The sequence below is a fragment of the Hylobates moloch genome, unplaced genomic scaffold, assembly GCF_009828535.3.
Source record: "Hylobates moloch isolate HMO894 unplaced genomic scaffold, HMol_V3 SCAFFOLD_2, whole genome shotgun sequence".
NCBI lineage: Eukaryota > Metazoa > Chordata > Mammalia > Primates > Hylobatidae > Hylobates > Hylobates moloch.
In genome coordinates, this window is record NW_026652277.1 from 49,445,491 (window position 1) to 49,576,593 (window position 131,103).

At 41.5% G+C, this 131,103-nt stretch overlaps 2 protein-coding genes across 4 annotated transcripts; one reads left to right on the forward strand and one right to left on the reverse strand.

Moving 5' to 3' along the window:
• The first annotated feature begins 40,868 nt into the window (after positions 1-40,868).
• Positions 40,869-65,469, forward strand: PLAC8 (placenta associated 8). Its single transcript, XM_032148540.2, has 5 exons — positions 40,869-40,942; positions 47,604-47,750; positions 50,415-50,539; positions 61,327-61,440; positions 65,177-65,469. Exons 2-4 carry the CDS (start codon positions 47,633-47,635, stop codon positions 61,429-61,431), a joined length of 348 nt encoding a protein of 115 aa, XP_032004431.1. The 5' UTR covers positions 40,869-40,942; positions 47,604-47,632; the 3' UTR covers positions 61,432-61,440; positions 65,177-65,469.
• Positions 65,470-67,317: 1,848 nt separating this feature from the next.
• COPS4 (COP9 signalosome subunit 4) lies at positions 67,318-110,887 on the reverse strand. 3 transcript variants are annotated; one of them, XM_032148605.2, is made up of 11 exons: positions 110,420-110,887; positions 99,109-99,188; positions 95,814-95,965; positions 95,147-95,250; positions 88,016-88,169; positions 87,690-87,840; positions 82,027-82,197; positions 76,852-76,967; positions 74,621-74,705; positions 69,801-69,948; positions 67,318-67,840 (listed from the first exon to the last, which is right to left on the reverse strand). In XM_032148605.2, the coding sequence occupies exons 1-11, from the start codon at positions 110,491-110,493 to the stop codon at positions 67,780-67,782; spliced, it is 1,296 nt and encodes a 431-aa protein (XP_032004496.1). In that variant the 5' UTR covers positions 110,494-110,887; the 3' UTR covers positions 67,318-67,779. The 3 variants fall into 3 exon arrangements, with proteins under 3 accessions (XP_032004496.1, XP_032004535.1, XP_032004584.1); XM_032148644.2 differs by lacking the exon at positions 69,801-69,948 and having other exon boundaries at positions 110,420-110,880; XM_032148693.2 differs by lacking the exons at positions 69,801-69,948; positions 74,621-74,705 and having other exon boundaries at positions 67,345-67,840; positions 110,420-110,885.
• Between the last annotated feature and the right edge of the window lie 20,216 nt (positions 110,888-131,103).

The following is a 131,103-nucleotide window of genomic DNA, read 5'->3' on the forward strand; positions in this document are numbered from 1 at the left end:
AGCCCATTCCATGGCTTCTTCTAGCACTATTCATTCTCTTATTTTCACTTCTCCTCATAATTTGTATATCCCTCCTTCACTCTGTACTTCCTTCTCTGTGGAACAAACATGAGACATGTCAGTGAAGATGGCTAGAGGGATACAAGGTGGGGCCTGGTCTGGCACTACTCACAAACAGAAAAATTGGTGCATTAAACAACTGACTTTAAGGGGAACCATTCCAGAAATGATAAGAGAGGATGGGGCTGTAGCTATAACCTGCACATCATTTGAAATGCTCTAATATTATGAAGAGAGCACTGACTTGAGAAGGGAAAGACCAGGGTCTGCCACCAATTTATTGGGGGATTTTAGCAAGTCATTTAATTTCTCTGGCTCACCAGAAGAATGAGGGTAATGTCACAAACTTCTCATGATAAACGAGTGACATAAAATGTTTATTTTAAAGTGGTTCAGAAAGCTATGCATTAGCAAAGAATGTATGACTATATATATAGGTTACATGTTGAGTTTTTAACAGGTATCTGTATGCACTGATTGCCTGTGGTGTACATTTTTCCCTTATTGCATCCTTTGTCAACTGAAGTGAGATATCAAAAAAAAAAAAGCAATACGTGCTTTATAAAAGGTGCTCGGTAAATTGGTGAGAATTCTTTGCTGACCTCTGAGTATAACAACAAATTCTCAAAGACTTTTTTTTTTTTTTTTTTGTGAGACAAGAGTTTCACTCTGTTGCCCAGGCTGGAGGGCAGTGGCGCGATCTCGGCTCACTGGAACCTCTGCCCTCAGGGTTCAAGTGATTCTCCTGCCTCAGCCTCCTGAGTAACTGGGATTACAGGGGCCCACCACCATGCCCAGATAATTTTTGTATTTTTAGTACAGATGAGGTTTCACCATGTTGGCCAGGCTGGTCTCGAATTACTGATCTCAAGTGATCCGCCTGCCTCGGCCTCCCCATGTGCTGGGATTACAGGCATAAGACACCGCACACGGCCCTCAAAGACATCTTTTATCCTTGGTACCCTTTCACAGACACAGGAGATATCCATTAGCAAATGGAAGGCAAATGGTTTTCAATTGCCCTTCTAAACCAGTCAATTGGTAATCAGCTTCCTGGAGCCTGGATTGAGAGAATGACCTCCTGATTGGGTAGGAAAGAATTCTGTGATTTGTTAGGATGTCTGCCACAGGTGGCTGTGTGAAGTGACAGCAAATGTGCCACATATCAACCATGACCATCTTAAATACACCATGACTTAAGGGCAACTAGATGTATATGTACAACAGGACACTTATTTCCCTAAGCCTGGATATCAGGTCCACTGTTACCAATAGTAACCAACTGAGATTTATACAAAATGTGACTGTGTATCGTATCTAGTTATATGTTCCTATGTTCCTGTCAACACCACGGTATCTAGAATAATAATTCATTCTCCAAAGTGATGGGAAGCTATTTTAGTCTCTACAAATTAAGTGTGCAGTTCACCCAGTTATCCAAAAATTCCCAAAGTCCCCGCTATGGAGTAGAGTTACTGACTTTTTGATGGCTGTATCGTTGAAGGTGGGCAGCTGCTCATTTACCTGGTTTACTAAGCTCACCTGGTCATGTTTTTCATCTTCTCAGTTCCTTCTGTTTCTGTCAGGCAAGAAGGCAATGGCTACTTAGTCCTTATTTTCAGCCTCTTACTCTCAATCTCCATAGAATTTGTACTCAAAAGTTTAGTTTTCACCTGGAAATAGCTGTTTTCCTGTCCCAAAAGAGGTCTTTTAGAATGTTTGATCAGGATGGTGCAGTCATCTGTATGCTTAGTTGAAACTAGTTTAATATGTCTGTCTCTTAGCTATTTTTGTTTCATGAAGCACAAAATAATGTCCTTTTCATGAACCACACTTCAGAAGGTTGCATTTCAGTACCATGTACAATACTCTAGTATTTGTCTTTAGATTGCTTCAAATGGCTTTTCTCAAAGACTAAAGTGCTTTACTCACCTCACACTTTCAGCAGCGTCAAGATAGGGTTTTCATATCATTATTCTTCCTCCCTGTACCCTGACTTATGAGAATTGGCTGTTGTCTCTCTTCCCAAGGAATGACGTTTCTTTCAAGGCCTATGTTACCAACTTGACTCAGAATTTGATGCCAAAGTAGCCCTAAGCAAATTAGAATGTGGCAGTCCACGGCTCTAGTTGCCCAGTCAATGAAAGAGAATGTTTCTGCTTCTCTGCCTTTTGGAGATTCTTACCTCAGCACATTTGAGGATTCAGAAGAGAAGTTAACTCTAGCAACCTACAGAGCATTCTACTGCATCACCTCACCAGCTGGCAATAGTGCCTGACATATATTAGGCACTTAATAAATATTTATGGATGAATAAATGAATGCAATTTTCAAGGAAGGAAGGAACTAATAAATCTTAATTGGTTCATTTAGACAGAGTGCTTACAGTTTCATCTGGCTTTTCTTAGTTATAGTTAGTTAAATTGTAGGCAATTCAGTGGTTCACAAGACAGCCATCCCTGTCTCCCTGTTGAGAGCTCCCCCCGGGAACTTGCTGAGCCTGAGATACATTGATGTCACTCTTCTACAGGGAACTTCCACAAACTCCTGCTGTTGTGGCTTCCAGATCCAACCTAGGTCCTGCCGCATGCCAGCTTGGTGTTTCACACTCAGGTTTCTTACTTCCAATAAATCCTGTTTGGAGATTATGTTAGCCAGAATCAGTTTCTGTCACTTGCGATCAAAGAAACATAATAAAGAATGCCCTCCTTTTTCTTCCTTCTAGCAAAAATTTTCAAAGATAGATTAAAAAAAAAAAAAAAAGAATGCCTTCTTCAGCCCCCGAACAGCTAAGATTTATGCACCCATGGAAACTGAGAAGCTTCTGAAAATAAATAGCAGGTTTAAGATCCTTGTCTAGACTCTAGTTTCTTTTGAAATAAATACAATTCCAGTGCCATTCTCCAAGAAGACTGCCACTTGAAAAGTTAACTTCCTTAGTAATTCTTGTGTCTTTAAGTATGGCTTCATGAAAATTACTGTATGCATCTTTTAAAAATGAACATGAGATTGACAAAATGTTGGCAAGTTGGATGGTGGGTATATGGAGATTATTTCACTTTTCTACCTTTATGTATGTTTGAAATGTCCGTAATAGAAAGAGTTTAAATGTTGTCATGCCAAAGGCTTTTATTATTTTGGGTTTTCTTTCCACTAGGAAGCCAGGTGTTACTTTGTATGGTCCCAGGTGCTGTAGGCAGCCTCCTCAACCCATGTAAGTGCGGTTTTCTTTCTTAGAGAGCCTGTAACTGCATTTGACACTTCCTTAATCCCCATTGAGTAAATTCACTCCAGGAATCATTTATTGAGTGTCTTAGTCCATTTGGGCTGCTATAACAAAATTCTATAAACTGGGTAGCTTATCAGCAACAGAAATTTATTACAGCTCTGGAGGCTGGGAAGTACAAGTGCAAGGCATCAGCAGAGCCAGTGTCTGGTAAGTGCCTGAGTTCTGGTTCACAGATGGTGTCTTCTTGCTGTGTCCTCACATAGTGGAAGGAGTGAGCTAGCTCTCTGAGATATCTTTGATAAGAGTACTAATCCCATTCAGAGGGTTCTCCTCATGACCAAATCACCTCCCAAAAGCTCTGCTTCCAAATAATGTCACCTTAGAGGTGAGGATTTCACCATAGGGATTTGTGGGGGGACACAAACATTCATACCATGGCACTAAGCAATGCAGATTTTACTGCAGATTACTTAAACGAGAAGATCTATATCATAAGCCTAATTAAATTTCCCTGTAGGCATTTCTATCCTCCTGAAAGTCTGTCTCCCGCAGCAGGCCAACCACAGTGTCTCCACTTGCCTTTCTTTTCTTTTTTTTTTTTTTTTAAATAAAAGAGACGGTGTCTTGCTATATTACCCAAACCAGTCTCAAACTCCTGGCCTCAAAGAATCTTTCTGCCTCAGCATCCTGAGTAGCTGGGATTATAGGCATGAGCCACTGTGCCTGGCTCCACTTCCTTTCTCACACAGAGTAATTTAGCTCCACCTCAGCTTTCTAGTCCCGGGAACTACATCCCTAAAGGTGTTGAATACCCACACTTCAAAGTAAATTTTGGCCAGACATGGTAGCTCACGTCTGTAATCCCAGTACTTTGGGATGCTGAGGCATGAGGATCACTTGAGCCCAGGAATTCAAGGCCACCCTGGACAACATAGCAAGATCCTGGCTCTACAAAAAATAAAAATAAAAAATTAGCCAAGCATGGTGGCATGCACCTGTAGTCCCAACTACTTGAGAGGCTAAAGTGGTAGAATCACTTGAGCCCAGGAGGTCAAGGCTAAGGTGAGCTATTATGGCACCACTGCACTCCAGCCTAGGCAACAGAGCAAAACTCATCTCAGAAAAAAAAAAAGAAAAAAAAAAGACAACTTTGATCTAGCTGAAAACAATTATTATTTTAGCCTCATTCTCTCACTCTTGATATGCTTTACCCTGTTCATTCCAAATGCCTAAGGCTCCCACACACCAGGCTACTTCCCTCAAATCAAAATTCTCCTTAAATTCTACTTCACACTAGAGTTAAATTGCTAGAGCAATTGGGAGTGAGGGAAGAAAGACATAAAGAAGACTCACAAATTTACAATGCAAAGAACAGCAGAGGAGAATTCATCTCGCCTTCAGGGTATGGAATTCATACATCCCACCTCCCATGTTTACCTATTGCTGCTTAGTGGTTTAAACAATAACAATCACTTATTTTGCCCAAGAGTCTACAATTCAAGCATGACACCTTGTCTCTGCTCATGCAATGTGAACTGGGGTGGCTCAAATATGGACATATCTCCTTTCAAGATGATTCCCTCACATGGCTACTTGGTGCTGACTGTTGGCTGGGGGCTCAGCCACGGCTTGAGCCAGGGGACCTTGGTTCCTTTCCATATGAGCCTCTGTACAGGCTATTTGCACTTCCTCACAGTATGGTGGCTGGGTTTTCAGAGCAAGCATATCAAGAGAACAATATGGAAGTGCATGATGTTTTTATGATCTAGCTTCAGAAATCACCTAGCATCAGCTCCACTGAACTCTGCTGGTTGAGGCAGTTGCAAAGGCCCACCGAAGTTCAAGGGCTGTTCTTGAAGAGCATCTGGGACAGAAGGTATTGTTGCAGCCATCTTTGGCCACAGATGCCATAAGGCTCTATGCATCTCTTGGGATCAGAGTGGCAAACCACCTGTTCCTAATAAAGCATCTCTAGGAGAGTTGCTGAAGTGATGGCCAGAGGCCCAACTCAGATTATCAATTATGATGGCATAAATTCTGTCATACCAGCTAAGTCTTTCTGGTGACTTTAACAAGGTTTTCAGAGCCTTAAGTGTGGTTGGAATTTGTAATAATAGTTGATTCCTCCAGCTATTCTGAGTCAAATCTGTGGTAGGATCCAGGCTTCTGAATTTTAATAAGGACTACAAGTATTTCTGAAGCAGGTGGTCCTCCTACTATGAGACAAGTACGTTTCCCTGTAGGTGGTCATTGAATGAGCTCTAGTCCAATAATATGGATATGGACCATACTTAGAGGCTGCAGGTAGAGCTCCTGAATTAATGAGACAAGGAATCGACATTCTGAACTAAAGTACCCTGTGTTTCCTGCCCTCTTCTTTCCACTTTGTTTTTTCTTTTCCATTTCTGCCCTAGTTCCTGCATTCTGGCAACTGCTACTCTCTATAGGGACACAGCTTCTATTCAGTCTTGGGAGCAGAGCATTTCTCATTATTACAAGTAACTCTTAGAATTTCCAGCAATTCCAGTTCCCTGTTCATCTCTCTAATTTTCTCCATCCTCTCCAGAATGTTAAGGTTTTCATAGGTCATTTCCACTACAGCAGCTGGTTTTCACTCTGGAATTTTTAGGTCTTCTCTTAGGGAAGATGTTTCAACATCTTCCAGTGAAGAACACCCTTCAAATGACTTCCAAGTAATGTCACTGTAATCCTAAATTCTGATGCAATTCCCCCTCAAATCTTGTCTTTGGTTGGGTATGGTGGCTCACACATATAATCCCAGCACAAGTCAGGAGGATTGCTTGAATCCAAAAGTTTGAAACCAGCCTGGGCAACATAGTGAGACTCTGTGTATGAGTCTGTTCTCAGGCTGTTATGAAGAAATACTCAAGACTGGGTAATTTATAAAGAAAAGAGATTTAGGCCGGGCGCGGTGGCTCACGCTTGTAATCCCAGCACTTTGGGAGGCCGAGGCGGGTGGATCACGAGGTCAGGAGATCGAGACCATGGTGAAACCCCGTCTCTACTAAAAATACAAAAAATTAGCCAGGCGTTGTGGCGGGCGCCTGTAGTCCCAGCTACTCGGAGAGGCTGAGGCAGGAGAATGGCGTGAACCCGGGAGGCGGAGCTTGCAGTGAGCCGAGATTTCGCCACTGCACTCCAGCCTGGGCGACAGAGCGAGACTCTGTCTCAAAAAAAAAAAAAAAAAAAGAAAAGAGATTTAATTGACTCACAGTTCCACATGACTGGGGAAGCCTCAGGAAACTTACAGCCATGGTGGAAGGCACCTCTTCACCGGGTGGCAGGAGAGAGAATGAGAGCCAGGCAAAGGGGGAAGCCCCTTATAAAACCATGAGATCTTGTGAGAATTCACTCACTATCATGAAAACAGTATGGGGAAAACAGCCCCCATAATTCAGTTACCTCCACCTGGTCCCACCCTTGACACGTGGGGCTTATTACAATTCAAGGTGAGCTTTGGGTGAGGATACAGAGCCAAATCATATTACTCTGTTTCAACAACAAAATTTTTTTTTTAACAGCAAGTGTAGTAGCGCATGCCTGTGGTCCTAGCTACTCAAGAGGCTGAGGTGGGAAGGTCACTGGAGCCCAGGATGTCAAGGCTGCAGTGAGCTCTGATCGAACCACTGCATTCCAGCCTGGGTGACAAAGTGAGACCCTGTCTCAAACAAACAAAAATCTTATATGTTTTTGGTGTCTTTCTTCTCTGGCTCTTGTGTAACATCTACTTCAGTGGTGGCAGAATATTCCATGCTGCACAGATTCCCATGCAGCGCAGGTGCTGCCTGACTCACTCCTGGTATTCAACTCCTCTACTCTTTGATTTTCCACACAGGACCGGGACTAAGTGTGTATGTGTGTGTTTGTTTTTTTAAATTCAACCTGTTTACTAAACTAGTTTAGTTCCTCCTCTATCACATGCAAAGCTAAGCCACTGGCTAAATCACATTTTTCTTCATTTTCTTTCCTTTTTCCATAGTTCATGTATTGACTGCCACATCAAAACCTATTATTATAAAGCTGAAAAATTGAACCAAAACTATTTCTCCATTATTTTCTGTGATTTTTTGTGTGTGTTAAAGCCTAAGCAATAATTTTGGAATTTAAAGAGATAAATAGCATTTGAATTAGGTAATTTATGATTATAGTTGGCTTTATAAGCCTAATGAGACCAGAGTGGATGAAAGAAAGAAAAATTTCCTACACATCTATAGGGAAATATCCAAGTATCAACAGGGGACATAAAATTATGTGTTGTATTTTGTTCCCCTAAATATTCAAAAAACTAAGAAATTCTTTGTATTTATTTTTTTTTTTTCTGAGACGGAGTCTCCCAGGCTGGAATGCAGTAATGTGATCTCAGCTCATTGTAGCCTCTGCCTCCCAGGTTCAAGCAATTCTCCTGCCTCAGCCTCCTGAGTAGCTGGGATTACAGGTGCCCACCACCACGCCCAGCTAATTTTTGTATTTTTAGTAGAGATGGGGTTTCACCGTGTTGGTCAGTCTGGTCTCAAACTCTTGACCTCAGGTGATCCGCCTGCCTCAGCCTCCCAAAGTGCTGGGATTACAGAGGTGAGCCACCCCACCCAGCAGTGCAGCAGATTTTATAGGCAGGCTTGAGGAAGCAGTGTCTGATTTACATAGAGCCCACAGATTTGTTTGACCAGGTGTGATGTTTACATGGTGTACGGGAAGGCTGGTCACCCCACCCTAATCTTATTTGCAAATGGGCTTTCCACTTGGCCAGCACCATCTTGCCTGCTCCTTACTGTACACATGGCTGGCAAAAATAAAAGATGGAGCCACCATTTTGAACATGACTAGTCCCAGGTAGTATATTCCTTTTGGCACAACTGCTGGCATTTGCCTGTGCCAGCTTCCAGCTTGCTTGTCTATGTCTGTAGCTTGATTTTATAGGCTGCTCTTTGCTTGAAAAGAAAATGATTTGAGGGCTGCTTTTTATTAAAAGGAAAACCTTACTGAGGACTCCCATACCCTCACTATCTGCCTAAGTAATTTCTTCTTAACTCCTGTATCACTGGCAATATTAAATTTCTTTAGCAGTCTGGGTGCGGTGCCTCACACCTGTAATCCCAGCGCTTTGGGAGTCCAAGGTGAGTAGATCACTTGAGGTCAGGAGTTCAAGACCATCCTGGCCAACAGGGTGAAACTCCACCTCTACTAAAAACAGAAAAATTAGCCAGGTGTGGTGGTGGACACCTGTAATCCCAGCTACTTGGGAAGCTGAGGCAGGAGAATTGCTTGAACCCAGGAGGCAGAGGCTACAGTGAGCTGAAACCACACCACTACATTCCAGCCTGGGAGACAGAGCAAGGCTCTGTCTCAAAAAAAACAAAAAAACAAAAAACAAAAAACAAAATTCTTTATCAGAGTTGTGGTGTTAGAGAAAACTCTCAAACCATTTTTACTATTCTCTCATTCAACCCGACAATCATCAACCCAGAAGACTTCTGTGACCAAATGTCAGAGGGTGGGTTTCTTCCCACCACCAAGCAAACAATCAATTATGCAGTGGACACAAGCTGGGTGTCCTCTGTGAAATTAGTCAAAGTCTACAAAATTAGGATTGAGGGAGGGGCCTGAATTCTGTTAAAATGTAAGCATAGGAGGCCTGGCGTGGTGGCTCACACCTGTAATCCCAGCACTGTGGGAGGCCAAGGTGGGTGGATCACGAGGTCAGGAGATTGAGATCATCCTGGCGAACATGGTGAAACCCCGTCTCTACTAAAAATACAAAAAAGTAGCCGGGCGTGGTGGCAGGCGCCTGCAGTCCCAGCATATATATATGTTGCTTGAGGTAACACTTTTTCCTTATTTTAAAACAGAAACCAATTTCACCTCCAACATAGTGTGTTGGCTAGTTCACTGCTGGTTCCCCAAGGCATATGGTAGACACTTAATAAACATTTGTGAATGAACAAATGAATAAATGAGTTCTTCTAGTCCTTAGTGGGGCTCAGAATTTGAAGCTGGTAGAACACAAGAAATACATTTGCCCACAGGATTTAGAACAGGCCAAGAATGGCAATTCTTATAATAGTGATCTTGATGGGAGTACTAACTAAGCTTGGTTTACATGAGCGTGTAGCCTCAATCATGATATGCTAAGGTGTAATTCATGAACAGTCATGGAATAAAATTGTTCTTGAATGTTGAACTAGTGTTCCTGTCATTTCTATATGTAACAAGAAGAAAATACTTCCATGTCCCAACTCCTGGGGGATTGCCTTGACAAGAAGTTGGTGACTTTACAGCTTTGCCTCTTAATTTAGAGAATAGTATGAGGGTGAGGTCACACTGTATCACTAGGGGTTGATTTTTTCTAAAACTCTTTTCTTGTCTTTCTCTACACTTCCTTGTTGATCTCATTCATTACCATGAATTCAAGCACCATTTTTGCACCAATGAACCCTAAATTTGTATTTTCACCCCTAGTCTCTCCTTTGACTGAAAAACTCTTTTTTCTTTTTTTGAGACAGGGTCTTGCTCTGTTGCCCAGGCTGGAGTGCAGTAGCATGATCTCGGCTCATTGCAACCTCTGACTCCTGGGCTCCAGTGATCCTCCCACCTCAGCCTCCCAAGTATGTGGGACCAGAGACATGCAACACCATGCCTGGCTAACTTTTGTATTTTTTGTAAAGATGGAGTTTTACCACGGTGCTCAGGCTAGTCTTCAACTCCTGGGCTCAAGTGATTCTCTTGCCTCAGCCTCCCAAACTGTTGTGATTATAGGCATGAGCCACCGCGCCCGGCCAACTGATGAGCTCTTGGCATCTGCTTTCTCTACATTTTCTCCTGGAGGTTTTATGCACCTCACACTTAACAAGTTGAAAAACAGCTTTAGATTTTCTCAAAACCTATTCTTCCACCCAGATCTGATCTTCCCCATTTTGTTTTCTGGCTCCACCCTCCACCTGGCTGCTGAAGCTAGAAAACATGAAGTAATCCTGAATTTCTTCCTATCCCCTAATCTAACTCATTAGCATAAAGCTTTTCTTGATTGTGCGTCTCAGAGTTTGGACTCATGTACTCTTGAAGGCTGGAAACATTTTAAGAAAATGGCTACCTGTTGGCTGGGCGCAGCGGCTCACACCTGTAATCCCAGCACTTTGGAAGGCTGAGGCAGGCAGATCACGAGGTCAGGAGATCGAGACCATCTTGGCTAACACAGTGAAACCCCGTCTCTACTAAAAATACAAAAAATTACTGGGGCGTGGTGGTGGGCGCATGTAGTCCCAGCTACTCGGGAGGCTGAGGAAGGAGAATGGTGTGAACCTGGAAGGCAGAGCTTGCAGTGAGCTGAGATGGCGCCACTGCACTCCAGCCTGGGTGACAGAGCAAGACTCCATCTCAAAAAAAAAGAAGAGAAAATGGCTACCTGTTTACTGTTGGAAATTTATATCTTTTTCTCTGAGTGAAAATTGGGTATTCCTGTGGAAGATTCTTCTTTTTTTCTGGGAAAAAATAATTTTGTTTTCAGTTTTTCAAAAAACCTGTCTTGTTTTGAACTAATCACCTGATGTTTTAAAAGCATATCTTCAATCTGAATGAAGGTTTAGAGTTCACGGGAACAGATAACTAACTTGGTTTTATTTTATTTTATTTTATTTATTTATTTATTTTTTGAGATGGAGTCTCGCTCTGTCCCCCAGGCTGGAGTGCAGTGGCATGGTCTCTGCTCACTGCAAGCTCCACCTCCCGGGTTCGTGCCATTCTCCTGCCTCAGCCTCCTGAGTAGCTGGGACTACAGGTGCCCGCCACCACACCTGGCTAGTTTTTTGTGTTTTTTAGCAAAGACGGGGTTTCACCATGTTAGCCAGGATGGTCTCGATCTCCTGACCTCATGATCTGCCTGCCTCGGCCTCCCAAAGTGCTGTGTTTACAGGCATGAGCCACCGTGCCCGGCTTTCTTTTATTTTTTGAGATGGAGTCTCACCCTGTTGCCCAGGCTGGAGGGCAGTGGCGCAATCTTGGCTCACTGCAACATCCTCTCCCAGGTTCAAGTGATTCTTCTGCCTCAGCCTCCCGAGTAGATGAGATTACAGGCATGCGTCACCATACCCGGTTCATTTTTGTTTCTTTTTCTTTTTTAAATTGAGCCTTGCTCTGTCACCAGGCTGGAGTGTGGTGGTGCAATCTCGGCTCACTGCAACCTCTGCCTGCCAGGTTCAAGTGATTCTCCTGCCTCAGCCTCTTGAGTAGCTGGGACTATAGGTGCCCGCCCCCACGCCCAGCTCATTTTTTGTATTTTTAGTAGTCGGGGTTTCACCATGTTGGCCCAGATGGTCTCGATCTCTTGACCTCGTGATCCACCTGCCTCAGCCTCCCAACAGGCGTGAGTCACTGTGCCCGGCCTCATTTTTGTATTTTTAGTAGAGACGGGGTTTTGCCATGCTGTCCAGGCTGGTCTGCAATTCCTGACCTCAAGTGATCTGATCCCCTTGGCCTCCCAAAGTGCTGGGATTACAGGCGTGAGCCACCGTGCCTGGCCTCTAACTTAGTTTTAGATAACAATTATTAATAGTTGTGTCTCAGCCTGAACAAACAAAACCGTAAGCTCTCTCCTCCAGCAGCCATTCGTGAGTCTACAGGCCAGACTGAAAAGACCTGATAAGCACTGTCTCCTGAAAGATGGCAGATTGGGGGTAAAACACAGTATAAAGGAGCATAAAATGATAATCACTTAGGGGAAAGTGTATTGGTTTCTGTTCTTCAAATTTAAAACTGGAGATCCATCAGCCTCAGCACCTCAGATTATCACATCTGCTCTGTTCTGTTTCAATCAATAAAAACAAAAAGATGAACAATGAGACATTTTTGGTCATACAAATGTAAGATCAGTCTCTGTCCCCCACCTCCTATCTTTGGGAATTTTCTGGACTTTATGAAGTTGTCCAAAGGCAATTACATCAGATTAGAATATTAAATATGCTGTTTAATAATCTAGAAGTCTGTCCCCTGCCGGTGGTGTGGGAGCTTGGTGAGCAGGGAAAGGAGTACAGCAGGGAGCTGTTTTTCATGAGATGCCATGAGGAGGAGGAAAAGACTAAAACTGTCTTTGCAAAGATTATGACAGCAAGAGAAGTCTAGCATGGCTGACTCCATCTTGCTTCTAGTCTCACTAGCTGGCTGTCCTCACTCATTCCCCGGCATACACCAAGCTAACCACAGGAGGAATTTAGTTTATAGTTTAACTGTGAAGCAAGGATAATAGTCTCTCCCTAAAACTAGCCCCCTCCTTGCTCAGGGACTAAGACTACCTTTGTAAGACTAATGAAAAGCCACAAGATTAGAATTATGGGAGGGACTTGAATTTGCTAAAACGTAGGCATGGTTAAAGAATAACCAGCCATTGTTTTTCTGTAATCCCTTACTGCTCAGGAGTCATGAAGCCAGAGTTCATAAGACTTGTGGCTTCCTAAATTGCTCCTACAGATAACATCACTATTGTAGAACCTAAGATTGGTCTTTTGAGATGTTCTTCAGACTTTTGCATTCTGGTGACTGGCTGACCCCACCTGGACCCATGACTCACGACTCAGCCAGTCCTGTGGCCTCTACCCAAAGGCAGACTTAACACATGAGGACTGTTTTCCACACCCCTATTATTTCATCCTCCACTAGTCAGCAGCACCCATTCCCTAGCCCCCTGCCTGACGAATTATACATTAAAACCCTTGCCTCTAAGTTCTCAGGGAGGCTGATTTGAGTAATAAACTCTCATTGGTTGCTTGGCTAGCCATGTGTTAATGAGACTCTTTCTCTACTGCAATAGTGCTGTCTCAGTGAATTGGTTTTATCTGTGCAGTAGACAAGAAGAACCTGATGGGTGATTACAAAAGGAGGAGGAATTCTGGAGGTTCTGAACCTGGGAGAGGAGAGAAGAGGGAAGAAATGCTTTAAGGGAAGTATGGGGTTCCTGGGTGCTGGCTTTTATTTTTCTCCACTAAGCAGTTCTGTAGGGAGGCTTATCTCTGAAAACAAGGACATGCCATTGAATGACTTATTTGTAAATGTTCTTGCTCATTCTTAAGCTCATACTATGTGCTGTGTGGCTTTGAAGGCAGGCACCTCACTGCTTGGTGTTTCTGCTGAAATCGCATGGTCACCAACTGTCTATGTCCACAGGTCCTAAACCCTGTCATTCTGCTGCCAGGCCCTCTCTGCGGGCTGTGGCTTTGTAAGGAAAGAAGCAGTCAGGATTCTCCTCCAGATGCAAATATTCAGCCCTCACTCTGACATGTTTCACAGTTTAATTTCTTTCTGTACTATCACTGGGTCAAAATTCTTGAAACAAACAAAAGGATATAACCTGACAAATTATTTTGCAGACAAAGTCCACCATGCTGCCAGGCTTCACTGCTTCCTGAAAATACTACTTTTTGCTTGCTTTTCTTCCAAATGATAAGCAGATCTCAGGATACATATGTGGCTTTGCTATTATTGTCTTCTTTTCCCTCTTGACAAATGGGAAGTTCAATGCTCATTGAAGCTTTTTGTAAATCTGTTCTATAAGAACTGGCATTATGGAGTACGGGTCTTTTCCCCATTCACCGTGTTTGTGACCAAACTCAGGTGAGCTTTTAGGCCCAAGAGATTACTGATGCTTAGTGGATTACACTTCGCATTTAACAAACCCTGTTCCTACACCAGTATATTGTCTCTTTGAACCTTAAAATTTAGGAAATAGTAGGAAGGCCTTATTTCCACTTTTTTTTTTTAAGAGACAAAGTCTTGTTCTGTCACCCAGGCTGGGGTGCATAGTTTACTGCAGCCTCAAACTCCTGGGCTCAAGCAGTTCTCCTGCCTCAGCCTCCCAAGTAGCTGGGACTACAGGTGCGTGTCACCATGCCTGGCTAATTAAATAAAAAGTATTTTTTTTGTGCACAGGGAGTCTTGCCATGTTGCCCAGGCTGGTCTGAAACTCCTGGCCTCAAGTGATCCTCCTACCTTGGCCTCCAAAAGTGTTAAGATTACAGATGTGAGCCATTGCACCAGCCCTTATCTCCACTTTAGTGGTGAGGAATCTGCGGCTGAGAAAGGCCAAGCAATATGCTTGACTTCACACACTGGCAAGGGGATTGGTGCAGCACGAATTCCTCTCCAGGCTCTTCTGCCTTTGCCAGCCCCTGCCTATGGGGCCACCCTGGGCTCTGACCATGACCCCTGCTCTCCACACTCTCACACTGCCCCTGAGCAATCTCATCCTCTTACAGTTTTAACCGTCAGCTGGATGCTGATGATTTCGAAATGTATATCTCCATCCCAGACCATTCTGAGCTCCTGTGTTCAAATTTCAGCTAAATGTCTCTACTTGGATATCTCATGGGCAGCTCAAACTCAACATGTCCCCAAGCAAACTCTGAGTTATGTATTGCACTCAAGCTTTCTCCTCCTCCTATATCATTTTCTGTCCTCCTTCCCTTCCCCTCTCTCACTCTCTCACTTCGTTTTTCTTTCTGAGAATTTGGGTTTTTTCTGCCTGATTACTCTTCTTAGTTTCAATGTCAGGACTTTAATAGATGAGAACATGTGGAATTTTTGTTTAAGAATGGTAAAAAGTGGCCAGGTGCGGTGGCTCACGCCTGTAATCCCAGCACTTTGGGAGGCCAAAGCGGGCGGATCACGAGGTCAGGAGATTGAGACCATCCTGGCTAACACAGTGAAACCCCGTCTCTACTAAAAATACAAAAAATTAGCCGGGCGTGGTGGCGGGTGCCTGTAGTCCCAGCTACTCTGGAGGCTGAGGAAGGAGAATGGCCTGAACCTGGGAGGCGGAGATTTCAGTGAGCCGAGATCGCGCCACTGCACTCCAGCCTGGGTGACAGAGCAAGACTCCATCTCAAAAAAAAAAAAAAAAAGAATGGTAGAAAGTAAAAACATCCATTTGAGGAAAAACAAAGCAATCATAACCTTAAAGACTATAGATATTACAACTCTGAAACACTTAACAAAAAGTAAGTTCACCACGAAAGTACTAATTTGTCATTTGAATACAAAATGTTTATCACTATAAACTAAGGGGAAATGACTAAATTTATATGTATGTATGTCCTCTGTAGATATGTCCTGTTCTCTGACATCTGTGGGAAGTAATTGTCCATTGTTTAGCAGAAATTCTGATTGCCTCATTTTTTCATTTCTCTCTTACCAAAAATAACTCTTTTTGTTCCTGTTGTTTTCTCCTGACATTTACTTTTTAGAGTCTAGCTTTATCCAGATTCGAAAATCCAGACAATCCAGCTACTTCTATCTGTATCAGGAAACAGAGGCCTGGGTCTAGAGACAGGGTCTTGGTGAGGGAAGGACTCAAAACCATGAGATACAGCATGACTGGGCAACACCACAACTGTGGAAGGTGAGAATGTTTGGCAGCATATGACTCAAGGCATATGGATCCACATAAAGAGGAAAAGTATCCTGTCCTTGGGTAGGACAGCTGGATAGGGCATTAGTTGGTAGTTTTGTGTTTACTGATCTCGTCTTGTTAAAACCGTTTCATGATGGTTGTAGATTCTGGGGACCCAGAGTGTGGAGGGCCTGGAGAAGTGGTGATATGGTTTGGCTGTGTTCCCACCCAAATCTCATCTTGAGTTGTAACTCTCACAATTCCCACGTGTCATGTGAGGAACCCAGTGGGATGTGATTGAATTTTGGGGACAGGTCTTTCCTGCACTGTTCTTGTGATAGCGAATGAGTCTCCCAAGATCTGATGGTTTTAAAAATGGGAGTTTCTCTGCACAAGCCCTCCCTTTGCCTGCTGCCATCCACATAAGATGTGACTTGCCTTCTACCATAATTGTGAGGCTTCCCGAGCAACATGGAACTGTGAGTTCTCCATTAAACCTCTTTCTTTGCCCAGTCTCGGGTATGTCTTTATCAGTGGCTTGAAAACAAACTAATACAGTAAATTGGTACCAGCAGAGTGGGGTGTTGCTGAAAAGATACCTGAAAATGTGGAAGCAACTTTGGAACGGGGTAACGGGCAGAGGTTGGAACAGTTTGGAGGGCTCAGAAGAAGACAAGAAAATGTGGGAAATTTTGGAACTTCCTAGAGATTTGTTGAATGGCTTTGACAAAAATGCCAATAGTGATATGAACAATAAAGTCCAGGCTGAGATGATCTCAGATGGAGATGAGGAACTTGTTGGGAACTGGAGCAAAGGTGACTCTTCTTATATTTTAGCAAAGAGACTGGCGGCATTTTGCCCCCGCCCTAGAGATTTGTGGAATTTTGAACTTGAGAGAGATGATTTAGGGTATCTGGCAGAAGAAATTTCTAAGCAGCAAAGCATTTAAGAGGTGACTTGGGTGCTGTTAAAGGCATTTAGTTTTATAAGGGAAGCAGATCATAAAAGTTTGGAAAATTTGCAGCCTGACAATGCAATAGAAAAGAAAAACCCTTTTTCTGAGGAGAAATTCAAGCCAGCTGCAGAAATTTGCATAAGTAATGAGGTGTCGGATGTTAATACCCAAGACAACAGGGAAAATGTCTCCAGGTCATGTCAGAGGTTTTCATGGCAGCCCCTCCCATCACAGGCCCAGAGGTCTAGGAGGAAAAAGTGGTTTCATGGGCTGGGCCCAGGGTCTCCATGCTGTGTGCAGCCTAGAGACTTGGTGCCCTGAGGCCCAGCCGCTCCAGCCGTGGCTAAAAGGGGCCAACATAGAGCTCAGGCCATGGCTTCAGAGGGTGCAAGCCTCAAGCTTTGGCAGCTTCCACATGGTGTTGAGCCTGCAAGTGCACAGATGTCAAGAATTGAGGTTTGGGAACCTCCACCTAGATTTCAGAAGATGTACGGAAATGCCTGGATGTCCAAGCAGAGGTCTGCTGTAAGGGCAGGGCTCTTGTGGAGAACCTCTGCTAGGGCAGTGCAGAAGGGAAATGTGGGGTTGGAGCCCCACACAGAGTACCTACTTGGACACTGCCTAGTGAAGTTGTGAGAAGAGGGCCACTGTCCTCCAGAGCCCAGAATGGTAGATCCACTGACGGCTTGCACTGTACACTTGGAAAAGCTGCAAACACTCAACACCAGCCCATGAAAGCACCTGGGAGGGAGGTGAAAGCATCTGGAAGGGAGACTGTAACAGGGGCTCAACTGCTCAAGACCATGGGAACCCCCCTCTTGCATCAGCCTGACCCGGATGTGAGACATGAAGTCAAAGGAGATCATTTTGGAGCTTTAAGAATTGACTGACCTGCTGGATTTCGGACTTGTATGGCCCCAGTAGCCCCTTTGTTTTGGCCAATTTCTCCGATTTGCAATGGCTGTATTTACCCAATGCCTGTACTCCCATTGCATCTAGGAAGTAACTAACTTGCTTTTTATTTTACAATCTTTCCAGCTCATAGAAGAAGGGATTTGCCTTGTTTCAGATGAGACGTTGGACTGTGGGATTTTGAGTTAATGGTGAAATGAGTTAAGACTTTGGGCGGACTGTTAGGAAGGCATAATTGGTTTCGAAATGTGAGGACATGAGATTTTGGAGGGCCAGGAGCAACATGATATGGTTTGGCTGTGTCCCCAGCCAAATCTCACCTTGAATTATAACTCCCTCAATTCCCACATGTTGTGGGAGGAACCCAGTGGGGGGTGATTTGAGTTATGGGGATGGGTCTTTCCTGCACAGTCCTCATGATAGTCATGATAGTGAATGAGTCTTATGAGATCTGATGGTTTTAAAAACAGGAGTTTCCCTGCACAAGTTCTCTTCTCTTGTCTGCCTCCATGTGAGACATGCCTTTCACCTTCTACCATGATTGTGAGGCCTCCCCAGCCACGTGGAACTGTAAGTCCAATAAACCTCTTTCTTTTGTAAATTGCCCAGTCTTAGGTATGTCTTTATCAGCAGCATGAAAACAGACTAATACAAGTGGGCAGAACTGAATAACAAACAGAGAAAGAGGAGTGGGGGGTCCTCCACCATACAGGGATTGTATCAACTTCTGAGTCAAGGTGAAGGTAAGCTGCAACAGTCATAGTCCTTAGACCCCAGGACTAAGAAGAAAATAAAAAAGGCTATGCTTACAACACTCTAGTTCTAGGTACCAGGGTTTTTAGTGCTGGGAAATGCCAGTGAAAAGGTATGAGAACTTTCAAAACTAAGCCCAATCAGTGGTTCAGGAGCAAGAGGGTTGATATAAGAACATTTTGTCATTTGTTTTCCAGGAGTTAGAACAACCAACTAGGGGTCATATAGACCTTGGCTGTGTCATATTAAGAATATCATGGCCGGGCACAGTGGCTCACACCTGTAACTTTGGGAGGCCGAGGTGGGTGGATTACCTGAGGTCAGGAGTTCAAGACCAGCCTGGCCGACATGGTGAAACCTCATCTCTACTAAAAATACAAAAAATTAGCCAGGCATGGAGGTGGGTGCCTGTAATCCCGGCTACTGAGGAGGCTGAGGCAGGAGAATTGCTTGAACCTGGGAGGAGGAGGTTGCAGTGAGCTGAGATCACGCCATTGCACTCCAACCTGGGTGACAGAGAGAGACTCTGTCTCAAAAAAAAAAAAAAAAAATCTGCTGCAGTCCACCACTTTTCCCTTTTTGGACGCCTCTCTCTCACGAGAGAGAGGGGGCTGCTCACCTCTATCCTTTCTTCTGCCTATTAAACTTTCCACTCCTTAGCACACTCCGTGTGTGTGTCTGTGTTGTTAATCTTCTACGGGCGAGATGACGAATCCCAGGTATTTACCCCAGACAACTGTGCTGCTTCACTATGACAGGAAATGTCCTCTCCATAGGGCACAGACCAAGTAAATGACTTTGTAACTTTCCTTCAATCTCTTCATTTACATAGAGCATACACCAAGAAACCAGTGGAATCCTCTAGATGGTATTTAAACTCCCAAAAATTCTGTAATGGGGCCCTTGAGCCTCTATGCTTGGGACCGCTCCCACACTATGGAGTGTACTTTCATTTTCAATAAATTTCTTCATTCCTTTCCTTGCTTTGTGTGTGCATTTTGTCCAATTCTTTGTTTAGGACCCAAAAACCTGGACACCCTCCACTGGTAACACCAGTACCGATGACACCCTGGAGCACCCTGCCCTGATCTCATCCTCTCTTTCAGAGGCAATCTGAATTTTGCACTACAATTTCCTTGATTTTCCTTACAGTTTCACCACATATGCAGGTATTGCTGACCAACATACTTTTGATTTAAAAGTATATGTTATCATATACCATGTATTCATTATATGGAATTTCTATAAACATCATCAAATACCATATGTTTTCCTCTGACTTGCTTTTTTGCACTCATTGTTATATTTTTGAGCTCACCCATATTGATCCAGAAAGCTAAGGTTCATTCACTTTCACTACAATATAATATTATTTGTCTGATATTAATATAGCCACAGCAACTTACTTTCAGCTCGTTCCCTGTAGACCATTATCCATTTTTTGACCTACTAAGGTTCTGTGTAGTATGCTGAGGCAAATCTTGATAAGAACATATAGCTAGATGTATTTGTTCACTTTTAAAATCTGATCTGGCAATTTTTGTGTTTTAACTGAGGTATTTAATGTGATTGCTGTTACGTTTGGGGAGAAAAATCTGCCATCTTATTTTGTGCTTTCTATTTATTTCTTTTTCTATTTCTCTGTCTTTCCCCTCTTCTTTCTTGACTTCTTTAGACTTGATTGAGTCCCCACTTCTAGCTCACCCCACCGATAGGAAATTTTCAAAACATAGAATTTTAAATGCAATCAAACTATAAAATGAAAGGGAAAAATAGAAATATGTTCAGACACAGAAGGACTCAGAAAATGTACTTCTCACTCCCATCCCGTCTTAGGAGGTCACATTCATATGTCACCCAGCCAAATGAGAGAATAAGCCAATGAAAGAGGATGTCTAGGAATCTATATAACCCCATGAAACAATAAAGAAAAGTTTCAGATGGACAGAAGCACAGCAAGTCTAGAGAAGAATCCATCCAAATTGGAGCAAGAGGGTAGAGGTTTCAGGGAGAAACTATGCAGGGGAAACAATTCCAAAGATTTGCAACTAGCATTGAGGAAATGATTAAGATAGGTAAGGTAAGGAGACAAAGAAAAAGGATCTGAAACTTCAGAAGAAAACAAATGTCCTGACCTCATCAGTTAACTTTATTGTTATTTATTATTAATTTTATGAGCTGTGAAGCAACTTGCCCAAGGTTAATGCTTCCTCACAGGGCTATTGTTGAGGATTGAGTTAGTTAACAGAGTAATTAGAAGAGTGTCCCACGATTAATAAAGGCTACATAAGTATTTATCAAATAGATGATGGGAAATGAAGTTTGCCTCTGCCCTTAGCACAATAATGCTACTATTGCTTTTTAAACTAAATTCAGCCATGAGGCAAAGTACAAATGGTTACAGAATGAGATGTAAAGTTTTATCAACTTTGAAAATATATAAAAGCTTTGACTATATAATATAAAATATCAAAAACACAGACGACAGAAGTTGGGCAGTAGAAATGAGGGCAAGAGAAGGGAAGGGAAGGACACTGCTCACCTCCTAAATGGGAAGTCAAGGGATACTGTCTAAAGCAGAAGAAGCCAAGGATAAAGGTCCAGTCAGGTATTTAAAGTTATAAGGGAATTGGGTGGAGTGCAGTGACTCAAGTCTGCAATCCCAGCACTTTGGGAGGCCGAGGTGGGCAGATCACTTGAGGTCAGGAGTTTGAGACCAGCCTGGCTAACATGGTGAAACCCCATTTCTACTAAAAGTACAAAAACTAGCCACGTGTGGTGGCGTGCACCTGTAGTCCCAGCTACTCAGGAGGCTGAGGCAGGAGAATTGCTCGAACTCAGGAGGTAGAAGTTGCAGTGAGCTGAGATTGCGCCACTGCACTCCAGCCTGGGTGACAGAGTGAGACTCCATCTCAAAATTAAGTAAATAATAAAATAAAATGAAGCTATAAGGGAATTAAAGTAGGAATTAAAAATAGTGCTGTAGTTTTATTGGCGGGGAGAAGGGTGACTCTGTAAATGAGCTTGATCTTCCTCTATCATGCAGAAAGTCATAGTTAACATCTAAAATTATTAACCAAGACATAAGAGTATAATATGTTATTCAGAGACATGAAGATAAATCCCAGAAAAACTAAAAAAAGAAACAGAAACAATTAAAAGAATTAAAAGTAGTTCCCTGTATGTAGCAGGATTGAGACCATGGAAAAGTAGGGGAGGAGACTGCTGCTTTTCATTATAAATCCTTCTTTATTATTTGAAAATATTTAATCATTTATATGTACTACTTTAAAGAAAAATGAAAACTTTTTTTTTTTTTTTTGGGGGGGAGATATAGTCTTGCTCTGTCTTCCAGACTGGGGTGCAGTAGCATGATTTTAGCTCACTGCAACCTCTGCCTCCTGGGCTCAGGTGACCCTCCGCCTGAGTAGCTAGGATCACAGGCGTGCACCACTATGCCTGGCTAATTTATTATTATTATTATTTGTAGATATGAGGTGTTCCTATGTTGCCCAGGCTGGTCTTAAACTCCTGAACTCAAGCAATCCTCCCACCTAGGCCTCCCAAAATGTTGGGATTACAGGCGTTAGCCACAACACCTGGCCTAAATCTTGCAATTTTTAAGTTCTTAAGTAGTTACTATAATTTACCATCATTCGTATCCTAAATTGTTTTCAACTTTAAATAAAGATTAAATTTCTCCATGATATTGCAGGGAAGAGGCTGGAATGTTGAACAAATATTTTTAAGTTTTAAGGTGTATCAAATTACTAGCTTCTGTAGGGAGCCTTTAAGCCTTGGTCTTTCACTGTCTTAATTATATTGTTCTTTTTTTTTCCCCTTGGTCAAGAATTGGCAGGTTTGCACAATAATCAAAGTTTTCAAAAGCCTCTAGAAGCTTTCATCATAGTTACATTTTCTCATATACACCTTGGTTTCCTTTCCTGGTTGGGGTGGGAAGGAAGGTAAGAAGAATCAGGAGGCTTCCTTGATATTGAGAAAGAGGTTTAAGATCTCTGGAGGGTCCAGGGTCCAATAACGGAACCGAGTCCAACAGTATCAGTGGTGTGATGTCAGTCAAGTTATTAACACATAGCTAAGATCCCAGGTTCCTACTAAGCCAATGGACAAGGACCAAGGGACACTCTGGGGCAACTGCACCTGCATCACACTTTTCCCAAGTGCCAAGCAAGCCCGTGCTGCCACAGGCTGAATCTTTGCAGTTTCTGCTCCAGCCTATAGATAAGAATCCTGTCATTTTAAGTGACTGTGATTACCCAGGGCCTTAACACTACTCCCTATTTCAGAAAAGCCAGTCAGCAATTAAAAAGAACAAACACAGATAGTCCCAACCCTTTTCCAGTTCCTGGTTCCCGTCATTTATAAGGGCTATTTATATCTCCGCCCTTAGACTTTTGTTTCTTTTTATCTTGTTTTGCTTAGGTGGGAGTGGGGAGGGAGTACCTAAGTGGGTTTCTATTTCATAGCCTCTCCCTAAGAAGAGTTCCCAGATTTCATGAAGAAAGCACAGCCTATCTACAACTCCACAGCTATTGAATACAGAGACAGTGTCCCTCATCACCATCTGGCTTCCATCTGGCTGCAGTCTTCCAACTGGTTGTAGAAGGTGGTCAGGAATTTAATCTGTAGTTAGGGGCTCCACAATAAAGATATATCTACAATTTTAATTTAAATTGTAGATAAATTGTTTATCTACAATTTAATCTACAGTTGTAGATATATCTACAATTTTATAACAAATAACAAGAAGTCATAACTTCTTGCATAACACATACTCATAATCATAAACCATATTCTCAGTTGTAACCTTCTGGGAAGGTACTTCCGTCAGACATAAAGTGACTCAGGTTGCTGGCATGAGCTTGAATTGCACCAGAATCTAACCACAGAAATAGGTTTCCACAGACATTACTATTGCAATATATATCTTCTCCTTTACCAAGTGAGTTGTAAATGATATGGTCTTAGACCGGGCATAACGGCTCATGCCTGTAATCCCGGCACTTTGTGAGGCCAAGGTGGAAGGACTGCTTGAGCCTGGGAGGTCAAGGTTGCAGTGAGCCATGATGGCACCACTGCACTCCAGCCTGGGCAACAGAGTGAGACCTTGTCTCAAAAAATGAAAGGAAAAGGGAAAGGAAAGGGAAAGGAGAAGGGAAGGGGAAGGGGAAGGGGAAGGGAAAGGGGAAGGGGAAGGGGAAGGGAAGAGAAAGGGAAAGGGGAAGGGAGGAGGAAGCAAGGAGAGAGAAAGTACAAAAGAGCATATAAATATTGCAAGCACTTGCCATATTGGCATCAACCCTAGAGTAAGAAAAGGCAGATTTTGTGACAGTGTAAAAGTGCTTTATGTAAATATAGACCACAGATTAGTGATGATAGAAAAAGAATATATAATAGTTTCTTTAGATTTAGATTTCTTTGGATTTAGATTTGGAATTTAGATTTAGAATGGATAACAGTATGGAGTGAATTTTTTCCCTTTTCAATTTTCTTTTTTTTTTTTTTTTTTGAGACGGAGTCTCGCTCTGTCACTCAGGCTGGAATGTAGTGGCGCGATCTTGGCTCACTGCAAGCTCTGCCTCCCAGTTTCACGCCATTCTCCTGCCTCAGCCTCCCGAGTAGCTGGGACTACAGGCGCCCACCACCACGCCCAGCTAATTTTTTGTATTTTTAGTAGAGATGGGGTTTCACCATGTTAGCCAGGATAGTCTCGATCTCCTGACCTCGTGATCCGCCCACCTGGGCCTCCCAAAGTGCTAGGATTAGGCGTGAGCCACCACGCCTGACCTTCCCTTTGCAATTTTCATGTCATTTTTTTGTTTGTTTTGAGTTGGAGTCTCGCTCTGTCGCCCAGGCTGGAGCACAATGGCACGATATCATCTCACTGCAGCCTCCGCCTCCTGGGTTCAAGTAGTTCTCCTGCCTCAGCCTCCCAAGTAGCTGGGATTACAGGCACACACCACCACGCCCAGCTAATTTTTGTATTTTTAGTAGAGACAGGATTTCACCATGTTGGCCAGGCTGGTCTCGAACTCCTAACCTCAAGTGATCTGCCTGCCTCGGCCTCCCAAAGTGCTGGGATTACAGGCGTGAGCCACCGTGCCCAGCCTTCATATTGTTTTTTAAGGCTATTATTCATGGTGAACTGGAGTCAGCAGGAAGAAATGTGTTCAAGTGCCAAATTCCTGTTTCGTAATGAAATTTTTTGAGAAATCTATATCATATTGTTTGCCTTTAGTTTTATCAGTTATCTGTTTCTGGAAACAAACCACCCCAAAACTTAGTGGCTTAAACCACCAACCATTTATTTTGCTCACAAATCTGCAATCTGTGCAGAGCTTAGGGGGGACAGTATATCTACTCCAAATAGCATCAGCTGGGGTAGTTGTACAAGGAGGAGCTATTACCAAGATGGCTGGCAAGCTGGTGCTGACCCTTAGCTGGGAGTTCAGCTGGGGATGTGGTCTGGGTTTCAGCTTCTCTCCACATGGGCCTCTCATGGGCTGCAGGTTCCAAGGGCAAGCAATCCAAGAAACAGAAAGTAGAAGATGTTAGTTTCATAAGGCTGGCCCAGAAAGGGGCACAGAATCAGTTCTGCTGTTTTCTATGGCCAAGAAGCCACAAAGTTCAGCTTCAAGGGGAAGAGGGCATAGACCTCTCCTTTAGATAAAAGAAGTATTAGGCCGGGCGCGGTGGCTCACGCCTGTAATGCCAGAACTTTGGGAGGCCGATGCAGGCAGATCACTTGAGGCCAGGAATTTGAGACCAGCCTGGGCAACAGAGCAAGACCCTCATCTCTAATTTAAAAACAAAACAAGCGGGCGCAGTGGCTCATGCCTGTAACCCCGGCACTTTGGGAGGCTGAGGCAGGTGGCTCACTTGAGACCAAGAGTTTGAAACCAGCCTGTCAACATGGTGAAACCCTGTCTCTACTAAAAAATACAAAAATTAGCCAGGTGTGGCGCCGCACTCCTGTAATCCCAGCTACTCAGAAGGCTGAGGCACGAGAATTACCAGAACATGGGAGGCTGGGGTTGCAGTGAGCAGAGATTATGCCATTGCACTCCAGCTTGAGCAACAGAGGGAGACTCTTCTAAAACAAAAATGAAAGAAGCATCAAAAGAAGTAGTGAAGAATTTGGGGAACATATTTCAAAACTGAAACACCAGCTCTCCCTTTTTTTTTTGCATGGTATGATAAGTCTACACGGCCTGTTCAGAAAATCTAGTGCAAAGAGGAAAAAAACATATATAGACATATGTCATATATCCAACTTCAGAGCCATAAAGTGGCTTTAGGGTCAAAGTGAGGAGTTTGGGGGAAGAGGGATAAAGGGGTGAGAGAAGTATGCAAAGTGTAATAAATGTAAAAGAAAAGAGAAGGCAAGATAGACTATATCAGAGATTAAATACTGGGATCAAAACCAAAAGATGATGGAGTAAAAATAATTATCTGGACTTAGTTATCTTTCTGTCTTTCAGATTTGTGCTTATCAAATTTAGGCACTTGGTACATGTAGAAATGCATGTGATAAAGATGGCATCTTAAATCCCTGGATGGAGCAAAGTAGACTTTTAATAAATTGTGTTGGAATGACTGGTTAGTTGTTTGAAAATAAGAGAAAATTAGATCTAGAGCTCACACCATACACAAAAATAAACTCTAGATGGATTAGGGAGCCCAATGTAAAAAACGAGACCATGAAAGTACTAGAAGAAAACATGAGGCCGGGCATGATGGCTCACACCTGTAATCCCAGTACTTTGTGGGGCCAAGGTGGATGGATCACTTGAGGTCAGGAGTTTGAGACCAGCCTGACCAACATGGTGAAACCCCATCTCTACTAAAAATACAAAATTAGCCAGGTATGGTGGCCCATGCCTGTAATCCCAGCTACTTGGGAGGCTGAGGCAGGAGAATTGCTTGAACCTGGGAGGCAGAGGTTGCCGTGAGCCCAGATCATGCCATTGCACTCCAGCCTGGGCAACAAAAGTGAAATTCCATCTCAAATTAAAAAAAGAAAACATGGTTGAATTCCTCATTAATCTCAGTGCAGGGAAAGGCTTTTAAACTATAACTCAAAAATCTAGATGCAATAAAAGAAAAGACTGATACATTTGACTACATAAATTTTTGTTAATTACATGCTAAAAAATGCCATAAACAAAGTCAAAAGACAACAAACTGGGAGAAAATACTTGCAACATATTCCACATTCACAGGGTTAATATCTCTGATGTATAAGGAACTCTTAAAAACTGAGGCCAGGTGTGGTCCCACAGGCCTGTAATTCCAGCACTTTGGGAGGCTGAGACTGGAGAATCACTTGAGCCCAGAAGTTTCAGACCAGCCTAGCCAACATCAGAAAACCTCATCTCAAAAAAAAAATTTAAAAAAATCAGGCTGGTGTAGTTCCAAGTGTGGTCTCAGCTACTTGGAAAAATGAGGCAGGAGGATTACTTGAGCCCAGGAGTTCAAGGCTGCAGTCATTGAGCTATGAACACGTCATTGCACCCCAGCATGAGTAACAGAGCAAGATTCTGTCTCTAAAACAAAAGAAAATTGAGGAATAAGGGCCAAAACTCAATAGAAAAATATAACAAAAATATGAACTGACAATTCTCACACACACACAAAATAAGATTTTAAAACAGCCCCAAAACATGAAAAAATAATCAAACTCAAAATTAGAGAAATACAGCTTATAACACGAAAACACAATTTTTCACTGATCAAATTGGCAAAAATTAAAAAGCATGAAACACATGCAACAGAGTGTTGCTGGTGAGATGAGGAAGCAGATACTCCCATACATTTCTAGTGGGAATACAACTAGTATCACCTTTCTAGAAGAAAGTTTGGCATTACCTAACAAAACTACATACACACTTACCTTTTGACCACAATCCCACTTCTAGAACCTATTCTGAAGATAAACCCCCAATGATAGGAACATACACATGCATTCAGTTATTTCTTGCAGCACTGTTTATAATTGCAAACTATTAAAAACAAACTAAATGTCCACACATAGGAGATGGCTGAATAAACTGTGGTATTCCCACACAATGGAGTACCCTATAGCTATTAAAAAATAATGAAGAAGATCTCTATTAGCTAATATGAAATGTTTTCCAGGATTTAAGTTTTAAAAAGCAAAGTGCAAAAGAGTAGCCATAGCGTGCTTTCACTTAAGAAAATATGCACGTATCTGCTCATTTGTACAAAAGAAATAGGAGGATAAACCAAAAACTAAAGAAATTGGTTACCTTTAGGGGATAGGTAGGAAAGGAGTGGAAAGAAGGGGGGAATAGGAATAGGGCAGCAGAGATGAGGAGGGTACAGCTTACTTAACCACACTAAAGAGGGTAGGAAAGAAAAGAACTACCCTAAGGAAGTTTGAAAAACAGTATTTATTTTATTTTATTATTTTTATTTATTTATTTATTTAGAAACGGAGTCTCATTCTGTACCCTAGGCTGGAGTGCAGTGGTGTGATCCCAACTCACTGCAACCTCTGCCTCCTGGGTTCAAGCTATTCTGCCTCAGCCTCCTGTGTAGGTAGAGTAGCTGGGATTACAGGCGCATGCCGCCATGCCCAGCTAATTTTTGTATTTTTAGTAGAGACAGGCTTTCATTCACCATGTTGGCCAGACTGGTCTCGAACTCCTGACCTCAAGTAATCTGCCTATCTCGGCCTCCCAAAGTGCTGGGATTACAGTCGTGAGCCACCTCGCCCAGCCTGGAAAACAGTATTTTGACTGGATATTGTGAGGCTAAAGATGAAAGGAACTGTACACAAACTCTGTAATCTAATTAGTAAATTTGCTTCTTATAGAGGTATGCATTAGCAATTCTGAAATCATTTTAAGATTAGACAGAAAATGATGATGATGATGAAGATAGATGGATAGATAGGATAGAGATGTATGTATGCAGCATGTATGTATACATATTCACGTATATATGTAAATATACATACTTATCCTAGCTGTACTGAAGTGGCCTAAAAGCAATGATAACCCAACAGCAATGAGGCCAGCTAGAAACTAAATCTTGGTTTCTAAATACCATTCTCCAGCAAAAGGAACCAAGGCTCCTCGAGGAAGAGGTTAATTCCAGGGCTGGGGGAGGGAAAATACAAGATGAACCTGGAACATCCTGTGATGCCAGAGAGTAAGAAAGTGCTCATAATGGATGAGAGCATGCGAAAAGGACACAGGAGCCAAGCCAAAGGACCTCTCAATAGCCAAAGTGGGAACACTTTGAGCAATAAAATAAATAATGACAGTATTAGATTATAATCCAGAGAATAAAATAAGTAAATAAATAATCTAATGGGTAAATAAACGGGAAAAAAGAAAGAACTTTTCCTTACAGAATAATTTTAATTAATGAATGAACAAAAAATAAGGAAATAGAAAATTACTTTTGCAAGCAAAATCTACCAAGGAAACTAAAATCAGTAAGCGAAAGTGACAGGAGAAACAGGATATTTGCATAGTTTCAAGTAGCTCATCCAAGATGTTTATTGATTACAAAGGGGAAAATAGTAACTTTATAGTGGAGACAGACAAACCCCACCTTAGCCAAGTGATCAAGGTTAACATCACCAGTAATAAAACACATTGACATCATATATGATCTGATGATTACTGAGAAAATGGCTGAGAAACCCAAATTGAGATACATTCTACAAAATAGTAGACCAGTATTCTTCAAATATGTCAGTCATGAAAGATAAGGAAAAACTGAGGAACTTCTCCAGATGGAGGAGACTAAGGAGCGATGACAACAAATACAATGTGGAATCCTGGATTAGACACTCAAACCAATAGAGAGCATTCATGGAAAAACTCTTGGATTCAAATAATGTCATTAGTCATTAGTATATTACTGTACCAATGTTAATTTCCCATTTTTAATCATTGTATTATGGTTATAGGAGATGTTAATTTTAGGGGAAGCTAGGTGAAGGACATATGGGAGCTTTAGCCTATTTTGCAACTTTTCTGTCCAAAATTTTTTCAAACTTTTAAAAAATATGTAGGCATTTGGAGGAAAAAAATTCTCTCATGTTTCTAACATATATCTAACATATATGTCCTTCAATCAATAGCCAGTTACCACAAAGATCTTGTGAGTAGAATGCTAAAAAGCAATCTTCCCTCAATGTGGTGTTTTTTGTTTTTTTTCTTTTGAAACACGATCTTGCTCTGTCACCCAGGCTGGAGTGCAGTGCCGCAATCTCGGCTTACTGCAACCTCCGCTTCTGGGTTCAAGCCATTCTCCTGCCTCAGTCTTCCAAGTAGCTAGGATTACACAAGTGTGCCACCACTCCAGGCTAATTTTTGTATTTTTAGTAGAAACGGGGTTTCCATGTTAGCCAGGCTGGTGTCAAACTCCTGACCTCAAGAGATCCTCCCACCTTGGCCTCCCAAAGTGCCGGAATTACAGGTGTGAGCCACCGCGCCCAGCTCCTCAATGACGTTTTTATTGCTTACTCACAAGTTCAAATCAGATAAGAAACAACGTTTGCTGATCTCTTAAAGAGCAACTTTCCACTGCTAGGACAGTATAATTTTTTTTTTTTTTTTTTTTTTTTGAGACAGAGTCTTGCTCTGTTGCCCAGGCTGGAGTGCAGTGGTGTGATCTCGGCTCACTGCAAGCTTCGCCTCCCAGGTCCACATTATTCTCCTGCCTCAGTCTCCTGAGTTGCTGGGACTACAGGTGCCCGTCACCACACCTGGCTAATTTTTTTTTTTTTTTTTTTTGTATTTTTAGTAGAGACAGGGTTTCACCGTGTTAGCCGGGATGGTCTTGATCTCCTGACCTCGTGATCCGCCCACCTCGGCCTCCCACAGTGCTGGGATTACAGGCGTAAGCCAGCGCGCCCAGTCAGGACAGTATAATTTTAAGTATATTATTGCTCAAGAGTTTTTCAGCTGTAAAGTGACGGGAATGAAATTCAACTTGAACTTTTTTTTTTTTTTTTTGAGATGGAGTCTTGCTCTGTCACCCAGGCTGGAGTGCAGTGGCGCGATCTCGGCTCACTGCAACCTCCGTCTCCCGGGTTCAAGCGATTCTCCTGCCTCAGCCTCCCGAGTAGCTGGGACTACAGGCAAGTGCCACCAAGCCCGGCTAATTTTTGTATTTTCAGTAGAGACGGGGTTTCACCACGTTGGCCGGGATGATACCGATCTCTTGACCTCGTGATCCGCCCGCCTCGGCCTTCCAAAGTGCTGGGAATACAGATGTGAGCCACTGCGCCTGGCCTTATTTAACCAAAGTAAAAAAGGGCCACCGCAGGGGAGGTGGAAGTTGGTAATTGTTGGCTCATGTAGCTGTGAGGATTTGCGGGGCAGGTCATAGAATCTAAGGGAGAGCTACCAGAAGCCAGGGCCTTGAACTCCCCTCCCCTCCCCTACCCCCGCCCTCCTCTCCTCTCCTCTGCCTGCACATTGGAATCATTCTCCACTGCTATAGTCAGACTTCCTCCACGTAGCCAGGGAAGATGGCCACCAGCAAGGCTATGCGCTCAATCCAAGTAAACAATTCCAACAGAAAAGAGAGAGCAGTTTCCTTCCAGCCACTTTTTTTTTTTTTTTTTTTGAGTTGGAGTCTTGCTCTGTGGCCCAGGCTGGAGTGCAGTGGCGCGATCGCGGCTCACTGCAAGCTCTGCCTCCCGGGCTCACGCCATTCTCCTGTCTCAGCCTCCCGAGTAGCTGGGATTACAGGCATCCGCCTGCACACCTGGCTAAGTTTTCTATTTTACAGCATTTTTCAGAAAGAATTTTAATTGGCCCTGCTAAGGTCACATGCTCAATCTTTTGGTCCAATCAGTTTCCAAGGATATAGAGCTCTATGATGTGCTAAGCCTGGGTAACACTGTTGCTGGCATTGAAATGCACCTCCCAGATTCTCCTCAAGAAAAGATTGGCTGCCCAGCTGCAAGCAGTGTGGTTAGCTGGTGCCCAATTCTTCTTCCTCTTTTCACAGATGTTACCCAATAAACTTTCACAAGCATAACCAACCTGGGACCCATGCCTTGCCTGGGGCTGTACCACACCACCAGAACCATATATAATGTGGGTGAACAGGCTTTTCAAAGAAATGAATGATTTGTGTTTAATAATTATTTATAAACAATTGTAAGACAGGTTGTTTTGACCAATGGGATATTAACAATCATTGTAATGATAACTCAAACCAGAATAAATTTTTGGTATTTAGATTTTAATTTTATTTTATTTTTATTTTTTAGAGATGGGGTCTTGCTGTGTCACCCAGACTCAAGTGCAGTGGCATGATCATAAAAAGAGCTTAATTTACATACCTACTTTTGTTGCAGAGAACTATGACAGAGTGATCAAATAAAAGGCTTTCAGAAATAAAAATACCTATATTAGGATAATATTCTGTGGGAAAATCAGAAGTGAAATGCAAGTTGGCAGGGAACAAGAACAATGTAAAATTTCTATTAAAGGGCTTGTTTGAGCATTTTTTAAATAGGTGTGTATAGGTTGTAAATTGCCATGGAGCAATCTGGAGCTGAAGAGCTGGCACAGGGGACCAGCCACCACTAAAATAGGTGTGTGGACTCCTCTAGGATTCTCTGAAATACTTTCAGAATGAATGAGAGCTTAATCAATGGCTGGACATCTTGCATTTGGGACCTCAAATTGTCATTATTGGTATTGAGGGGAACAGAGACCCCTATGAACACTTAAGAATAAGCAGACGGCTGGGTGCGGTGGCTCACGCTTGTAATCCCAGCACTTTGGGAGGCCAAGGCAGGTGGATCACGAGGTCAGGAGATCGAGACCATGGTGAAACCCTGTCTCTACTAAAAATACAAAAAAATTAGCCGGGTGTGGTGGCGGGCGCCTGTGGTCCCAGCTACTCGGAGAGGCTGAGGCAGGAGAACGGCGTGAACCCAGGAGGCAGAGCTTGCAGTGAGCCGAGATTGCGCCACTGCACTCCAGCCTGGGCGACAGAGCGAGACTCCGTCCCAAAAAAAAAAAAAAGAGTAAGCAGACATGGAGGTTCCATATGTACATAATATATGTATTACTACTTTTCAGTTGAAAATAAGTGCCATATTAATTAATTAAAAATACATTTCCTTAATCCATTCAAGAATCCCTTGAAGCCACCTCCTGCCTAAAGGTCTGATAAATACATGTGCTATGGTTTGAATGTTTGTGTCCTTGTAAAATTCACATTAAAAATTAATCCCTATTGTGATGGTATTAAGAGGTAGGGCTTTGGGGGAAGTGACTGAGTCATAAGGGCTGGCTGGCCCACCCACCTTTTCTGCCATCTGAGGGCACAGCTTTCATCCCTTTTGCCCCCTTCACCATGTGAGGACACAGCAAGAACATGCAAGCCCTCACCAGATGCTTTTAATAAGCATCCCAAGTGATTTTGTTATATAATCAAGATTAAAAACCACTGAAGATCCCTTCTAACCCAGAGGTTACTTAATTCTAACTGTAGCTGGTGCCTTCCTTACGGCAATCAACGGTATCTGAAAAATCATTCCAGTTTAGTATATAACAAAAGTGACAAGTCAGGAAAATATGAACTTTGTGGTAAGCAGCCTTGTTATAACTGTATAATCTTAAAGATAAAATTGGATCTGTTTCTCATATTGTACATGAGAATAAATTCGAATTAGATGAGAGATTTAAATGTAAGTAAACAATATAAGATCTAGAAGAAAATAGGAGTAAATAACTTTACAACCTAAAAGTGAATTTTCCTAAAACTCACATTTCAAAAGAAATAAGAGGAAAGATTAACCATTTTTACTATCTAAAACCTTAATTTAAAAAATGTATAGCAAAAAAAAGAGCAAAGTATCAATTTGAAATCACTTTGTATTTTATTCTTAAAATGTGTATTTGTTTCTTTGCTCTAACCCCCCCGAAAAAGCCCAGTGACAATGAGCACCTCTAGTATCTAAATTATGGTCTCTAACTAACATTTCCCACTAAAAGAAGCCAAGACTCCTTGGGAAAATTGTCAATTTCAGGTCTGAGTCAGAAAATATATAAATTGATCTGGGAACATCTTGTTGTACAAGAAAGCAAGCAATATGGTTTAAAAGAACAATTTTAGCATCAATAAGAACAACTGCAATGGGCCGGTTGCAGTGGCTCACCATTATACCAGCACTTTGGGAGGCCAAGGCGGGCAGATCACTTAAGGTCAGGAGTTCAAGACGAGCCCGGCCAACATGGTAAAACCCTATGTTGACAAAAATACCAAAATTAGCCAGGCATCATGGCACATGCCTGTAATCTCAGCTACTCCAGAGGCTGAGGCACGAGAATTCCTTGAACCCAGGAGGGAGAGGTTGCAGTGAGCCAGGATCGCGCCATTGCACTCCAGCCTGGGCGACAAGGAGAGACTTCATCTTAAAAAATAAAACAAAATAACTGCAATGGATCAAAATGCACCAAATATGTTTAAATTCATGAGTTCATAATGAAGCTAAAAAAAACTTTCCGTCATTGGATACTTTTGAAAAATGCTAGGAAACAACTCATATTTTGAAAACTGGTGAATAAAGGGAATAAATAAAATATATATTTGCCTTTTTATAGGAATTATACCTCAAGGTAACCAAATGGTTGATGAGGAGAATTTTCTTTTTTTAGAATCATTTCAGCTAATAAATGAAAAAGGAATATGTGTTAGTTCTTGTCCGTTGAGAAGCAGATGTCCAGACTGGATGAAATGCAAAGGATTTCACTTGAGGAAATGATTGTGTAAAAAGAAATAGAGAAGGAGCAAGAGAAGGCTGGGAAGGCTGTCAGACTGTGGTGCAAAAGGGTGAAGGAGATGAAGAGAAGGCTGGTTGAAGCACCCTAAACTGCTCTGCAGTATAAGGAGGTTTGCCAAAGCCATCGAGCCAAAGTCAACTTACAAAGGCATCCCATGTCTCCCAGAAACAGGTCTACCGTAATATCCCCATTGCACTCAGTTATTGCTGGGAGGAATGGCCTCAGTACAAATGCAGCACTGTATTTCAAAGCACAGCAGCTGGGGCCTGACTTCACTTACACTCCATGCAGTAGGTCTTCTAGGCATATTCTCACGGCCATCTCAGCATGATATAATTAGAATATGACTATTTTGCAACCTCTACTGAAGGAGTGGATCCAGGCAATGATCATCAACCAACATTAGAAAAAGAAAATCAACTAAACATATGTGTCTTCTTAGGACAGTATATGGTAATACCTATGAAGTGTTCTTGCCAAAAAAATTTTACCTGAATCTGATCAAGCTTCTAGGGCTAACTACCACTTTACAGGAAATACAAGGGAACAGAGGAAGGGGTTAAATGACATAACGGGGGTAAAATCTGCCAATCTAGACCGTAGGAAACACTGGAGACAAGCAACCAGGTTTATTCCAAATATAAATTATGTGCGTTGAGGCCGGTGGTTGTAAGAAGTAGGGAAAGGGAGAGGACACCTATAGATTTTAAAAGACTTAAGACATATGTCAGCAAATGGCAATGTATACACCTTATTTAGATCTTGATTCAAACAAAAACAAATGTTTAATATTATGAGACAATCAGGAAAATCTGAACACTGAATAGTTGACAATATAAAAAACTCGGGGGGCTAGGTCTGATATATTTGGTTTGTAGTTTTACAAATGGAGGTTTTGTTAGATATACATACTAAAATACTTGGTGACATTTATCTTCTAAGATGTATACTAAAATATTAACTGATGAAATAATATGATGTCCAGAAATTGCATCAAAATAATCCAGGGAGAAAGAACTAATAATATGGTGTGGCAATAGACTGAATAATATTAACCATAGTTGAAAATTGTTGAAGTTGGATGATGGGTCCACACAGTTCTCTCAACTTAATTCTAGGTTGAATACAATGATTGTAACAATATGTGAAAGCCAAGAAGAGGCGTATGAAACCGTCTCTATATCATGGTCTATGAACCACAGAAGGAGTTCAGTAGGGCGGCCATCCCACTGTCAACCTCTTTCCTAAGCGGGAGCACTCAGTTCCAAGGGAGATCTCCTGGCTGAAGCGAAGAATGCACACCAGCCTGGGCAACATGGAGAAAGCTGTCTCTATAAAAAAAATTCAAAAATCAGCTGGGCATGGTGGTACAGTCCTGTAGTCCCAGCTACTCGAGAGGCTGAGGTAGAAGAATCACTTGAGCCCGGGAGGTTGTGGCTGCAGTGAGTCGTGGTGCACCACTGCACTCCAGCCTGAGTGATAGAGCGAGACCCTGTCTCCAAAAGAAAAAAAAAAGAAAGAATACACAAAATGATCTATACCTACATGCAAGGATGTAGGTGAATCTTAGCAATAAATGTTAGATCTTCCTCGCAAATTATATGAAGTATCTCCTAAGTGGAAGAGAAATAAAATGAATAAGAAAATAGGGCCAGGCGCAGTGGCACACACCAGTAATCCCAGCACTTTTGGAGGCCGAGGCATGTGGACCACTTGAGGTCTCGAGTTCGAGGCCAGCCTGGCCAACATGGTGAAACCCCATCTCTACCAAAAAATACCAAAAAAAAAAAAATTAGCCAGGTATGGTGGCACATGCCTGTAGTCCAGCTACTCAGAAGGCTGAGGAAGGAGAATCACTTGAACCCAGGAGGCAGAGGTTGCAGTGAGCCAAGATCACACCACTGCACTCCAGCCCAGGCAACAGAGTGAGAATCTGTCTCAGAAAAAAAAAAAAGAAAAAAAAAAAAAGGAAGAAGAAAAGGGAAGGAAAGGGAAAGGGAAAGGGAAGGGAAGGAAAACGATCCCCCTGCTTGAGCCTTCCAAAGTGCTGGGATTACATCCTCTTAAAGTGCTGGCTTAATCCCAGCACTTTGGTAGGCCAAAGCAGGGGAATTGCTTGAGCCCAGGAGTTCAAGACTAGCCCAGGCAACATAGGGAGACTCCAATCTCTAAAATAAATTTAAAAGTTAGCCAGGCATGGTGGTGTGGTCCCAGCTACTCGGGAGGCTGAAGTGGGAGGATCACTTGAGCCTGGGAGGTTGAAGCTGCAGAGAGCTATGATGGCACCACTGCACTCCAGCCTAGGTGACAGAGTGAAGTTAAGTAGTGCCCCTGCCTAAAAAAAAAAAAGCCAGAATTATGTGATGAAGGGTAATGAGGACCTACTTCAAGTAGGACTGAAGGAAAGGTGTCAAGACCTGAACAAGAGTTCAGATAAAATAGATAAGAGTTCTAGATAAGAACATTCTAGACAGAGGAAACCAGAAGTGCAAGGTCCCAAGGAAGAGTAAGCTTTGTTTTGGGAACAGAAGGAAGGCCAGTGCAAATGGAGAATGGCCATGATGGAATTTGGATTTTATTCCAAGTGCAAGGGGAAGCAATTGGAGTGGTTTTGTTGGAGTTACAAAATTTGATTTACATATTTGAAAGATGATCCTGGCTGCTATATTGGAGGGCAGGAATGCAGGCAGGGAAACAAACAAGGAAGCTTTTGCAACAGTCCAGATGAGAGTTATAGAGGATGACAGTGGAGATGGAGAAAAGCAGATGGATTAGTTACACATGTCAGAGGTAAAACCAACAGCTGTTGCCAGTTGAATGGATGGGCAGTGAGGGATGACTTTTAGACTTTTGGCTTAATCAGTGAGTAGATTCTGGTGCCAGTTACTGAGGTGGAGACGGTTAGAAGGTGTGTGTGTGACAGAGGATGAGAACTGAAGGTTTCAATGGGGACATGCTAACCTTGAGATCCTAATTTGAATATTTACATATTCAAAGATATGTAAAGTTGACAGTTTTTCTGGAATGGTCCCTATTTCAAGTCTATCCCATTATCTGCATAAGTTAAGATTTTGGGTCAGCAAAGTAGTTACCTGTCTCTTCTGCTGAGTCCTGCCTCTTCATCTTGGCTCATTCTATTCCACCTCTGCATCATCACCAGTTCAAAACCTATCCTTCAAAGTTAGCTTCACATAGAAAAAAATCATTTACTTTCCCAACCCACAGGGAATCTTACCAGTAGTTAATTCCTATTATATTGTACTCTGTCCTCATTTTCTTTCTGCTGGTATGGCTTCACAAATTTTCTTTTCTTTATCTTTCTTTATTTTTTTTTTTTGAGACAGCATCTTGCTGTGTCACCCAGGCTTGAATAGAGTGGCACAAACACAGCTCACTGCAGCCTTGAGCTCCTGAGCTCAAGTGATCCTCCTGCCTCAGCCTCCCACGTAGCTGGGACCACAAGTGTGCACCACCATGCTCAGCTACTGTATTTTTTGTAGAAACAGGTCTCACCATCTTGCCCAGGCTGGTCTCAAACTCCTGGGCTCAAGTGATCCACCCAGTCAGCCTCCCAAAATGCTGGGATTACAGGCATGAGCCACTGCATCTGGCTCTGTCCACGTTTTCTAGTTGTCTGCAATATATCACCTTGTGTTGTCCTCCAGTTGCTCCCAGCATACCTTAAAAAGATGGACTGAACATATAAGATCCTTTATTCCCCATTCTGGGTAACATGATGGTAAAGATGGACATGGCCTTGACGTAATTTGACCTCTTTCCTTCATGCGTTCATTCAGGACCAGGACCAGGGTGAGGCAAACAAGGTGCCTACAGGCACAAAATTTAAGAAGGCACTCACTCTTAATGAAACTGGAGGACCAAAATATAAGTACTTTTTTTGTTCTTCTATATACTATGTGGCCAATATTGCCCTTCTAAAAGTTGGTACCAATTTATAATTCCACCAAAAATCAACCAGTCTACTATCAGTTTTGTAAAACTTTGTCAAGCCTGGGTGTTTTTTTTTTTGTTTGCTTTTTTGTTTTTTTTTTTGAGACAGAGTCTTGCTCTATCACCCAGGCTGGAGTGCGGTGGTGCGATCTCGACTCACTGCAACCTCCACCTCCCAGGTTTGAGCAAGTCTCCTGCCTCAGCCCCCTGAGTAGCTGGGACTACAGGTGCCCACCACCACGCCTGGCTAATTTTTTTGTATTTTTAGTAGAGATGGGGTTTCACTATATTGGTCAGGCTGGTCTCGAACTCCTGACCTTGTGATCTGCCCGCCTCGGCTTCCCAAAGTGCTGGGATTACAGGCATGAGCCACTGCGCCCAGCCTGGATGTTATTTTTTTATTTTTTATTTTATTTATTTATTTATTTATTTTGAGACAGAGTCTCGCTCTGTTGCCCACGCTGGAGTGCAATGGCGCAATCTCGGCTCACTGCAACCTCTGTCTAACAGGTTCAAGCGATTCTCCTGCCTCAGCCTCCCAAGTAGCTGGGATTACAGGCATGTGCCACCAAGCCTGGCTAATTTTGTATTTTTAGTAGAGATGAGGTTTCTCCATGTTGGTCAGGCTGGTCTCGAACTCCCAACCTCAGGTGATCTGCCTACCTCGGCCTCCCAAAGTGCTGGAATTACAGGCGTGAGTGACTGCGCCTGGCCAAGCTTACTGATTTTTAAAATGTACTTTCCCCCTTTAATACAATAAATAACTAGTATATATTTGTTGACATCTTTTTGATTTTTCAATTTTTTAATTTTTTGTTTTATTTATTTGAAAAAATGAGATGAGATCTATGTTGCACAGGCTGGTCTCAAACTCCTGGGCTCAAGTGATCCTCCCGCCTTGGCCTCCCAAAGTGCTGGGATTACAGGTGTGAGTTACCACACCTGGCCATGTTGCCATCTTTTTATTGTGGAGTTTATACATAGTATTTGGAAGAAAATAGGCTATCTGGAATTCCACATCTCTCTTTTTCTTTCTCCTTCTTTAGATTTCTTTGTTTCTTTGTTTCCCCTAATACTGATTATGTGTTAGGCACTGTTTTAAATGTTTTGCATGTATTAATTTCTTGAATTTTCCCTACAATTCTGTGGGGTAGGTGCAATTATTACGCTCATGTGACAAGGAACCTGAGGCATAGAAATGTTAAGTGGCTAGCAGATGGCAGCTAGGAATCGGGACTGAAAAGGGACTCTAAGCACTTAGAGTCTGCCATAATGCCACACATTCTCACTGTACAACCTCACACAATAGCCTTGTTCTAGTGGGAAAGATTTCCCATCCGCAAAAACTTCACAGTGAATGATGGAAAAACTTCAGAGTGAATGACAGGAAAGCTGGCCACTCTCATTTCTTAATTTTTTTTTTTTTTTAGAGACATGGTCTTGCTGTCACTCAGGCTGGAGTGTGGTGACACAACATAGCTCACTGTAACCTCAAATTCTTGGGCTCAGGCAATCGTCCTGCCTCAGCCTTCCAAGTAGTGGGGACTACAAACCTACGGGTGCTTACCACCATGTCTGGCTAATTTTTAAATTTTTTGGTTTTTTTTTTTTTTTTTTAGAGACAGGGTCTCACTGTGTTGGCCAGGCTTGTCTTGAACTCTGACCTTAAGCAGTCCTCCACCTGGGCCTCCCAATGTGCTGGCCCACCCTCATTTCTGAAAGGTTTTGTTAAACAAAGTTTATGAGAGGCCATTGTTATGGACTAGCCTCCTGCTCTAGGCCCCAGAAAATCAGACCAAACCAGAATGGAGTCGCTTGTGCTAAGTGACATGTAATCAAACTGAACTTTGAAATGGACCAGTTTTCCAAAAAACAGGAGATTTCAGTCAACCTGAGTCAGTGTAGTAGGAAGTCCTCTCTGTTTTAGTCCTATAAGGAAAGTAACTTTGAAACAACCAATCTACCTTTTTTTCTCTGTTTCCGCTTTCTTCATACTCACCAGAACACTCATTCTATTTTATAGAATGATGTGTTGCTTGATTCTAGAATTGCAAATAAAAGGCAATTACATCTTCTAAACTAAAGTTGTTGTAATTTTGTCTTTTGACAGTTTAAACTATGGAATCAGAAATTCAAAGACTATGAATAAAAATTTCAAAAGAAAGAAATAGTAATACCACCAATAAGAAGAATAATTAAAAAGGTACAAAGAAATTGGATGCAACATCGTAAAAAGAGCCATAGTCTGGAGCTGAGCTGACATGAGCTAAAATCCTAGGTGAGTAATTTGTTAGCTATGTGGCCTCTGAAAGTCAACTCCAGGATCTGAGCTTGTTTCCTCACCTCTAAAATTGGAAAAATAAGGCCTAACTATCAAAGTCATTAATGAGTCATTGATAATGCTTGGCCTATTTTAATGTTCAGTATCTGTAAGTTGATACCATTAAAGGATGCTTGAGATGCCAACTACTATATAATCCGAAACAATAATGATCTTTTTTTCCCCACAAAGATAACAAAAAACAAACACACACACAAAAAACAGTAAGCTCTGCCAGACATGTAAAACCAATCAAACTATATAATGAATTAAATCCTTTCCCCACTAAAAAGACCTATCAGTGTACCTAACACAATATAGGAAAAGAAACACACCTTATTTGGCAAGAGATACATTCATTCTCCAGATAAGAGAAACACACACTGAAACCACTTCTGCTGGATTACGCTGGCCAATAAGAGCGTCTGAAACTGTTCTACGTACTATGCCCTGCGATAGAAACACAGTTACCTCTCCCCTTTCACGTAGTTTTCATTTGTGGTGAGATTCTCTCCCAGGCCACAAGACATTTCCTGCTCGGAACCTTGTTTAATAATTGTAAGTACTTTACAAGTAAGAACTTCTTTTAAAAACTTAGCATTGAAAAAAAAAAGCTGTCTTTAAAAGTTATTTGATTTTCTTGTTTTTTTCTTAGCATGTTATATTTTGAGTTTCAGCTAAAAGACTAAGGTTTTCTTATCTAATTGCTTTAAATTTACACATTTAGTCAAATTCAACAATTTCGTGCTAAGCATTTTGCCAAATGCCAGGCTTTTCAAAGTAGTGTAAGATCCCAGCCTTGAATCCTCATCAATTGCTGCTTTCTGCAGCAAACACATATTATACATTGTATATAGTAACATGATCATTAATTTTACTCTTTATTTCAATATGTATGCATGTTGACTTATGCTGGTCTACTTTCTTTTTGCTTTACAAATATTCTATTTTATCCATTCAAAGTATTTAGAAGCAAGATATGGAATTTTGTAGATTTAGCTAATGAATTATAAGAATTCTTGAATTCTCACTATGAAAGTAAGAAAAACAGACTAGAATGCTTCAAAATTAAATTCTGGTGCTTCATTTATATGTATAAAGAGAGATGGAGAGATTATGAAATGGAAATGTTCCAATCAAAGCAAAAAAATGAAATTTAACATCAATAAACAGTAGAAAGAAGAGAAAAATCTCAATAATATGTCGTGTCTGGATTAATCAATATTAATAATATGTATTAATATTACTATAATTAATATCACATATTATACTAATATTAACGTATTTTATTAAGATAGTGGGCTGTCCTCAGGAGTGAAGTGCTCATAGAAAGGAGAGACAAATACAAGATTGATTCTTAACTAATAGATAAAATTAAGGTGTGTAAAATATCAGCCAAATATTGCAAGATTTCCTGACATTGAGACCATTCCACAGAACTTCCTAAAGAAAGGTATTCTAGTCTCATTCTCCAAAGCTTGCCCACCAAGATTCCCATTTCACTACCTCCTGGCCCCACTTTTCCTGCATTTTCTAAGGTGGCCCCTGCCAACTTTTTTTATCACTCTCTCTGCTCCTGTGGGGTTAAAGATGGCATGGAACAAAACAGCTGTGTGGTCACACCACAACGGGCAGAACGGCTGGCCACAGATGGGAAACCTCAGGCATCTCCTTAGCCCTTACCAAATCCAGCACAACACTTTTACACACCCTGGCACTCAATAAAATATTTGCTGAATTAAATTGGATCTGTAGTTATTAGTAACAGAAGAAAAATAAGGCCACTTGTCGTGGGTTACAAAGTGTGCTCTGCAAGGCCACTGGCATTAAAATCTCATGAAGTGCCCAGGATACTGCACAGGCCCGCACCTGAAGGGAGAGGAGCTAGTTTGGAATGTGCTCCTGGGAATGCGCGAGGGTCTACCATGGGCTTCATCGCGCTGGAGGAAGGTATACTGTTTTTCGAATTCTCACCAAAGCAGCTACGTGCTCACCAAGCCATGTCTGTGAGAAGGGCCACCTTTTTCTAGTTCATAGGACAAAACCCTATGGCATAAGGGCAGCAGCCCTGCAGGTGCAAGTTACAGATTCTTAGACCCTAGCTCATTCTATCTAAACCACAATCTCTGAACAGTGTGTAGAATTCTACATTGTACAGATTCCTCAACCCTAGCTCATTCTAAGTCACAATCTCTGAGCAGTGTCTAGAAATCTACACGTTAAAGAGCAGTCCAAGCGGTTTTACTAATAGTAAGCTTTGAGGACCACTGAACTAAGGAGACAAGCTGGTACCTAAGGTCTTAGGAACTCTAGATTTTCAAGGAAGTTTTCTCTCCACTTATTGTTGACCTTTTACCTTGAATGGCTAAGGCTAAAGACTTCATGGCTGAAGCAGAGAATTGCGGTTGTTTGGAACAAGGAACAATTTTACATTTCTGTTTTACATTTGTTGCAACTTAAAAGATACCTTGAATTTTTAAATGATCACAGAGGCGCGTACAAATGAGTGTGTTTGCTTTCTCATCTCAGTTTTATAACTTTCAACAAAGTATTTCTTTGAATAAGATATCTCACAGGAGAAGTTATTAGACTCTTTTTAGAATAAGCTAGAAGTGACAGATGGAAGTCCTGGATAGCAGTTCCCTTTAGGACTACTCTTCTATGCAGGGATAAGCCGAGTAGACTTCTCCACCAATATAGGTAATCTGTGCTAGAAAAGAACTTATGATAGCATCAGAAACCTCCTGGGGCCCCCCATTCTGCTCCAGTTGCTAGTGCTAACATTCACAGAAGCACCTGGATCCCTGCAATCTCCCACATTCAAAAGAGGAAGTCAAAAGTACAAAAGCAGTGAAGGAAACAGAAACAATGTTGACTGTTGGGCTAAAGACTGTTGAGGCTACTACATGGAGGAAGTAATGTTGACACAAACTAACTGGCAGTTAGCATATGGATATTTGAGATACAGCTTTTATATATATATATATAGAGAGAGAGAGAGAGTTTGTTTTTTGTGAGTTGGAGTCTCGCTCTGTCATCCAGGCTGGAATGCAATGGCGCGATCTCGGCTCACCACAACATCCACCTCCCAGATTCAAGCGATTCTCCTGCCTCAGCCTCCCGAATAGCTGGGATTACAGGCATGCACTACCACACCCAGCTAATTTTGTATTTTTAGTAAAGACAGGGTTTCTCCATGTTGTTCAGGTTGGTCTCGAACTCCCGACCTCAGCCTCCCAAAGTGCTGGGATTACAGGCGTGAGCCACCACGCCCAGCCGATACAGCTGCTTACTATAGAATATAGAGATGGCCACTGAGTGGATTTCAAAGGCACTCAGAAAATGTTCAGGATTCAAACTGCTATGAAGTCTAACATTAGCCAATCTGAATACAAAAACACATATGCCATACACTAAGTAAAGACAGTCAAGTAAAGGAAAAACAATTAAATAATTGCAGGGAGGTTTTTATTCTGAAATCTTCAGATTGCTGTTATTATATTAAAAATCACAATATAGGCTTCTTGAAAAAATAAGGGTGTTAAATGAACATGTTTTTCCTCTGAAAGAGTTGTAGGATCATCTTTATTTATTGAATACCAGTTTCATGCCAAGCATTGGCTAGGGGCCAAGAGGGAAAGAAAATACAAACAGCTATAGTATCATTTGTATGACTTGCCCCCTCCTTTTTTTTTTTTTTTTTTTTTTGAGATAGAGTCTCGCTCTGTCACCGAGGATCCACCCGCCTCGGCCTCCCAAAGTGCTAGGATTACAGGCATGAGCCACCGTGCCTGGCCATGTATGACCCCTTAAAATTTTTTTTTCTAGTCACTGGATTTGCTTTTTGTTTCTGAAAAGTATATTTCTTGTTTTGCTTATAAAAGAAATAAATGCTAATTATAAAAAAAATTATCGGCCATGGGTGGCGGCTTACACCTGTAATTCCAGTGTTTTGGGAGGCCAAGGCAGGAAGATCACTTGAGGCCAGGAGCTCAAGGTCAGCCTGGGCAACATAGTGAGACCCCCATCTCTACAGAAAACGAAAACAAATTAGCCAGGCATGGTGGTGTGCGCCTGTAATCTCAGCTACTCAGGAGGCTGAGGTGGGGGGATCACTTGAGCTCAGGAGTTCCAGGCTGCAGCGAATTATGATCGTGCCATTGCACTCCTGCCTGGACAACAAAGAGACCTTATCATAAAACAACAACAACAAAAAGTCTATCAGTCAATCACCTAGGGATAGCCACTTGACATTACTGATAATTAGCCTTTCATATTTTTTCTGGTATTTGATAACTAAGATGAAATGCAGAAGAAATTTGAATACATATTCTCTAGCATTTCCTGTAATGCTTCTTCCTCCAGGATTCCAAATGTGGGAAGCCATCACCCAAAAATATGGTTTCGACCATGTTAGTACTGGAGTTGGGATTTAAGGAAGATCTGGGCCCCACCTGTGGAGGTCTGAAGAGTCAGTTGAAACATTAGCCTTGTTTGCGTTTCCAGGGCTGGGCTCTCGCCACTGTTTGCTGTGCACCATCTGGAGCCTGCATCACGCACGGCCTCAGCCAGCCGGGAAGCGGAGAGCGTGGTGGCGGGGGCGCTAGTGAGCTCCTCCTGTGTACCAGGTCCCGAGCTAAGGTTTTGAGACACCTCAGTGAACTTGGCCCACAAAATTCCCTGCCTTTGTGGAGCTTACCCTCAGTGTTGGGGATTTGGGACTTAACTTTTCCCAAAGCCAAGCTAATTATTGTAAAAGGGGTGAGTGACGAAAACGGAATCCTTGCAAGGTCCTTACCTCTTAGTTCATGAGATTGGCGGCATGAGTGTGTCTAGAGAGCTGTGGTTGCTTCCTCTTACACGTGGGCGCGTACACCAAGACTAGAATCCAGGGTCCATCTAATAAGCATTCAAATCAGCGGGCGGGGGAGGGGGTGGGTGATAGTTTCTAGTCTTACTTTCCGATCCCAGCGTTGCTCAGCCCATACGAGCTGATAAAAACTTTTTACAATTTAGAAATGCCCGGTGAGCCTGGGCGCCCTGAGCGACAGAGCGGCGGGTGCCCGGGAGGGAGCGGCGCCAGCCCTGCCCACCGCTGCGGCTCCTGGCGCCAGCCGCTGGGGCTGGGCTCCGAGACCGCGCGCCCGCTGCCGGGTTCACGCCAAGTCCCCAGCGGCGCGCCGCCCCGGCGAGTGGTCCCCCGAGGGCAGCCATCCGCAGGCGCAGTTCCCTGATTGTCCCAGCAACAATGGGCGTTCTCCTTGGGATAGATTCTGCGCGGGCTGCTCTAAGAATTTACCGGCAGGCAGGTCTGGTCCCAGCAGAGGAGACCCAGGGGTCCCAGAGCGGCGCTGGCGGGAGGCGTAATGCCAGGGGGTTGAGGGTTGATCCGAGAGCCCAGCGCGCAGCTGCCGCTCACAGTCCCCTTCCCGAGCGCAGAGCGGGCGGAGAAGGTAAGAAGCCCACCCACTCACTCCCCGCCTCCTGAAGCCCGTGCTTCAGACCTGTCCTGCAACTGGGGAGGAGCCAGGCGGGCTCTCCGCCTCCTCGATCCTCCTCCCTGAGCTGCCAGGCACACGTTCGCCTCATCCATCACCCGCCGGCTCTGCCCCTCAACAGGGGCCCCTCCACCGCCACGTACACATCCGCGGCTCATGCACGCCCTGAATGATCGGCTCAGCCGGACCCCCTGGTTTTTTGTTCACTTACTGGAAACTTCTTTTGCAGAAAATCTTGTTTGCTCTGGGATCCACGGATGAATCCGCCTCCCTCTTTTAGTACAAAAAAGCAATGACCAGCTATTATGGCACATTTTTTAAAAAAACCAAGCAGAAGCCAAAACCACTTTAATGTCTATAGAAGGACACATCTAATACATTTAAAATAAGCTTCAGCTGTTCTGAATACAGTTCATGGTATTTTTATTTAAAGACAAATTCTTTAGAATGAGCCTGTAAGGTGGGTAGGTCAGAAACCCCATTTTACAGATTAATAAGTGGACATTTAAATGACTAGTTAAATGATGAGTCTAAGATCACAGTTTCAGAAACTAAGACTTGGGCAAAGCCGCTCTCACTCCGAATCTAATTCATGTTCCATGACCCTACACTGCCTCTCATGATGTAGAGAAATGAGGAGTAACCTTACCAAATGTACTTCTTAATAAACTGCCCCTACCACACAGCAGGGCCCGTCAGGCCAGCGCTGACACAGGATTGCAGGCTCCCAGTAAATACGAAGTGAAGGACAAGTCAGGAAGTGGGAAGACTGAAAAGGATTGCTCATCGGAAATCAGTCCAAAACAAAAAGAATAAATTAGGAACAAGAAGAGGGGATATACACAAAAGTTTAGGATGATGCCATTTTGGAGAATGCTGTTTTCCATAATTCACCACTTTCGGCTATGATCACAGGTTGCTCGTTTGTTTCGCTGCCTGTGTGAATACCAGGTATCTGTCTAAAAACAGTACACGAGCAACACTCTTCAGCTCCCTTACCCCACGAGAAGCAACTGTTCACCTTCCCAGTTCCGTGAATTCTGTGGTTTTTGTTCTGGGGGGTTTTGTTGAGATGGAGTCTCACTCTGTCGCCCAGGCTGGAGCGCAGAAGTATGACCTCGGCTTAATGCAACCTCCACCTTCCCGGTTCAAGCGATTCTCCTGCCTCGGCCTCCCGAGTAGCTGGAGTTACAAGCATGCGCCACCAAGCCTGGCTAATTTTTTGCATTTTTAGTAGAGGCGGGGTTTCTCCATACTGGCCAGACTGGTCTCGAATTCCTGACCTCAAATGATCCGTCCGCCTCGGCCTCCCAAAGTGCCAGGATTACAGACGTGAGTCACCGCGCCCGGCCCAGTTCGGTGAATTCCTTCCTCTCACCCCCAGGGTCTCTATCTTGTGAAGGGTGGAGATAGAAATTCTGTTCTTCAAACAGAGCAACTTCCTCTACACTGCCTCAGCATCCTGCCCCTAAAGTGGGCCTTTAAAGAGCAACCTCGAGATTTCTTTTATATATATATATATTTTTTATTATTATTATTATACTTTAAGTTCTAGGGTACATGTGCACAACGTGCAGGTTTGTTACATATGTATACATGTGCCATGTTGGTGTGCTGCACCCATTAACTCGTCATTTACATTAGGTATATCTCCTAATGCTATCCCTCTCCCCTCCCCCCACCCCACAGCAGAGATTTCTAACACCACTCTGCCTTTTCAGTCCACTGCTTTTAAGGCCCTGCACTGAAAATGCAAGCTCAGGCGCCCGTGGTCGTTGTGACCCAACCTGGAATCGGTCCCGGTCCGGCCCCCCAGAACTCCAACTGGCAGACAGGCATGTGTGACTGTTTCAGCGACTGCGGAGTCTGTAAGTGTGTGGGGAAAGAACCCCCTTATTTGATACCGAGGTGAATTACCAATGACTCAATCCTTCCCCCATTCCTCCCTTATTGTGTAGAAAAAGTTTCTAACTTATTACAGGCACTCTGCATGTCAGGCAATAGTATGTTTAGCAAAAAAAAAAAAAAAAAAAAAGCCTCCGTATGGATAAGTTAATTTTCTCCAGCCCTTCAAAGAACAGTCTTACTCCCAAAGTAGGTTCTGGGTTAAGATAATAGCAACAGAGCTGATTGATTCTAACAACGAGCAGGTCTGGCCTGACTAAATAGACCTTACATTAATTTAAAAATTCCAAGTTGAACCTGATTTCTTTAGAAACACTGTTCTTGCAACATATAAATTAACCTCATTAATTTATAGTTACATTGTGTCCAGTACCCAAGGGATAGATTCATGGTTTCCATATGCGTTCAGAGAAGAACTATTTTAATGTATATATTTAGGTTTTTTACACACCTGAGAGTAAAGAATTCTGGAGGCAATTAGCTTGTCACTGGGAAAAAAAAAAATCTCTGACTGCTTTGTTTTCTTTTTCTTTCTTTCTTTCTTTTTTTTTTTTTTTTTTCCGAGTAGTGGTTCCAGGCCGCCACCACACCTGGTATTTTTGTTTTTTAATAGACACAGTTTTCACCATTTGGCCAGGTGGTCTCGAAGCCTCAGCCTCCCAAAGTGCTGGGATTACAAGCATGAGCCTCCGCGCCCAGGCTGTTTTCTTTTTATAAGATCTCTCTAAAAGATCTCTTACTTAGAGATGTCTCTAAATGAACTTGGAGGAAAGGAAGTTTGGGGTGTGATGGGCGTTGCAGAGAGGAGCAAGGTGCTTAGTTCTCAATAATGACCAAGAAACAAACAAACCCACCTACAGAAAACTTGCTCTGAAGTCTATTTGCTTGTCTTGGTCCACATAGTACTCTAAGACAAGAAAATAAAATACATTATCCTTTAAAGTTGAAATTGACTTTGAATGAGAGTTGAATTGAACCTTGTTTTTGCTTTTTGTTTTTTTGAAACACAGTCTCACTTTGTCACCCAGGCTAGAATGTAGTGGTGCAATCTCCGCTCACTGCAATGTCTGTCTCTGTGGTTCAAGTGATTCTCCTACCTTGGCCTCCGAGTAGCTGGGGTTACAGGCACGCACAGCCACATCCAGCAAATTTTTGTGTTTTTAGTAGAGACGGGGTTTCATCATGTTGGCCAGGCTGGTCTCAAACTCCTGACATCAAGTGATCCGCCCACCTTGGCCTTCCAAAGTGCTAGGATTACAGGCATGGGCCACCATGCCTGGCCTGAAATTGAACTTTGAATGTGTTAATAATTACACTCAGACTGGGTGTGGTGGCTCACACCTGTAATCCCAGCACTTTGGGAGGCCAAGGCGGGCAGATCACAAGGTCAGGAGTTCAAGACCAGCCTGGCCAAGATGGTGAAACCCCGTCACTACTAAAAAATACAAAAATTAATTGGGCATGGTGGTGGGTGCCTGTAGTCCCAGCTACTCGGGAGGCTGAAGCAGAAGAATTGCTTGAACCCGAGAGGTGGAGGTTGCAGTGAGCTAAGATCGCGCCATTGCACTCGAGCCTGGCAAGAGAGTGAGACTCAATCTCAAAAAATAAATAAATAAATAAATAAATAAGTAAATAAAATAAAATAAAAATAAAAAAAGAATTACACACTCAGTAGCACAGCAAGGGAAAATTACCTAGGGAATGAAACAATTGGGTTTGTTTTTTCACTCTCATTGTCTGGGGTGACGACTTAAGCCTCTCAGGACACCAGTTCAACATCTGCAAATCAAAGTGAGAATTAGACTACGTTGGTGAAACTTTCTAAAGATGAACATTTTAACCCTCTCACCCCTAGTATTATTATTACCCAATTAAATGAATACACAAGTTCCAGTCAAAGCTTAATTGCTTAATAGCAAATTTTCCTAAATGTAGATCTGATCAAATTATTCTCCCCTCTTAAAATGTTTCAGTGGGTTCCTCATAACTCTCGTGACACACTCTTAACACTCACCGTTTTTCATCACCTGGTCCCCAACCTGCCTCAATCCCCAGTTAAATCCTCATCCCATCCCAGGGCTCCAGCCACATTGAATCAACACTAGCCTTTGCCAGGATATGCCAGATTACCTCGAAGAGGCTCTTTTCCTTTTTGTCCACCTTTAAAACATCTAATCATCCTTCAATAGTCAGCTCAAACAGCATTTCCTACTCAGGGCCTTGTAGGCCCCATTTTTCTGGGTGACCTGTTGGTATTTTAAACACCTTTCTGTTGGAGAACTTTCCCTATGATCTGCCTTCACTACTAGACGAGCCAGGGGCACTGTCAGTACTGAGGATAATGTCTGGAAAATGAATAAGTTTTACCTCATCAATGAACAAATGAATGAAGGCAGAACTATGACAAGAATGATATACTTTGCAAAGGCGTGGTCATTCCTGAAATGATTTGCGGGTGGAGGGAGAAACTGATGCAAAGCTGAACAGAAACATTGAAGATGGACTTAGCAGCAGGCTATGTGGCCAAGGCCCCATGACTTGGACTGCCATTTGTGAAAGCAAGCTAAACTTTCAGCTGTAGCAGGGGCAGAGTGGAGTAACGTGTACCCTTGGTTTCATGTGTCTAGGTCTCTGTGGCACATTTTGTTTCCCGTGCCTTGGGTGTCAAGTTGCAGCTGATATGAATGAATGCTGTCTGTGTGGAACAAGCGTCGCAATGAGGACTCTCTACAGGACCCGATATGGCATCCCTGTGAGTCTCTTACCATACCGTCTCACTCAAATATGCAACCACATTCAAAATAATTATCATAAACATGGAGATCATTTGATGTATACATCTTCTGAAATTGATTGATAAGAGTTCCCTAGCATGTGCAATCTTGCATTCAGTTGTAGCAACAGATCTTCTGGTTATGTGGCCTCCTTCTAGGTTTCTGTTGAAAACCTGAGAAAATAGATAACTTGTATTTGCAATGGATGTCATACCATGGAAGAGGCTTATGTAGGATCTACTGTGCCATGGATGCATTACATGTATTATCTCACTTACTCCTCACATCATCTCTGCAAAGCGGGTAGGTCCACAACATTTTGCCAAAGAGAACTTTAAAGTTTTAAGAGGTGGAGTAATTCCTTCAAAGATAATAATAGAGAAAGATACTCATTTCTAACTGTCCATTCATACACTTTCCATTACACCAACTCCACTTTGTGTAGGTGAGAGATTATATTACTTAGGGTTCTCCTAAGTGCATTAGAAACAGAACCAATAAGATTGGGAGTGGATGTGTGTGTGCTTGTGTGCATGTGTGTGTGTATACACATATATATATATACAGGCAAACCTCAGATATACAGGTTTAGTTCTAGACCACCACAATAAAGCGAATATTGCAATAAAGCAAGTCACATGAATTTTTTGGTTTCCCAGTGCACATAAAAGGTATGCTTATATTACACTATAGTCTATTAAGTATGCAATAACATTATGTCTTGAAAAACAACGTATGTACCTTAATTTTAAAATACTTTACGGCTAAAAACTACTAATAATAATCCATCGGAATCTTCAGCAATTCATAATGTTTTTGCCTGTGGAGGGTCTTGCCTCAATGTTGGTGGCTGCTGACTGATCAGGGTGCTGGATACTGAAGGTTGGGATGACCGTGGCAATTTCTGCAAGTAAGGCAACAATGGTCTGGGCGTGGTGGCTCACACCTATAATCCCAGCACTTCGGGAGGCCCAGGAGGGCTGATCACTTGAGGTCAGGAGTTAGAGACCAGCCTGGCCAACATGGTGAAACACCTCTCTACTAAAAATGTAGAAATTAGCCAGGCGTGGTGGCAGGTGCCTGTAATCCCAGCTACTCGGGAGGCTGAGGCAGGAGAATTGCTTGAACCCAGGAGGGAGGCTGCAGTGAGCCCAGACTGCGCCTCAGCTCTCCAACCTGGACAACAGAGCAAGACTCCATCTCAAACAAAACAAAACAAAAACAAAAAACAAATAAGGCAACAATGAAGTCTGCCTCATTTATTGACCATTCCTTTCATGAAAGGAAAGATTTCTATGCATTTTACCTATAATAGAACTTCTTTCAAAATTGCATTCAGTCCTCTCAAACCCTGTTATGGCTTTATCAACTAAGCTTATGGAATATTCTAAATCCTTTGTTATTATTTCAACCATGGTCACAGCATCTTCACCAGGAGTAGAGTCCATCTCAAGAAACCACTTTCTTTCTTTCTTTCTTTCTTTTTTGAGACGGAGTCTCACTCTGTTGCCAGGCTGGAGTGCAGTGATGCGATCTCGGCTCACTGCAACCTTCGCCTCCCAGGTTCAAGCGATTCTCCTGCCTCATCCTCCCAAGTAGCTGAGACTACAGGCACCCGCCACTGCGCCCAGCTAATTTTTGTATTTTTAGTAGAGACAGGGTTTCACCATGTTGGCCAGGATGGTCTGGATTTCTTGACCTTGTGATCTGCCCACCTCGGCCTCACAGTGCTGGGATTACAGGCATAAGCCACCGCACCCAGCCTCAAGAAACAGTTTTCTTTTTTTTTTTTTTTTTTTGAAAGGGAGTCTTGCTCTGTCGCCCAGGCTGGAGTGCAGTGGCACGATCTCGGCTCACTGCAAGCTCCTCCTCCCGGGTTCACGCCATTCTCCTACCTCAGCCTCCCAAGTAGCTGGGATTACAGGCACCTGCCACTACGCCCAGCTAATTTTTTGTATTTTTAGTAGAGACGGGGTTTCACCGTGTTAGCCAGGACGGTCTCAATCTCCTGACCTCATGATCTGCCCACCTCGGCCTCCCGAAGTTCTGGGATTACAGGCTTGAGCCACCATGCCCGGCCAAGAAACAGCTTTCTTTGCTCATCCATAAGAAGTAACTCCTCAAGTTTTATCACGAGATTGCAGCAATTCAGTGACATCTTTAGGATCCATTTCTAATTCTAGTTCTCTTGCTGTTTCTACCACATCTGTAGTTACTTTCTCTACTGAAGTCTTGAACACCTCAAAGTCATCCATGAGGGATAGAATCAACTTCTTCCAATCTCCTGTTAATGTTGATATTTTGGTCTCCCCCCAGGAATCATGAATGTTTTTCTGTTTTGTTTTTTGAGACAGGGTCTCACTCTGTCACCCAGGCTGGAGTGCAGTGGTGCCGTCTAGGCTCACTGCAGCCTTCCCCTCCCAGGTTCAAGCGATTCTGCCACCTCAGCCTCCCGAGTACCTGGGGCTATAGATGTGCACCATCACACCCAGTTAATTTTTTATTTTTATTTTTTGGTAGAGATGGGTTTTTACCATGTTGACCAGGCTGATCTGACCTCAAGTGATCCACCTGCCTTGGCCTCCCTAAGTGCTGGGATTACAGCTGTAAGCCATCACGCCTGGCCAGGAATCATGAATGTTCTTAATGAAACCTAAAATTATTAATCATTTCCACAAGATTTTCAATTTACTTTCCCTAGATCCATCAGAGGTATCACTGTCTATGGCAGCTACAGCCTTCAAAAGTTTTTTTTTTTTTAAATAATAAGACTTGAAAATCAAAATTACTCCTTGATGGGCTGCAGAATAGGTGTTCTTTTAGAAGGCATGAAAACAACATTAATCTCTTTGTCTTCATCAGAGTTCTTGGATGTCTAGGTACATTGTTAGTGAACAGTAATATTTTGAAAATAATCTTTCTTTGTGAGTATAGGTTTCAATACTGGGCTTAATATTTGGTAAACAATGCTGCCAACACATGTGCTGTCATCAGGTTTTGTGGTTCCATTTATAGAGCACAGGCAGATTTAGCATAATATTTTTTTTCTCATGGGGTGGGGGAAAGAAAAGTGATTAGAATAATTCTTACGGGCTCTAGGATTTTGCAAATAGTAAATGAGCATTGGCTTCAACTTAAAGTCACCAGTTGCAGTATCTCCTAACAAGAGAGTCAGCCTGTCTTTGGCAGCTTTGAATACAGGCACAGACTTCTCCTCTCTAACTTTGAATTTCCTTGATGGCGTCTTCTTCCAATAAGGCTGTTTCTTTTTCGTTGAAAATCTGTTTTTTAGTGTAGCCACCTTCATCAATTATCTTAGCTAGACCTTCTGGATAACTTGGTACACCTTCTCCATCAGCACTTGCTGCTTCACCTTGTGATTTTATGTTATGGAGAAGACATTGTTCCTTAAACCTCATGAACCAACCTCTTTTAGCTTCAGACTTTTCTTCTGCAGCTTTCTTTTTTTTGTTGTTTTTGTTTTTGTTTTGAGATGGAGTCTCGCTCTGTCGCCAGGCTGGAGTGCAGTGGGGCATGATCTTGGCTCACTGCAAACTCTGCCTCCCGGGTTCAAGCGATTCTCCTGCCTCAGCCTCCCCAGTAGGTGGGATTACAGGCATGTGCCGCCACACCCAGCTAATTTTTTTGTATTTTTAGTAGAGACAGGATTTCACCATGTTGGCCAGGATTGTCTCAATCTCCTGACTTCGTGATCTGCCCACCTCGGCCTCCCAAAGTGCTGGGATTATAGGCATGAGCCACCACGCCCAGCTTCTTCTGCAGCTTTGTCTCTCTTATCCTTCATAGAACCCGAAGAGCATTGGGGCCTTGCTGTGGATTAGGCTTTGACTTATGGGAATGTTGTGGCTGGTTTGATCTCCTATCCAGACCACTCAAACTTTCTCCAGATCAGCAATAAGGTCGTTTTGCTTTCCTATCATTTGTATGTTCACTGGAGTAGCGTTTAATTTCCTTCAAGAGCTTTTCCACTGCATTCACAACCTGGCTAACCATTTGGCACAAGAGGACTAGCTTCCAGCCTCTCTCTGGTTTCAATATGATTTTCTCGCTAAGCTTAATTATTTCTAGCTTTTGATTTAAGTAGAAGATATGTGACTCTTCCTTTCATTTGAACATTTAGGAGGCCATTGTAGGGTTATTGGTTGACCTAATTTTGGTATTGTTGTGTCTCAGGGAATAGAGAGGCCCAAGGAGAGGAAGAGAGATAGGAGAACAGAACAGCTGGTCAGTGGAGCAGTCAGAATACACACATTTATCAATTAAATTTGCTGTCGGTATTGGTCCGTTCTCTCATTGCTATAAAGAAGTACCTGAGACTGGGTAATTTATAAAGAAAAGAGGTTTAATTGGCTCATGGTTCCACAGGCTGTATAGGAAGCATGGTGGCATCTGCTTCTAGGGAGACTTCTGGAAGCTTACAATTATGGCAGAAAGCAAAGGGGGAGACAGCACTTCACATGACTGGAGCAGGAGGAAGGGGGACAGAGGTGCTGCACATTTTTTTTTTTTTCTGTCACCAGGCTGGAGTACAGTGGTGTGATCTCCTCTCACTGCAACCTCTGCCTCCCAGGTTCAAGTGATTCTCCTGCCTCAGCCTCCTGAGTAGCTGGGAGTACGGGCGTGCACCACCACACCCATCTAATTTTTTTTTTTTTTTTTTTTTTTTGTATTTTTAGTAGAGATGGAGTTTCACCATGTTGGCCAGGATGGTCTAGATCTCTTGACCTTGTGATCTGCCTGCCTTGGCCTTCCAAATTGCTGGGATTACAGGTGTGAGCCACCATGCCCAGCCTCTGCTATACACTTTAAAACAACCAGATCTCATGAGAACTCACTCACTACTGGAACACAGTACTAAGGGGAAAATCTGCTGCTATGATCCAGTCACCTTCCACCAGGCCCCACCTCCAACATTGGGGATTACATTTGATGTGAGATTTGGGTGGGGACAACATCCAAACTATATCACCATCTTATATGGATGGGTGCAGTTCATGGTGCCCCAAAATAAATAGTAACATCAAACTCTTAATGATCACAGGTGGCCATAACAGATACAATAAGAATGAAAAAAATTGAAATATTGCAAGAATTTCCAAACTGTGACACAGAGACACGAAGTGAGCACATGCTACTGGAAAAAATGGCACCCTTAGACTTGCTTGATGCAGGGTTGCCACAAACCTTCAATTTGTAAATTGCAGCGAGCCGAGATTGCATCATTGTACTCCAGCCTGGACAAGAATGAAACTCCATCTCAAAAAAAAAAAAAAAAAATTATAGCTGATTATAAAATCATCTTTTAAAGAGGACCCAAAGTGAGAAAACAATTGTCTGTGGATGACAAAAACATTTTAGGGCAGCCTCAGTTAAAGGCACAATTGACAAGGAAATTTACTTCTGTGGCACACAGTCATTTAACATAATAATTATAATTATTATTGTTAACATGTAGAATTATAGCAGTTTTATATAATTTTGGAACATACACCAATAACACATTTGCACAAATATAGACCAAAGAAAGTCATTTGATATTTGACAATGCTTCCTGTGTGATTTTTGTACCAAATAAGCCATTTTGAGACTTTAGAGGACCTAATATCTAAATATTAGGTTAGAAAGAGACATAATTTATAATTTGATTTTGGAAAGTTTGTCAAATATCAAAGGTTTAAAACACCAGATATCACAAAATAGAATCCCAAGTCACCATAAGTCATTCATTTGGCAAAAATAACTCAAAAAAATAAAAATAAAAACAACCTTTATTCTAATAGAGGAGACTTAGCTTTCCAAATAAGACTCAATGAAGATAGCATGAAGCCAGCTGAATCTGTCTCTTCTTTCTGTCCTGCTTTTTTTGCCTGCCATTTACCCAAAGGAGGAAACAAAACTCTTTCATTATCTTTTAACATTACATAAAAATCATCTTTGAAAGAGAAAACCAAATTTCATGTTTGCATCAGTGCATCTTTAATGCTAAAGCTAGTTTTTACATGAAATTGTATATATCTATCCAGTTTTAATTAGTTTGACCGTAAGGTAAGATTTTCATAAACTTTTCAGAATGCTTTATAATTTTCCATCAAACAGAAAATCGATTTTCTAAGAAAATCCTGTTATTTGGACACATGGGCCCAGATTCTGGCCCCACATCAGTGTGATTTTAATGTTTTAACCTATGGAAAAATGCTAAATAATTTTTTTTAGCTCTTGGCCAACTTGTTTATACCCACAGAATTTTTTACAAGATCAACCCTTTACGAACCCTTTTCACTTTGCTTAAACCTTCAGTTTCATCCCGTTACTCTTTTAGGTTAAGACAATCTTTAAAACCCTCAGGCCCGGCTCGGTGGCTCACGCCTGTAATCTCAGCACTTTGGGAGGCCAAGGTGGGCAGATCACAAGGTCAGGACATTGAGACCATCCTGCCCAACATGGTGAAACCCCATCTCTACTAAAAATACAAAAATTAGCTGAACATGATGGCGCGCACCTGTAGTCCCGGCTACTCAGGAGGCTGAGATAGGAGAATCGCTTGAACCCAGGAGGCGGAGGTTGTGGTAAGCCGAGATCACGTCACTGCACTCTAGCCTGGTGACAGAGCGAGACTCCATCTCAAAAAAAAAAAAAACCCTCAAAACTAGACAAAATTACATTCCCTTCAACAAAAGCCATATTCCTATGCCTTCTTATAATCTTTTACCAAAAACACATTGCCTACACACCTTGTATGTAAAACCGTTTCTCCAGTGGTCTCAGTTACATGTTACAATATTAATTCTTAGCAACTTTTATTTTTAGTGAAAACTCTGATAAGTAAGAGATTTTAATTATGTATTAGGGGTGGAGCCTAGGACATTAGACAGAAATGAAGATAAGGTCAGACTCTTTTTAGCATAGCTAGCGGGCATGGCTCTCCATATGTCCCTAGGCCTTATATATTATCTAAGCCTCCAAAGTAGGTAAATCAAACAATTTTCAAAAGTCAAAGAAACAGTTTGACCTTAAAGCATTTAGCAAATCTGACCTTAATTTAGGGCAAATGTCTACATTTTCAAGACAACTTATTTTACCAATAATCTTTAAAACTGTCCTTATTTCCAAAAGATTACTAAAGCCACGTGAACAAAAAGGCATTAAAGTTTCTATTTTTCTGACAAAATATTTTATTTAAGCGCTTTTTTCTAAGCCAATTAATCAGAGCTCTTTTATATATAAACATCACACACACACACACATACACATCCACACACACACACACCCCACATATAAATACAGACAGACAGAAGATTGGGCACTTGTAAGATTTTTCATTTGCCAGTTTCTTAATTGGATGACTGGCTTCAGGGTGGAGCCCTTGGAGGAACAGGGCCGGGACAGCATGCGTTTCTAGGACCAAATAAGTAGCAAATGAACAGCTGAAGGCAAGACAGATCTCCAAAGTTAAAGGTGCCGTTTTATACTGGTTTCTCGATCCCCAAAAGGTGGGAAACACTACAGGAGAAGACAATGCAGTGCTTTTACCAACTGTGCCTTTCATTGCAAGGCAACCTAAAGCCAATCAGCCCATTTTGTAATCAGCCCATCCTCATGAGAGTCTCATCTCCCAATGAGGGGTGAGGATGTTGCCTTATCTTCCAGGTGGCCAAGAGCATGCTTCTCTGATCCAAGTGTGCAGAGTCAAGTATCCGTCCATAACTACTATTAGACACCCCTTAAAGGTACATTTCCTACCTAGTTATTATACACCAAAGCTCTCTCATAATGCAAAGTAATTGCTGATACCTCCCCCCCCCCCCCCCCCCCGCCCCCCGCAAACTCAAAACCGTCACATAACGCAGTGCAAGACAGAACAGGGCCTTTGATTTTGAGAAGGATCTATCCACTTTGGGTCTATCCAGTTCCTGGGGTTTCATGAGGAAAAGTGTTTTTTTTCCAAAACGTGGTCTCTGGTGCCTTCTCTGTTTTTCCCAATGAGTCCTAGGCTACCAGAAGTTATCTTAGGGCCTCTCATGTGCCTTAAGGATGACAAGTCAAAAAAAAAAATGGAAAAAAATAATTCGGTCAACTGAGAAGAAAAAAATCTTTTTTCAGAAAAACAAGTTCTAAGAAGAGAAAAACATAAAGGCCTTTTAAATATACCTATAGCTTGTTTATCCACTTTTAATTAAGCTGATTTTTAATCATAGTACTCTTTAAAAAATAAATCCTTTCAGATAGCTTATTACACGAATTTAGCCATGCCAAGCGGCCAATATTTCTGGTTTCTGAACTTTACCAAAGGTAACCTCCTAGGTTCCTCAAGGACATGGTGAACAGTTTCTTTTTTACGAGATTTACAATCTCTACAAGGTAGTTCAGAGAAAGGAAAATTCAAGAGGGGAAATCAGAAGCTCTCCTTTGGTGGAAAAACACCTCAATAAATGGCAAAGTCACACAAATAACAAACCAGAAAGGAATCATTCCAGAAGCCAACAATTGAACCCAGGCCACTGCTGTCAAAAAGATAAAGCCTTAGCTGCTGAGCTATATAGCATTGAGCAGTTTCTACTGCTTTTTCCAGAAGGAGCCTAAAGAAGCCAATTTCAAGCTTACAAGGCTTTTATCTGCTCAAGAAAAATTTTTTGGACTAACTATGACATGAACCCCCAAATTCCTGTCCTCTGGATGGTGGAAACCAAAAGAAAGTATCCCCATATGGTCACAAGATTTAGCTCTTAAGGACACAAAACAAGACATAGAAATTTTTTACAGTATTGGCTATCATATATCAAGTAGGAAAAATAAGTTACAGGATAGTATGACCTCATTTTTAAAAAACAAAAGAACTCCTGAAATGCCAAACTCTGTATGTCTATGTCCATAGCTGTATCTTCGTCTCATCTATATTTATATGAGTCATAGGCATAGAACAAAATCTAAGGAAAGAGGATACACAGCAAATTATTAATAGTTTATCTCTGGTGGTAACATTGGGTAGAAAGGGATTAGATTGTTATTTTCACTTAATATTGTTCTGTGTTTCAATTTGTCATTAAAATTATCTATAGCATGCATTTAAAATTGTTTTAATTTTTATTTAAATTTTGTTCACAAGTGCTGTCAATAAGCATTTCTTTTTTGTAATTCACAAAATGATAAATATTTTTAAGTGAAAATATAAAATAGTTTCAGCTAGGTGCAGTTGAGCACGCCTGTAGTCCTAGCCTGAAACTCTTTTTCAGGAGGCTGAGGCGGTGAAACTGCCTTTGCGAAATTATGACTGAGACAGTGAAAGAGATCTAACTTAACTGACTCCATCTTACTTCTAACCGCCAAGCTGTCCTTGTTCATTCCGGGGTGTAGGCTGAACTAACTTTGGGAGAAACGTAGTTTATGGTTTAAACAAACATGGTAATAGCCCTTTCCCAAAGCAGACCTCCCTTTTGCCTGGCGACTAGATTGCCTTTGTAGGACTAACACTAGCCACAAGATTAGAAATTATAGTTTAGAAGTCATGGAGCTGGAGGCTACAAGGTTCCGACCCTCCCTAAACTGCTCCTAAGATCAGTGCTTGATATAGTTTGCAGACCCTGCACTTGATGGAGGTGAGGGTTCATCTAGTGCCCTGCCCATGACTGTGTTCAGTTTCAAGTCTATTAAATGCCAGGAATGTAAATGCCACTGTTTTCTAATGCAGCTTCAATTTTTTTATTTATCAAAACCCTGAAACAAAGTGTTTTTAAAATCATCTAATTTTACAAAGTAGTCCCCAAAAGTTTCTTCCTTACTTCTTCCCTAGAGCTGATGTCTTGGGAATTTTCCTCCACAGCTCCAAATCACACACTTGTATTGCTACTTCTTGACTTTTAGTTAGAGGCATTATCTGTTAACCTCCCACTAGGGAAGATGTGAATTTAGTTCTGTTTTCTCCTCCTCCCCCACCACACACATGTGCCCTCTCCCCCTACCCCATTCTTTCCGATATAGTTATATGGTTAATTCCATATTCAGTGTTTACGTTATGATACTTATATTTGTTTTATTCAACTTCAAAGCTGAGTCGTGTAGTAAATATGATTGCTTTTTCTGCTCAATTTTGTTTTTCCTGGTATCGGTAATTATTGAGTTTTTGTTAGTATTGTTCCTCCATTTACTTGTGAGTCCTTTAACCCCAAATTGTTCACCAGTTTTCTAAATTTCTTCCCAACACCTTCAACACATAGATGTTTTATCATTTTCATCTTCATGATGAAATCACTTCCAGTCTTACTACCTTTTAAACTAGTTGCCCATTACTCCTAGTGCTTAGCTCTCATCCTGGGATCTCCCTTCACCATGACCCTGGAGATTCCATTAGCTTCTCTCCTGTATTAGACTCCTTCTTCTTATCTTCCTCTTTCTTGGTTTACACCTGTATTTCGGTGGAGCACATCCTCTACTAACTTCCTATGACAGAGAGGAGGTCCAGGAGAAAAGAGTTTTGAAATTCTACTTCCTAAAGATATTTAACTCTCATACTTGATAGTTTGGTTGGACATCTCCTTACGTTTTCAGAAACGTAAATTATAGAAAAATATTTTCTGTCGTAAAATGAGACAACATTTATATGAAAAAGTGAGGTAACATTTTCCTAAATGTATTCATCCAAACTCCGAATCTGAAAGATCAGTGCCTTCTGCTTCTCTTCAAGATGTGGCAAGTCTTAATTCCAAATAGGTGAATTTTATATTTTTATTTCTTTTTGGTTTTCAAACAGGGATCTATTTGTGATGACTATATGGCAACCCTTTGCTGTCCTCCTTGTACTCTTTGCCAAATCAAGAGAGATATCAACAGAAGGAGAGCCATGCGTACTTTCTAAAAACTGATGGTGAGTCAATGCAAACATGCCTCTCAGAATATGTGGGTTTTTAGAAATATCACTAAAGACTTTGTCAATTATTCATTGTTTTGAATAATTCAGCAATAACTATTTCTTAAGTCTCCTGAAGTGCTATCATAATATCAAGATTGGCTTTAATTTTCTTCTTATGAAGAAGATAGCTCTATACTTTGAAACCATATTTTAGTAAATAAAGGAATGGTGAATTTTCTAAACTTCTCAGAATTCTGGTGATCTATTAAGGAAGCACTTACCACTTGTAAAATACCAGAGTATGGCGAGATACAGAAGAATTAGAAAACATGTTCCCTGCTAAGACAAACAAGTTGACAAAAGGAATTGGTAAATAATTATAAAATAGAAGAGCAATGAAAATAACATACTGTATGATATTTGGATTGATTGTGGCATAAAGCATCTATCATAGCAAGGTGAGGTTAAATAGAAACTCCTATTGGAGAAGTTGAACTTCGAAAGAGGTGAACATAGAATTTAGAATGTTTGGAAATGTTATATAGAATTCACCATCTGAAATTCAATCAAGTCATTTTCAACTAATTTTTCTCAGGACTATCTATTGAGGATGTAGTTAAGTAGAAATCAACATGATTTACTCCATCCCCTGTAGAATATATCTTGACTATGGGAAGAACACAATTTTTCTGCTCTTTGTAATATGCAGTTTCCTTCCTGAAGTGATAAGCGCTCTGTATAGGTTAATAAAAATAACTCTTGGGAGATACGTAAACAAACGTTCATTTACTTAGCAAGTAATGTATCAAGGATCTAGGATCAAGTATATATTATCTTAGCAAGTAATGTATCAATGTATCAATATCTAAGACTAGGTAAGATACTGTTAGGTATTGTGGTAGGGTTGGGGAGCAAGATAAATAAGCTAGTCCCTCTGTCATTATAGAATTTATACTAAAAAAGGGGGATTAGACAAACCCCTAGCTGAAATGCAGAATTCAATTAATGCCTATAGACGAAGCAGTATTTTATGTTCAGAGGAGGAAAAGATCACGTCTTGTAAGATGTATAAGTGAAAGTTACTTGAAAGCAGTGATTTTTAATTCTAAACGGGAAGTGCGTATTAGTTCACAACAAGAAACAGATGGCACTCAAACTGTGATAGTTCAAGGATTTAATGAAGACTAATTATAAAGGTGTGGATGGGGCATTGTAGGGAAATGACAAGGGATGGTGTAATAACCTGTCTGGCAACAGCCCCAGGGAGGAGAAGAGGGAGCAGTGAACTGAATCCTTAAGGAGAGAGCCCTGTGAAGAAGCCTGCCCTGAAAGAAACAGTATCCTCTTAAGAGAGGGTTGTGAGCAGCCCGAGGCAACCTACAGAACTGAAAAAGTACCCTGACCTCACTTTCAGATGTCCTTCTGGGTTTCCCATTGGCTGAACCCACCAGAAAGGCAGAGGGCAGCAAAGTGTCACTGTAGTCCACAGGTCGCCTCCCAGGGCACACAGCAAGATGGTCAAGGGAGTAAGTAAATCAGAAGGGGGCAAACAGAGGATCACTGACTCAAGATGTGGTTTTAATTAATAGAAATGGAGGCTGAGTGCAGTGGCTCACGCCTGTGATCCCAGCACTTTGGGAGGCCAAGGCAAGAGGATTGCTTGAACCCAGGAGTTCGAGACCAGCCTGGGGAACATGTTGAAACCCTGTCTCTTCAAAAAATACAAAAATTAGCTAGATGTGGTGGTGCACGCCTATAGTCCCAGCTACTTGGGAGGCTGAAGTGGGAGGATCACTTGAGCCTGGGAGGTAGAAGCTGCAGTGAGCTATGATCACACCACTGCACTCCAGCCTGGGCAACAGAACAAGACCCTGTCTCAGAAAAAAAAAAAAGGAAAAGAAAAAGAAAAGAAAAGAAATGGAATGTTGCTTCTAATCAGCAATATTAATGAAACTAGAGAGGCAAAAAGAGAGAAAATATCTTTATGAGCTTAGGTGCAACTTGGCTAGAACATATGGCATAAATAGAAAAATAATGAAAAATAAGAGATTTTAAAAAGTGAGCTGGGGCCTTAGCATGCAATGTCTGAATACTAAGCTAATGACTTGGTAGGAATTGGGAAATTATCGCAGGCTTGAAGTAAATGAATAGAACTACTCTTTAGAAATACGAATCTAAGGCTGGGCACGGTGGCTCATGCCTATAATCCCAACACTTTGGGAGGCCGAGGTGGGAGGATCACTTGAGCTCAGGAGTTCACCACCAGCGATCAGCCTGGGCAACACAGCGAGACCTCATCTCTACTAAAAAGTAAAAATAAAAATAAATAAAATTTAAAAATAATAAATATTCATTTAATAGTAGTATATAGTACAGACTGTACAGGATGAGGCCAGAAGCAAAGATGGGGAGTTAGACCATTCCAACACTGTTTACTTAAATAAATACATGAAATAATTTGGATCAAATATCTACCCACACATTCATAGTAATGAGTCCTGATAGCTCAAGTGTTTTCTTTAACCTCAGGGAAAATATCTCACTGAATCTTTAGATGGGTTTGAAGTAAAATACCCTGGCGGTCCTGACTCCTCCTCATCAACTTGGACCCTACATCACTCACTGGCAATAAAACTTTAGACATACAGATATCGAAATGGGGAGAAACGAGAGAAAGAGCAAGGAATAACAACATGATTTTTGTTAAAATAGATTGAGACGAAGGACATAGGAATCCACTGGAAAAGCTCCGCATAGTCCAAACTGGAACACTTTGAGGAACAAAATAAGGTCATGTTAGATTATAACCCAAAGTGTAAAATATCTATGAGTTTATACTGACATAAATGATTGAATAAAATTTGAAAATTGAAAAAAAAAAAGTATGTATGTTGAAAGCAGGGAAAACTGGGAATTTTAAGAGCGAAGAAGCGGCAGGAGAATTTCTGTATGGGGGGAGAGACACATCTCCCATACAGAACTCCAGATATTTAGGTAGATACTCCTTCCTCAAGGAGAGCGGCATGATTCCCCACCCTGAAGTGGGGGTTTGCATAGTGACTTCCTTCCAAAAAGTACAGCATGAAAAGTACAGCATACAAGTACACTCTCTATACTGTATGGAGTAACTCCACAATGGAGAAACCTGACACAATGACCTGAGCCAGGTAATCAATGTCACCATCATTGGTAATAAGTCATATTGACAGTTTGCACCCCTGATTTGATGTGATGAGAATGGCACTTTACCTTTGTGGTCTTCCTCCCGAAACCTCTTAACTCCAGTCTAACCGTGAGAAAAACATCAGACAAACCTAAACTGAGGCACATTCCACAAAATACCTGACTATTCCTCCTGAAAACTGTCGAGGTCATCAAAAACAAGGAAAGGCTGAGAAACAGTCACAGTTTGGAGGAGCCTAAGAGAAGATGACAATTAAATGTAATGTGGTATGCTGGATGAGATGCTGGAACAGAAAATTAAAGTAGGTAAAAACTGAGTATTCTGAAGATAGTATGGGCTTTGATTAGTAATAATGCATCAGTATGGGTTCATTAGTTTTGACAAACCTCCCATAGTAATGTAAGATGTTAACCAACAGGAAAATTGGGTGCTGGATACATGAGAGCTCGCTGTACTATCTTTGCAACTTTTCCATCAATCAAAAATAATTCTGCAATTAAAAGTGTATTAAAAATTATAAAAGTACATTAAGAAAATTCAAAACTCTTCTTTGTGTGTCCTTTATAGGTGAAAAGCTGTTACCGAAGCAACAAAATTCAGCAGACACCTCTTCAGCTTGAGTTCTTCACCATCTTTTGCAACTGAAATATGATGAATATGTTTAAGTACAACTGATGGCATGAAAAAAATCAAATTTTTTGATTTATTATAAATGAATGTTGTCCCTGAGCTTAGCTAAATGGTGCAACTTAGTTTCTCCTTGCTTTCATATTATTGAATTTCCTGGCTTATAAACTTTTTAAATTACATTTGAAATATAAACCAAATAAAAGATTTTACTGATAAGATTCTTCATGCTTCTTTGCTCTCCTTAAAATGTCTTTTTCACTAGTTAATTCCAAGGGTCAGTCTCATAATTTTGTTCTTATACTTTGGTTTCTTTTTTCTTTTTTCTTTTTTTAATAAAGTTGGAGGTCTTTCTTTTTTTTTTTTGAGATGGAGTCTCGCTCTGTTGCCCAGGCTGGAGTGCAGTGGTGCGATCTTGACTCACTGCAAGCTCTGCCTCCCGGGTTCACACCATTCTCCTGCCTCAGCCTACCAAGTAGCTGGGACTACAGGCACCCACCACCACTGGCTAATTTTTTGTATTTTTTAGTTGAGATGGGGTTTCACCATGTTAGCCAGGCTGGTCTCGATCTCCTGACCTCATGATGTGCCCGCCTCGGCCTCCCGAAGTACTGGGATTACAGGCATGAGCCACCGCACCTGGCCACATGTGACACTTTTTATATTGTTCTCCAGTTCTTGGATATTCTGTCCCAATTTTTTTTTTCATTCCTTTTTCTCTTTGCATTTCAGTTTAGGAAGTTTCTATTGACATATTATCAGGCTGTTTCTTTCCTTGGCCAAGTAGACGAATGATAAGCCCATCAAAGGCATTCATTTCTGTGAGTGTTTTTTTCTTTATTTCTAGCATTTCAAATCTTAAGAGTTCCCATCTCTCTGCTTATATTATCTATCTGTTCTTGAATGTTGTCTATTTTTTTCCATTAGAGTCCTCAGCATGTTAATCATAGTTGTTTTAATTTCCTGGTCTGATCATTCCAGCACTCCTGCCAGATCTTCGTCTGGTTCAGTTGCTGGTATGGCTCTTCAGATTGTGTTTTTTCTAACCTTTTGGCATGCTTTATAATTTTTTGGTTGAAAGCCAGACATGATGCATCAAGTAATAGGTAATAAGGCTTTTTTTTTTTTTTTTTTTTTGAGACAGAGTCTTGCTCTGTGTCCACGGCTGGAGTGCAGTGGCACAATCTCGGCTCACTGCAACCTCTGCCTCCCAGGTTCAAGCGATTCTCCTGCCTCAGCCTCCCGAATAGCTGGGATTACAGGCATACACCACCACATCCGGCTAATTTTTCTGTTTTTAGTAGAGACGGGGTTTCGCCATGTTGCCCAGGCTGGTTTTGAACTCCTGGTGTCAGTGATCCGCCCACCTGAGCCTCTCAAAGTGCTGGGATTACAGGCATGAGCCACCGCACCCAGCCAGTAACTAGGCTTTTAATATGAGGCTTTATATTAATTTGGATAGGAGCTGGGCTGTATTTGAGGTTTACTGTAGCTGTCATTGTTACCATTTTACTTTTTTGTATATATTTATTTTTACCGTTTAATATCTAAATAATTACCATTTTAGTGTTCCTACCAGTCACTGACCAACAGCTTCTTCTCCCAGTAAGCTGATCCCAACTGTGATTCTCTGTATTTGCCTGTCTCTCCAGGGTTTTGAGTGGTGGTTTGCTCTATGACTTTAATTCTTTCATGGATCTAAGAAAAGCCATTGATACTCCAATCTGTACAGTTTTTTGTTTTTGCTGTGAGGAGGGATGTAATGACTTCCAAGCTCTTTACATGTTGGAGCTGATACTAAAAGTCACCTACATACTTTTTCAAGTCCTTTCCCCAGGTTTTTCTATAAAGCTCAGCTAAAATAACCCTCTGTAGAGCCTTCCCTGACTTCTCCTAACCGAAGAGCTAGTCTCTGTGTGCTCTAGTAGCTGGAGCAAATACAAGTATTATACTTACCGTCTCTTGGCTCTTTGACTCTTATGCCTGGAGAACAGGCATTATGACTCATCTTTGTATTTCTAGCATACGGCATAAATCAATGTCTGCTGAACCGAAGGAAAAGGGAACAAAATACTCTTCGCTAACTAAAAACAAAGTACTACTTTGATTTGGCTCATTTCTCCATTTATTAGAATAACCACATTTGGAGAGGCATGAAGCACTTAAGTTTTACATGACTACAAAGTTATCACAAATCTCAAACTTTTTAGCCACAGATATTTCATCTCTGTTTAAAGAAAAAGCTTTCAAAACATCTGAATTAGCTTAATACACAGAGACCCTGAAATATACGGGAACTACATATTTTTAAATGCTTGTACTTCCTGCTCTAATAATGTCTTCTTTAAACGGAATCCAGCATAAAAGGGATTGAAATGTATAAGGTCATGATGCAAATGCTTTGGAGATAGTGAAACTGATCTGCACAACATGGAAAAAGATGTCATGTGCACAGAAGTTCTGCAAGGATTCACTGAGCCATCTGGGCTTCCATGGCTTGTGCTGTCCATTCTGGTGCTGTTTGACTAATTTTCTCCAAAAGGTTATTCACCTGGAAACAAAGTGATTGGATCTGCTTGTCCCACGTTGGCAGGGCTTCTCGTGCTAAAGGGAAAAAAAATGTACAAAATTAAAATTATTCCTTTGTATTCACAGCAACTGAGTTAAAAGATATATACTTTTTACATGCCTATTCTTGGAACAGGCATGTTCCTTTTAAATACCTAAAAAAGAGAAAAAAGCTATTAAAAAAATAATAATAAAGACAATAAATACTTTTTTTTTTTTTTGAGATGGAGTCTTGCTCTGTCACTCAGGCTAGACTGCAGTGGCACGATCTCAGCTTACTACAACCTCCACCTCCTAAGTTCAAGTGATTCTCCTGACTCAGCCTCCCAAGCAGCTGAGATTACAGGCACCTGCCTAATTTTTGTATTTTTAGTAGAGATGGGGTTTCACCATCTTGGCCAGGCTGGTCTCGAACTCCTGACCTCTTGATCCACCCGCCTTGGCCTGCCAAAGTGCTGGGATTACAGGCATGAGCCATTGCGTCCAGCCAATACTTTTATTAGCTTTTAAAAGTCTAAAACTCAGGCCAGGCATGGTGGCTCACGCCTGTAATCCCAGCACTTTGGGAGGCCAAGGCAGGCGGATCACCTGAGGTCAGGAGTTTGAGACCAGCCCGGCCAACATGGCAAAATCCTGTCTCTACTAAAAATACAAAAATTAAAGAATTAAAAAAAAAAAAAGAAAAGTAAAAATACAAAAATTAGCTGGGCGTGGTGGCGGGCACCTGTAATTCCAGCTACTTGGGAGGCTGAGACAGGAGAATCGCTTGAACCCAGGAGGTGGAGGTTGCAGTGAGCCAAGATCGTACCACTGCACTCCAGCCTGGGCAACAAGAGTGAAACTCCATCTCAAAAAAAAAAAAAAAAAACCTCTAAAAAATCTTGGCTAAGAAAACTAAGCTATTTAAACAGCAGTTAAGAAAAGTGTTTTTTCTTTTTTTAAATTTCTAGCATTTCAAAAGTACCCAAATTACTGGCACAAGGTATAAAACAAAACAAAACAAAACAAATACATACAGATGCATGTTATTACTACTACTAGTGAAAACAAAATAAAACCGACTAACCCAACAACCTCAACCACAACAAAAAAAGACTGAGGCTGTCTTTTCATCACCAAGGCTTGCAGATTCATAAGACACTGCCACCTACTGGAGAAAGCAAGTCTGTTTACACATTCAAATCTGTACTTGACTGAAGGATAAATATCATAACATTTAAATCCCTCAAAATAAGTCATCTTGAATCCACCAGGGTTTTCTCTATACCAACACTATATAGTTAGAAATAAAAAATTGAGAGGAATGTCCCATTCAAAACAGCACCAAAATTTACAAAAAAAGGGCACAGATTTAGTGAAAAAGCAACCTATAAAATCTTTTTTTTTTGGGGGGGGGGGGCACGGAGTCTCTGTCACCTGGGCTGGAGTGCAGTGGCGCGATCTCAGCTCACTGCAACCTCCACTCCCGGGTTCAAGGGATTCTCCTGCCTCAGCCTCCCAAGTAGCTGGGACTACAGGCATGCACCACTATGCCCAGCTAATTTTTGTATTTTTAGTAGAGACGGGGTTTCACCATGTTGGTTGGCCAGGATGGTCTCGATCTCTTGACCTCGTGATCCGCCCGCCTCAGCCTCCCAAAGTGCTGGGATTACAGGCGTGAGCCACCACGCCCAGCCGCAACCTATAAAATCTTAATAAAGGGCAAAAGATAACTTGAGTAGACACAAATCACATTCCCAGGTGGAAATATACAATAACATAAAAATATCAATCCTTCTCCTTTAATAAATAAATTTAAAGAAATCCCAAAGACGATCCCCCTTTTTTTTTTCTATTTTGCTTTCTAACCAGGCCAAAATTATTAAAGTTAACATAAAAAAATTGATGTTTGAGAATGGCCAAGATAATTCTGAAAATGAAAACCAGTGGTGGAATTGAGGTATATACATCCAATGAAATGCTATTCAGCTATAAAAACGAATGAAGCACTGATTACCTGCCATGACATGGATGAACCCTAAAGATACTATGCTGAGTGAAATCAGCCAAAAGGTCACATGTCACATATTGTATGATTCCATTTATATGAACTATCCAGACTAGGTAAATCCAGAGACAGAAGATGGGTTGGTGGTTGCCAGAAGCTGGGGGAAGGAAGGAATGGAGAGTAACTGCTTAAAGGGCAAGGGCTTCCTTTGGAAAGATGAAAATGTTGTGAAACTAGACATAGAGGTTGTACAACATTGTAAATATACTACAGGCCACTGAAGTGTTTACTTTAAAATGGCTACTGTTCTGCTAGGTGAATTTCCTTCTTTTTTTCTTTTTTCCTGTAGAAATGGGGTCTCGCTATGTTGCCTAGGCTAGTCTTGAACTCTTGAGCTCAAGCAATTCTTCCACCTCAACCTCCCAAAGCATTGGGGTCACAATCGTAAGCCACTGTGCCCAGCCCATGTGAATTTCAATTTTAACAAAAAAAAGTAGTGGGAAGCAGGAGTTGCTTCACCAATACTAAAATTTATTATAAATTTATTACCATATTTTTGCAGATCAGTGGAACCAGAGTACAGAAATAGATCCAAACATACATGTGGAACCTAATCAGATATGTCAAAGATCACAATTTAATCACAAAGGATGTTTTATTTAATAAATGATACTTGGATAATTGGCTATTCACCTAGAAAAAAACAACCAGACCATAACCTAAAATTATCCACAAAAATGAACTGTAGATGGATTAAATTCCTAAATGTAAAATAATATTAGAAAAATTTAGGAAAACACTAGTTTTATTCCAAGATAGAAGAGACTTTCTTAATCAATACAGGAAATTCAAAAGCCATAAAATAAAACATTGACCTATTTGAGTGCAAAAAAATTTAAAAATGTGTTTATGTTATGCATTGTCTTCCAGAAGAAAACCTGACAGAATTCGGCCGGGTGCAGTGCAGTGGCTCATGCCTGTAATCCCAGCACTTTGGGAGGCCGAGGAGGGCTGATCACCTGAGGTTGGGAGTTCAAGACCAGGCTGACCAACACAGAGAAACCCCGTCTCTACTAAAAATACAAAATCAGCCGGGCATGGTGGTGCATGAGCATGGTGGTGCGTGCCTGTAGTCCCAGCTACTTGGGAGACTGAGGCAGGAGAATCACTTGGACCCAGGAGGTGGAGGTTGCGGTGAACCGAGATTGAGCCATCGCACTCCAGCCGGGGCAACAAGAGTGAAAGAAACTCCATCTCAAAAAGAAAAAGAAAAAGAAAACTTGACAGAATGGAAAAAAATATCTGTGACACATATTACAGATAAAGTTAAAATTATCAGCCAGGCAGCCAGGAGCGGTAGCTCACGTCTGTAATCCCGGCACTTTGGGAGGCCGAGGCGGACAGATCACGAGGTCAGGAGATCAAGACCATCCTGGCCAACATGGTGAAACTCCGTCTCTATTAAAATACAAAAAATTAGCTGGGTATGGTGGCGTGTGCCTGTAGTCCCAGCTATTCAGGAGGCTGAGGCAGCGGAATCCCTTGAACCCGAGAGGCGGAGGTTGCAGTGAGCCGAGATTGCGCCACTGCACTCCAGTCTGGCAACAGAGCAAGACTCCATCTCAAAAAAAAAAAAAGCCAGGCTCAGTAGCTCATACCTACAATCCTAGCACTTTAGGAGGCTGAGGCAGGAGGATCACTAGAGGCCAGGTGCTCAAGACCAGCCTAGGCAACACCACAAGACCCCATCTCAAGAAGAAAAACAACTAGCCAGGTGCGGTGTGTACACCTGTAGTCCTAGCTACTAGGGAGGCTGAAGCAGGAGGACAGCTTGAGCTCAGGAGTTGAGGCAACAGTGAGCTATGATCATACCACTGCACCTCAGCCTGGGCAACCTTGTCTCTTAAAAAAAAAAATCACTATAACAAAAGCTACAGCAAATTGATACTGGAAGGCCAGAAGGAGAATTGTGAGGGAAGGGAGGAAATAGACAAGCAACATTAATGCACAGAAGGGGAAATGCTACATTACTCATCATATGCTGTGTTTGTTTATTCAACACTTATTTCTCATTTACAATGTGGCAGACACTGGAACAGATGTTAGATGTACCATGGAAAATAAGACAGACTTAATACCTATCACCAGGAAGCTTAACTTGGAAACAGAAACAGACATTTAGACAAATAGTTACACAACTGAAAATAACTAAGATAAATGCTAGGAAGAAATTCAGGCTGACATGGGAACATATAATTTAAAGCCATATCTAATCTGGAGAGTCAGGAAAATCATTACTGATTAAGGATATTCAAATTGAGACATGGGACAAAGAGAAGATGGCTGGAAAGGGGTAAATATTTCAGAATGTTTGATGGGGGAAGAATTTGCAATGCTGAAAAAAATAAAAAGAAGACTTATGCAAGAGAAAGCTAGAAAGGACCAGGACCAGCTTTTGGGAGACTTTGTAGAACTTTGTTCTACAAGCAATGGGGAAGACATTCATTACAGTGTAAACAAAAGAATAACATGATTTAACTATTTATTTCTTTTTTATGCTTGCATTTTTAAAAAGAAAATAATCACTCCAACTGTACTAGGGAACTGGACTATAAAGGAGCAATTGTAGATATGAGAAAGAAAGAAAGAGGTTATTTCTCAACACCTGAAGAGGTTATAATAGTAGGGTTCAGAATAGGTTGGTGACAGTAAGAAATGAAGTAAAGGACCCGGTACAGTGGCTCACACCTGTAGTCCCAGCACTTCAGGGATTTTGGAGGTTGAGGTGGGAGGATGGTTTGAGCCCAAGGATAAGGAATATTGGAGAAAGCCAACAATACAGTTTTGGTGTGGCTGGTTGGTTAGTCGTGGGGGACACACAGCAAGGGAAGATAATAAATTCAGTTTTTGATATGTTCATGCTAAGATGCCCATGAAGCAATCAGGTAGAAACACCTTAGTAGTAAACTAGAACCATGGGGCTGGGACTTAGAAGATTCACTCTAGAAAGGTAAATGTAGGCACTGTCTATGCAGAGACGGTAACTGAATCAAAGGAAAATAGATGAGATTACCCATGGAAACTCAGTAGCATAAGTGGAGAAAGGTCTAGGATCAAGCCCTAAGTAACTAGTATTTAAATTTAAAGGTACTACAGATTCTACAAAGATGACTATGAAGGATAACTGGAGATGTAAGAGGAAAAGTAGAATCGGATGGAAGAGATGACAAAAGTCAAGGCTGTGGTGGTGGGGAGAAGCTTCAAAAAGTAGTGAGAGATCAACACTATTTGATATGTTCAAAAGTCAAGATGAGATTTGGAAGATATAAGGATTTTCATTAAAATGGAGGAGTCCTGAGAATGTGTAAATATTGATGGAAAGAAGCCAGTAGAAAAAAAGGATAAAACCATACAAAAATAACTGCTAACCTCAGGCTCCTAAACCAGTGTTTTTTGGTGGGAGGAGAAAGGGAAAGGATCAGAGAAAAGGTCCAAAGGCCGAGTGGAAGAACCAGACAGGGTGACGGAAACCATCTGCAGTAAAACACGAAGGAAGAAAAAGATTCACATCTACATCTAAAATTACAGTGTTTCTACATCTGATAAAGAAGTTAAAATATCAAATTGAATGAGAGAAAAAAAAAAACTAAAAAAGGAAATTAAAATATTTCATACTGATGGCTTTTTTCCCCTTTGAAATAGGAAACAAGGTTTTCTACTGAGGGTAAGTGGGGAGAAAAGTCAGAGATTTAAGAAAAACCAAACCTGAAATAGTCATTGCAAAGTAGGAAAAAGAGTGGACTAGAGAAATGTACCATGAATCCTATGTAGTGCTGAGGACCTGTGACCTTGAATTTAGAGAGGTAGTATCAGCCTGTCTGATGCCTGACTCTTCTCCAGCACAAAAAAAGATTATGCTAACTGGAAGAAAACAGAAGAGTCAATGGACCAGAAACTCCAATAAGGTCAAGGAAGAATTGAACTGGGAGTAATGGAGACAGGCCACAGACCACTAGAGAAACAAGAAAAAGGTTATGGCCAGAGTGAGATATTTCAAATAAAAATTTTACAAGTGGAAAAGTTCTGGGTACAGCAAGGTCCAGGGTGTAAATGAGGTGGGAATAAGGAGTTGGGAAGGTATTAGACAATGAAAAAGTCAAGGGATCCACTTACCTGTCTGCCTCCATTAGTTTAATGAGTTGCTGAATAGGAAATGCAACTGTCATTTCCATATGCCTGATACATGGTATGTGGTCAATAAATATTTGGTGCATAAATGAATGAACTGATACAACAATTTGAGTTTCAAATTTTTCCTTAACATAGAAAATCCTGCAGTAAGTAGATTCATGAATATAATTTTTTTTTTTTTTTTTTTTTTTGAGACAGTCTCTCGCTTTGTCACCCAGGTTGGAGTGCAGTGCTGTAATTTCGGCTCACTGCAACTTCTGCCTCCTAGGTTCAAGTGATTCTCCTGTCTCAGCCTCCTGAGTAGCTGGGACTACAGGTGCCCGCCACCACACCTGGCTAATTTTTATATTTTTAGTAGAGACAGGGTTTCATCGTGTTGGCCAGGCTGATCTCAAACTCCTGACCTCAAGTGATTCACCTGTCTTGGCCTCCCAAAGTGCTGGGATTACAGGCATGAGCCACCATGCCCAGCCTCATGAATACAACTTCTTAAAAATTATTTTAAATTATTTCTTTGGGAAATAAGCTCATTCCAGTAGTAAGATTCTGAGTCAAAGGAAACTGTCCAACATGTTTTAATCATAAATATAACAGTTCACTGCTATTTCTTTATGACAGAAATACACAAAACCTCTTACTTTCAAAATGAACTATTCCATCAATCTGGTCAATAAATCCATTCATACGTCCTTCGGTTATCATTTGAGATGCTATCTTTTCCGCCTATTGGGGAAAAAAAAAACTCTCAGAAACTTTATCATATCTGTTAGTTATTCACATATGAAAAGAGAACTGAAAGCTTCTGGTTTAACTACCATCACTAAACTTTACATATATACTAATCTGCCACTAGAAGAGTAAATCTTGTAAATCTGGCTATTTCCCAATTCTTGCTGTGCATAAGCCATTATTTTAAGTTAACTGGGATCTGGTTTTCTTGTGAGATTCTGAACAAGAATATAACTTTACCATTTTCTCCTCTGCTCAAAAGCAAACTATCAATTTTTCTTCTTACTGGGATCCACACCTCAAAAAAACCCAAACAAACTAGTTTTTCTTATTTTATTTCAATTTCCACAGTATTTGCTACTCCAGAAACTCTTTAAAAATTGAAAGGTAGATGGTGAAATTCAAAAAGAAATTGAAAGAGTTTAAAAGACAATTAAAAGAAAGCAAAAGGTCTACTACCTAACTCCTGAAGACATACTTAATGTTTACTATGCATAAGCAAACTGGATTGTGACCTGGTCATTTATTAATTTTGACCATCTTCACAATCAGTCCTATCAGTCCTGAATAGACTGTGACTAGCATTTATTGTTAAAAATATATTCACCTCCAATAGTCTCAGCAAGAGATCATACCTTAAAGCCTCAAGAAGAAAGTCTCTTTTAATGGTAACTTAAACCTTGACTCCCAAATTGTTCTTCCTTTACTGTGTATTGAATGTGTACAAGTAAAGGAATTGTTAGAAAATTCTCATTAAAATTTCATTGCCAGGCCACGCACGATGGCTCATGCCTGTAATCCCAGCACTTTGGGAGGCCGAGGCAGGAGGATCACTTGGGACCAGGAGTTCAAGACTAGCCTGGGCAACATAGCAAGACCCTGTTTCTTTAAAAAAAAAGGGGGGGGGGGAGCTGGGTGTGGTGACTCACACTTGTAATCCCAGCACTTTGGGAGTCTGAGGCAGGTGGATCACAAGGGCAGGAAATCGAAACCAGCCTGGCCAATACAGTTTCTCTACTAAAAATACAAAAATTAGCTGGGCGTGGTGGTGTAATCTCAGCTACTCAGGAGGCTGAGGTAGGAGAATCGCCTGAACCTGGGAGGCAGAGGTTGCAGTGAACCGAGATTGCACCACTGCACTCCAGCCTGAGCAACAGAGCTAGAGTCTGTCTCGGGGAAAAACAAACAAACAAAAAAATTAGCCAGGCGTGGTGATGCGTACTTGTAGTACCAGCTACTTGGGAGTCTGAGGCAGGAAGACTGCTTGAACCCATCAGTCTGAAGCAGCAGTAAGCTATGATTGCGCCACTGCACTCCAGCCTGGGTGATAAAGCAAGACCTTGTCTCTAAAAACAAAACAAAACAAACCCAAATAAACAGACAAAAAATTTCACTGCCAGAGAAAAGGGGATGCGACCCATAACTGCATGACTTTTAAGGTTTACAAATTAGCTAAAAGTAAGGTTGCTTAATTTTATTTAAAGTTAAGAGAATATTTTGTAAATGATACCTGCAATACTCTCTGAATGTCATTGGTACTTTGTTGGAATTTATACATAGCCAACCAAACCCTAAAACAAACAATAAAATTAAATTCCCTAGTAAGTCAGTCAACTTCTTAAGTTAAATCCAAGCATAGAAGCTACAACAGAATAGCCTGGAGTACTATATCATTACCATATCATTCTCTCAAAAAGATGAAATATTTAAACTTTGAGTCAATCTAGAGCACAAAAAAGACGTATCAAAATCTTAGTCAGAAGTCAAAAACCACTATAAAGTAGATTTAAACAGACACCAAACAAAGACATTCTCAGAAAATGGGTGTCATAACCTGAAACTCCTGCAAGATTTCTATTCTAGGTCACTTTATCACAAAACACAATTTAAAACACCAAAAACACTAAGACAATTCCACTAATAAACACTAGGCCTATTTTAACTTCTAAAGAATGTATTTACTTGTGGCTTTTTAGGTGTAATTCTGTTGTTGTTTCCAACATTTATCTTGTTGGAAGATAATAAATGTTGTTTCCAACATGTATTCTGTTGCTGTTTCCAACATTTATTTTATTTTCTCATTATTTTAATAGTTTCATCTCTTAACTTTTTTTTAAATGTATTGGAATCAAGAAGATACCTTAGCTGCAGGGATCTCTAAAAGAGCTCCAAGTTCTTCGAAGGTAATATTATTATATAATTTGCTTGCAGACAACAAATTGTGTTCAATAACAGCTCTGTCCAAGATGCTGGAACCTTAAACATAAATAAGACAGTTACAAGTTTGAAACTAGTTTTATACTCTAAAAAGATGCATCATTTTTTCTGAAAATGTCTAGGCACGTAATAACTCATCCTCTTTAACTCCTCTGATCAAAATTTTAAAAGTAACCAATATATGATGTAGTTTCATTAATGTACAATTAAATAAAAATAACATTTAGCAAATGAGTGATTGGCAAGTAATTATTATTATTTTTTTTTCCCATAATTTTTTTTTTTATTATACTTTAGGGTTTTAGGGTACATGTACACAATGTGCAGGTTTGTTACATATGTATCCATGTGCCATGTTGATTTCCTGCACCCATTAACTCATCATTTAGCATTAGGTGTATCTCCTAATGCTGTCCCTCCCCCTCCCCCAACCCCACAACAGTCCCCGGAGTGTGATGTTCCCCTTCCTGTGTCCATGAGTCCTCATTGTTCAATTCCCACCTATGAGTGAGAACATGCGGTGTTTGGTTTTTTGTCCTTGAGATAGTTTACTGAGAATGTTTTCCAGTTTCATCCATGTCCCTACAAAGGACACGAACTCATCATTTTTTATGGCTGCATAGTATTCCATGGTGTATATGTGCCACATTTTCTTAATCCAGTCTATCGTTGTTGGACATTTGGATTGGTTCCAACTCTTTGCTATTGTGAATAGTGCTGCAATAAACATACGTGTGCATGTGTCTTTATAGCAGCATGATTTATAGTCCTTTGGGTATATACCCAGTAATGGGATGGCTGGGTCAAATGGTATTTCTAGTTCGAGATCCCTGAGGAATCGCCACACTGACTTCCACAATGGTTGAACTAGTTTACAGTCCCACCAACAGTGTAAAAGTGTTCCTATTTCTCCACATCCTCTCCAGCACCTGTTGTTTCCTGATTTTTTAATGATGGCCATTCTAACTGGTGTGAGATGGTATCTCACTGTGGTTTTGATTTGCATTTCTCTGATGGCCAGTGATGATGAGCATTTCTTCATGTGTTTTTTGGCTGCATAAATGTCTTCTTTTGAGAAGTGTCTGTTCATGTCCTCTGCCCACTTTTTGATGGGGTTGTTTGTTTTTTTCTTGTAAATTTGTTTGAGTTCATTGTAGATTCTGGATATTAGCCCTTTGTCAGATGAGTAGGTTGCAAAAATTTTCTCCCATTCTGTAGGTTGCCTGTTCACTCTGATGATAGTTTCTTTTGCTGTGCAGAAGCTCTTTAGTTTAATGAGATCCCATTTGTCAATTTTTGCTTTTGTTGCCATTGCTTTTGGTGTTTTAGACATGAAGTCCTTGCCCACGCCTATGTCCTGAATGGTATTGCCTAGGTTTTCTTGTAGGATTTTAATGGTTTTAGGTCTAACATATAAGTCTTTAATCCATCTTGAATTAATTTTTGTATAAGGTGTAAGGAAGGGATCCAGTTGCAGCTTTCTACATATGGCTAGCCAGTTTTCCCAGCACCATTTATTAAATAGGGAATCCTTTCCCCATTTCTTGTTTTTGTCAGGTTTGTCAAAGATCAGATAGTTGTAGCTATGCGGCATCATTTCTGAGGGCTCTGTTCTGTTCCATTGATCTATGTCTCTGTTGTGGTACCAGTACCACGCTGTTTTGGTTACTGTAGCCTTGTAGTATAGTTTAAAGTCAGGTAGCGTGATGCCTCCAGCTTTGTTCTTTTGGCTTAGGATTGACTTGGCGATGCGGGCTCTTTTTTGGTTCCATATGAACTTTAAAGTAGTTTTTTCCAATTCTGTGAAGAAAGTCATTGGTAGCTTGATGGGGATGGCATTGAATCTATAAATTACCTTGGGCAGTATGGCCATTTTCACGATATTGATTCTTCCAACCCATGAGCATGGAATGTTCTTCCATTTGTTTGTATCCTCTTTTATTTCATTGAGCAGTGGTTTGTAGTTCTCCTTGAAGAGGTCCTTCCCATCCCTTGTAAGTTGGATTCCTAGGTATTTTATTCTCTTTGAAGCAATTGTGAATGGGAGTTCACTCATGATTTGGCTCTCTGTTTGTCGGCAAGTAATTATTAAGCAAATAGATCTAACTCCTTTGGGTTTGGAATCTTGCTTCTTTAGGCTATCAAATTAACTTTTTTTTTTTTTGAGACAGAGTTTCATTCTGTTGCCCAGACTGGAGTGTAGTGGCACAATCTCTGCTCACTGCAACCTCTGCCTCCCAGGTTCAAGCGATTCTCATGCCTAAGTATCCCGAGTAGCTGGGACTACAGGTGTGCACCACCATACCCGGCTAATTTTTTGTATTTTTAGTAGGGACGGGGTTTCGTCATGTTGGCCAGGCAGGTCTCACCGACCCTCAAGTGACACGCCTACCTGGGCCTCCCAATGTGCTGCGATTACAGGCATGAGCTGTGGCACCAGCCCATTAACTTTTCTTTCTACAAGCATAAACTTTTACTAGCAAGCAGCAGCACAACAATCATGCAACCTCTTCTGCAAGCTTGATAAAGTGATCTCTATTCTTTTGGGCACTCCACGAGCATCAAACCAAGGCAAATGTGAGAAATATCCAGATCCAGATCCAGGATCAGGCTAATCTTCCTGAGAGATCAGGCATAGAATCCTCTTTTAAGTGAGATCATACAGTATCTGATAATGTTCTGGACCCAAGGTCCTACTTTGAATGTATTAGACCACTGGGCTCACCCAATGCTTACATATTTCTGCTGAACATTTAACTACTGTAATGAGTGCAGGGGACAAAATATACTTGGAGACTCCAAGGGAAGTATTCTGAGAACCTCTTTTTCTTACAATGCCTCACTTCTCCTTTTCCAGAATTCCACCCGCGATCTGCTAGTTTTTCACTTAACTCCTATCTCCCAGTCCACCTTGCTGCTTCCTCCTTCTTTTCCTTCTCTCAAATATTAGAGGGCTTAATTTTGCACCTTCATCTCTTTTTATCCTACATTGTCTCAATACCATCAAAATGCTGATAATGATCAGACACATATCTCTAATCTAAATCTCCCTTTTGAATTCAGACTTACACAGCCAACTGCCTAAATTAAATATCCAATCCAGTAATTTTATAAATATCTCAAATTTAATATGTTCAAAAAAGCAGGCAGGTGCAGTGGCTTACCCCTATCATCCCAGCACTTTGGGAAGCCAAGACGGGAGGACTGCTTGAGCCCAGGAGTTTAAGACCAGCCTGGGCAACATGGAGAGACCCTGTCTCTACAAAAAAATTTAAAAATTAGCAGGGTGTGGTGGCACACGCCTAAGCTTCTGGGGAGGTGTAGGTGGAAGGATCCCCAAGAGGTCGAGGCTGCAGTGAGCTATGGCATCATGCCAGCCCCAGCCTGGGCAAAAGAGTGAGACCTTGTCTCAAAAAGTAAAAAAAAAAAAAAAAAAAAAAAAAAAAAAAAAAAGGGACTGCTTAGCCAGGCACAGTGGCTCATGTCTGTAATCCCAGTGCTTTGGAAGGCTGAGGTGGGAAGATTCTTTGAGGCCAGGAGTTCAAGACTAGCCTGGGCAACATAGTGAGACCCCAACTCTACAAAAAATTAAAATATTAACCAGGCATGGTGGGTGCACCTGTAGTCCCAGTTACTTTGTTCCAGGCTGCAGTGGGCCATGATTGCACCAGTGCACTCTAACCTGGACAACAGAGCACGATTGTAATTAACAAAAAAAAAAAGAAAAAAGAAAAACTTCTCTTCTCAGTCTGTTCCTCTCCCAATCTATCCCATGTCAAAAAGTAGTACAGCAGGCAGAGGGGAGGCAAAAATAAGGAGTTATTGTTTAATAGGTACAGAGTTCAGTTTGGGAAAATGTTAAAGTTCTGGAGATGGATGTTGGTGATGTTTGCACAACAATGTGAAAGTACTTAATGCCACAGAACTGCACACCTAAAAATGGTTAAAATGGTAATTTTCATGTTTTATATATTTATTACAATTTTTTTTAAACAAGGTCTTACACTGTCACTGAAACCGGAGTGCAGTGGGGCAATCACAGCTCACTGTAGCCTTGACCTCCTGGGCTCAAGCAATCCTCCCACCTCAGCCTCCCGAGTAGCTAGAACCACAGGCATGTACCACCACGCCTAGCTGTTTTTCTTTATATTTTGTAGAGATGAGGCCTCACTATGTTGCACAGGTTGGTCTGAAACTCCCAGGCTCAAGAGATCCTCCCGCCTTAGCCTCCCAGAGTGCTGGGATTACAGGAATGAGCCACCATGCCCAGCCATAATACATATTTTTTTAAGTGGTACAGCAGTATACCCAGTTAAAAGGATTGTATTGCCAGGCACTGTGGCACATGCCTGTAATCTCATCACTTTGGGAGGCTGAGGGGGGCGAATCACCTGAGGTTGGGAGTCCGAGATCAGCCTAAGCAACATCTGTCTCTACTAAAATTACAAAATTAGCTGGGCATCATGGCACATGCCTGTAATCCCAGCTACTTGGGAGGCTGAAGTAGGAGAATTACTTGAACCCGGGAGGCAGAGGTTGTGGTGAACCGAGATTGCGCCATTGCACTCCAGCCTGGGCGACAAGAGTAAAACTCTGTTTCAAAAAAATAAAAAATAGGCCCGGCATGGTGGCTCACGCCTGTAATCCCAGCACTTTGGGAGGCCGAGGCAGGCAGATCACGAGGTCAGGAGATCGAGACCATCCTGGCTAACACGGTGAAACCCCGTCTCTACTAAAAGTACAAAAAATTAGCCCAGTGTGGTGGTGGGCGCCTGTAGTCCCAGCTACTCGGGAGGCTGAGGCAGGAGAATGGCATGAACCCGGGAGGCAGAGTTTGCAGTGAGCCGAGATCACGCCATTGTGCCACTGCACTCCAGCCTGGGTGACAGAGCGAGACTCTGTCTCAAAAAAATTTTTTTTAATTAAAAAAAATTTAAAAAATAAAAATAAAAAAATAAAAATAATTCCTCTTTTTTTATGAGGAAGTGTTATATAGAATTATTATTAAAAGATAGCAAGATACTTCTAATTTAACATAATTTTCACTAGTCTGTACCTAAATATTGACTACCATATACACGTAAGACAGGATCATTACCATCAGCTGTAGTTGCTTTTTGGTGAGGCATCAGCATGGCAGCAAATTCTTGAAGCTGATTTCCTCTGATGATCCTATCTAGATACATTTTCTCTAGGATCCCATAGGCAGCAAGTTGCTGGCACCTTTCATCCTTAAAAAGAGTAGCTAGCATCCGAGAACGCTGCTGTCCTAAGAGAAATAAATGAGCATCAAATTTCACGTTATTTTCACAATGTTTCTTTAGGAAAAAAAAATCTATCTTATGACCTCATTTTTGTCTACTAAATATACAGCCAGTACTCATTATTCATGGTAATTATGGTCTGCAGTCACTGCCGATGCTGAATTATCAAACACTAAACTGCTGCTCCTATAGGAACACAAAGCTAGGTTCCTGTGAGCATCTGGTCACAACATTTTTGTCAATGAATTAATCTAACTTTGTTTTATGTGTGTTTCTGTTTAGAGACATCCTATTTAATACATATTGTTGATTCATTAACATTGAACTCACAGCCAACACTATAAATCATACTTAAATGAAGCTATCTAACACACGTATTTTCTCCATAGGGCACTTAAGAACACCCTCCAGACAGCACTTCGGCACTATGGCTGGGTGCCATTTTAAACAGCAAAATCACTGGTAACAGAATGAAAGTGTGAAAAACATGATCTTAAACGGACCATGAAAAGGACATTTGTGTACAGTATAAAAGTAAAAAAACAAGCAGGGAATCTACATGTTCGACCTCGGGTGGAAACATGTGTCAGGACATTCAAATGTTTTTCCACCCTGCACATATCTGCAAACGACATTGGAAGTGCCACAAGTATTGACTTTGGGGTTATGAATAAATTTTATCAAGGAGGATAATTCAGAAACAGGGAATCCACAGATAAAGAAGAGCAACTATACAGTCATACATGAAGAATTTCGAGCCAAAATGTTACAAGCGGTTGGAAGAACAGGTGATTTCTATTTTCCTTTTCTTATTTGTACTTCTACAATAAACATTAATTATTTCGTTAATAAAAATTTATAAAAGATGAAAAAATATTTACCTGATAGGAGACTTAATATTCATAGTCTCAATTTATATTTTTAAGGAACTTTAGTGACAACTGATAACATTAAAAAAACAAACTCATGAAAATGATCCTATCAACAACCGTTTTCTTTCTAAATGTATTTCTAGCTCTTTATACCAAAAGAGCCTAAACACAATGACACCCAGAAGCAATGAGCATATCTACTGTCCATATCTTGGTAGCCCATTAAAAGGAACTAGGGATCCTTGAAAAATAGCTGATTTCAAGTCTGAGGCAGGCAAAATACAAGATAAATCCAAGTCTCTTTTTCTGCTAATTCCCAGGGAAGTATTCAAAGATTAATGGGGCCATGTCAAAAGGACATAACTGGCCAGGCACAGTGGCTCATGCCTATAATCCCAGGCGTGATTTTGAGAGACCAAGATGGAGGGACTACTTGAGGCCAGACTACTCTGGCCAACATAGCAAGATCTCATCTCCATTTAAAAAAAAAAAAAAAGACATAATCTAGTCATGTTTGGAACAATTTAAACATCAAAAAGAGTAACAACTGTAATTGTCATACCCTGAATAAATAAAAAGTTGTGTCAAATATACAAGAATGTTCATAGCAGTACTATTCCTAGTAGCCAATAAGAAATTAGGATAAATGAATGTGGTATATTCATACAATGGAATACTAAATAACAAGGAAAATGAAGAAAGTACAAATACACATAGCCATATTGATAAATTTCATAAATTTGAGCAAAAGAAGACAAGAATGAATACACTATATGATTTCATTTATAAAAAAATAAGAAGGCTAATATATACTAGTGATTATTCTTGTAGGGTTAGGAGTTCGGGCTAGTAACTGGAAGAAAGCACAAAGAAGGCGGGGTGTTGGTAATATTTTGTTTCTTGTTCTGGATGCTGGTTACATGGAGGTGTTCAGTTTGTGAAAATTCATCAAGCTGTTATACTTTTCATATGTGTACTTTTCCTGTGTATATATCATACCAACAGAAAATATGCAGGAAAAAAAAGTACAAAGTAAAAAGTTCAAAATAAAAGTATAAAAAAGGAAAAAAAAAATTCATGCAGAAGAATAGAATGAGCAAATTGCCATTTTGTAACATAGAATGTAATGAATGACCCAAGCAAGGATTATTATTATTATTACTATTTTTTTTTGAGACAGAGTTTCGCTCTTGTTACCCAGGCTGGAGTGCAATGGCACGATCTCGGCTCACCGCAACCTCCGCCTCCCGGGTTCAAATGAGTCTCCTGCCTCAGCCTCCCAAGTAGCTGGGATTACAGGCATATGCCACCACGCCCGGCTAATTTTGTATTTTTAGTAGAAACGAGGTTTCTCTATGTTAGTCAGGCTGGTCTCAAACTCCCGACCTCAGGTGATCCGCCCACCTTGGCCTCCCAAAAGTGCTGGGATTACAGGCGTGAGCCACCGTGCCTGGCCTCAAGCAAGGATTCTTAATGGCTGCTAACTTATTATGTGAAAGAAAGTAGAGAACAGAATTTTTAGTGTCATGGAATGCAAAAAGCTTATTGATATGGTTTCAGATTCCACATTGCAAATAATCTGTAAGAAACAATACCATCTGTCGGCCGGGCGCAGTGGCTCACGCCTGTAATCCCAGCACTTTGGGAGGCCGAGGTGGGCACATCACGAGGTCAGGAGATCGACACCATCCTGGCTAACGCGGTGAAACCCCATCTCTACTAAAAATACACAAAATTAGCCTGGCGTCAGGAGAATGGCTGAACCTGAGAGGCGGAGCTTGCAGTGAGCCGAGATCGTGCCACTGCACTCCAGCCTGGGCGACAGAGCAAGACTCCGTCTCAAAAAAAAAAAAAAAAGAACTATACCATCTGTCAAGTATACTATCGAAGAATATCCACAATTACCTGAAAATGCGATTAAAATGTGCTTGTCTTTTCCAGCTACACATCTGTGTGAGGCTGAATTTTCTTCATATACTTTAACTAAAACAACCTATTAAAACGGAGTGAATGCGGAAGTACCTATAAGAATGGAGCTGTTTCGGCCGGGTGCAGTGGCTCACACCTGTAATCCCAGCACTTTGGGAGGCGGAGGCGGGCGGATCACAAGGTCAGGAGATCGAGACCATCCTGGCTAACATGGTGAAACCCCGTCTCTACTAAAAAATACAAAAAATTAGCCAGGTGCGGTGGCGGGCGCCTGCAGTCCCAGCTACTCGGGAGGCTGAGGCAGGAGAATGGCATGAACCCGGGAAGCTGAGTTTGCAGTGAGCCGAGATCACGCCACTGCATGCCAGCCTGGGCAACAGAGTGAGACTCGTTTCAAAAAAAAAACAAAAACAAAAACAAAACAAAAAAAAGAATTGAGCTGTTTCCTATTAAGCTAGACATTGAAAAAAAATTTTTAATGTAAAACAATTCCATTCCCAGTAACATTTTTTGCTTTGGAAAAATATAATTGTTTTTCATAAAAGTATGTCATTTATTTTTATATGTAATGGGTCTATTATTGTTACTTTAAAATAAATTAATGAATTGTCTTAAATTACTCATTTAATTTCTAATAATCAGTAGATAGAATCTACATAAACAGGAGCTTTCGGGTTCTCAATACTTTTTCAGAGTGTAAAGGGGTCCTGACACCAAGAAATTTGAGAACCTAAAGTACTGAAAGAAAACATGGGGGGATTTAAAACTACATATAATTTCAGAGTAGGGAAGACTTTTCTAAGCAAGTCAACAAAACCTAGAAGCCATTAAAGAAAGATTAATAGATGTAATTAAGTAAACACTAAAAGGTTCTGCATGGCAAAAATGTCATAAACAAAACCAAAAAGATGACAAGTTAGGAAAAATTTTAATTTTCCTTTATATCTAAAGATCTTCCACAAGCCACCAAGAAAGGACAAACAACTCAAAAAATGGCCAGTCGACATAAATGTATAATTCACTCAATAAAGAAATATAGATTTTTCAACAATTTTTTTAAACATACGAAAAATGCTCAAGAGCATTCATAAATACAAATTAAAACTAAAGTGAGATTCTGTATTTCATCTACCAGATCAGAAAAGGTAAAAGAATGTGGTAATACCTGTGTAAGAAATCAGGTGCTCATGAATGTTTCTGTTTGGAGTGTAATAGTATAGGGCAATGTGGAACGTCTATCAAAAATTCAGAAGTATGTACCTTTGGATCCAGAAAGTTAACCTATACATATACTCATACATGTGCATAATCACTATAGTGTTGTGATTGACTAAATGAATTATGATAAAGCCAGACAATAGAAAATCAAAAGGAATGAGTTATATGTACTGACATGTAAAGATCACTATGATGTATACAGTTACAATAAAAAGGCAAGTTGCAGAAGTGTGTATATGCTACCATTTGTATTGAAAGAAAGGTAAGAAACCAGAAAAAGTTCTTTAGAAAAAGAAGCAGTACCATGTTCATGTACTGCCTTTTCAGTAACAAAAAATAAAATAAATAACTAGTCTATAAAGAATAAAATGGGATGGGCATGGTGGCTCACACCTGTAATCTCAGCACTTTGGGAGGCCAAGGCAAGTGGATCTCTTGAGCCCAGGAGCTCAAGACCAGACTGGGCAACATGGAGAAACCCCATCTCTAGAAAAACACAAAAAAATTAGCCAGGCATGGTGATATGCACCTGTAGTCCCAGCTACTTGGGAGGTTGAGGTGGGAGGATCACTTGAGCCCAGGAGGTTGAGGCTGTAGTGAGCAGTGACTGCGCCACTGCACTCCAGCCTGGGTGATAGAGCGATTGAAGAAAAGCTATGGTTTAGAATTAGCATTTCCTCTTAATGCCCATTTTACTTCATAAGTGATTTACATGCTATAATTCAGTAAAAAGAACAAACAATATTTGTTACATGTATTGAAGAAAAGGATAAATGCCAGGTCTAAAACCGAGGCTTGAAGGTTAAAAAAAAAAAAAACCCAAAAGTAGTGCATTAATTATCATTTCATCAATCTATAGATTTTAATTTTTGTTTCACTCTGCATAATTCTCACTTAAGTTGACATCCACTTCTTTAGTGAAATTTTAGAACTTTACATTATCTCTTTTAACTATCCTTTTTTTTTTTGAGACAGAGTCTCACTCTGTCACCCTGGCTGGAGTGCAGTGGCGCAATCTCGGCTCACTGCAAGCTCCATCTTCCGGGTTCACGCCATTCTCCTGCCTCAGACTCCCCCACAGCTGGGACTACAGGTGCCAGCCACCACGCCCAGCTAATTTTTTATATTTTTAGTAGAGATGGGGTTTCACCGTGTTAGCCAGGATGGTCTCGATCTCCTGACCTCGTGATCTGCCCGCCTTGGCCTCCCAAAGTGCTGGGATTACAGGCGTGAGCCACTGTGCTCGGCCCTCTTTTAACTATTCTTAACACATATGCATAATAGGCTGATATGAGCATATTAAATTATTTTAACAAATCATTTTGTTTTTATTTAAACACTTAAAACATTTACCATAACTGCATTACAAAGACATCCTTTTGAAGAATAGTTCCTTGCTAAATTTTCCAACAGTAACCAACCTAAAGTTATTAAGCAAAGATAACTGTTCATTTAAGTATAAATTATTATGTGTTTACCTGCTGATGCTAAGATCGTACAGTGCAAAGCATGTTTTAAGGCCTCTAGTCTTTCACTTTCGTGGACTATTGTCTTGTAAGAGAGCTCATTGTACCTTTGTGCAGCTTCAATGAATTTCCTTCTATAATCAAGAACACGTGCATAGCATACCTACAGAGGGAAAATGTTTCAATTAGGGGACAAATTAAAAAGCAAGTGTTAAAAAAAGAAACAAAACAGAGAAACAATTTCTAATATTTAAGAGCATCTATCAGACGTCCTGGAACATCTTAGTATGTTACAATTCTCCAATACAAAATTAATTCCAAATCAACTCATCTGTTACCTTATAATGTATCTGTAATTGTTCATTGGTTGATTCATTCTGAAGCAATGATGCTCGATTTATGTAAGCCTCCGCCTGGACTGGATCATCATCCTCCAGATATAGCCTAGCAATCTTCAAGTAAGTCTCCAGTTTATAATCTACATTGTACTGTCTAGAATGTAACAGAAAAACACATAATGACTCAACATTTTGTCAAGAAAATTTTAGGAATAGAAGATATGTTGTTCTTTCCTGATATATATTCTGGTACCGTAAGGGAATCAAACTTTTTTTTTTTTTTTTTGAGACGGAGTATTGCTCTGTCGCCCAGGCTGGAGTGCAGTGGTGCAATATTGGCTAACTGCAAGCTCCGCCTCCCGGGTTCACGCCATTCTACTGCCTCAGCCTCCCAAGTAGCTGGGACTATAGGCGCCAGCCACCACGCCTGGCTAATTTTTTGTACTTTTTAGTAGAGACAGGGTTTCACTGTGTTAGCCAGGATGGTCTTGATCTCCTGACCTTGTGATACTCCCGCCTCAGCCTCCCAAAGTGCTGGGATTACAGGCGTGAGCCACCGCGCCCGGCTGGGAATCAAACTTTTTACTGCATTACACAAAAACCAAAAAGTTTTATTGAATTTTTATTATCATTAATCACATTATATCTTAGCTGCTTTTAATCCTCAGATAATCTCACAAGCCAAAGATCTTAAAAGAACAACTGCCCAGTTTAGGGGTATATCATATATGACTAGTGGGACAACCTTCCTAGAAAATAACTGGGAAATATGCTCTCCAACCATCCTTTGAATCGTTTAAAATGCATATACCCTTAACCCACTATACATTTACTTTTAGAAAACAAATCCTAAGGCTGGGCGTGGTGGCTCATGCCTGTATTTCCAGCAGTTTGGGATGCCTAGGCGGGTGGATCACCTGAGGTCAGGAGTTCAAGACCTCCCTGACCAACATGGTAAAACCCTGTCTCTACTAAAAATACAAAAAATTAGCCAGGCATGGTTGGCACACACTTGCCAGGCGTGGTTGGCACACAGCTACACAGGAGGCTGAGACAAGAGAATCGCTTGAACCCAGGAGGCAGAGGTTGAAGTGAGCCAAGATTGTGACATTGCACTCTGGCCTGGGTGACAGAGTGAGACTTTGTCTCAAAAAAAAAAAAAAAAAAAAGAAAAAGAAAAAAAAGAAAAGAAAAGAAATCCTAAAAAGATAGCCAGGGATGTGCACACATATGCATCTGAAAGGATATTCATTTGTAAAATTATTTATTTATAAATATCTATGCTAGGAAAAAAATTGGAAATCACCCATTATGATATTATTGGTGATCAAGTTGTGGTGCATAAAAATGGTAGAATACAAGGCTGGGCGCGGTGGCTCACACCTGTAATCCCAGCACTTTGGGAGCCCGAGGCGGGCAGATCACGAGGTCAGGAGTTCAAGACCAGCCTGACCAACATGGTGAAACCCCGTCTCTACTAAAATACAAAAATTAGCCGGGCATGGTGGCACACGCCTGCAGTCCCAGCTACTCGGGAGGCTGAGGCAAGAGAATAGCTTGAACCCGGCGGGTGGAGGTTGCAGTAAGCCAAGATCATGCCACTGCACTCCAGCCTGGGCAACACAGCGAGACTCCATCTCAAAAAAAAAAAAAAAGGTAGAATACTGTATAATTATCATCTAGTCACCATGTATTTTTCCTAAATGAAAGAAACTGGATAAAACAGTACGCAAAACACTATTAAAATGCATTTCTGTACACATATATCAAAATACTAATAGCAATTATCTGTGGGTAGTCAGATTATAGGTGGTTTTCATTTTCGTCTTCATCTCAGTGGTCACATTTTATGCCAAGAATGCATAATTAAAGACCTCACATAATTCAAAACTCACATGAAAGAAGATTAATCCTAACAGAAAAATTAATCCTATTTACCTGCAAAAGTGGTGCCACCATGTGGCAAGAACACAGAGTTTATAATTCACTTGGCCCCAGCTTTGAAAAGAATTCTATACTTTATTGATTTGGGGGCAAAGGAGAATGGGAGGAGAAATTTATGCAAATTTATTTTTTGCATATATTAATATTCTGTACTTTTTTCCATTCACAATTCGAATTTACACTGCTTGCTATGCATAGCACTATACTGTTGAATTTTCCAATTTTTTGCCAAGTGTAACTATTATATCGATTACTTTCATAATCAGAATGAATCATTTTTTGAAAGAAAAAGTTCCTATTTGTCCAAAGTCTACATTTAGTCACTTTAACTCGTTTAGAAAACCAATGACATTTTTATCTCTTTGGTTTCCTCACAGATAAAGATAATGCTACAGTACTATAAAATGATAATTATGACCACTGCAAAAAACAGTAACTAATTTTATATTTGTTTCAGCTACCACTGAAAATAAATCAATTGCCCTGTGCTAGGGAGAAAATGCTAGGTAAAGAATAAGACCAAAGCAATCAAGAAAGCCCAGCTTTTTCAAACTACCAAATTATCAAGGGACCTTGAAATGCAAAATTCAACATCTACATATGAAGGCTTTTTTACAAACTGGCTGCTTTTTCAAGGAGCATCATTGCCAAGTAATTTCATAAATAATGCACAAAAGGCAAGATGTCTGAAGCAGTGTCTGCCTCACTATTGCAAATATTAATGAAGAACAAAAAAAGAATCCCTTGTTCACCTGGTAAAGGAGTAGAAAGGCAGATGAAGTTTTTTTTTGTGTTTTTTGTTTTTTGTTTTTTTTTTTGAGACAGAGTCTTGCTCTGTCGCCCTGGCTGGAGTGCAGTGGCGTGATCTTGGCTCACTGCAAGCTCCGCCTCCCGGGTTCACGTCATTCTCCTGCCTCAGCCTCCCAAGTAGCTGGGACTACAGGCGCCCGCCACCACACCCGGCTAATTTTTTATATTTTTAGTAGAGACGGGGTTTCACCGTGTTAGCCAGGATGGTCTCCATCTTCTGACCTTGTGATCCACCCACCTCGGCCTCCCAAAGTGCTGGGATTACAGGCGTGAGCCACCACGCCTGGCCAAAGATATTTTTAAGTCCTTCATAGTTGGTACCGTTTTATACTTGCCAACTGGAAGAGGAAGTGTTCTCAGTACAATAACTAATAGTCTCACACCTTTCATCCTTCTCATGCAATATACTTAGGAGAAATGTTTCATAAAGAACTATAAATTTTAAAAAACATATACATCAAGAGGCAAGACTGGTTGAATAAGAGTTATAAACCATTTTAATTTTTTTATTTTTATTTTATTTTTTTGAGACAGAGTCTCTCACTCTGTCACCCAGGCTGGAGTGCAGTGGTGCAATCTTGGCTCACTGCAACCTCCACCTCCTGGGTTCAAACGATTCTTGTGCTTCAGCCTCCCCAGTAACTGGGATTACAGGCACACGCCACCACACCAGGCTAATTTTTGTATTTTTAGTAGAAACGAGGTTTCACCATGTTGGCCAGGCTGATCTCAAGCTCCCAACCTCAGGTGATCTGCCCACCTCAGCCTCCCAAAGTGCTAGGATTACAGGCGTGAGCTACCACGCCCTGCCATCTTAATTTTTTTAAATTGTTTTTCTACCTCATTTTCTCTAGTATCTCAAACCCAACGATCCTTGAAGCCACAGTGCCCTCCAAACCACTTATCCCTTACATGTCACTGCCTTTCTCCATAAAGGCCTCACTTCCCCCTTTACCTAGCCTAACTCCTATGGTCACTCATTGTAATCACTTATAATCATTGAATTGCATAGGCACTCATCTCCCTTGTCCCTCTCTTGCTGTCATACTTGTTGGGCAAAAATCGCAACTGTGGTTAAACCTAATTGTTTGCTCACTCCTTTCCTGCACTCATGTAGCTGAAATGTGATGGGAAAAAGCACCAAATCAAATTTTCTTTAGAGATGGGGTCTCAGTGTGTTGCCCAGTCTGGGCTCAAATTTCTGGGCTCACAGGATCCTCCCACCTCTGCCGGGACTGAGGCTTGTAGCCGGGACTGCAAGCATGAAGCCACTGTGCCCAACATGACTGATCTAATTTTAATCATTATGACCTTCAACAAGTCCTTAATATTGCCAAGTTTACATGCTGAGTCCATTCATTGTCCCACTCTCCTAAGGGGATTACTTCTCACATTACTGTCTCTCCTCAACCTCACACTCCACCCCCATCCACTCTTCCAGCTGATGTCTCTGATTTCAACTTCCTTAAGAATACTGAAGCAAGGCTGGGCATGGTGGCTCACACCTGTAATCCCAGCACTTTGGGAGGCCAAGGCAGGTGGATTGCTTGAGCCCTGGAGTTTGAGACCAGCCTGGGCAACACGGTGAAACCCCGTCTCTACTAAAAATACAAAAATTAGCCAGGCGTAGTGGCGTGCACCTGTAGTCCCAACTACTTGGGAAGCTAGGAGATGGACGTTGAAGTGAGCTGAGATCACACCACTGCACTACAGCTTGGTTGACAGAGCCAGACCCTCTCTCAAAACCAAAAAGCCAACAGAAAAAGAATACTGGAGCAATGCAATGAAAGAGCACTTGCACAAATTCCACCACTATATCACCAATAGATCTACAGACATTTTTATTGTCACAACTAGGAACAGCAGTACTATTGGCATCCAGCAAGCAGAGTAGTGGTGCTGCTAATACCTCCTGCAATACACAAGACAGCCCCCACAACAAAGTATCTAGCCGAAAACGCCAGTAGTGCTGAGGCTGAGAAACTGACACAGATTAACTACCCATATTCCTATCTAAAGCCTATCCCTCTGCTAGATTCCTTCCTCTCGTCTACTCCTGCAAGAATCCTCTCCCCAATTCCCCTATATCAAATTTTTGCTTTCTACTGGATCATAAAAGAAAAAGTAATCCCTTAGCCTAACGTCTGCTGTCATCTTCCACCCTGTTTTTTTTTGCTACCTTTTTTGAAAACTCCCCCACAGCGTAGCCCATACTCACTATCTCCAAATCTTCTCTTCCCATTCTCTCTTAAACCATGCAATCAGGCTATCATTTCACAAACACTATCATTTCACAAAAATCAGCTGCTTAAGGTTATCAGTGGCCTCTACGCTACTAATGCCAACAGTTAACCTGTACTCCTTATCTTACTTGACCTATCAGTGCCATAGCTCATCACGTGCCCCTTGATACATTTCCCTAATTTGGCTTCTAGGACACCACCCTCCACATTATTCTGATTCCCTTCTTACCTCAATGGACATCCTTCTCATTTGCTACATCTTCCCCTGGTCCCTGACCTCTTAACGTTGAAGTGCTCCAGGCCTCAGTATACTCAGTCCTTTTGTCTATCTATGTTCTCTCCTTTGGGCATCTCATCCAATCTAATGGCTTTAAATTCCATCTATATGTCAATGACTCCCAAATATGTATATCTAGTCAAGATATCTCTTCTAATCTCCAGACTAATATATTCAACTCCTCACTACATATTTCTACTTGGATATCATATGTCCAAAATGAAACTCTTGATATTCCCTACAAACCTATTCTTCCCCACTCCAACTTTCCAATTGCTCAGGCCAAAAATCAGGACTTATCTGGACTCTTTTTTGCACACTCTACATACAAGCCATCAGGAAATCCTTACTCTACCTTAAAAAACATATCTAGAATTCAATACTTCTCACAACATCCACCTTATCTGTGGTACTGTATAAGCCTTTTTTAAAAAAGACAGGGTCTTGCTTTGTGCCCCAGGTGGGAGTACAGTGGTGCAATCATGGCCCACTGCAGCCTCAAATTACCGGGTTCACACAATCCTCTCGCCTCAGCTTCCCAAGTACCTGGGAGTATAGATGCATATCACCAGGCCCAGCTAATTTAAAACAAAAAAAAATTTTTTTGTAGGGATGGGGGGTGGTCTCACTATGTTGTCCAGTTGGTCTCAAACTCCTGGGCTCAAGCGATCCTCCTGCCTCAGCCTCCCAAGTAGCTAGGACTACAGGCATGTGCCACCATGCCCAGCATTTTTTTTTTTTTTTTTTTGGTGGAGATGGGGTCTAGCTATGCTGCCCAAGCCGGTCTCAAACTCCTGGGTTCAAGCAATCTTCTCCCACCTCAGCCTCCCAAAGTGCTTGGACCACAGGCGTGAGCCACCGTACCTGGTCTCATAAGCCTCTTAACCAATATCCCTACTTGTATCATTGCTTGCCTACAGTTTATTCTCAACCCAGTAGTGAGAGTAATTATTTAAAACAGAAGTCAGACCATTTCACTGTTTGTTCACAAATTCTCCAATGGCTCCCCCTCATTTCACTTAGTGAAAAGCCAAATTCCTTACAATGGCTTATAAAACTCCACATAACCTGGTCCCTAGTACTCTCTGCTCTCATCCCTGATCTCTTGCCCCTTTGCTCACTCTACTCTATCCACACTGGCCTCCTTGCTCTTATTAAGAAAACACTTCAAGCTTGCTCCCATCTTAGGGCCTTTGCACTAGCCATCCCCTCTAAGAGTATCTAGTGATGATATTCAGCCAGGTGCAGTGGCTCACACACCTGTAATCCCAGCACTTAGAGAGGCTGAGGTAGGCGGATCACTTGAGGTCAGGAGTTTGAGACCAGTCTGGCTAACATGGTAAAACCTAGTAAACATGTTGAAAATCTAGTAAAAATACAAAAATTAGCCAGGTGTGGTGGTGCGTGCCTGTAGTCCCAGCTACTTGGGAGGCTGAGGCAGGAGAATCGCTTGAACCCAGGAGGCAGAGGTTGCAGTGAGCCGAGATCATGCCACTGCACTCCAGCCTGGGCAACAGAGCAAGACTCCGTCTCAAAAAACAAAACAAACAAACAAACAAAAAGTATCTGGTGATATTCTTTCCTCAGATCACTCATAGCTACTCCCTTATCTCCTTCAAGTCTTTGATAAAGTGACATCAGGGCCCCCCTACTACCCCAATCACCCTATTTAAATATACATACAACCTGTCCCCACTTTGTCCCATTACTTTTCTCCACAGCACTTATCACCTTCTAACATACTACACAATTTTGTATTTATTTATCTGTTTCGTGTACTAGAATGTAAGAAAAAATATAAGTGAGCAATTATATACATCCTATATATAGTCATCCAATATCCACTATTTACTATACTTTTGTCCTGTTTCCAAAGGAATTCCCACCAACACTTGGGCTGCATTTCTCCAGTCTTCTTCTTTCTCATATATAGATGCAAGATGCTGTCTTATGGAAGCAACCTGGAATAATAGGTATACATGTCAAATTATTTCAACTGACATTAGTAACTAATTAAAATAAATAGGAAAGTTATTCTAAAGTGGCAATTCAACATACTAAGCTGCCAAGTAAACAGTAAAAGTTTATCAAGACCACCCAAGTTTTCCTATGAATTTTGCATTTACAGAATATCAAAGTAGTGAACGGAAGCAAAACATTTCTGCAATGTGGATTATGGCAAACTATTATAGTTTAAACGTTAAATTTAGCTTGTATGTTCCTGCATACACAATGCTGGAGTTTTCCTGTGTTTTCAGCTGAAATATCAATTTTACTGATTTTAAAAAATTGTCTAGAGAGCAATATTTGGTTCACAAAATCAAATTTTACTTTATAAGCAAATGTCAGTTGGAGTTGTAACAACCTAAGATTTACTTGATTTTGCCTCATAAAATGCTGTTTGGCACACTGTTTTGTCAAAAATGAAATTGGATGATTATCTCCTTTAAGAATTTAATAATATCAGATTCTCAAAATAACTGCTGCTATCTCAAGTTAAAAAACCACTGCTCTAGATTTTTACCTGCTCCTCAAATGAAATGACTCTAGGCTGGATCTTTTCCAAGGTGAAGTGATAGATTTCTTTGGCTGTGCTATCAGGCAAGTTAGGAAGATGTGTGCAAAAATCAGTCAGCAACTGCCGCGAGATCACGAGACTGACATTCTCATTTACCACTTGTTTAAAAAAAAAAAAAAGATAAGAAAACATGAGCTGATAAATTGTCATTAAACAATCAACCTTTACTTAAAATTAATACTAACAACAACCTATATTAGTGCAGCCTTCAATGCATTATTCAAGGATTTCCATACCCCTATCATTTTATATTACATCATCAGTTTTCCTTATGCTGAAATACTTGATTGCACAATGACTATACAAAAACAGTAAAAATAGGCTGGTCTGGTGGCTCACGCCTGTAATCTCAGCACTTTGGGAGGCCGAGGCAGGCGGATCACGACGTCAGGAGTTCAAGATCAGCCTGACCAATGTGGTGAAACCCTGTCTCTACTAAAAATACAAAAAAAAAAAAAATTAGTCAGGCATGGTGGCAGGCACCTGTAGTCCCAGCTACTCAGGAGGCTAAGGCAAGAGAATCACTTGAACCTGGGACGCTGAGGTTGCAGTGAGCCGAGATCGCAGCACTGTACTCCAGCCTGGGCAACAGAGCTAGACTCTGTCTCAAAATTAATTAATTCATTAATTAATTAAAAATTTTTAAAAAACAGTAAAAATAACACAACTTTTCTAAGAAACAGAAATAATTGAAAAAAGTTTTAAAAGTTGATAATTTTATCTCATTTTTCTACAAAGTGAAGGCACAAAAACACCTATATTTTTATTTATGTGCTTATATCCTACCTTGTTCCAAAAGGAGTTAAAAAAGAAAACAGTAAAATAATTTTCATGAAATTTAAATAAAGCAAGTGCTGCCAGTGCAGTTATTGCCACTTATACTTTCCCAATAAAAACAATAAATAAGAACTTCAGTGAGCACTAGATGTACTGACATTATTTATAAACATTTACGAGGTATTATTTTATGTGATTAAGCTCTGGAGCCACACTGCTTTTACCACTACTGATTATATGACTTCAGACAAGAAACTTAACTTCTCTGTGCTTCTGTTTCCTTATGTGTAACATCTATTTCATAAGGTTGTTATGAAGCTTAAATGCAATAATATACACAAAGCACTTTAAACAATACCTGGCACATAGCACTCAACAAATGTTACTATTATAACTATCATTTTAAATGCATCATTTTTGTAAACTATTGCTTAGATAAATTATTCAAGTCTTTTATTATTATTATTTTTTTTTTTTTTTTTTTGAGACAGAGTCTCACTCTGTCACCCAGGCTGGAGTGCAGTGGCATGATCTCGGCTCACTGCAAGCTCCACCTCCCGGGTTCATGCCATTCTCCTGCCTCAGCCTCCCGAGTAGCTGGGACTACAGGCACCCACCACCATGCCCGGCTAATTTTTTTATATTTTTAGTAGAGACGGGGTTTCACCGTGTTAGCCAAAATGGTCTCGATCTCCTGACCTCGTGATCTGCCCATCTCGGTGTCCCAAAGTGCTGGGATTACAGGCGTAAGCCACAGCCCCGGCCAATTATTCAAGTCTTAAAGCAGCAGTTAATATGGAAACAAGTGATTCAAAAACTGTTCAGTTGATTTAAATGATTTTAACAGTAGACTGCTTTTCCTGGTGGTTCACTGGATTCAAAGCTTATACAAAGATCAAAATATATATATATGTTTTTTAATTGTTTTTTTGAAACAGTCTTACTGTTGCCTAGGCTGGAGCGCAGTGATGCAACCTCAGCTCACTTCAGTCTCGACCACCGGGGCTCAAGCAGTCTTCCCACCTCAGCTTCCCAAGTAGCTGGGACTACAGGCATGTACACCATGCCAGGCTAATTTTCGTATTTTTTTGTAGAGACGAGATTTCTCCACATTGCCCAAGCTGGTTTTGAACTCCTGAGCTCAAGTGATCCCTTGGCTGGGTGCCATGACTCATACCTGTAATCGCAAAGTGTTGGGATTACAGGCATGAGCCACCGTGCCCAGCCAAGATCAAAGTTATAAAAAGCATTATTCTTCTGCTACTACAGTGCAAAGTTCTTAATAAACCACTCCTAACAGTTTTTTTGAAACCATTGCTAGTTTATCTCACATCAGAGGCCATGATTTTTTAAGGCAGTAACCTTTTAAGTTTTAAGGCAGTAACTTTTTAAGGCAGTAACTTTTTAAGGCAGTAACTTTTTAAGGCAGTATTTTTTTAAGGCAGTTGTAATTAATTAATCACATATTAATTGGAATTCATTATTGGGTAATACTGGATGTGACTGAGAAAACAGTTTCATTACAAGTGTCATTAGACATTTAAGTTACCATACAAGCTGGTATTACTGAGGGAAATATAAGCAAGTAAGAGCAGTGTATCAGAAAACCTAGTTTCTGATCTGGGCTCTGCCAGCTAAATGTCCTTGAAAAAAAGTTACTTAATCCTGAGACTTGTCTTACAATATAGTATACAGGGATACCTGTACCTATATGTTCTAGTCACAGGGTTATTAAAAGGAGCCTATGTGACAGGTAATGTGTGTGAAAACACACTGTAAAGCACTATCGGATATCATTAATGATGTGAACTCACTATAAAATTCCGGCCTGAATTTTGAGTAATTTTCAAGATAACTGGATATGTTTGAAGTCAGGTAGTGTGGAAAAGTTTCTGGAAGAATGAAAATTTCTAGTTCCCAATTCAACAAACATAAACATTAATAACAGCTAATTCTTATATAACATTTATTATATGCCAGGTCCTATTCTAAGCACTTTACTATGTATATTAACTCATTTAATGTCCCAATAATTCTACAGAGTAGAATTTTACTGTACTACAGTAATGTACTACAGAGTACATTTTAGGTATATTAGATGTACTACAGAGTACATTTTAAAGAGGAAAAGGAGGCACAGAGAGGTTAAATAATTGACCCAAGATCACACAGCTCATAAAATAGCATACCAGGATTTGAATCCAAACTATTCTCTTTACTATTATGCTATATTGTCCCTTATCAGCTAGTATAACAACAATAACCATACAAAACTTTAATTAGGATTGTAATTCTGAAGATAATTCACTGAAAATTAATCAAGTTGTAAAGAGTTTAAATTCTAAAATCAATCAATCTCAATGCATATTTAATATTGATAATTTGATATAAAACAAGGCTTGAGAGAACTTTAAAGTCCTAGCTCAGTAATACAAGGCAAGCATGAAATTTCCATTTCACTTACTTGCTTCCACAAAGGCTTTCAAAGCTTCTAGTTGTTCTGCTCCAGATAACTGAATGGCTTTTTCCAGGATCTGACGATACCTACAACAGTACCAAATGAAAATAATATTCTGAGGGTACTATATTTTCTAATGCAAACTTTGACGTGTATTTATTCATTTCTACTTACCCTGGTTTCTTTCATAGTACTATAGTTTGTGGTTTTCTTTATAGTATACCACAAATTTTTTTTTAAAGTTTCTAGTCTATCACAAGAAATATTAAATCTATAATTATATAAGGTACCACTTCATCTAGTTTTCAGTATAGTATACCAGAAGTTTTTAAGTTTTCAAGCTCATCACAAGAAAGAGTGAATCTGTAATTCTGTTACTGAATCTAAGGTGTCACTTTTTCTTGAAGGTTTTATTTTTGAATTTAAACTACAAAGTCAATTTCCTTTCAAATGCCTTAAAAGATAAGCTATAGGCCGGGCGCGGTGGCTCACGCCTGTAATCCCAGCACTTTGGGAGGCCGAGGCGGGCGGATCACGAGGTCAGGAGATCGAGACCATCCTGGCTAACACAGTGAAACCCCGTCTCTACTAAAAATACAAAAAATTAGCCGGGCGACGTGGTGGGCGCCTGTAGTCCCAGCTACTCGGGAGGCTGAGGCAGGAGAATGGAATGAACCCCCGGGGGGGCAGAGCCTGCAGTGAGCCAAGATCACGCCACTGCACTCTCCAGCCTGGTCGACAGACAGACTCTGTCTCAAAAAAAAAAAAAAGATAAGCTATATTTCCTTCAACTGTGCAATACACAGACACACAAAAACATTATTTGAGGTGACCTGAATCTTTTCCTCTTACAGGCCTAATGTATGTAGGGTCACCAACAATAGGATAATGTTGACCAGGCAACGAAACCAAACATTAAAGACTGAATGTCTTAGTCTGTACAAAATAAACTTCACCAAGCCAAATGCACTGATAGAATACCATTTATGCTGTCAGACAGTACCTATTTATTCTTTATTTGCATTCAGATCTAATAACTATTCTACCTAATATCTGTGACCACACAAGCTCCACGAGGACAGGAATTTTTGTGTTTTGTTCTCTGCTATGTAGACAATTATCTCAAACAATTCTTGGCACATCATAAGCACTCAAATATTCAACGGTATTAGTAATATTTTATTTCTTAATGAGTGGTTAGTATATGCGTGTTATACTATTCTTCTGTTTTTGTTGTTGTTGTTTTTGAAGACAGAGTCTTGCTCTGTCACCCAGGCTGGAGTGCAGTGGCGCAATCTTGGCTCACTGCAACCTCCGCCTCCCAGGTTCAAGCGATTCTCCTGCCTCAGCCTTCTGAGTAGCTGGGATTACAGGCACCTGCCACCACACCCGGCTAATTTTTTTATTTTTAGTAAAGACAGGGTTTCACCATGTTGGTCAGGCTGGTCTCAAACTCCCGACCTCATGATCCGCCCACCTTGGCCTCCCAAAGTGCTGGGATTACAGGCGTGAGCCACCGTGCCCAGCCTATACTATTCTTTATCTCTTTTGTCTTAATCTTTTTTTTTTTTTTTTTTTGAGATGGAGTCTTGCTCTGTCACCCAGGTTGGAGTGCACTGGCACGATCTCGGCTCACTGCAACCTCCGCCTCCCAGGTTCAAGCAATTCTCCTGCCTCAGCCTCCGGAGTAGCAAGGACTACAGGCACGCACCACCACGTGTGGCTAATTTTTGTATTTTTTGTAGAGATGGGGTTTCCCCATGTTGGCCAGGCTGGTCTCGAACTCCTGACCTCAGGTGATCTGCCCACCTCGGGCTCCCACAGTGCTGGGATTACAGGCGTAAGCCGCCACACCCAGCCAATTGTAATATTTTTTAAAAGCATTAAATACATTTTACAAACCTCATAGCATTGCAATTATTCGGAAAGTCATCCAGAATAGAGTTATGAAATAAATATACAAAAATAGAGCCTGAACTCATTCAGACTTATGACTTTTATTTTGTAGGGCACACCCTCAAGCCATCACTCAGCATTACTGACTCTCAACTCATACAAAATTCCCACAGCCTTGGTTATCGGATTTCTCAAAACCACAATGAATCAAAGTGACTTTAAGAAAGCAGATATACTGATAGAAAAGATAGCAAATTCCAAAAGAAGAAATAAATTATTCTAAGAAAGCAAGGAAATATTAAGTTTTTAGAAAATTATATTTTCAATATTGCTAAGTTTGAGGGTCCTTAAAAGATAAATTACTTTATGGCCCTGGGCATGCTTTCAGATAAGTTATACATTCAACGGTTTTTTTTTGTTTTTTTTTTTAATATTAAATAAAGGGTTATGGCTAAGATCTCTTACATTTATATCCTCTTATTTTATACTAACAACATTATATTCAAAGGTAATAGTGTCTCACTTATATAAATTTGCTAATTAACCTAAGTTGTTTTGTGGTTGTTATGGTTTTGTTTTTTTTTTTTTTTTTTTTTGAGACAGGGTCTCACTCTGTCGCCCAGGCTAGAGTGCAGTGACATGATCATAGCTCACTGTAACCTCCAATTCCTGGGCTCAAACAATCCTCCTGCTTCTGCCTCCTGAGTAGCTAGGACTACACACATGTGCCACCACCCCTGGTTAACTGTTCTTTTCTTTTTGTAGAGATGGGGTCTCACTACATTGCCCAAACTGGTCTCCAACTTCTGGACTCAAGCAATCCTCCCAACTCAGGTTTCCCCAAGTGCTGGGATTACAGGCTTGAGCCACTGTGCCTGGCCTAACCTAAGTTTTAACAGATAGTTTCATAATCAATCAACTAATCTGTATTGGGAATAGGAAGAAAAAACGAAAACCAATCAACCTCAAAAGTGATCAAAGTTTTACACTCATCAAATTATATAACTTATAGAGGCCTTAGAAATTGCCTACATAAATTCCCAATTTTATAAATGAATAAATTGAGGGCCAGTCACAGTGGCTCATGCCTGTAATCCTAGCACTTTGAGAGGCCAAGGCAGGTAGATCACTTGAGTGCAGGAGTTCAAGACTAGCCTGGGCAACGTGGTGAAACCCCATCTCTACAAAAAAAACACAAAAATTGGTTGGGCGTGGTGGCTCATGCCTGTAATCCCAGCACTTTGGGAGGCCAAGGCAGGCAGATGGCTTGAGCTCAGGAGTTCGAGACCAGTCTGAGCAACATAGTAAAACCTCATCTCTACCAAAAATATAAAAAATTAGCCAGGCACAGTGGCACGCACCTGTGGTGCCAGCTACTTGGGAGGCTGAGGTGGGAGGATCGCCTGAGCCCAGGAGGTGGAGGCTGCAGTGAGCTGAGATCTTGCCACTGCAACTCCAACCTGGGCAACAGAGTGATATCTCGTCTCAAAAATAAAAATTTTAAAAATAAAAAAAAATACAAAAATTAGCCAGGTGTGGTGGCGTGTGCCTGGACAGAGCAAGACCCCGTCTCAAAAAAAAAAAAAAGTGAGGTACAGCACTGTGGCTACATTACATGCTCCCTTGCTCCTCTAATATGTAAATTCTAATATCTAAGAACAGAGATTACTTTTTCACAATAACATAAAATGACTAACAAACCTGTTTTAAACCAGGAACTTAAACAGAAATTTAATACTGCCATATAAAATCATCCCAAAGTGTTAATTGAGTCCTTAGGCATTTTAAGATGCTATATGAGATTCTGTGTATCATACTAAAAAGTTTTCAAATGACCTTAGTATTTGAAGATCGCATGGCTGAGAAGACAAAGGGGAAGATTAAAAATAAAAAGTTAATATGTCAAGTGTTAAATTACAATACGGCCAGGTGCGGTGGCTCACGCCTGTAATCCCAGCACTTTAGGAGGCTGGGGTGGGCAGATCACTTGAGGTCAAGAGTTCGAGACCAGCCTGGCCAACATGGTGAAACCCTGTCTCTACTAAAAATACAAAAATTAGCTGGGTGTGGTGGCACGTGCCTATAATCTCAGCTACTTGGGAGGCTGAGGCACGAGAATCACTTGAACCTGGGAAGAAGTTGCAGTGAGCTGAGATCCCGCTGCTGCACTTCAGCCTGGGTGACAGAGCGAAATTCTATCTCAAAAAAAAAAAAAAGTATTAAATTACAATAATACAAAAACAAAAGTTACGATAAAACTGAACAATATAAGCAATATGACAAATGAAGAGGTAATATATTAACTCAAAAGAGAGTAAGGCCAGGCGAAGTGGCTCACACCTGTAATCCCAGCACTTTGGGAGGCCAAGGAAGATGATCGCTTGAGGCCAGGAGTTCAAGACCAGCCTGGCCAACATGGAGAAACCCCATCTCTACTAAAAATACAAAAATTAGCCAAATGTGATGGTGCACCCCTGTAAGTCCCAGCTGCATGGGAGGCTGAGGCAGGAAAATCACTTGAACCCAGGAGGTGGAAGCTGCAGTGAGCCACTGTACTCCAGCCTGTGACAGAGAGTAAAACAAAAATGGACTAGATTTGTCAAAGAAGGCTTCATAGATAATAATAGCTTTTTATATGAGTACTCAGTATACAAAGAGAAATGTGACTGATATGGAGAATGTGACAAGTGCCAAATATTTTCTTCCTTAAAAAAATTTGGCCAGGCGCAGTGGCTCACGCCTGTAAGCTCAGCACTTTGGGAGGCTGAGGTGGGCAGATCACCTGAGGTCAGGAGTTCAAGACCAGCCTGCCCAACATGGCGAAACCCCGTCTCTACTAAAAACACACAAATTAGCCGGGCGTGGTAGCGTGTGCCTGTAGTCCCAGCTACTCGGGAGGCTGAGGCAGAAGAATCACTTGAACCCGGGAGGTGGAGGTTGTAGTAAGCCGAGATCGTGCCACTGCACTCCAGCCTGGGCGACAGAGTGAGATTCCATCTCAAAAAAAAAAAGAAATTTATGGAGGAAAATAAGTTTTATTACTAAGGCATCGTACATCTCTCCTATTCATTTATCATCAGCGAATTGAGCATCTTTTACATATATAAACCAAAGTTAAGTATGTTGATTCCTAATTTCTTGGCACTTGAATCTGGAGGTAAATAAAGCATAAATAAAGCATGAAAATGTACCACAGTCATCATTTAAGATCACAATGGGTGGTAAAGGTAGGTATGAACAGATCTTCCACTTACAGTAATGGTGAACCAAATGACTGGACCAACCCTCCCTCAAAAAAAAAAAAAAAAAGCCAACACAAAAAGCTGAAAGAAATGAAAAAAAAAATTTAATTGCATAAAATCTTAAGAAAGGGAAAATGAGGAAAATAAGATAAACCATATATTCTGTCTAAAGGCATTTGCTGACTGTGGAAAGATGGCTGAGAGGTAGAGTGGCACTTCTTGTAGGGAGGAGAAGGCAGGCTCGCTGCAAATCTGCTGGAAGCACTGAGAAGCAAGCTGCCATTTCTGGCAGACTAATAGAGCTGCACAAATCAGAATGGAAGTTCCATATTCTGCCAAAGGAGGAGACACATACTTTGGAAGTAAGGTTACAAATTCTATCCCAAGACCACCCAGGTAAACCAAAAAAATTCTGAAGCCTTGATTCTACACTGTTAGCACCCTCAGGTAACGAAATTTCTCTCTAGAATCAACAAAAGCAACAGACAATCGCAACAACCAACGACGTCAAATACTGACTGGAGTTATCAGAAAGAGCATGATACAATTATGCTTACAATGTTCACGGGGATAAAGACAAGCTTTAAAGTTTCAGCAACAGAACAGGAACCATAAAAAGTATCACTGGAAAAAAGAACCACCAGAAATTACAGAGCTAAAAAATACAACCCAACTTAGAAACTCAATGGAGTACTTAGCAGATTAAACACAGTTGAAGAAGTGATAAACTAGAAGGTCGTCCTGAAGAACTAATCCAGAATAAAGCATTGAAATGGAAAAGACAGAGTAAGAGGCCTAGAGGTTACAGTCAGTGGGCCTGACAGGGATTTCACTGGAGCCTAGAGGAGAAACAGAATGGGGCAGAGGCAACATTTAAAGAGATACAGGCCAAGCACAGTAGCCCACACCTGTAATCCCAACACTTTTGTAGGCCGAGGCAGGAGAATCCCTTGAGCCCAGGAGTTCAAGACCTGCCTGGGCAACATAGGGAGACCCCATCTCTACCAAAAAAAAGTTTTTAAATTAGCCAGGCATGGTGTCCTGTGCCTATAGTCCCAGCTACTCAGGAGGCTAAGGCGAGAAGATTGCTTGAGCCAAGCATGTTAAGGCTGCAGTGAGCCATGATCTCTCTACTGCACTCAAGCCAGGGCAACAGAGCAAGACCCTGTCTCTAAAATAAAATAAAGATATATAACTGAAGACATCTCAAGACTGATGAAACAATTTAATCCATTGATTCAGGAAACCCAGTGAAGCTTAACCAGGATAATGTGACAGAGTGCTTACAAAAAACGGCCACAATAATTTCACTCCCAGTACCCATGTCCCTTTACTAGATAACTTTGTAGCTCTTCATATCAAAAGGTAGAGTTTATTTCCCTACCCCTTGAATCTGGGGTTAACCAATAAAACGTGGTAGAAATGAAGTGCTAGTTCTAAGCCTAGACCTTGAGAGGCCTTGTATGTGTTTGTCTTTTGGAACCCTGCTGCTGTCACATGAACAGGCCCAGACTAACTTACTGGCTAATGAGCTATGTAGCCCAGTCAACTATATTGCCCCAGCCAACAAGCCAGCCAATCCACAGAAGCAGAGCTGCCTACCTGGCTTGGCCGGCAGCTAACTATAGACCCACATGGGAGCCCATGTGGAACCAAGACCATGTGGAGCAGAAAAGAACCATACAGCTGGGCCCAATCCAAACTACCAACCTACAGAATTATAAGCTAAATAAGTGACTGTTGTTTTAAGCCCTAAGTTTTGGGGTTTATTTCACAGCAAAGGGTAACTGACATAGAAAAGTAAAAACAAATCCACAGACATATCATAATGAAGCTACACAAAATTCAAGACAAAATCTTAAAAACAGGTAAGTACTGGCCAGGCGCAGTGGCTCACGCCTGTAATCCCAGCACTTTGGGAGGCCGAGGCAGGTGGATCACAAGGTCAAGAGATCGAGACCATCCTGGCCAACATGGTGAAACCCTGTCTCTACTAAAAATACAAAAAAAAAAGTAGTCGGGTGTGTTGGCATGCACCTGTAGTCCCAGCTACTTGGGAGGCTGAGGCAGGAGAATCGGTTGAACCCGGGAGGCAGAGGTTGCAGTGAGCCGAGATCACACCACTGCACTCCAGCCTAGGCAACAAGAGTGAAATTCCGTCTCAAAACAAAACAAAACAAACAAACAAAAACAGGTAAGTGCTAATATAATTTTTAGGAGAGAGAAATCATTGGATGGGGTTGATCTTTAAACATTCTAAGTATTTCAATTTAATAACAGTAGGAAGACAGGCATTCTAGGCAAAAATAATCACTATCTGAAGTGTAGTCAATTTTTTTGTGTGAAAATAAGGCCAAAAAGGTAGATGTGTTTGTTTAGAGTTAAGGGCTCGTAGGCAAGCAGACATGGACTGTCTTCTAGCTTCACCACTAGCTGTGTGACCTCAGGGCAAGGTATTTCAACTCTGTACTTTGGTTTTCTCTTATTATAATGTAAATAATATCACCTACTATCACCTACTCCTACTTGTTAAGGATTTTTAAATGTAAGTAATGTTGTGCTTCACACAGTAAACTCTAGATGTTACCAACTTTCACTCTAGAGATGAAAACCACTAAAACTTGTGTTTGGGACAACAAAGAGAGAATCAGAATCTGAGTTAGAAGGGGCCTTTGAGGTCTATCCTCAATATAGTCTATCCTCCGTTGTGGCTCTCCTATTCTAAAGCTTTATGTGAGATAATAAACACAACACATAATATGCACAAAAACAGCCTATAAAATGGAGGAAATGCTTTTCCTCTGGCTAACTTCTTATATAAACTTTAGACAGCTGTGTTAATTCACAGTTACGGGAAAGCATTTCTAATTGAGTTTTTAACAAGAAAACGAGCATAGTCTGGTAGGTTTAAAATGAGCTTTTTAGAGTAGATGAACCTGGATTCAAATACAAGCGCTGCGCCTTTCTAGCTATTCATTAATTCAACCACATTTATTGAACAACTACTGTTATAGATATCCCAATTGCTAGGAACACACAGTATTGATGTTTTAGAAACAATGTATTCCATTATTCTTTAATATGGAATCCTTTGTTACTCAGCTCCTAAAAAAAAAACCCAAAAACCTTCATTAAAAGTACATACAAGATTACAGGTGCTGGAGAGGGTGTGGAGAAATAGGAACACTTTTACACTGTTGGTGGGACTGTAAACTAGTTCAACCATTGTGGAAGTCAGTGTGGCGATTCCTCAGGGATCTAGAACTAGAAATACCATTTGACCCAGCCATCCCATTACTGGGTATATACCCAAAGGACTATAAATCATGCTGCTATAAAGACACATGCACACGTATGTTTATTGCGGCACTATTCACAATAGCAAAGAGTCGGAACCAACCCAAATGTCCAACAACGATAGACTGGATTAAGAAAATGTGGCACATATACACCATGGAATACTATGCAGCCATAAAAAATGATGAGTTCATGTCCTTTGTAGGGACATGGATGAAACTGGAAAACATCATTCTCAGTAAACTATCGCAAGGACAAAAAACCAAACACCGCATGTTCTCACTCATAGGTGGGAATTGAACAATGAGAACTCATGGACACAGGAAGGGGAACATCACACTCCGGGGACTGTTGTGGGGTTGGGGGAGGGGGGAGGGACAGCATTAGGAGATACACCTAATGCTAAATGACGAGTTAATGGGTGCAGGAAATCAACATGGCACATGGATACATATGTAACAAAACTGCACATTGTGCACATGTACCCTAAAACCTAAAGTATAATAATAAAAAAAATAAAATAAAAAAATAAAAAAAAGTACATACAAGAAAAAATACATTAAAAAAAAACACTGATATACTTCAAGGGTATTTCTCTTAAAGCATATAGCTGGTAGAACTGATGATGTTGTAAGGATAAATATCCTGCTACATTCTTGCCCACATACGAACTGCAGGCAAGGCCAAGACTTTTCTCAGAAAGCAGCTCTGAAGGAGTTACTGGCTAACACTGCACTGGCTATCAGTTATCAAGCACATTATTTCATTTAATCTTCACAATAACACCATGTGGTAGACTGCGACAGTAATGGCTTCCAATGAATCGTGTCTCTCTCTGTCCAGGCTCCTTTGCAATGTAACTTTGCCACTAAAGAGGTAGCAGTAAGCTCCATTTCCCCTCCCCTTGAATCTGGGCTGGTCTTCTGATTTACTTTGACCAGTACTAGAGAACTGATGTGAGACTTCCTAAGCTATCCTTAAGAGGTCTTGCGACTTCCCCTCTCACAGGCACCTAAGAAAGTCCAAGCTAAACTACTGATGAGAGACTATGTGCATAGAGAGAGAGATCTAGCCAAGAGCAACATATGCATGTGAGTCCAGCCTCAGGTGAGTTGCCAGCTGACTATATCTGCCTTAGTGAGCCCAGACAAGACCAGCAAAGCAGTCCAGTCAACCCATAGAATCCTGAGAAATCATAGTTGTTTTACATTGGTAAGTTTTCTGTTTGTTACAAAGCAACAGATAACTGAAGCACCCTTTAAGTACTATTGTTTATCTCCAATTCAGACCTGAAGAAGTAAATATTTAAGTTTCAGAATTCTGCAAATACTTGAAAAGCTCTATTTCTTTTGATAACTAATGCACTTATTTTTCTTTTACAAAATAAAAAGTAAAGGAAGCATGGGGAAAAAATATAAGCTGGTTTTACTTTCATCCATATCTATAAAAATTACAAGCAAAAAGGATTGAGCCATGAAGACATATTTAACTTATTTCCAACCCATACAATAAGTGAATATATATTTACTGACAGCTTAATAGTAACAACAACAATCTTACTGCACTTTCTATATGTCAGGTACTGTTCTAGGTGATATAAGTGTGGTAAGTATATATGCACACACATACTCATCTTGTCCTCAGATAATGTCAGACAAGAATAAGTCCTATTATTATCTTCATTTTCCTGAGTGGGAAAATGCAGCACAAAGTAGTTAAGCCCAAAATATACGGCTGAATTTCCCACTGATAAAAGTAGATTACACTTGCCACCAGAGAAAAGGCAGCCTAGCCTACTTAAAACAATCAGAATTTCAATGACCAGGTTAGAACAGGTGTATCCCATTAATATACATCAAAGTGATTTCAGCTGTCAGGATGTAAATATTAAGATCAACTTGAGAGGCATACTTTATTTACTTATTTATTTATTTATGGGGACGGGAGTCTCACTATGTTGCCAAGGCTGGTCTAGAACTCCTGCCCTCAAATGATCCTCCCACCTCAGCCTCTCAGAGTGCTGGGATTACAGGCGTGAGCCACTGCACCCGGCCTAGAGAGGCATACTTTAAGCAGAAAGCATGTTCATTACAAAAGAGCAATGCTGTGACATCTACAAAGAGAAAATAAACAATATACGTCTACCTACCTATGCTTAACACTGTTGAACAACTGCTTGCAGAACAGGCACGTCACATATTTTAACTTGGAGTGAACCTAAGCATTCTATATAAATTTCGACAAAATTCCGATTCCTGCAAACATCACTACTCTAGACATCCTGACCCACGATACGAGCACATTCCGCCTATGTACCTTCAGAGTTGGTGGCGGAGAAATACCCGAAACACAAGGACCCACAGAAGACAGTCTGAGTGGTCTGGACGACATGACAGCGGCCATACCTCCTCAACCTCAGCCAGCCCCAAGAAGCCATCTCCCCGAAAAACGCAGCATCAAGGCCCAAGAATATACATTTCTCTGAATCAAAAGAAAGGAGGAGGAAGGTCCAAAGAGAGGCCAGATTCGGTGTGAGGCCGGCCAGCGATGGGAAGAAGTACCAGGAAAGGCTACTAAGGCCAGGGTAGCAGTCGTCTCTCAGACCGCTCTTCCAAAATCCTAAGGGACCAGAAGGATTCTAACAAGAACTGAACAAGCTGACAATCATCTCAAGTCTATGGCCTCGAAGGCCCCTGAACAAGGTCCCCTCCAGCTTTCTGCTTCTCCCAACATTTGCCTCCCCAGCCGACCTCAGGCCCGCCCCCTTGGACGTCAGGCCGGCTCCTAGCTTCACGCCCAAAAGCCGTGGCCAACCTAAGGAGATTAAGGCTGTGGCTTTCTTTCCCCACCTCTGTACTCCCGCGTTCCTGGGAAATACTCACTTGCCAGCCAGATCTTTATGAGAGCCGCTCGAATTCATGAGCTGGGCCAAATCCTGTCGCACGGATGCCGCCATCTTTCTCCCAGCTCAGCGGTGGATGCGGGGCCTCTGGCAGCCAAAAAGAAAACGAGTGTGGTCCTCCAGAGTGCCCCCAGAGGGAACCTGAGATGCTACAGAGTAGCGTCTGTGTGGGCCAGAGCGTCGGGTGTGGGAGCCTGGGCTAGCTCCGCCCCCAGGGTTGAGTGATGCGGAGCTCCACTCCTCAGGTCTGAGGCCTGCCCAGGCCCCTCCTACGGGCTCTGGCTCTCACGCTCGGACTTTGGATTGGCTGATGAACTCCAGTAGTGAGTCTCTGGTGTAACTCCAATAAGTAGCCGCTACATAAAACGACTGCGTTTTCGCAAAGTTCCGTTTCTCACGTCTGTGGTTTACCGTCCTTCGATCTTTCAGGCAGCGCTTAAACACTCTGTGGTAAAGAACGAGTTTTGTTTCCGATTCACCACAGACGATATTTTAGAAATGCAATTAAAAAGTCCCCATTCCTCCTCCCACTCCGTGCACTTTATAATGGTTGATCAGACATTCCAGTTTGTCCAGTACAAAGCGATTTTCCCTCTGTCGTCCTGGAGTAATGATTTAATATCCCCCCTTTCGGCCGGGCGCGGTGGCTCACGCTGGTAATCCCAGCACTTTGGGAGGCCGAGGCGGGCGGATCACGAGGTCAGGAGATCGAGGCCATCCTGGCTAACACGGTTAAACCCCGTCTCTACTAAAAATACAAAAAAATTAGCCGGGCGTAGGTGGTGCACCTCTGTAGTCCCAGCTACTCGGGAGGCTGGGGCAGGAGAATGGCGTGAACCCGGCAGGCGGAGTTTGCAGTGAGCCGAGATCGCGCCACTGCACTCCAGCCTGGGAGACACAGCGAGACTCGGTCTCGAAAAATAATAATAATAATAATAACATCCTCCCTTTCATTCTAGAAACCGTTCCATTTCAATGGAAGATTATATGGTCGCCTGCGTTTGTATAACATTCAATACTCATGTATTCTTACAGAATTTCTGCAAATACAAGCAACTATTAATAAATATAAAATTTTACCTCTCCTTTCGCAAGTTAACACCACATAATTGTTCTGCCTTGTTTTTTTTTTTTTTTTTTTGCACTTTTCCTGGTACTATGGTTTGAAATAATTGTCTTCTCCAAAACTCATGTTGAGGGCTGGCGCCGTGGCTCACGTCTGTAATCCCAGCACTTCGGGAGGCCGAGGTGGATGGATCACCTGAGGTCGGGAGTTCGAGACCAGCCTGACCAACATAGAGAAACCCCGTCTCAACTAAAAATACAAAAATTAGCCGGGCGTGGTGGCACATGTCTGTAATCCCAGCTACTCAGGAGGCTGAGGCAGGAGAACCCCTTGAAGCTGGGAGGCGAAGGTTGCGGTGAGCCAAGATTGCACCACTGCACTCCAGCCTGAGCAACAAGAGTGAAACTCCGTCTCAAAAAAAAAAAAAAAAAAAAAAAAAGAAACAAACAACTCATGTTGAAACTTAATCTTTAATGTGGCAGTATTTAGAGGTGGGCCTTAGATAGGTGATTGGATCATGAGGGCAAAACCCTTGATCCGTTCATGGATTAATGGGTTATCATGGGGGAGAACATGTGGCTTTCTTAGAAGAGGAAGAGACCTGAGCTAGCATGTTAGGAAGGTCACTGCCTTGCCATGTGATACCCTGTACTGCTTCTGAACTCTAGCAAGTCCCCACCAGCAAGAAGGGTCTCACTAGATGTGGCCCCTTGACCTTAGACTTCTTGGCCTTCATAACTCTAAGATATAAATTCCTTTTCTTTATAAATTACCCAGTTTCAGGTATTCTGGTAAAAGCAACAGAAAACAGACTAAGACAGCTGTCTTACCAGCCGTCCAGTCTTTCAAAATCACTCTTTTTAGAGCTAGGGGATATTACATAGTGAGGGTATGCCTTAGTTTATTTAATCCTTATAGGACTTGTTATTTTTAATCAATGCGATGAATAACCTTTACATACATTATATATGTACAGGTAGAAAACATTACCAGAAATGAGGCAAAGGATAGACATACAATTTTGGTAGATATTGCCAAATTGCACTTTATAGGAATGGTATCATTTTGCCTTCCTACCAGAAATATATAGGGGTGCAGCTTCCTACAGCCTTGCCTACAAAGGATGTCAAACTTTTGGATTTTTGCCATCTTGATGTGTGATAAATGGCATATTCCCTCTATCGGAAAAGAGAAAGAGAAGAATACCTGAAGAAGGAATCGCTTTTAAGAATGTGTATTAGTCTGTTCTCAGCCAGGTGTGGTGGCTCATGCCTGTAATCCCACCACTTTAAGAGGCCAAGGCAGGTGGATCACCTGAGGTCAGGAGTTCGAGACCAGCCTGGTCAACATGGTGAAACTCTTTCTCTATTAAAAACACAAAAGATTAACCAGGCATGGTGGCGGGTGCCTGTAGTCCCAGCTACTCTGGAGGCTGAGGCAAGAGAATTGCTTGAACACGGGAGGCAGAGGCTGCAGTGAGCCGAGATCGCGCCACTGCACTCCAGCCTGGGTGGCAGAGTGAAGTCTCAAAAAAAAAATTAACTAATTAAAAAAGAATGTATATTAGTCTGTTCTCACACTGCTATAAAGAACTACCTGAGACTGGGCAATTTATAAAGAAAAGAGATTTAGGCCGGGCATGGTGGCTCACACCTGTAATCCCAGCACTCTGGGAGGCCGAGGCGGGTGGATCACGAGGTCAGGAGATCGAGACCGTGGGTGAAACCCCGTCTCTACTAAAAATACAAAAAAATTAGCCAGGCGTGGTGGCGAGCATCTGTAGTCCCAGCTACTTGGGAGGCTGAGGCAGGAGAATGGCGTGACCCCGGGAGGCGGAGCTTGCAGTGAGCGAAGATCGTGCCACTGCACTCCAGCCTGGGTGACAGAGCGAGACTCCGTCTCAAAAAAAAAAAAAAGAAAAGATATTTAAATGACTCATAGTTCCACATCCTTACAGGAGACATGGCCGGGGAAGCCTGAGGAAATTTACAATCATGGTGGAAGGGCAAAGGGGAAGAAAGTATGTCATCACATGACGACAGGAGAGAGAGAGAACACAAAGGGGGAGGTGCTACAGACTTTCAAACAACCACATCTCATGAGAACTCATTCACTATCACCAGAACACAAGAGGGAAATCTGCCGCCATGATCCAATCACCTCCTACCAGGTCCCTTCCCCAACATCGGGGATTACAATTCAACATGAGATTTGAGTGGGGGTACAGAGCCAAACCATATCAGAAAGTTAGGAGATTGCCCACATCAATTCGGATCATGTTCCATTGACAAGAACTTAATCATATGACCACCAATGAGACTAGAAATTTAATTTCCAGTTGGGCAGCCTTGTGCCCAGAAATAGGAAAGAATGAGTTTAGAGGGACAATCAGCAGTCTCTACTACAATATGTCCTTCTGACCACCTGAATATCCACATGTCCTCTGATGGTAATTTTAGGTATCAACTTGATTGGATTAAGGAATACCAAGAAAACTAACTGTTACAGCATATATTAGTGTGTGTCTGTGAGGGTGTTTCCAGAGGAGATTTGCATGTGAGTCCGAGTGGACTAAGTGAAGAAGATCTGCCCTTAGTGTGGGCAGGCACCATCCAGTTAGCTGGGCCCAGATAAAGCAAAAACAGAGAAAAGGTGAATTGGTCTCTCTCCCCTGAAGCTGGGAAACACACTTCTTCTCCTGGCCTTGGACATCAGGCTCTCTGACCTTTGGACTCCAGGACTCATACCAGCAGCGCCCTGGGTTCTCAAGCTTTCGGACTTGGATTAAGCCATGCTGCCAGCATCCCAGGGTCTCTGACTTGCAGACTGCTTGATGCGGGACTTCTCAGCCCCCACAATCACATATCACATGATCAAATTTCCCTAATAATTCCCCTCTTGTATTTTATTTATATATATATATATATATGTATGTGTATGTATATATATATATATATATCTCCTGTTGGTTCTGTCTCTCTGGAGAACCCTGAATAACATAGCTGCTTCTCACAGTAGAGCCTCCTTCTTCCCTCCCTATAGAAGAAAGCTCAATTTCCCATTCAATTTCTACCTCAGCTAAAAATTCAGGATATCTGGTGATGCAGACACGTATCACATTGGGATGTGGTGTTTCATGGTCCAGACATGTATACACTTTAAAACAACTGATGTGTCCTATGCCCATACATCCAATAAAAACCAACAGTGGAGCAGAAACAGGCCAATCACAGTTAAAACTCAGACAAAGGAAGAGTGGGAAACACAGCAGTTACTGGTCCATAACAGTGGCAGAATCCTGGGAAGGAAGTATGGATACTCACTGCCCTGATAGTGGAATAAGTTCCTTGGTCAGTCCTTGGTTCTGCTGAGAGGATTTCTATTGTTTGTTGTATTGTGTGGGTGCAGGCTTTACCTTCTGAATACAATTTAACTGGATGTTGAGTATATTTCCTTTTTGAGAATGCCTTAGTGCTTGAACACTTGAGGGCTTTTGTAGGCCAGGCTTTCTGGGTTTCCTTTTTTTTTAAAATAATTCCATTGAATATTCAATAAGTTCTACGTGCTTCCAGACAGTTTCAGATGCCAGTAAACACACCCAAAGTTATTTCTCGAAGTAGTTATCAAACTTGCCTTAAATCCTAGCTTCTTTGGTCAACCTATTTTTAATGCCCTCTTTGTAATGGTGGCAGCTGTGAAATAATCTGAAACAGTAGGCTTAAATGGGAAGCGAACTCTATCAGTTTGATTTGGCTTTAGCTTATTTTTATTTTCTGTTGTTTTTGTTTGTTTGTTTGGTTGGTTGGTTGTGTTTGCTAAGAAGTCTTAAAGGGCTATGAAAAATCTCTAAGCCAAGTCTTTTCTTCTGCTATTTCAAGATACATAAACAGTTGGCTTTTTCAACTTAGTGAAGGCTCAGAATTTCTGGACATTTTATTCCCTTTTTAACTTGACTTCACACTTGACTTGCAACACCTTATCCAAGGTAACAAAAAGCAGCCACATACACAAGCTGGCTCTTTTCAGATATTTCCTCTAGCTACAAGCTGGGGAAGATTTCCTGCTTTCCTAATTGTTGGAGCAGCAATTTTACTAAATATTTTGACCTAAAAAGGACTTCTCTTTCCAGACTGCTCATTCCGCTTGCCCTGACTCTAAAAAAATATTACATATTTTTAGATTTTACTTACAGCAGTGAAGAAAAGCAAACCTGGATGGCCCTGGAGGCTTATTCTCTCCTTTTCAGTTATTTAGCAAGAGGTTAGGAAGGCACATCTTAATGAACTCAAGGGAACTGCACAAATCCCAGCTCTTCTTTTACCATGCAAAATCTTCAATTCTAGCCCAAACTGAATAGAAACTGTCATGTTAACAAAATCCTAGTAATCCTTGCGTGTTAAAGTTTGAGAAGATCTAGAAGATGTCAACACCATTGGTATATGTCTTAGTCTGTTTTCTGTTGCTTATAACAGAATGCCTGAAACTGGGTAACTTATAAAGAAAAGGAATTTATGTCTTACAGTTATGGTGGCTGAGAAGTCCAAGGTAAAGGGGCCATATCTGATCAGGGCCTCCTTGCTGATGTACAGGGCATCACATGGTGAGGGGGATAAGCATACTTGCTCTGGTCTCTCTTTCTCTTCTTATAAAGCCACCATTTCAACTCTCATGGGAACCCCTTAATCCATAAATCCATTAATTCATTAATGGATTAATCCATTCATGAGGACAGACCCTTTATGATCCAGTCACCTCTTAAAGGTCCACCTCTCAATAATGTCACATTAGGGAATCACTTTCAACCTGAGTTTTGAAGGGGATAAACATTCAAACAATAGCATTGTATAAATTACCCCCACTAACAAGGCCATGTCCTTGGCCAGGAATCTCCTGTTGTTGCAGTCTACTAGATGGTCTCTACCTTCTCACAACTTCCCTGCAAAGATAAGAAAGTTATCCAGAAGCCTCTTTCCTGACACATATTCTACTTTACATCCACTGTGCCCAGCCCAAATATGCTTCACTATAGAAGGGAAAAGAGCATAAGTGATTGTCCATACGGTACTGTGCTGTTTTCTGCACGTGAATCCTTCCTCTATACTTACTCCATGTGTTGCTAGTGCTGTGTGACAGTTGGCTTTAGAGTCATCTGGTGTGTTTCCTGCCTAGATCTAGAATCGGTCATTTCTCCAAGAAGCCTTTTTCCTTTTAGTGGGGATGATAATTATAAATAACAGTCCAAGTGCTAAGGATGCTCGTTGCTACTATATCAGTCATTTGGAGACCTTTTTTGTAGGACAGAACTGGGAAATATGTACATATTTTAAGGGTGAAGTGATTAATGAGGGCATACTGATAATTCCAATTTAGGTTGTTTTAGTTAAACCTCTTCTATATTACATCTGTATCTCCTTATTTCCACACCCAGAATACTGATTCACAGCACATAAGGAATATTCCATAATTACTCATTTTATTCATCCACATTATACACGCAACAGCCTCAGAATAACAATACTTATACTACCACCCCCAATATGATTACTGATAACAGTTAAATATTTTCCCACATTTCCTATTATAATAGCCATATTGTAAACACATATAGCCATTACAAACTGTATTGTCTTCCTTTTTCTTATTTTTTGAGATAGGGTCTCACTCGGTTGTCCCAACTGGAGTGCAGTGCCATGATCTCAGGTCACTGTAGCCTTGACCACCTGGGCTCAAGTGATCCTTCCACCTCAGCCTCCTGAGTAGCTGGGACTACAGGCATGCCTCACCCATCACCATGCCCAGCTAATTTTTCAACTTTTTGTAGAGACAGGGTTTCACCATGTTGCCCAGGCTGGTCTCGAACTCCTGGACCTCGTGATCTGCCCGCCTCAGCCTCCCAAAATGCTGGGATTACAGGCGTGAGCCACCATGCCCAGCTAATCTTCATGTATTCTTAGGTCAGTAAGAACTACATATTGAATGTTCACCATCAGCTCTTTTATTGATATATCTCTAGTCTTTGATTGTCTGTTAAAGAAGCTAGTTCTTTAATAGGTTGTTCAGGCAGGACTCAGAATCCGTATTCTTGCATGTTCTTGAATATTGGTAACATCTTGTGCCTTTTATGTTTGTATCAGTTTTTTTGGATATAATAAACTTTGATTCACTTTTCTTAAGAATCTTAAGTGTGGTTCTTCATTTATTTTGGCATAAAGCATCACTAAGAAATATCTGATGAGAGTCTAACTTTCTATCTCTCTGTTTTTTAAGAGACAGGGTCTTACTCTGTCACCAGGCATTACCCCATTAATGTCTTAATCCATTCATGAGGACAGACCCCTCATGATCTCAGTTACCTCTTAAAGGCCCACCTCTCAATAATGCCACATTGGGGGTTAAGGTTCAATATGAGTTTTGGAGGGGATAAACATTCAAATAATAGCATTATATGAGTGTAGTGGCATGATCATAGTCACTGCAGCCTTGAACTTCTGGGCTCAAGCGGTCCTCCCACCTCAGCCTTCCAAGTAGCTGGGACTACAGGCACACTGGCCACTATATCCAGCTAATTCTTTAAATTTTTTGTAAGGATAGGTCTTGTTTTGTGCCCAGGCTGGCCTTGAACTCTTGGGCTCAAGCAATTCTCCCACCTCAGCCCCCCAAAGTGCTGGGATTACAGTCATGAGCTACTGCACTCAATTTTCTTTCTCTTATAAGTCACTTACTCTTTTTGCTTAGATGCCCCAAGTTTTTTTTTCTCATGCCTGTAATCCCAGCACTTTGGGAGGCTGAGGCAGGCAGATTGCTTGATTTCAGGAGGTCGAGACCAGCCTGGGCAATGTGGCAAGATTCTGTCTCTACAAAAAAATACAAAAATTAGCCAGGCATGGTGGCATGCACCTGTAGTCCCAGCTACTCAGGAGGCTGAGGTGGGAGGATAGCTTGAGCCCAGGAGGTTGAGGCTGCAGTGAGCTGTGATCATGCCACTGCAGTCCAGCCTGGGCAACAGAGTGAGACCCTGTCTCTAAAAATAAAAAACAAAGATGTTGGAACTATCCAACAGGGAATTTAAGATAATTATGATACTGTGTTAAAGTTTCAATTAAAAATGTAGGCCGGGGCGATGGCTCACACCAGTAATTCCAGCACTCTGGAAGGCCAAGGCAGGTGAATTGCTTGAGCTCAGGAGTTTGAGACCAACCTGTGAAACATGGCAAAACCCCATCTCTACAAAAAATACACACAAAAAATTTAGTCAGTGTAGTGTCATGTGCCTGTAGTCCCAGCTAGCAGCTGGGACTGGAAGGCTGAGGTGAGAGGACCCTCATAGCCCAGAAAGTTCAAGGATGCAGTGAGCCATGATTGTGCCACTGTACTCCAGCCTGGGCAACAGAGTGAGACCATGTCTCAAAAAAAAAAAGAAAAGAAAATGTATACAGCATGAATGAACAGATGAGGAATTAAAACAGAGGGAAGAGGTTGGGCACAGTGGCTCATGCTTGTAATCCCAGCACTTTGGGAGGCCGAGGCGGGCGGATCACAAGGTCAGGAGATCGAGACCACAGTGAAACCCCGTTTCTACTAAAAATACAAAAAATTAACCGAGCATGGTGGCAGGCACCTGTAGTCCCAGCTGCTGGGAGGCTGAGGCAGGAGAATGGTGTGAACCCAGGAGGCGGAGCTTGCAGTGAGCCAAGATCGCACCACTGCCTGGGCAACAGAGCGAGATTCCGTCTCAAAACAAACAAAAAAAAGAGGGTAGAAATGAAAAGAAAATGTAAAAAGGAAATGCTAAAAATAAAAAGACTAAGAATGTTTGCCTCAGCCTCCGAGTGGGATAGGCACACCAACATCCCGGATAATTTTTTGTATTTTATAAACGGTTTCTACCAGGATGGTTCTCGGCCTCCCAAAGTGCTGGGATTACAGGCTTGAGCCACCACCCCCGGAGAGACAAAGAATGTTTTCAATGTGCTCATGAGTAGACTCAGCACAGCCAAAGAAAGAATCAGGGAACTTAAAGATAGGTCAATAGAAAGAGCCCAAACTAAAAGAACTAAAGTAAAAAAAAAAGAAAAGTGAAAGCAGGTAGAGAAGGGAGAGTGCTGTGGTTTGGATATTTGACCCCTTCAAACTTCATGTTGAAATTTGATCTCCATTGTTGAAGGCAGGGCCTAATGGGAACAGATCCTTCATGACTGGTGTGGTGTTGTCCTCATGGTAATAAGTGAGTTCTTGCTCTAGTAGTTCCCATTAGAGCTGGTTGTTAAAAAGAACCTGGCACCTCCCCCCTTCAGTCTCTTGTGTCTCCTCTTGCCATGTGATCTGTGCACATGCTAGCTTCCCTCCCCTTTCTTCCATCAGCTGAAGCAGCCTGAAGCCCTCACCAGGAGCAGATGCTGGTGCCATGCTTCTTATACGATCTGCAGAACTGTGAGCCAAATAAGCCTTTTTTCTTTATAAATTACCCAGTCTTGGGTATTTCTTTTATTTTTTGAGATGGAGTTTCGCTCTGTCGCCCAGGCTGGAGTGCAGTGGCACAATCTCAGCTCACTGCAAGTTCTGCCTCCCGGGTTCACACCATTCTCCTGCCTCAGCCTCCCAAGTAGCTGGGACTACAGGTGCCTACCACCATGCCCAGCTAATTTTTTGTATTTTTAGTAGAGATGGGGTTTCACTGCGTTAGCCAGGATGGTCTCGATCTCCTGACCTCATGATCCACCCCCCTTGGCCTCCCAAAGTGCTGGGATTACAGGTGTGAGCCACCGTGCCTGGCTGGGTATTTCTTTATAGCAACACTAAGACAGACTAAGAAAGAAAGTATCTCCAAGAGCTGTGGAACAAAATGATTCAACATACGTATAATTGGAATCCAAGAAGGAAAAGAGAGAAAAAATGATGCAGAAAAAAAGATTTGAAGAGATAGTAGCAAAGAATTATCCAAAAATTATGAAAGATACCAAACCACACATCCAGGAATCTCATAGTACCTCCAAAAGGATGAAGCATACACACCCACATAAGCACATAATATTTAAATTGCTGAAAACCAAAGATAAAGAGAAAATCTTTTTTTTTTTTTCCTAAGAGATGGAGTCTCACTCTTTCTCCCAGACGAGAATGCAGTGGCACCTTCTTAGCTCACTGCAGCCTCAAACACCTGGGTTCAAGCAATCTTCCTGCCTCAGCCTCCTGAGTAGCCAGGACTAACTACAGATGTGCACCAGCACACCCAGTTAATTTTTTTTTTTTTTTTTTGAGATGGAATCTTGCCCTTTTTGCCCAGGCTGCAGTGCAAAGGCATGATCTCGTCTCACTGCAACCTCTGCCTCCCAGGTCCAAGGGATTCTCCTGCCTCAGCCTCCTGAGTAGCTGAGATTACAGGTGCCCACCAGCGTGCCTATCTAATTTTTGTATTTTTAGTAGAGATGGGGTTTCACCATGTTGGCCAGGCTGGTCTCGGACTCCTGACCTCAAGTGATCTGCCCACCTCAGCCTCCAAAATTGCTGGGATTACAGGCATGAGTCACTGTGTCCAGCCAAAAAGAAAATCTTAAAGGCAGCCAGAAAAAAAAAAAAAAGGCACATTACTTACAGAGGAATTACAACAGACTTCTGGTCACAAATTATACACCTCAGAAGGTAATGGAGTGACATGCTAGCAGTGGAAGGGAAGGCTTCTGGACCTTACATTCTGATGGTTCTCCCTTGAGATGTCCCTTCCATTTGGGGATTATTCACTTAAACATTATTGCCCTCATAAACAGAAACTAATGGCCACAGCTCTCTCATAACATTCTGACACACATGTGGACATTAACTTTTCCTTTAATTTACCTAAGCAGCAGTAAATAACAGTGTATTAGTCCATTTTCATACTGCTATAAAGAACTGCCTGAAACTGGGTTATTTATTTATTTTTAAATTTTACTTTAAGTTCTGGGATACATGTGCTGAACGTGCAGATTGGTTACATAGGTATACATGTGCCATGGTGGTTTGCTGCACCTATCAACCCATCATCTATGTTTTAAGCTCTACATGAATTAGGTATTTCTCCTAATGCTATCCTTCCCCTTGCCCCCCACATCACACAGTGATGTTCCCCTCCCTGTGTCCATGTGTTTTCATTGTTCAGCTCCCACTATGAGTGAGAACATGCTGTGTTTGGTTTTCTGTTCGTGTGTTAGTTTGCTGAGGATGATGGTTTCCAGCTTCATCCATGTCCCTGCAAAGGAGATGAACTCATTCTTTTTTATGGCTGCATAGTATTCCATGGTGTAAATGTGCCACATTTTATTTATCCAGTCTAACATTGATGGGCATTTGGGTTGGTTCCAACTCTTTGCTATTGTAAATAGTGCCGCAATAAACATATGTGTGCATGTGTCTTTATAGTAGAATGATTTATAATCCTTTGGGTATATGCCCAGTAATGGGATTGCTGGGTCAAATGGTATTTCTGGTTCTAGATCCTTGAGGAATCACCACACTGTCTTCCACAATGGTTGAACTAATTTACACTCCCACCAACAGTGTAAAAGCATTCCTCTTGCTCTGCATCCTCACCAGCATCTGTTGTTTCCAGACTTTTTAACGATCACCATTCTAACTGGCATGAGATGGTATCTCATTGTGGTTTTCATTTGCATTTCTCTAATGACTGAGATTGGGTTATTTATAAAGGAAAGAGGTTTCATTTACTCAGTTCAGCATGACTAGGGAGGCCTCAGGAAAATTACAATCATGGCAAAAGGCAAAGGGGAAGCAAAGCACCTACTTCACAAGGCAGCAGCAAGGAGAAATGCTGAGCAAAGGGGGAAGAGCCTCTTATGAAACCATCAGATCTCATAAGATCTCACTCACTGTTATGAGAACAGCATGGGGGAACTGCTCCCAGGATTCAATTACCTCCATCTGGTCTCTCCCTTGACATGTGGGGATTATGGGGATTACAATTCAAGATGAGATTTGGATGGGGACACAAAGCCTGACCATATCAAACAGGATCATTCAGCAATGGTTAAGATTTTCCTCAGGGTTGGGGAAAGCAAAAGGAAATTACACATATATGATGTGGCTGACCCAGTGCTGGTAATGGCCTTTCCTTACCTCCCAGGTGAATCATGACAGTCTGCCAGAGACTGCAAACATTTTCTATAAAGGGCCAAATAAAAAATGTAGACTTTAGGCCACATGTGGTGCCTGTGGCTGCTGCTTCTTTTTCTTCTACAATCCTTATAAAGTGTAAAAATCAAAACCAAAAATGTTCTTAGCTTATGGGCTGGACAGAAATCTAAAATTTTTATTTAGACCACATATGGTCTTTTTAGTGCTGCAACAGCTGCAGCAGTTGCTGCGATTGCTTTTTCCTCTATAATCCTTTAAAAATGTAAAACACATACATTCTTAGTGTGCAGTCTGGACAAAAATAGGCAATGAGCTGGATTTGGACTGTGGGCCTTCCTTTGCTGACCCCTGCCCTAGGCCACTTTCTTTGGCTAGTGAATGGTTTGAGAACACGTATATGGTCCAGGTTTGACCAGCACATCATGATGGAGAGCCTTCTGGGGAACAGGTTTAACTTGCTTATAGAAAGAAGCACATGGGGTGAATACTCTTCCTCTGAGGCTGATATCTGTGTATTGTGTGTAGTATTTTTTCTTTCTTTCTTTTTTTGAGACAGAGTTTGCTTTGTTGCCCAGGCTGGAGTGCAATGGTACAATCTCGGCTCACTGCAACCTCTGCCTCCCAAGTTCAAGCAATTCTCATACCTCAGCCTCCTGAGTAGCTGGGATTACAGGTGACCACCACCATGCCCTGTTGATTTTTTGCATTTTGGTAGAGATGGGGTTTCACCATGTTGCCCAGGCTGGTCTCAAACTCTTGAGCTTAGGCAATCTGCCGTCTCAGCCTCCCAAAGTGCTAGGCGTTAGCCACTGCACCTGGCTGTGTGTAGTATTTCTATGTATGATCCTAGATGACAACCATGAGAAAGCAAGCCTAAGAACAAAGGGAAAATCTTGAGGATGGTAGCATGCAAAAGGAAGTCGATGTCTTTAATGACATCTTTTCTCTGTAGAACTATCTTAGAAAAGTCTATTTCTATGCTATTCATTTTATGAGATATAAAGTATAAGCTACTGAAAGCAGCCTAGTTACTATAGATAGTAAGCTGCAATTATGTAGCAGAGAATTTTGTGGGTAGCTTTGTGAGTTCCAGGCCCCAGAATTTTTACACTGGAGGAGCAAAGAGCAGCAGTTTGATTGGATAAGAAAGTTAATGCTATATAGGCATAGCAATTTACATAAGACCACAGTTACTTTTCTATGTCAAAGAAAAGGGTGTTTTCATGGAGAGTTTAAGATGTCGGGCAGGGTGCGGTGGCTCACACCTGTAATCCCAGCACTTTGGGAGGCCGAGGCGGGCAGAACACGAGGTCAGGAGATCGAGACCATCCTGGCTAACACAGTGAAACCCCGTCTCTACTACAAATACGAAAATTAGCCAGGTGTGGTGGCACATGCCTATAGTTCCAGCTACTCGGGAGGCTGAGGCAGGAGAATTGCTTGAACCCAGCAGGTGGAGGTTGCCAAGATCGCACCATTGCCCTCCAGCCTGGGTGACAGAGTGAGACTCCGTCTCAAAAGAAAAAAAAGATGCTAACATACTCTAATCCTCTCCTATCATGCAACACATCCAAAGGATCTTTATAGTTATCTCTTGTAGTTTGGATCATTGCTCCCAAATCTTTATTTCCTCTCTGTGCTAGAATGATATATCTACACAGTTCACATGTACCTTTGCAGTACCTTTCACTAGAGTAGAAAAAATATATTTTTCCACCTCACTGATGTTGGGCTTTGGACATAGGACTTGTTTTGGCCAATGTAATGTGGACCGAAGTTACAGTGCGCCAGTTGGTTGGGGATAGGGTAGCCTAAAAAAGGACATCATGGGCCAGGCTCCATGGCTCACGCCTGTAATCCCAGCACTTTGGGAGGCTGAGGCAGTGAGTGGATTGCTTGAGGACAGGAGTTCAAGACCAGCCTGGCCAATAGGGTGAAACCCTGTCTCTACAAAAAGTAAAAAATTAGCCGGGCATGGTGGTGAACACCTGTAGTCCCAGGTACTTGGCAGGCTGAGGCAAGAGAATTGCTTGAATCCAGGAGGCAGAGATTGCAATGAGCTGAGATTGTACCAATGCACTCCAGCCTGGGTGACAGAGTGAGACTCTGTCTCAAAAAATAAAAATAAAAAAATAAAAACGACATCATATTTCTATTCACTGCTATGCTCTTGGGAGCCACTAGAAGAAAGCATACCCCAGGTTACTAATGCCCTATCAGCTTGGGCCCCAGAATTAAGATATATGGAACCCAACCATAAGTCTGGGTTCTAACCTGGCCTGAGCCCAGCCCAGATCTGTGAACGTAGCCAATTCATGAGAAAAATAAATGCTTGTGTTTATAAGCCATGAAGAATTTTAAGGTGTTTTGTAATAAAACCTCCACCTAGTTTCCAGTCTCTTTAGGGGTAGATATCTTCTTCTCCTGCTGGGTAAAAAGATGGACACATTATCAAATCAGCTGATCAGCAAACTAAAAAAAAAAAAAAAAAGGTACATTCCTTCAAACACATTAAATGCTTTGTGTCCAGATCCAGATGACCAAGGCCTAGAGAGAGTAACCATTTTCCTCTCTCAGTCTGAGCTGCCGTATCATATCTCAAAATGTGTTTCTCTCTTCTCAGGATGACTGACATTAACCATATCTACTTCCTTCAAGGGGACCCACTCCTAACCACAGAAGTGGTTATACCCCTAGCAGCCTAAGTACATCAGAACATTACAGAGAATTCTCTACTTCTATCCTTCTAATTAGAAAAACAAGCAAACAGAAACCTCTATTATATAGACAAAGAAATCTTATTGTAAGAGGAAAAGCAAATGAATCCTGCCTGCCATCAACAGATTATTTTAGTGGTTGATTTTATTTTTTGGGTGGCTTGACATTACTAATCACACTGTATTATACAAAGTGAAAAACTCGGGGTATGTTCAAAGTGATACCAGTCTGCATTCCCTTATTCAAAACCTTGGGGGCAAACGTGCTTTGGAATCGAAAATATTTTGGATTTTAGAGAAGAATATGCAGAAACCATTTTAAAGTTCTCATTTTTTTTTTTAATCTTAAAACCAGTTTTAATGGGGTATAATTTACATACACTAAAATGCATCCGTTTTAAGTATACCCAATGAATTTAGGCCATTGTATACCCTTGTACAACCACAATCAGGGTCAAGAACATTCCCAACACAGGCCGGCGCGGTGGCTCACGCCTGTAATCCCAGCACTTTGGGAGGCCGAGGTAGGCGGATCACCTGAGGTCGGGAGTTCGAGACCAGCCTGACCCACATGGAGAAACCCTATCTCTACTAAAAATACAAAATTAGCCGGGCTTGGTGGCACATGCCTATAATCCCAGCTACTTGGGAAGGCTGAGGCAGGAGAATCGCTTGAACCTGGGAGGTGGAGGTTGCAGTGAGCTGAGATCGCGCCATTGCACTCCAGCCTGGGCAACAGCAAAAACTCTGTCTTAAAAAAAAAAAAAAAAAAAAAAAAAAAAAGAACATTCCCAACACCCCAGAAAGTTCCTTCCAATCCTTTTGGTCATAATCACATCCCACAATTAAACATACTGAGATTTTTTTTTTTTTTTTTTGGAGGCAGAGTCTTGCTCTGTCGCCCAGGCTGGAGTGCAATGGCGGGATCTCAGCTCGCTGCAGGCTCCGCCCCCCCGGGGTTCATGACATTCTCCTGCCTCAGCCTCCCGAGTAGCTGGGACTACAGGTGCCCGCCACCTCGCCTGGCTAATTTTTTGTATTTTTAGTAGAGACAGGGTTTCAACATGTTAGCCAGGATGGTCTCGATCTCCTGACCTCGTGATCCACTGGCCTCGGCCTCCCAAAGTGCTGGGATTACAGGCATGAGCCACCGCACCTGGCAACACACTGAGATTTCTACACTGACATATGTGAGTACTGACACTAAATGGAATTAAGAATATTAATGCCTTATATCATATTGGGCCAGGTTTTCCCAATAAATAAGCTTGCCATAAGCTTTCAGAAACCTTTTAGTTTTCAAAACATCTTGGATTTTGAAATCACTGGTAAGAAATTATGGGCCTGTTGTAAAAAGAGTTATATCATAATGAAAAAGAAAGGTGATAATTACTCTTACTTATACATGTTAATTGCTTGTATTAGAGACATCTGGGATTTATGAAAAATGAACTCATGAACAAAGGACCTTCTGAATAATGTTTTGAAAACTAACCTATTTTCAGAAAATTTTATTAGTGTATACTGTGTACCTAACAGTATACCCGGCACATAATAGATACGCAGTAATACATTTTTATTTTTTTTCTGTTGATTCTACCCAACTCATATCTCTATACTCCTGTCGTTTTTTTTTTTTTTTTGAGACTGAGTTTTGCTCTTGTTGCCCAGGCTGGAGTGCAGTGGCACCATCTCTGCTCACTGCAATGTCCACCTCCCGAGTTCAAGTGATTCTCCTGCCTCAGCCTCCCGAGTAGCTGGGATTACAGGCATGCGCCACCATGCACAGCTAATGTTTGTATTTTTAGTAGAGATGGGGTTTTACCATGTTGGCTAGGCTCATCTCGAACTCCTGACCTCATGTGATCCACCCGTCTTGGCCTCCTGGAGTGCTGGGATTACAGGTGTGAGCCACTATGCTCGGCCTCCTGTCTTTTTTTATATCAATATTTTCCTCAGAAACCTCCTGTGCTTATTTCAAAAAGCTCTAATTTTTTTTTCTTGTTTATTGTCTGGCACATCTTCTAGAATTGTCCAATACTGTAGTAATTAGCACATGTGGCTATTTATTTTTTATAAAGACAGGGTCTTATTCTGTCATCCAGGCTGGAGTGCAATGGTGTGATCATGGCTTGCTGTAACCTTGAACTCCTGGGCTCAAGTGATCCTCTCACCTCAGCCTCCCAAGCAGCTAGGACTTTAGGCATGTGCCACCATGCCTGGCTAATTTTTTTATATCACTTTTTTTGTAGAGAGGGCTTCTCACTATGTTGCCCAGGCTGGTCTTGAACTCCTGGGCTCAAGTGATCCTCCAGCCTCAGCCTCCCAAAGTGCTGGGATTATGGACATAAACCACCACTCCAGCCACATGTGGCTATTTAAATTTAAATTAATGGCAATTAAAACGAAAAAGTCAGTTCCTTTAGCCACACTTAAGTTGCTTGATAGCCACATGCAGCTAGTGGCTACCGTATCAGATAGTGCAGAATAGTTCCACCATTGCAGAATGTTCCATTGGACAGAATTGTGCTGTCTTGTTCACCACTTAATTTTTAGTGCCTTGCACAGACGTTGGGATCCAGTAGATAATTAACAAATCTTTGCTGAATAAATGTTTTTAGTTCATCTGGAAACACCATCATGCAAATGCAAAACACAGAGTTTCTTCTGAAATAGATGTTTGAATAGCAGAGGTTTTTGGTGTTTTTTTTTTTTTTTTTTTTTTTTTTTTTTTTTTGACAGGGTCTCGCTGTTGCCCAGGCTGGAGTTCTGTGGTGCAATTATAGTTCACTGCAAACTTAAACTGCTGGGCTCAAGCAATCTTCTATCTTAGCCCCCAAGTAGCTGGGACTACAGGTATGTTTCATAATGGCCAACTACTTTTTAAATTTTTATTTTGTAAAGACGAGGTCTTGCTATGTTGACCAGTCTTTTTTTTTTTTTTCAGACAATCTTATTCTGTTGCCCAGGCTGGAATGCAGTGGTGGGATCTTGGCTCATTGCAACCTCTACCTCTTGGGTTCAAGCGATTCTCCTGCCTCAGCCTCCCTAGTAGCTGGGATTACAGGCATGCACCACCACGTCCAGCTAATTTTTTGTATTTTTAGTAGAGACGGGGTTTCACCATGTTGGGCAGGCAGGTCTCGAATTCCTGACCTCACATGATCCACTTGCCTCGGCCTCCCAAATTTCTGGGATTACAGGCATGAGCCACTGCATCTGACCTAAAATGATTTATTTGAAAAAGTAAGGCCGGTCTCAGTGGTTCATGCATGTAATCCCAGCACTTTGGGGGGCTGAGGCGGGCAGATCATGAGGTCAGAATATTAGAGACCATCCTGGCTAACACGGTGAAACCCCGTCTCTACTAAAAATACAAAAAATTAGCCGGATATGGTGGCATGTGCTTGTAGTCCCAACTACTTGGGAGGCTGAGGCAGGAGAATCGCTTCAACCCGGGAGGTGGAGGTTGCAGTGAGCCAAGATTGCGCCACTGCACTCCAGCTTGGGCGACAGAGCAAGACTGTCTCCAAAAAAAAAAAAAAGTAAAAGATTAGATTAGATTCAGACTCTATTTAGTTTTGATTATTAATAGCTTTCAGACATTGGGTGCTTACTATATGCCAGGCACTGTTCTCAGTGTTTTACACATATTACCTCATTAATTTTCACAACAACCTTACGATGTATGCACTATTCTCAACTTACAGATAAGGATGCTGAGACACAAAGAGGAAAGTAACTTGTCCAAGTTCACAGAGCTATTATGTGGAGGGCCAGGATTTAAGCCCAGGCCGCCTGGCTCCAGGTGCCAAGCAATGTACTGTAACACTTTGAACCCTTTATGATTATTTTTAATAAGGGCATTTATTTATTTATTTTTGAGACGGAGTCTTGCTCTGTCACCCAGTCTGGAGTGCAGTGGCGCGATCTCGGCTCACTGCAAGCTCCGCCTCCCGGGTTCACGCCATTCTCCTGCCTCAGCCTCCCGAGTAGCTGGGACTACAGGCGCCCGCTACCACGCCCGGCTAATTTTTTATTTTTAGTAGAGACGAGGTTTCACCGTGTTAGCCAGGATGGTCTCGATCTCCTGACCTCGTGATCCACCTGCCTCGGCCTCCCAAAGTGCTGGGATTACAGGTGTGAGCCACTGCGCCCGGCTAATAAGGGCTTTTAAAATGAACTCTTTATGAGGCCGGACGTGGTGGCTCACACCTAAAATCCCAGCACTTTGGGAGGCTGAGGAGGGTGGATCATGTGAGGTCAGGAGTTCATGACCAACCTGGCCAACATGGTGAAACCCCATCTCTACTAAAAATATGAAGAAAAAAAAATTAGCTGGGTTCACACCCAAGCCTGTAATCCCAGCTACTTGGCACTCTGCCTGAGGCAGGAGAATCACTTGAACCCGGGAGGCGAAAGTTGCAGTGGGCTGAGATCGAGGAACTGCCTTCTAGCCTGGCCAGAGCAAGACTCAAAAAACAAAACCAAACAAAAACAGGAAAAATAACTCTTTATGATTGTTTTTATTTTTATTTATTTTTATTTTTATTTTTAGACGGAATCTTGCTCTGTCCCAGACTGGAGCGCAATGGTGTGATCTTAGCTCACTGCAACCTCTGCCTCCTGGATTCAAGCTATTCTCCTGCTTCAGCCTCCCGAGTAGCTGGGATTATAGGCGCCGGCCACCATACCTGGCTAATTTTTGTATTTTTAGTGGAGATGGGGTTTCACCATGTTGGCCAGGCTGGTCTTGAACTCCTGACCTCGTGATCCACCTGCCTCGGCCTCCCAAAGTGTTGGGATTACAGGCGTGAGCCACCGCGCCTGGCCCCTATGATTATTAATATTTTTTTTATTTTTTATTTTTTTGAGAAGGGATTCTCGCTCTGTCGCCCAGGCTAGAGTGCAGTGGTGTGATCTCGGCTCACTGCAACCTCCGCCTCCCAGGTTCAAGCGATTCTCCTGCCTCAGTCTCCTGAGTAGCTGGGATTACAGGCGCCCGCCACCCTGCCCAGCTAATTTTTGTTTTTTTAGTAGAGATGGGGTTTCACCATGTTGGTCAGGCTGGTCTCGAACCCCTGACCTCGTGATCCACCCGCCTCGGCCTCCCAAAGTGCTGGGATTACAGACATGAGCCACCGCGCCCGGCCTGATTATTTTTAAGAAGGACCATTTAGTCTCCTTCTTCCTTTATATTATACCTCTTCTTTCATTTTTTCTTATTTAACTTAGCTAGGACACACTCAAAAATGGTAAATAATAGCTACTATATCCCTGCCTCCTTATTGAGTTTCTGATTTTAAGGTGAAAGCCTCTGCCATTTCACTGAAATGTGTGGTGTTGCTCTCTGATGATTATCTAGATCCAATTAAGGAAACATTCTTTTATTTCTAGTTTACTAAGAATTTAAAAAATTCAGAGTGGTTGTTGAATGTTATACAATGTATCTCTAGAGACTATCATTTGGTTTTTCTCCTTCAGTCTAATAAATTACACTAGTAGATTTCTTAATGTTAAATCACTGTTTATGTTAAACTATATACTTTGTCATGATGTAAATTCTTTTTACTACCACATTGCTGGAATTTGATACCATCTTTTTTTTTTTTAAGAGTCTCACTCTGTTGCCCAGGCTGGAGTGCGGTAGTATGACCTTGGCTCACTGCAAACTCTGCCTCCCGGGTTCAAGTGATTCTCCTGCCTCAGCCTCCTGGGTAGCTGGGACTACAGGCGCATGCCACCACACCCGGC

Excerpts from the sequence above, each read along its gene's own strand:
- PLAC8 (XM_032148540.2), top strand. The coding sequence starts at position 47,633 with ATGCAAGCTCAGGCGCCCGTGGTCGTTGTGACCCAACCTGGAATCGGT. Across the intron at positions 47,751-50,414 it reads TTTCAGCGACTGCGGAGTCT|GTCTCTGTGGCACATTTTGT; the intron begins GTAAGTGTGTGG and ends TCATGTGTCTAG. Across the intron at positions 50,540-61,326 it reads GGACCCGATATGGCATCCCT|GGATCTATTTGTGATGACTA; the intron begins GTGAGTCTCTTA and ends GTTTTCAAACAG.
- COPS4 (XM_032148605.2), bottom strand. The coding sequence starts at position 110,493 with ATGGCGGCATCCGTGCGACAGGATTTGGCCCAGCTCATGAATTCGAGC. Across the intron at positions 87,841-88,015 it reads AATTACAGATACATTATAAG|GTATGCTATGCACGTGTTCT; the intron begins GTAACAGATGAG and ends TTCCCTCTGTAG. Across the intron at positions 82,198-87,689 it reads TACGATCTTAGCATCAGCAG|GACAGCAGCGTTCTCGGATG; the intron begins GTAAACACATAA and ends TATTTCTCTTAG.